This window comes from Halichoeres trimaculatus, unplaced genomic scaffold (genome assembly GCF_033239565.1).
Source record: "Halichoeres trimaculatus isolate MK-OKI-2021-1 unplaced genomic scaffold, fHalTri1.1 fHalTri1_scaffold_1, whole genome shotgun sequence".
Classification (NCBI taxonomy): Eukaryota; Metazoa; Chordata; class Actinopteri; order Labriformes; family Labridae; genus Halichoeres; species Halichoeres trimaculatus.
Genome location: NW_027437179.1, coordinates 29,033,491 through 29,155,386, shown reverse-complemented (window position 1 = coordinate 29,155,386; position 121,896 = coordinate 29,033,491). Strand labels below are relative to the sequence as shown.

Genomic DNA, 121,896 nt, shown 5'->3' with positions numbered 1-121,896 from the left:
TCACATTTTATCTCTTGAAAAAAAAAAGCTAACAGGCACTCCCCACAAAATGTAGAACTTTCCCACTAAGCCCCAAACTTCCTCCTGTTTCCCTGCAGATGAAAATATTACGATACAGGAACTCCACAGTTTAAATGATTTCAAATTGCTTGATTTTTTTTCTTCCTCAAAAACATTGGCTCACGCAAGTTTTCTGCACTCCGACACAGCAAATCAAAACGTATACAGGAAACAGTTTATACAACAGGCTAAAGCAAGGGACACACACTCAGAAATACAAACAGACAGGATCAACGTTGAATCACTTTGCTGTTGTTTAAAATCACCTTATCCACACAAACCCTCACAGTAACTCTAGCTTTGATTATCCTCTCCTCTAGGCTTCATTCATACCCTCATTCACACTTTAAATGACAGCTTTATTCATGAACTCTTTTTTTTTTTTTGCTATGATTTAAAACGTTATCAGATGTTAGTTAAGATTTCTTATCTACACGTGTTAGTAAGCGGAGTAGCATCACCTTGTTTGTCCCGTAGGTTACGGTAGGCTGGGTGAAGAGGGTCCATGCTTTGAGGATGTATTGCATGCTATCCACTTGTGCTTTAATCACAGTAAGAGAGCACCCAAAGGTGGGAGAATGATATAAGGTGGCATCAAATTTTTTTTGCAATAATACTTCTGTCACGTCTCAGGACGTATGTGGCCTGACACGAACCTTACCCATCCTAAAGCAGGAAGCTGCACTACGCATTCTGTATATGAAGGACGTATTTGTTTACTTGTATAACAGCATCATCAAGTAAGGTTATATATGGAGTTAAGTCCATATCATAGATAGATAACAAGCTGGACAGCACATGCGTCAAGATGAGTTTCTATAATCTTGCAGAAAGTGAGACTGTTTCTAAGAGAGATGAAGAAAAAGATCATCTTTGGCTTGAGCCACGCTAAAATGTCACTGGTCCTCCCCAGTGTCCACGCATGAACGACAGACAGACGAGTAAATACGACCTCCTGACTTTGTGCACACCAACGCACAACTAACAAACCACCTGCTCTGTTCCCTGAGCTGCTGCCGCCCACTGATTCAACTGGAAACACCGCCTCTTCATCGCACCAGTCAGCGTTCCCTGTGTTTACAGGGGACACCAGACCAGGCGGGCTAAAAAAAGAAGGGAAGGAGGGGGGCAGCGGTCTACGCCAAAGCCTGCAGCACAGTCTGATGCACAGTCTGGCTGTAAATAAGGCAAAATGCTCGAACACAATGTGATGAAGGAGGGGTCCATGAGATGTGGAGCCAGCGATATGTGACCACTTCAGTTAAACCTCAGACTGGGGACAGGAAACAGCAGCCGGGGACAAAACACTGCGTTTGATTTCACTGCAGTTAGGGAGGAAAAAGTTACTAATCTCTTCTGAGGCAGACGAGTTGCTCTGACAAGTCGACCTACGCTCCTGACTCGTCCTGACAGACGGTTCAGGATGGAGGAGACTCCCCCTCAAGGAGTGTCTGAAACAAAGGTCCTGCCAGTGAAGACGAAGAGGGAGGATGAGAGGAGGGAGTCATCAGGAGGCGATATGAATCTATAGTGCAATGGCTGTGAGATAAGACTTCTGTAACTCCCACCCTCTCCCTCCTCTACACTGCCCTCCATCACCTGTTCTGACATACTAAAGTGCTGATTGTTAACGCCTCCCGAGGAGGCTCGTACACCGATAATGTTGACAACACAAACAAACAGTTCTTATCAGAGAAACCTTGACAGACTCGGTACAGTACACACGTGTTTGTAAACACAACGCCCAAGGAACAAATGCATGGCTATGGTACATGTGCAACAGAGTAGTTCTCCTTTACTCAGACAGTATGAACTTTTTCTTCCTTTGAGTTGCATTCAGTTCTAGAAAACCAATAAGCAAAAAAAAACAAAAAAAAAAACAAAAAACAAACAAGAGATCTGGCTGCCAAGCAAGCGTGTGCTTATTTTTTAAAAAGATATTTTTCTCTACGGTTTAAAATACGTTCAGCTGAATTGGATGTATAACTGATTTAAGTATGAGCGCATATCCCTAACCTCTCACCTACTTTTTTGTCTTCCTTCATCAATCCCTTCTTTTCCTGTGGAGGTGACTGTATTTTTTCCCCCTTATTCTTTTCTTATCCCTGTGACTCTAAATGAGGTGCCCTGGGTGGCCTTGGTGTGGCCAGACTCATGCGCCAGGGTCTCACTCAGTAAAAGCTCAAGCAAACAGAGGATCAGGCAAAGGTGGGGCGCTGTGGCTGCAGCCCGGGTGCAGCCCTGCCGGGCGGGGCCGTGCTGCACGTTAGGAGCGGTAGTCCTTTTTACTGTACGGCTTGTTCCCCAGGATGCTGTCCACCTCGTGTGTGATGGATGACGACAACTTTGGAAGAACCTGAGAGAGGGGAGAGAAATAATAAAGACTCACTGGGTTCTAACATTTCAAGGAGACTTTAAACAGGATTTCAAAATTATCAGAAACAGTCTGCATCAGCATTGAAAGATGGATAATAAGGAGACAATAGATTAAATTAATTTTCAAAGATCAATGAAGCAAGTGTTTCCTAAATTTACAGCACGTTTTCCTTATTTATTTTTTTCGATAAATAATAAAAACAGCACAAGAGCAACTTGCTGAAAAGATGGAGTCATCTCATAATGATCTCCCAACTGGTTTCATGGCACATTGGAGGAGTGGGCCTCAAACACCAAGGTATGCTTATAGCTCTTCCCTTGACAGGCCCCAAAAGGCTGGCCAATCAGTGGGAAGGGGGTTTAAGCAAAAGGAGCTTTAAAGAGACAGCTGCTCAACTGAGGACAGGCTGAAATAAGGGTTTTCTAAAACATCAGTTTGAGAAAAACAGGGATTTACTTTCTTTGAGCTTTAAATCAAGCTACTTTGTAGTGACATCAAAGCAGTATGAAACCTTGAACCCACAATACCCCTCTCTAGGTAACACTAAATACACACAATATAACACAATTACAGCAACCATTACCCAGCAAAAGGCCCTTGTGAAGGCTCAAAGTAGTATAACCTATCCTGTTATAATATACATAACGACATCAAGGTCATAGTTTTCTTTAAATATTCTTCACTTGGCACATTTTTAAAGAAGTTGAATTTTAACAGAATCTAGCTGTTTTCCTTTAAAATAATAATGGAACAACATCTGTAGGTTTATGTTGACTTTGCACTCAGCAAAGTGAATGTATTTCGCAGCGTGTGACGTCATATTTTCCAGTAGCAAAAGGAACTGCAGTGCCTCCTGGGAAATGTGAGGATAGCATTTAAAAGCTGAAATATCAATAAAATTTGCTGAGGGTAGGAAACCACACAGCATAAAGACATCCAGCATCATAATGTGAGCACAAATTAACACACACACACACACACACACACACACACACACACACACTCAGCTTTAGAGCAGAAAGGTGCAGGAATGCTCTTTAAAGCGGGACAACATAACGTGAGGCGAGGACGTAAACCCCCACCGGTGGAAAACCCCATTAAAGGCGTGCGTCTTATCAGGAAAGGAGGAAGTGGCCGTAACTCGTCTCCAATCCCCACGGCAACCGATACTCGGCTGACCTTATTAACTGGGTACAGTGAAGCAGCCGAGCGTGAGGCAGCAAAGTGCCCAAGAGGCCGAGCTGTACCCAGGAGACAGAGAGAGGAGGAGGCTGCGTTTCAAACTCTGAGGCACGAAACCGCAGCCTGATGAAACTGGTCGGGTCACATTTTCACAAATTACGACACAGCGGGATAACAAACACGTGTAGGCACGCACAAACACACACGCGCACACATTCTGTGGCCTCACCTGTATTGCTCCTATGTTCTCCATCAGCTGGTCGGTGTTGGACGCCCCTAAAAGCACAGAGCTCACCCCCTCGTTCCGTAGGCACCACGCTGCAGGATTACAGTAAACACAATGACACGCCCACCACCACTTTGAACACACACTCACACACACACACACACACACACACACTCTCACAGCACAGCCCCTGACTCACACACTTGACAAGCACACGCCAGATATACATTTTTTAAGGTTAAACGGAAGCTTATGCACCATTTCTGCCCAGAAAAATGTAAAAACACTACAACTGTGAAAATCTGCACTGACATCACACTGAAGCTCTGCAGCAGTGAAAGAAGAAAGGCTGACTCCCCTACAAGCAAAACTCATCAAATTTTACATTTGACCTCAAATGCAAAAATATAATCAGTTAGCTTTTAAATGCTATGTCCAAGAAGGCCTTAGATCTAAAGAATTGTCTACTGTTAGAGGCTGGATCTATGACAGTGTAGCACTGCCACGTCAGAAAAAAGGGTTTCCATAAATCTGATGAATCCATAAACCCAACAATGTGGAAAACTGAAGTGAAGCAATGAAGGAGTGTGGAGTCTCCATGAGCAAACAGACATCATCTCATTTAGTGTTCTGTTACAATTCTGAACTGCATGATGCAACACAACTATTTAAAATTGAGAAAAAGACTCTAGTAAACAGCTTACAGCACAAAGGGATTAAGAATTTGGCAGAAAAAGCAGAAGTACATTTCTATCTGAATCTCCCACAAATATGAAAGTGTGGCCAACAGTTGAGCATGTTGGACTGGAGGAGCTCAGGTGAGGAGCTCCCCTCAGGCTGTTGAGACACCTGTACGTCTAATGATGTATCCTCCTCTCATAAACAGGCCTCAGTGTGGAGCCAGAAGCAGGAAGGAGTCTGTCATTGTTATATAGTTTTTATTCAATACTGAGTGCCACGATGATGTACGGGACTACGCAGTGGACATTAATCTCCTGTGCTGCCTCCAGGAGCGCTGGAAGGATTTATGGTAATTGCTAGTGTCCACTAATGGGCCGTGAAACTAAATCTATGACACTGCATTACTGTGAGAGTGAAAAATCTGCACCAAGAGGGAGGGAGAGGGAGAGTCCCAGATTTGCTCGATGCGTCCCCGACGTCTGATGCTTTAACAGCCTTCGCAGGAGTCGACGTCTCTGGGTTTGCAGTCTCTCACTCATCCGCTCGGGTGTGAATCGATACCCGCCGCTCCCTGGATTTATGTGTGGCGTGCTATTTTTATGCTGACACTAGAAACTGTTAAATCCATGTTAACAGCTGGAGAAACAGACCAGTGTGTGAATATATTTACTGTAAACATGTTTACAGTAAATATGTTTGTTTACATCCCTGCCTCCCAGCACTGATCCTTGTTCAGAACAAGATAGTGTTTCCTGAGTTTATGACCTTTTTTTTTTTTTATTAGCTCTGTTATCTTCTTATCCCTGTTTTTTTTTTCTTCCTACTTCCATTCTCATAAGTGATTTTTGAAAGCACAGACACACACGTGACAACTCAACACACGGACACTCAAACCAAAGCACTGCAGACCTCGGCCCGTCCGAGGCAGAGGGACGGACAGACAGACAGAAAGAGAGAGAGCGGCAGAGTGTATCTGCGTACCGATGGCGAGTTGGGGCAGAGTGCAGCCCAGCCGCTCCGCGATTGCCTGCAGCTCTTTCAACTTCGCCTGCTGACGCCGGCCCTCCTCACTCAAGATCTTGTCCTTCAACCACTGGTAACCCTGTTTGAAAACACAGCACACCTGCTCAAAAACACAGCCCTGCTCACACGGCCGCGCTGCAGCTCCTGTGTCACCAGGGCCTGTTTTTAAACAAGTGACTCTGTCTCCTGCTGCTGCCTACACCTCCAGACAGGGAAACATGGCTACAGCTACACTGAGAGGTTCATGAATGTTATCACAAAAACATTATAAGGTGAAAGAATGGGTGTTTAAACTATTGCTTTTACTGTTATCATGACAGTATCTCTGAATAACATCTGGCATAAACAACTCTACCATAATGCTATATGTAGAAACTGGGAACAATAATCTGTCATTCAAAGAGCAACAACATACCACAAACACCAACAGGCAACACTGAACCAAAGAGGAAGCACAACACATCACACATGTCATCAAAACTACAACACAACACCACAATGGAGAGCTAGTTTCATGATCCACGAGGAGTCTGCTCTAAAGTCACTGACACACAATCCACAGAGACACAGCATGCCACTACACTACAAGAACACAACACTGCGTTAGGTCAGGTGTTAGTTCTGTGTCCCAATTCTCACTGTTTTACAAATTATGGGTGTAAAACTCTTGTTCTTAATGAGAGGATTTGAAAAAATGACACTAAAATGCTCAATGAAGTCATTAAAACTGCTCATCCTCCTCTTCATTTCTCACTTATTTAATTGATTTTGTTTCTTTAAGCATTTTAAATATTAAAAAAAAAAATCTAGGTCACAGCCAAATGTCTCCAATGCTGCACTGCTGTTGATTTGTGTGTGGGCAGTTAATCTCATGTATCCTGTATGCTCATGTCTGTGCATTAAAATGCATGAAGCTGACACCAGCTGGCCGACAGTGTTGTACAGCGCTGCTCATGCCCCAGCACGACAATGAAAAGGGATGTACGATGTGTTCACAGAGATACAGAACCTGAAAGACAAACAAACAGTAAACAGACGAACAAACAAACAAACCACCGGCAACCAGCAGGGGAGTCACGGCACGGTGACACAGATCACAAATGATCGTTGCAGGATAAAACCAGGAAAACCGAGCGGGGTGCGTCTACCTTCAGAGAAGCCCGAGAGTAGGGAGGCACCCTGCCGTCGTATTTCCCTGAGATGATCCCACAGGCCAGGGGTGACCACGTCATGGCCCCCACACCTGAGAGAGCAAACACATGTGATCATCATGGAAAACATGGCTCCCTTCCTGACAGAATCAAAGTTCTAGTTTGGAAGAAAATCAGTCACATGAACAGAATATTCTTGATGCAGCACTTTAACCTGTTTGGTGAATCAAAACTTCAAGCCTGAGCTTGATGATCTGATAGAGGTTTGTTGAGGGCTTTGATTTTCCTACTGTTAATCTGCTAAAAATGATAGGCTAATTATTATATCTGCATGTTTTTGAAATCACAAACTCCTCTTTGAATTCTTTGACTTTTTTAAAATTATATACTGAAAAAGTGGTTTGCAAAAACAACTTTTATTCAATCCCACTGCATAGAAATGTTTTTGTCTGCTCCATTTTGGCTTGTTTCTCCCGATCTCCTTCCTCTTCTTGCAGTTTTTGTATCATACTTTAAAAAAATCAACACACACCTCTGCAATCATCTTACAAATGGGTGTACTACTGAAAAAATGAGAGTACGCTCATACATGTTTAAAACTCTGCTGTAGTTTAGTCTGTCTCATCCATGCTGCTGGCGGCTGCAGCAATCTCTTTGCAGATGGGATTTTTGTGACTCTATTTAACGCCACTTTTCCAGCTGCCAAACAACAGCTTCATTTCTCTCTACCTCTGTTGCTATGGTGTCGATCTCCAGCAAAGAGAAATCTCCTTTTCCCTGTAATGTGTCTCTCCATGTCACAAATTCTGTGGATTAGGCCAGCTAAACCTTGACGATTTAAAGGTGTGTTATTTAAATTACGATTGTTTTTTTAGTCGAGTTATCAATATTGATCAGGCTGTTTGCTGTGATTGGACCTGGTAAGCATGTTTTATTAATTACACCTGAATGCTGCCGTTAGCTCATTTCTACACCCAAATTTGTGCCAATTTCAATGCAAGATTGCTAAATGAGAGTCTTTTTGCTAAAATTCAGACCCCAATGCAGAGCCATCAATCCATCTCTCCTCACCTATCTTATGGAAGAGCTCAGGTAGCTGCACCTCCACCTTCTCTCTCTGGAACATGTGGTACTCAGCCTGCTCACAGATGGGAGGAATCTGGTTAAACTGCCGTGCCACAGAGTACGCTTCCTACAGGAAACAACAGCATAGAGAGGATTAGGCTCCTACACAGTGCAGCACCACATCAAGTCTATAGAATAAAGAACAAGAGTGTACATAATGAACAAAGATATCATAGAGAAATTTCAGATATAAATAAACTTAAATCCTAGTAACAAAGAGGAGAACTCCTCAGGCAATGTTGATTAATATTTGCCCTGTGTATCTGTCATCTCAGAAGACACACACCATTATCTCCATTGGACTCCAGCGGGATGTTCCCCAGTACATGGCCATGCCCTGGTTTATCACATGGGTCATTGCTCGAACCGTTTCTGCAAGGAAATACACAAGAATGTGAAAACAAAACAAAGGAGAATGTAAATACTAAGCCCCCTGTTTTTCATTCTTCATTCTTATTGCAAACAGAAGACTATTTGTGTGTCTGAGCTGCTTCTTCGTGATTGTATGGGACGTATTTGTTATCATTTGTCACCCTAAATGGAGGGGACCATTGAGGAGAAAAGTGGAAAAGCTGATTATGCAAATCAAAAGGCTGAGTGCTTCTTTGTGTTGAGGCTGACATTTTGTAACAAGGCAGACCTGACTGACATTAATGTAGAAATGTACAATAAAGTGTCTTTATTTCTCTGCTTAGGGAAAAAACAGATGAGTTAAATGAGAGCTGACGGGCATGTTTTTTTCAGATCTGTAAATTAGACATCTTAAAAAGCAACAAAAATTTGCTTCTGTAGCATAAAAAGTGCATCAAGGATTGTGGTTTTTTTTTCATTAGGTGCTGAACAGGCCTGACTGAATGATTCAAGGATTAAAAGTGTGTCCTCCAGTCAACACATCACTATATTTTATGAGAAGCTATCGGATTTTATTTTACGGCAATATCTGAGCCACTGCTGCATCACCCAACTTTAATTTCCGTCTCCTTGTCAGTCCAAGCGGTAATATGTTTCATCTGACCGCTGCCCGAAATATGAGGTCTGTTTGATAAGGATCAAGGTGCCCAAGATGAGATCAGGACACCCAAAATGCAATAACACATGGGTGTGGTGACCCGTGATGATCCATCCGTCCGTCTATATGATCACCGTTAAGCTGCTTCTGCGAAAACTCAGACAGCCAAATCTTCCGTCCCATCATGCACAGGGTGCTCGGCTTAAGAGGGTTTCTCTGTAAACTGACAGAACAGCAGCTCACCTCCTTTTCACCCTGTGTACCGCCCTGTAGCTACTGCCAGAATCAAATATCCCAGATGGTCTGATTGCTGTGGATTTTGGAGACACAGCCTCATAGCTGTCCATGTGAGTCTATGTGCAATCTTTAAAGGGCAGATGAGCAAAAGAATTGCAAAGACTTTAATATAAAAAAACACACCAGTTACTTCTGACTAACAAGACACTGCGGTATTGCCAAAGAGGCAAAGCGAGGGTAACATCAATACGGCGGGAGGAAGAAGACAACCTCTGACCTGTCTCAAACCCAAAGGGGGAACTCTGATACGGGAGCAGATGCACACTGTGTGACCAGCTGAGCCCACACACAGTTAGTACTCTGCCATTTAAAGGTCTCCAGCTTCAGTGTCTCATTCCTCCTTATTCTGACTGTGGAGGCGGAAGCACCAGGACAACATGCAGCTCTTAAAAATAGATTTTTCAGTAACAAGAGATTTGTAGATTTGAGTCTCCCTGTTGCAGTAGTGATATGGAGAGAGGAGTGGTGAACACTTTGAATGTGGAATTTGACAAACATGTGGGAGATGTAAGAACAGAGTTAAAGAGTGGGTGATAATTAATGGGTAATAAAAGAAAAAGCATTAGAATTACCTTCCATCGGTGTATTAGGGTCTGGTCTGTTCGCAAAAACCACGTCCACGTAGTCTAACTGCAGTCTTTCTAAGGAGGCCTTTAAACCTGGAGATAAACACCAGAGTTGGTACAACTTACTGAAACTCTTCTGGGAGATTTCTGACATTTCATTTTTTAACCTGTTTGTCAAAGATTTTGTCAGGAAAATCACATTAGCTCTGCTTCTTATCATCACAAAACAACAAAAATACACAGTCCTGAGTCAGTCAGTGTGTTTGTTTTGCATGTAAATGCACAATAAATAATATCGTAAACATTTTGAGAACAAAATGCACAAGAATCCAAAAGTGTTCATTCAAACTTGATTTTGTTTACCTTAAGTTTACTTGAAAACTCCAACAACCCCAAGTCTCAATGATTAAATAATGCAGCCTTAATTCCCCACAGCCAAAACAACTAATTAGGAAGTGCTTTGTTGTTGCAGTGTGAGCATTTAATCGAATCAACTGCAGCACTGCTACTTACCTTCTATAATGTGTTTTCGAGATAAACCTCTCTCAGTCTCTGCCCTACGAAAGAAACACAAAATAGACCCTCTGTAATGAACAATCATCTGATATATGATTGGATCAGCCCCTACAGGGTGATGGAATACCATATATCCTTTGTGAAATATGATCTAATAAATGTCCCGGCTTTATTGAAAGCACTGTCAACAGAGTTAGGATGACACATGACCTCATTAACAGGAGCATCAAACAAGTCCGGAAAAATTACACAGCAGGATTGTTTCTCATCTGAACATGCCGCCGTGAATCAAAGCAGAAACCTGAAGAAACTTACTTTCCACCCCAGAAGATCTTTGTTGTTATCACCAGACTGGAGCGTCTGTGGATAGTAAATGAAAGCACATCTGTTAGAACACCTGTCAAATGTAGAAAAAGCAGCACAGAAGTATAATTTATTAGAGTGATCTAAGGTCCACACAAATCTGTTACTACATGTGCCAGGGCTTAAAGTTTGTAGAAATCGTTCAAGCATTTCAACCTCATTCTTTCATTGTCACACCCACAGCTACAAGCGTGACTGTGCCAGGGCTTGGCCAGCGCCGGTGAATGGGTGGCATTAAACCTGACACAGCTATACAAACACCTATTCAGCACAGACAAAGTAGAAGACAAGGGAGTAGAAATTCATCTATTATTCAAGGTCTCTGAGGAAGGACATAGGAGTGTGTGGGCACGGCGCAGCATCCCACATGAATCTTTCATCTCCCCACTCCAGTTCACAACACACAGACTCCCAATATTACGCAAAAGGAGGAGATGATACCAGATTAGGGAGGCCAGCTGGGACGGAAATTAAAACCCAAGAAAGTCAATTAAAGTGTGCCTCTTACCTCCATCCTTTCTTCTTTATGATGTTTCCCAGTACCACCTCTGCCCTGCGGGGCAGACGGAGAAAGGAAAGATTAAATAAAGACAGCCTTAAAGTTATAAGAGAGTTTTTATCTGACTGAGGAATAAATTCAAACTCTAAATGAAAGGAGTCCACACACACTGCATAGCACATAAGAGAGCTTTTCGTTCGAAGGAGCACCTGTTAAAAGGAGTGGTGAGTGTGAAGTGGCTGCCAGGTCAGAGTCAGCGGGGCCCAGGGCCCAGCTGAGCCGTGGAGGCACTGCTATGCCACTCATTAGCAGCCACAGGGGTGCTAATGAGTGACATTACCATCAACGCGGGGCTCATTAGGACCGGGCAGACACCTGTCGACAGGATGTCTCTCCAGTCCCTCTCACCCTGACAAATAATGAGACACCTCCTTGTGGCGCAGAAAGTGTATTTGGAAACTCATTAGAAGCGAAAAAAGTAACAAGTTTGATTTTTTTTTTTTTGGCTGCACTGATGAATAAGTTTACTGCTTTAGGAAGCAGATCGCTTGTTCATCAAATAATCATCGCACTTTTCGAATAAACAATGATTTTTTTTGCCAAGTGTGTTGGACACAGAGGAGCAGAAATATCTCACCATTGACACAGCGCATTAGAGCTGCTGTCTGTGGCAGGGATGTCTGACATGGAGTCGTGAAAATAAGACAGAGCTGTATCTGTTTTTTACTTCCTGACATTTAACAAGGCAGATAAAATGCTAATAAATTGATGAATGAAAGCAGTCAGAATCCCTGATAGAATAAATTCCTCCTGCTGTTACTAAAACTAACTGATAGCCTGTTTGACGCACAGTCATGTTTTTATTCATCTATATTTTCTACCTGTTGGATATTTTATGCTAAAAGCTTTGATTGTATAACACTGACTTAACAGTTCACTCTAAAGTGCTGTAAGAATGAAAATTCACCGACATCTTCACCTCAGCATTATTGATGCTTCATCTTTCCTCCTGTATGACAATATGAGTTATCAGAGGTGGATCTAATTTTCTTCTCTGTTTGATTCTTCACACGTTTTGCTCCATCATGCTGAACAATCGCCAGAAATGGGATGCTGTTTTGGCACATACTGACTGATGCAGAAGAATTCCTTTTAATTCTTTAGAATATATAAATTTCTTCTTTTTGTCATTATACATATCCTGCTAAATTGTTTTGCTGCTATTTTTTCTCCTTCATTTGTTGTAAATGTAAATAAATCTGCTTTCTGTTTAAGACCCACCTGCTGAGCCCACACCTTTTATAACCACTTGCGCTTAAGTCCCCTCCAGGGAGCGATCATGGTTGTCGTGTGCATGTAAGTGTGTGTGTGTGTGTGTGTGTGTGTTTTTGCCCTGGCAGATGCCCTCACAGGCACAATGTGTCACCCCTCTGCAATGTGAGTAATCTAAGAGCCAAAACAGAAGGTACAGAGTGCCTTGAGCAGGTTGACTTTCTTCACCCATCCATCATTTGGGTCTATATTCTGGGGCTGAGTCGATGTTATGACTCATGGCAAGAGAAGATGACAAAATGCTGAATTATTCATAGATTTATAATATATTATTATTCCAGATTTCTCTATAATTATTCCTCCAATCTGCCATTGGTTTCAAACAATACCATGCAATGATTATGTAACTGGAGCAATATGTTTAAGCCTGAAAGAAAATTAAATTGTGTGTTGCCACTTTTAAATGCTGTGCTGCCATATGTGTCTGCAGATAACGGCAGCTACAGTGGATGAGAAGGACGTGTGTGTTGTTCCATCACTCTTATTTATTTACATATATTTGAGAAATAGAGCTGGACTGATATGCTTGTTAAGAATCACAATAGATATCTCAACATCCCTGTGTTTAAAGCTTGTTTTGTAACAGTTCCTCTGTTTTATAAGGCTCATCCAGAACAAACAGCCCAAACAAACACGCAGCCACTGCCACTGTGAGCACAGCTTACAAACGTTATTTGTCCTTGCTTGCTACATAGAATCAACACAACAGCAGCCTGACGGTACAACAACAAACAACCACTTCAGGTTTGCTGAGTCTGACTGCTGAAAGAAGGCAAATAAGCCAGGACACCAAGGACTTCACATGAAAGCCTTTTCATTCTGAAGTGCAAAGTGTGTGGTTTATTCTCCCCTCATATATGTGCTCAACATAAGTGTTCCATAACTGTGTTCCTGTGTGTGATAAAAGTGTGTATGTGTGTAATATAAGCTTCTTTGAGCAGCTCGGCAGTGGAAGCTGTCAGGATTAACACCTGTGCAACACGTAGCGAGCTGTGTGACATGCTGCCTCGAATATTTGCACGTGCCCAGCAGATCTGTTCTTTCTGTCCAACTGTGCTTTGTTTTACAGCGGCACACTGTGATGAAAGTTAGCCTAATGCTCCAGTGTCAAAGATCGACTTTTTCTGTCTCTGTCCTGAGACAGAAACAAAACAAACAGCCTCCCAGAACAATGTAGGATGAAGTGATGACATTGAGCAGACAACAGCTGCAGAAACACAGAAGCCTGTGTGAGTTTTGGTGAGTTCATATTTTTTTGAGACAGTGGCACTCTGACGCATCTTCACAAAACATAAAAGCAAAACTAGAACATTCCCAGAAGGATTAAAAATAAAGGACTTGGTGAGATACTGTGTGTAAAGGATAATCCCTTAGATTATTTCAAAGCACCCAAGTTACAACAAAGCCAGATTAATCCATGCTGGAATTCAAAGCATCACTACACACAGCAACAAAGCAATTCTGGTCTGCTTTAAAAATATCATCAAAGGCAGTTCTATGAATTTAGACCACAAATATCTAAATAGCCTCATGAGCATTCCTGCAACAATGACAGGTTGTTAATGAAAGGGACGGTCCCAATTTTAGGACCACGATCAAGGACAGGGGAGAGTGTGAAGTTAACAGGTCACCTGAAGCACTTTCTACTGAGAGAAGTCAAAATGAAAACTGTTTGTTGTGATGCTGGTAGAGTGTGTAAGAGCAAGAACTTTTTCTTTTGGAAAGACACATTGTTTATGAGTCATTTTTCACAACTCTAAATTTCTAAAACACATCTTACAAAGCTTCACTGTTCTTAAGAACAGATGAAACTGAAACAATTTGCATATCTAGAGCATAAACTGTAAAAAGGATGGACCTTATGACAGCTTGTCATGAGTGAAGCCAAACCAAGCTGAAACCTTGAATGTTGACGATTGACACCAATGTGGAAGTCCCTTACACGCCAATTTTGAAATGCCTGTTTTTACACCACAGATTACATGTTTTTCATAATAAGGCCTGATCAAGGGCTTTGCCAACTTGAAAGGCAGACACTCCGCAGCTGCTCATGAGAAGTCTCAGACATGCCTCAACTCTGTCTCTTAGCCTCTAGCCAAGTCCCCTAAAAGTTAGGTTGGGTAAGCATTGCCAGATGAAACTAATAAGAAATAAAAGGGTGACATCACTGAAATTACATACATGGTTTATGCAACAACAAGCTAACATTCAGAGCTTCTCCTATTATCAGTAGAAGTAATAAAGCACACCTCCTCCATGTTTTTGGATGGGACTTGAAACAAACTGTAAGATTAAATGAGGAGGAGAAATGATGAGACATAGCTTTAGTAAGAGTCACTGTTATTTCCATAACTGTCTTCCCAGGATTTTTTTTGTCGTTTTATTTACTTATTTATTTATCTATTCATTTATTTATTTTTTGTGAGTTACACGTGTCGTGGCTAGCAGTAGGGGCGGGATGTCAGTGCTGGATACACAATCCTACTGTGCAGACTGTGCAAAATGTCAGCACCTGTCAGTTCACTTTGGCACAACTACAGAAGGTGTAGACACTTATTCCAGGTTCAAACAGATATAATTAGCCAATGTTAAAATAGAGGTATCGATAGAATTCTTATATTTAGGTGAACTTTGCCTTTAAGACTCACCATTGAAAGAGACCACAATGTCACAGCTTGTTTCCCCAGAGCAATGATGATAAATACACACACACTTGATTTCATGCTGACCACTATTTGTGCACTTATTGTGCATTAATGTGTGAGGATTGTATAATTTCTGTCTGGTAACTCCGTATCCAACATATGAACAGTTGGTACTTTTCTGTGTTATTTTTCACTGCTACTTGACCTGTGGCACAGGATATACTCACTTCCCAGCAGCGTAGACCTCCGCTGTGTCAAACAGATTGATGCCATTTTCATAGGCGAGAGTCATCAGCTGCTCTGCCATCTGTTTGGATAGCAGGGGAGAGGGAACACAGAGGGCAGAGGATGGGGTGAAAGACCACCGATGTGAGGTGTAAAGACTTTTTGTATAATTAAACTTCCTTCCTATGTAAAATCTGTTTGTTCTCTAGCTGGTGACTCCCTGTGGTTGTATGTTTTCACTCTGGGTAAAAATAGGATTCTTGAGTAACCCTGATCATATGGAGCATTTCCATTCTCAAGCTTTGACTGATGGAAGATGACAAAATCCATCTGTTCTCACCTCGTCCGTTATCTGTCCGCCGAATGTCACCCATGTTCCTACAGAGAGAAAAAGACAGTGGGGTTAGAGTGGGAGCACATAAACATACGTAGATGCACAGATGAGGCAGCAACAGTGATTCGATATGTTCTGCTCAAGTAACAATACATAAGGTTCAAAAGACAAGATCTAGCAAGGAAAATAGACTAAGCAGGTTAAGTTATTTGGCATTGGCAGAGAAGATTTCATGATTGCATTAATTCTTTATGAGCACAACATACTCATCTCTGCTGCTCATCCCACAAAAGCATGTTCCTTTCAAATGTAGCATTTAAAAACAGATTTCCCCAGATTATAAGATTTATTGCCAAGAAGCATTGTTATAACAAAGAAAACATCTTCTAGACATAAGTTTTTTAGGTCTTCGTTTTGTTGGGATGGTATATTTTAACCACCAGGGACTGAAGGTTTGTGAATCCCTTTCTAAAGTTGGTTATACAATGTCTTTGTGATGCAGCAAAGTTATGTGTGCGACTCATGATCCAAGAGGCTCTTACCTAATCCAAGGCAGGACACCCGCAGGCCTGACTTCCCAAGGTTTCTGTCAAAACAGAGAGAATCGCATTAACATTAATGGAGCACTGAGGTAGCAGTGATTTGTTTTTTTTGGGGGCGGTGGCAAAGACCTTTGGAAAAAGCCTTTAAGCATTGTTTTTATCTTTGATTGATCGATAAAAAATGAAGAAAGGATGTTGTGACTTGTAAAAATGAAAGAAAGTTTAAAGCTTAAAGTTAAAGTTGACAGAGGAGATAATTGAGAAAGACAATGTATCTGTTTAATGGATTTGAAGCCAACTTGTGACAGATTGAATGGTGAAGGAAGAACAGCTACACGTGCTTCTGATGCTATGTCGGTTTGTGTTTGTGTGTTTGCAGAGAAATGTCTGAGGAAAGCTGAGTTGAGGGAGTGGGGTTTTAAGCGTGCCCAGCATGACATCCAGAAAAACATTTTCTCAGAGCACACCAGGATCCCTCAGCAGCCGTCTGACTAAAATCCCCCCACAGCAACGAAGCTCGACTACACACACGACTTGCTCCTAAAGCTGGCGTCTCAGAGCCTATCAGAGCCCAGACAGACCTCTCTGCTGACAATCACAGCTTTTGACGGGTCTTTGATTCTTTTGTGCCGTCTTTTAAACTTTTCTAAGGCGTCTAGCTTCCCTCACTAAATGGAAATATCACAATGCACTTATTATGAGTACAGAAATATCTTTTTGTAGTTACATTAGCTATGAAACCTTTTATTTCCAGGAAGAATTCAGAGTAGTTTCAGACTATTAGTACTCCAATTCCTTTAGAAACGGCTGATCTAAGAGATGATTAAACACAAAAACTGTGTGCTACCTCTGGTCAACCTCCAATAAAAGATAAGCTAGCAGTGTAAAGAGATAAAAGAAATGTGGCATCAGAGATGATGTAACATGTGCAGGAGTCAAAGTGAGCGTGTGGGAGGATATCTAATTTATTTTTATAAGACTGCCTCTATAGAAATTCAGTTGGAATCAAAGAGAGGGAGACAGAGGATAGGTGTTCAGTGTGTGTGTGTGTACGTGGTGCAGATGTGTGTGTGTTTCACAGGATCGTGCTTGTGGCTGTATGTGTGAGTTGGAGATGTGTGTGTGGGGGTGTTTTGTGAAGCCATGATAAGATTGCTGAATTGCTGCAGTGACTAACAAAACACTTCTTTCAGTGTGGTCTGAACACTGAGTCCAAAAGAACTGACTAAACCGTTTAAAATAAAAATGGACATGTTGACAGTTTCATGTCTCTTCTGAGCAGGTTTAGTCAGCTGCGTTTGTGTTGTAGCAGAATGTTTTACATTCCTGTTTGATGTATTTTCATCTGCATACTTCTTATATTTGAAGAGTTAATCTGGTTAAATGTTCACTACATCACCAGTTCCACCATAGATGCTCACAGAGTCCCCTCTTTCATTTATATTCTTTAGCTTCAACATCAAGATGCGCATCCATGGCAAAAATCAATATTTCTAGAGCCAACAGAGACGGTACGGTATTGAAAAATAATTATATCACTTCCATTTTCTTGCATTCTTTGCAAGTTAAGCATTTGTGTCTAGGTTTATTCCCACAAAGAGACTCATTAAAGGGATCTGATTTTGTCAGTGATGTCTGTAATTATATTTCAGATCTTGCTGGCTTTATACCTAGAAGATGGGTGACCCCCAAGCAAACCCCAGTCAGTCACGAGGGAGAGTAGAAAGCGATTAAAGAATCTGGTGGGACTATATGGCCCTTGTGGTGTATCGCAGTGACAAGGTTAACACAAGTCCCCTTCGGCAAACCACAGGAGCTTATCTACGATTAACTGACTGATAATAGCACGAGTGAAATACACCCTCTGGGGACCTGCTGTTTGGCGTGACAAGCAGAGATAACTGAAAACAAATGAACTACTGACCAATATCTTTGGTAAAAAATGTTTTGAAGATTAACAAAGAAAATTTGTTTTAAAAAAGCCCAAATATCTCCATCATGGAAATAGATTCTCAATAATCCTGCTTTGGTAGAGCTGAAAAAGAGGAGGCACAGTTTGTTAAAGTCTCGAGGTAGTATCATGAAAATTGTCCCCTGATCAGCCATGACTGTATTATGCTATGTTAATTTAAACTGATTCACAAAATGGCTCATAAAAATTACGCTTAGTATGAATACTGTGCAAGCTTGCTTTACCATGAATACTGCACATCCTCCACTTTCAGGCACTTTCCCAAACCTAAAAATAAGTCAGGATATCGGAATAGAAAGTTCTGCCCTTGCTGTTGTTCTCATTTTAAGAAGTCCTATTGTCAGCACTTTGTTCACTGTTCAATATTTTACTTGACTGGCCTTGAATACTGCATTGTGCATTGCTGCAGTGACCCTGTGCCAGGTCCTGCAGACAGGCTGGGGTCAGGTTCCTGCTGAGCCTAAGCAGACATGAACCACAGCAGTAAAGTCATCGCTTTTACACCCTGCTCAATAATAAAGGAGACAGGTACAGTACAGGACAGCAACACCGCTGCAGCTGTAGAAACAAAGACAGATAAGTCCCAGGGAAAAGGACACGTACTGACCTAGCACCACTGCATTGAAATGCCCTGTACCTTCTTCTCCAATCTCATCAGTCTAAAGCCAAATTGAACAGTCGAAAGCTTTCATTTTGGTGTGTAGGTTTTATTGGATTACGTGTGGCCTAGAGATCTATTTGGAGCTTGTTTGAACAGGTTTCATTACACTCTTGCTTGTCAGAATGAAAGCTGTATGTCTAAGTCAATCATTCAAGCAGTGGTGCTGACCTAGGCAGCCATCGATGAAGGTTGACCTGGAGTGGTTTTCCTGTCTTCATCAAGGTCTGTGTAAGCCAGAGGATATCAAAGGTCACCCTGGGGTTATTTTCATTATTGGTTATTGAATTGTTTGTGAATGAATCACAGTCACTGAAAATAAAAATATAAAAAGGTAACATCAACACATCAACAGAAAGGGTGCACAAATAGATGCGAGCAGATGAACATTAGCGCTAATTCCGGTTGGAAATGGAAAGGGTTTTGACTCCACTGAGGCCTGCCAGTAGCTGAGCCACCATTTGAATTCTGGTTTAAGCCAAAAAACCATTATCCATGACCAACATGTCCAACGCTGTAATTCATCTTATCAGTGGGTCCTGAGAATCAAATGTTGATTTAACAACACATTTCCAATCTATTCAGAGCTGATATGTGTCATTCCCATGACTATCACGCAGTCAGTCAATAACTGGTAAACAAATGCTGCTGCTAGTGCTCAATGCAATCCATATAATCATAAAAACACCTCAAAGACATGATGAAGTGTTTTGTGACAAAAAGATGTATGACACAACTGAGATGCCAGGGTTTTCATTGGCTACCGAGCAGATATACCATTTAACCAATGAAACTGGATTACAGTCATTTAGACTCAGGTTTCATAAGCACCAAATATTTGATGACAGGACAGAGTATTTAAAATTTTGAAATAAGCTGTTGAAATTCAAAGTAAAGAAGGGGGATACACTTCACAAATTCTTCACTGATATTGCAGATCATTATTGCATGCAGTTAGCTTGAGTATATGACTCAGCAAAATAAAAACTTATGTGCCTTTTGTCTTTTCAATTCACCAGGTCAATACTGCCACTGCTGGTACACAATGTACGCCTGAGCAGCTCCTGACCACAACGGCCCACTGGTGGACTGTGATGGATTTAATGGTTCTCAATAGAAACTTCTGCCATCAGTTCCTGAATATGGTGTGGATGAGTGACTAAGACTAGCAGTGCTAAGTGCTTTGAGTGGTTGGAAAGACCAGAAAAGCGCTATAAAAGTACTGGTCCAATAACCATTTACCATTTACCATTACCATTTTAGAGCTGCTAGTGCCAGTCATGACTCTTCACACTGAGTTTGCAGATGATAATATTGATAAATAAGAGAATGTTTCGACTAGTTTCTAGGTCTGTTTAAGTTATATGAGTTTAGTAAAACATCTGCAACAAAAAGGGGAGGATGGGATGTAAAAGACACCATCCCCCGTCCAATGTGTGTCAACAGAGAAAAAAGCTATTCAGATCCATGGTGTTTTTTGAACCAGGTTGTTAACATGTTTAAGATTGCTGTATTGGCTTGAGGTTGATACATTTTCCAGTGTTTCTGCAGAGTGGAGTCTGAAATAAGTGCAGTTTTTAGCATAGAAGGTTGCTGCTTGCCGTGCACATACCAACTGCAGGTCTAACCAGTAAACACAACCCCCAAAATGAAAACACGACGTCTGCAACCTTTGTAACTGACCTTTATATGAAAAATAAAACTTCATAGCCAAATATAGAACAATCTTCCATCCAAAAAGATACAACTTGTGTCAGAATTATAAGTTCCCCATGTAACAACAATACACTCAACTCAGGATACCATATGGTTTAGAAATCACAATGCTGAGGTCACAATATGATCTTTTTATGGGAGGTACAGTTTGTGTTCAAGCTTTCACGAAGAGATTTCCTCAAACTAAAATCTTATACATAGATCCAAAAAGACAAATATCAGCATGGTAGGCAAATATGTTTTGGCGGTCTGCCTAGGTGCTGTCTATGTGTTGGACACACTGGCAATGCATCAACTCCACTGAAAATCTTTATCTGCTGCCGACATGTCTGTACACCTGTGTTCAGCTACAGACATAAAAGATGTCTGAAAAGTCAGGGGCTGTTAAAGAAAGGATTCATTCTTCATCTTGCAGTTCTTTGTACAATTTTCAACTGCCTCAACAGGCCCTGGTAATGAGTGTAGCCAACTTCATTTACACAGGGTTTCTATTTAGATGTTTCTGTCAAATCTGCTGTAATCAAATGTCATTAACAGTATCTCACTGAGCTTGAGAGGATTGAGAGAGACATATATTGATGCAGGAGCGTATACACATCAATTCTGTTCCTGGCTGATTGAGGTGAGCATCAGGGAGGGCTAAAGGCTCAGAGTCAGCAGACTAAACGTCAGAGGGTTTAAAGTCAATATGAAGTCAGTGGACAGGACAGACAGGACAGGACAGAGTGATGAATGAGGAAACAAGGTCACAGCGCTGTAAAGAGGAACGTGTTGAGAGACATGTTCACTGAGCAGAACTATTAATAAAACGAACCCGTGGCTTTAACTTCAGAGAAACATGCATGTCAAATGCCAGTGGCTCGTGGTGGCTGCAGGTGCTTTCCTCCAGCATTCACAAATGACAGAGTCACAATAAAACTGCTGAGGTACTGGGTTCAAAATGTGCTGATTGGTCACATAAAAGAGGTACAAATGGTGAGCCACTTTGCTCTCAAAAGCTGCTTTCATACTCTGACTGCAGTGTTTCCCACAGGATTTTAAGAGACTGTGGTGGCAGAGTCGCTGACCCTCGGCGGTTTTAATGTGTGTGTACGATTTTAAGCACGATGTATCGCCCTTACAGTAAGTGCAGTTTGGGACCATGGACATGAACGTACGCTGATAAATAAGAACTTACAAAGGCATATCAGAAATATTTTAAATTTGATTCAGAAACAAAACCAAAAACTCACTTACTCACAATATTTTGAAAAATTTACTGAACAGCATTTCAACAACAGGTTATTTACACTATTTCCATGATCTGTGATCCTTTATCAGGCTACTGAGACTGTAGCCTACCGTTATTCTTCTTCTCTCTGCTCCCTTATCTGGATTTAGGACTGTTGTGTTTTCATCATTTTTTTTTCTACAGTGACTGCAGAAAATAGTCTAAATAAATAAAGATGCCTAAATTTGCTGAGGCCCACTTCATCACAAAATGTAGCCTAAATCAATGCAAGATCATTTTCTGACTGATATTTCCTGATATTGCTGTGTATCTGGCTTTGAGATAAATTCAGCTTCTTCCATGCTCTCTCCGTATGTTATGTTCACCGTCTTACGCTGATGTCACTATAAAATCCCACAGCGCACATGGCTACTTAATATGCACGTACTGATTTGCATTGACCATATATGGTTATGTTCGGGCGTGCTGAAGGCGGGAAACGAGGTGTGTTCACGTCACCGCATTTACGCTGTTCTCGGCGCGGTGTGGTTTATCACAGGGAATAGCGTGCAGCCGTGTGTACACAGAGTTTGATAGATCTGAATAGAGTGTATATATTTTGGTCGTATGCACGTTTTGCCTTTTCGTCGTAAGTGAAACTTAAGAGGACTTTTACACGCTGTAAAAAAATGAGGCCCCAGGAGAGGAGACTATGAAATAATAAGCCGCGTCAGCTCGTTGGGATGGTAACAGGTGATTGTACTGTGTGCCTGCACTGACTCTGAATGCGCTATGATATTAAAACAGTGTGGTCGCTCTCGTCACTGAAACTCTGGAACCGAGACGTGCGCTGTGCAGCCGGTCCTCTTCCAGTGAAGGGAGGCAGACAGCGCAGTGAGCTACTGTGGCCACGGCTGCAGTTAGCATGAGCGCTAATGCCCAAAAAAGACGTTGCACGTACCTCAGAGTCAGACGCCCCGCTCCAGTGTCTCTGGAATCTGGTTTGCGTCAAACGTATCAGCGACGTGTATGAGCGTGACCAGTGCGCGCGCACTCTTGTTCTTGCTTGTTTACGTGCGGTAGGAAATTACAGCTGTGCAATGATCTGACCGAGTGACGGATCGTATTTTTTTCTCCATATGAGACTGTGGCGGGGCCAAATGAGACTGTGGCGGGCCGCCACAGTCTCATTAATTAATGGGAAACACTGGACTGTGATTAAAGGAGCACTTCACCCTAAAATGCATATCTGTCACTGTGTGCTTCCCTGTATCAGCTTTAACACCAACAAGCACACCATGTGCTAGCCCTGTGTATCCTGGTACATCCGACCCACGTCATTGGTGCACAACATGACCACTTCACGGTGCACATCCTGCAGCATCCTACAGTAAGGCTCTGTTCACTTGCTGCAGGCTAGATGACCTTTTTCGGAGTGAAAACAAAAAGACTCACTTCTTGTTTCAGAGAAAGCCAAAGGTAGATTTGCGGGGGTGAGTTGTGACTGAAGGTGAGTAGATTCCAACACTTTTTTTTCTTTTTCCAAAAAGAGCTATAGCTTTAAAAGAATACGTTGGACAGTTTTTGAAATACACAACTCGGTTTCCTTTCTTAAAGTAAACACAAGAAAATCAATAATGACGTACAAAGCGAGGGCCTGAAATAAATAAGCTAAACTCGGCACAAAAGAAAAGGAAATCGAGTTTAGTTCAAGCTATGATTACAGAAGATTGATCCCTGAGCTCACTCAACTATGAGTGATATTGCATTTAAAGTAAAAAGACAAGTTGTGGTCCTTAATGACTTTCTGTACTGTTTTGCATGGAAACCCTGTTTTTAGTCCTTTGGCTAAGCTAAGATAACCCAGTGGTGGCATACAGACAGGCATAAAGATAGTGTTGATCTTTTAATCCAGCATCTAAGAAAAACCAAAATAACCCCTTTCCCAAGATGTGAAGTTATTTTTTTTAATTCACATCTCAACACAAGGCTTTACCCCTTAAGATGATCTCTCATTACTTTCATTGAACTTTCTCATGTCCTCCTAATCAACTTCCCATTCGCAGATCTTAGTTTCTGAGTTGTTTCTTACTTCTGTGTAAAACCAATAAAGGTCTGGAAAAAGCTATTAGCTAGATGGTTAAGGGAATACAAGTCTTGATACATCTCCTACAAAAGACAAAGAATGTTATATTTTGCAGGATTTTTTTTAACTGTCAGCTACAATGTTCCTTTGAAGTAATTATAAGTACAGTTATGTCTTCCCAGAGACAAATACTGCCAAACAGGAGCCCCACATTGTGCCCACAATTATAAATTGTGTTCGAACGGGCTATAAAGATGTTTCCATTATCTGTTACTGTAGCCATGAGATGACTTTCCTGTTTCCAGGATGTTTACGTCCTCCACTGTCAGCAACCTCGCTCTCATATCTGCTCTTGGCATGATCCAAGATCCTTCATCGCTCTCTCTCGGAAGCCATTAAATGAGCACACGCTCGGTCATAAACTGTACATATACTGGTATTTCCTTGCAGCGTGATATTTGACAGCAGCCTGAGAAAATGTCAAATGTGATTTCATTTGGAGTACAGCAACTTCACACATAAAGCACGAAGCAGCCAGAAACATAGAGCCACTGGCACTGGAGCACTGCAAGACACTCGTCAATGGCACTTAATGTGTTTTTTTTTTTTACTTAGGCATAAACAGATTGTCAGCTCAGAGGGTTTTCCTTAGGCTGAATTTGTTTCTTCTTCTTACTCGGGCGCTTTTCAGAGGCTCTTTTCTGAGGAGAAATCTGCCACTGCCTACGGGAATGGAAAATCTGCTGCTATACGCTGAGGAAGAATGAGAGGGAAAGTTATTTAAACCTGCAGGGGATTCCAAGATCGAGCAACGGTTCTTATGCAGAATCTTTAATGCCACACTGAGCTGCGCTCTTACATCTTGACATGCTTTTAAGTTGGCTATGATAGCCAAAGGATACTTAAGAAGTGCATACAGAACTATGCTGTTCCAGCTGTTCCAGCTGATATCATACACAATATTTTCACCATAATCATTGGCACTGTGGCCACAAATCTGTTTCATGGCTCTTTCTGCTGCTCCCTCCAACAAACCTCAAAGAAATGGCAGTTCAACATGTGTCTGCCTCTGCCCGAGGTTTCTGCCTGGCAAACACAAGTTTGTCCTTGTCAGTGTTACTTACAAAATGTTGCAAAAGTATTGAGCTCATTGAGGATAACTGTTGGATCAATAAAAGTTTTATAAAGGAAGGTCTCCATCTGCTCTTTTGTAAACTGTTTACAAATAAAAAAGTAGTGATATGGCGCAGTACAAACAAAACAGACTAATTCACATTTGCTTGCAGTACAAGCACACAAAGGGTTATTTATCATCATACATAAATCAAATAAATTCATAAATATCAATAAGAGGTTAAAAAAAATGAACTTAGAAATCGAAAAGGTGCAATGAACAGGATAAAAAAATGAACTGCAACAACATGTCAGTCCATTAAGTTGGTCGCCCCCTGGGCCTAATTGTTCATAAACACTTGCTAAAGTGCCCTCCTGGTAGGCAAAACACAATATAGAGGGTATGCGTTCACGTCACTTCCCCTCTGGGACACGCCCACTTCAGTTGGACTGAGTGGCAAAACAAAGCCTACATAGCATTGTGGAGTGCGGCAGTAAACACGACGAGACCTGTTAAAATGTGGAATATGACATAAAGTTATGGAGAGTTGGAGTGGCATAAAGTGGCATTGATTTGTCAAAGCTACCAAAGAACCAGGGTTCCACAAATATTGACATGTGGACAGAAATCACATCCTGACATTTATTTGTACCTGATTTCAGCGCCAGGAAAACACACAATGTAACACCTGAAAGTGGCAAAAGCTTCGACATGATTCAATTTACAGTAAGTGTATTTACCCAAGTGAAGCTCATATCATCTATTTGTACCTTTGATATTTAACATAGACTGTCTTATTAATGAACGTTTAGTCTCTGCAACGGTATTGAAGTGTAGTTAATATCAAATACTTTATACAACACAGCTACAGCTGCTCATGCTGTTGTTCCCCCCCATTTATAAAACTGGGTTAGCCTCAGTTTCGGTTAGTTTACCAATCATGTCGAGCAAAACGTTCATAATCATACAAAGACAAAATTGTATCAGTTATGAAAAATATGATGAATGAAAAATGCGAGAGATTTCGTAATTTAAGGAATGATTTAACCCCAAAATACAACATAAATTGATGTTAACTGACACAAAATGGGAACCGCAAATCCAGCCATAGTTGCCTGGATTGGTTCTGAAAATTGCAGCAATCCATCAGTTTCTCTTCTCTTAGTCTTTCAGTAGTCTGTCAAAAGATAGCTCTGATTGCTTTTCAAACTTGTTAGTTCAATCAATTAAGCTAACAGCCCTTCCCCATTTTTGATTTTGTTTAAGAGTTTAGACGGTATTTAAGCCAATGCTGCCACTCATCTCCCTCTTTCTGCCACTCAGTGGGCGTAACGGCAGCGACTTCCGCTTGCTGTGACATCACGTGCATACCATCTATTCTGCCCTCTTGGATGGCAAAAACGCATGCAGTATGAGCCCTTTTTCCTTTTTAGCCCCTGCCCTTAAAAAAGTCTGTGTATCGCTGCTGTCATTATCAAAGAGGGAACAAATAGTCAAATGTAGATCTACCTTAGCGTTCTCTCAGTACCGCCCAGCTCAAAACATCATCAAACAATCAACAGATTCCTCCCTGACTGTGCTCTAGTTTGAGGTATTATCATAAAAAGCCCACAGATAATTAACTTGATGTAGGGAAGCATCTTGTTGAGGATTGCATTGGGCACTTGGTCAATTTTGGAGCAAACTGGTGCCATCTGGCTAATTAAAAAGACGTTGAGGTTAAATATTCATAATACACATGACTGGGCATGATGCTGTTGGGTGGGTGGACTTTTTCCCCTGCTGGCCTCTGCTCTATTACTTCCTGAAGTAAACTAAGGCTCCAGCCTCTTGCTACAGCATAGCCTCACTTCTATTTGTGCTACATTTCTTCCTCAACTGCTGCCTTACAACGTTATGTAACAAGCGGCTCAAACGCTTCTCATGCAGAAAGAAATGCTAAATACAAATTTTATTGTCAAAACAAGTCTGTTGATTCAGCACTCATTTAGACATCAGAGCAGAGCAACAGTGGCAGCTTTCAGTTACCACACGCAGAGCGATTTAACATAAAACTGTTGATTTTTAAAAATCATTTCAGGGCAGAATACTAAAAACATTATGCAAACATTTAAAGTAGTGACACCATAAATAACAAAGTATGATACACTGGCAGCTTAAAATGTAAATGCTGAGTGAATTAAGGACTTTCATGTTTCTTCAGCATACAACAGACTTATTAAACCCAGGCTATTTCTGGAACATTTAAGAAATAACAAGCAGAGGGAAATGATGGGTGCTTAGACACACATACCCGGACACACACGCACACACACTAATTAAACTCTATCAGTGAGGCAAAGAAAGAACAGCTGTCTTCATTTTCTCCCTCAACGTAACCTCTCACATTCAGACACGCTTATAGAAACATAGGCAAAATAGTCCCCCATCTTACTCACTCTTTATACACCAACACAGACAGAACCTTAGTACATACAGTGAATCTCAAGCCCACATCAATAAATGAACCATCCCACCGTTTGGCTATTTCTCTCCTCTTGCCCAGAGCAAACAGATGGCGAGTGTAGTTGGGTGCACATTTGAGATGGTACCTAAGTGGTTACTGTGGCCTGAAATCTGCACTGTGTGGGTCTATGAGTCTTAGTATTTACATCAAAGTGGCCAAAATGTACTGCTGATGTGTGTTTGGTTCAACTATAGCACGATCTATTTATGATTCACATTACAAGAGGGAGTACAGGCTGTGGAAAGCTGGCTCCCTGATGGAGGGCCCTCCGTATGCAAGAGAAAAAAAAAACGTCCCAGCATGCACCCACACTCACGACACCCCAAATGGAACACCCACAGCTTTTGTCACCCAAGCCTGAGCCATGCGGGCTTCTACTATTGTGTATTCAAATAACATAGTGCAGTTTTTTTCTGCCTTATAAAATCCTACAATGAAGACAATACATTCCCATATTTGAGCACAATCAACAAATCCTGGAAGAGATGCATCAATTTCTGACTTCAGAAAAAAATTCAAGCATCTGTTGTTGGAAATTTAGAAAATAAATTTCATTGCAGTTTTATTATCCTTAGATTACAGTCACAAAGATATCCAAGTGAGTTCCAGCAATTGTCTTAACATCTTTCTACGAATATATAATACAGTTAAGAAACACTAACTTCAGCCCTGATAACCAATATGTGTAAGTTTCATCTATGAATCTATGAAACCCTCCCCCATTCCTGACTTCATAAATCCTACCATCTGTTAGCTCACTAAACTTCAAGGAGCACCGAAAGAAAACAGAAGCATCCTCTTACAGCAGAGTCTCATCTCTCTCAATGATAATGATATATCACAACTTCACACAACACAGCGCAGGGATTTGAATGTCATCCGTATTCACAACGGTGCCAGGAGCTATTTACTGTGTATGTGACTCACTGTCAACCCTACAACCAAAAGTGGACCTCCAGGGACGCGAGGAATCCTACTGACAGTCTGGACTAGGACAAGTTACTTGTAGATTTACGCCAGGGTGGGAGGTGAGTCAGCTCTCATTTACATGGCCTCTGCAGTAAACGATACTGAGTCAAACGCAGCAGAAGCCTTTGGAGTTGGTACAAACTGAGACCAAAACAATCTCATGATATGACAAAAAAAAAAGTCCTTCCAAAGCAAATGTAGTTTTCACACAGCACAAAAAACGCAAACCAAACGGAAAATGAGACAAACTTTTCACCTCAGCATTAGATTGCAGCAGTTTATTTGCTTCCAAGGCAAATAATAGTAACTGCATAGGTACGTCATTCTGTCAAAGCCCCTTCCTCTGTCTGATTCTTGGGAGAGGAGCAGATAACCGGACTGTGAAAAGCAGAAGCTTTACGGGATTGATTCCCCCACCTGCACTGCCTCCCCAATCTCCCAGATATTCTCCCATTCCCTGAACCGCTTTACATAATCATAAGCCATTTTGTGTGCATCATTAATTCAGTCCTGACTGAAGTCATTTAATCATTCCTTGGAGGAGGTGTAGGCTCTTGCAGTCAGTCTTGATGATTTTAACCAGTCATGTCATGCAGGTCGGGTGTCACATTACAGAGCGGCTAAGTCTGTGGCGATGCAACCCACTAAAGCTGCTAAAGCAATCCCTTCCGAATCTTGTAGAGATGTTCAGTTTGACGGCTTCCTTGGCCCTGTGTGGGAGGGAGGTCACTTCCAACCTAGCCCACTTCCTCCCCCCTGTGGAATGGCAGTCTTGATTCAAGCTCAAGGCTGCCACTCAAGGCAGCAGAGAGGACTGTATGCAAATGAGCTTGATCTGAATTTTGCAATCCTGCAGCGTGGATAATCGTGGAAAGTTTTGCTGGATGGATAAGCTTGAAGTGTATGGGAACAGTTATGAAACCACTAACCTCCTCAGCTGTCAAAGTGGTGAGAAGAAAAAAAAAACTTCAACCAAATTTAACAAAGAAAAAAAAAAATCTTGAGCTGAAGGATGAAAAGCAAGGCCATGCTGAAGGAGCTGCAAGCTTTATCTGAGATAGGCTGGATTGAAAGATACACAGTGACACAAGCACAGATCACTCCAGCCTACTGTACTTCCTCTTGGGCATGGTGCCTACACCAGCATTAACCTTAGCACTCTGCCTTTCTCTCTTTCACTCTCTACTTCCTCCCCTTTCATTTGCGTCTCTTCATGAACACAAAACACTATGTAGTAGCCTCGGTGCATGCATCTCTGGGTCTCACGCTGCTAAGACTTGAATTACCTTCACTTTACATCAGACGCACAAACACAGAGCCTCTTACAGACTTTGGACTACACTGCGGAAGCCAAGAACACAAACAGCCACTGGCCCTCAAGCTGAAAGTGATTTTACTCATTCAATATCATTAGCCTCAATAATGACAACACGGCAAGGCTGCCGCTGGCTAATCACATGCAAAGCACTGTGAAGGGTCTTCAGACAACAGCGCTGATGATGGGTAATGTGTTTTCTTAAATCAACACCAATCTTTATTTCTATGTCAAGATACTACATTTTTTAACCACAAAATTCTGCTTTGAAACTCTTTGCTTCTGCAGGTTCTGGGCTTTAAAAACAAAAAAACACACAAAAAAGCATTCTGCTTATTATGTTCTTTGAAAAGTTTGTGCAGGTAATCAAAGACACCTAAAAGAAAATTGCACCAATGCTCTTCGTTGTGTCCTGTAGTGTGAGATTTTTGTGGGTGGTTCCAATGCCACATCTGAGAAAGAGTCCTTTCAATATATATTTGGAAGAAAAAAATGAAATGAAAAAAATGTACCAAAAATCTAATTTTTAGGAGTTACGAACAGAGTTCTATCAGAGGTAGTTAAATCGTAAGAAAACCCCTTTACATTACAGATGGTTTAATGTGATAGCTTTGATCTGTTCCTGTCTAAATTGTGGTTTAGGTGAAAAAAAGGGAAATGGATAAAATAAGTGAAAACATGACTGAGACTTTTATTTTAGGCTACACGTGGGCTTCAAACCTCAAACCTCAAAGCCTCTCCAGTAAAGTCCTCATCCCTTTGGACTTCCCAAAACAGACTATTACTGTATCTTTCGACAACAACATTTAATATCACTACGGACAAGTTATTTTACCATTGGATAAAAGTGTCTGACACAGAGTTTAGATAAACTATGGATGCACAGATCTGATCCTGGTATTGGATATCCATCTGACACAGAATAAAAAGTAAGACTAGATATCGGTGACAAAAAGCCAAGCTCAGACAGATCTATTCAACCAAGTTTCGTACTCTTCAGTGCTTACAGCATTTTTTCTTTTAAATTTATCACCTTTGCATGCAAACACTTTTTTAAAAATATTCTTATTCTTTTAATTTTTTTATTACTTGCACCAACAGAACAATATAAATTCCTTGTTAGTAAGAACTACTTGGAAATACATCTGATTTTGAGTCTGAACCATGTGTGTTACTTTTTCAACACTGGTAGGTCTGTGTATTTTCGTTAGGTAGAGCTAATATATCATGAAGGAAGAGATCTACAGCAGCTCAGCAGTTTGGAAGTATTTCATGCCTGTTGTTTTGCCAACGACTCAGACACAACTTCAAATACATGCAAGTTTAATTTCTCACTTATTCTTTACTGAGGTTTACAGATATACTGTTATTCTTGCTAGTATTGAAGATTTACTCACTGCACATCAGCAACTGCATTACATAGTAATACAGTGAGAAAACCACATTTTTTATTTCATTTTAGTTTACACAGCTAGAAATGCTTGAAATTGCAAAACATAATTCCCATCTTCATATTGAGGAATAGAGAGTGTGAAATTACAACTAGGATTGAATCAGATCAGTATTGCTATCCGACAATACCAAAGCCCAGGTTTTGGGACTTAAAAGTTGGATTGGTGCCACCCTAAGATAGAGTGTCACTTAGTCATCTGGAATGAGATCAGGCCAATAGCAAACAACATAAAAAGAGGCAGCAGACCTTAATTTTGTTGTCTTCGACTGGAAATGCCTCAAAAACAGATTTTAATAAGTATAAGGTGCAGAGCTAAGAAGGAGTACAACGTCTGTCGAATTTACAAGGTGTCAGCAACCAGCAATTTCAAATCTCACCATTTTTTAAGGCTGTAAACAAAAGTTGAAACACTGCATGAAGCAGATGCTCATTGTCAAGAGAATTGAAAGCTGTTTCTCAAATAACTGTCATGATATTCTTTTATAGATGTGTTAATCAAGTGAGACAAAAAAAAGTTTTTAGGAGGTCATTCTAAATGTCTTGATGTGTGCTTAGTTTGTATTATTCAATAGTAATGTTTCAGATCAGTGCTTTTATTGGTTGCACCTTCAAAGGTGGAACTTCTCCAGTTCGTCTGAAGTCATCAACCTTTCTGGCGTTATTTGTCCATGGATAATGGATTACTCACAATTCTGCAGAGTGGTAAAACCAGTACACCACTCTCTCTTGCTCTCTCCTGATAGATGCCTGTAGTTATTCTTCCACAGGATTTGAAATCGACACCCAGATTTTAACACCAAATAATTCAGCATGAATAACACCTTTATATGTGGAACAGTGATTCATGCATGACTTTATCATGTAGCAATAGCTATAGAAATATGCAAAGTATATTAAAATGGATCCAGATATAAAGGAATGCAGTGAACTGAAGCATGTTTTTCATCTCAAACTGCTAAAGCTTTCTGTGTGCAGTGGAGTGACAGGTGGAAAAATAGAAACACAGAACGGGTCATTGCCACAAAATAACTCCTGACAGACCGGATGAAGTCTGGGATATAAATCTGATACACTGCATTAAATGCTCGGCCTGCTGCAGATCATGATGTACTGTACCTCACCACGCCGAAAAGTAATGTGAACTCATTTTCTCACCAACACTGCCTACAGACTTTATGTCCTCCCCTACTGTTCAATTTGCCACTCACTCTTCAACCCTCAGTGCCTCAATATGCATTCAGAGATATTCCACTTTATAATCTGCTCCATTTTCAGCCCGTATGAATAATTCACCACACAAATACAGGACATTTGCATTTTGTTATTAAAGCTTTTCCACAAGCAAACCTAAATGTTAAATAAGGGCTTTGGTAGATAAAAGACAGTCATTAGTCTTCTTGACTCCTGGGATTTCTGCACTAAAACAGAACTAACAAACGCTATTTAATACAACACCAAACCATTTATCCACCTTATTAGAATAAAAGCAACTGAACTGTAAACACCACAAAATGCTGACAGTCTGTAATCAACTAATTTAAGGGCTGAGATGAGTGTGCACTGGTGCAGTATGTCAATATATTGCAACTTAAATCTAGCATTATGCAATGGGTATAAGAAAGAAAAATGGCAACAAATTGCTTTACAAAACTTTTCATACAAACAAGTCTGACAAATATTAATGCTTTCAGGCAATTTGTTCACAATAACCTACATTATTGTATTTATTCTAAATATAGGGATTTTCAGTATTTGATTATGTAGAGTTTAGTGTGGCAAAATACAAACTAGATTCTCTTTTTAAGTCAACAACTGAGTTTACTTTTTCTTTATCTTGCATAGAACAGATTGAGAATAAAAAGCCACTTACTGTATCTAAATCACGCACCATTGCTCACCTCTTAAGGTTAAAACATCAGACAGAATTTTAATCTTCTGACATATTTGTTTTATTTTAAGTCTTAAATTACAGTAAATTGTAATTTTGGGTTATAAATTTAACTGTCATCAGTCTTCAACATGTGATCTTAGGCTTTTTCTGACAAAATGACCATGAAAGAAAATCTGGGCTCCAAAATGTGCTCTGCCTGTGTCTGTGATGTCCTGTAATCTGAGGCCAAATAATCTAACCGTCATTATCCAAAATCTACTTTGACAGAGGAAGACAAATCCTCCAGTTTGAGATCCGTTCAAACATTTTGTTTGTGAGGGTCTGAAGTAGTTGGGTTGGATTAATTTCTAACACTTCATTCTTGTCATACCTATACTTCATTCCAGTCTTCATGCTCTGCTCGCTTGATGAAGGTACGCTCTGAACAGAGAGTTGTCCGAGACTTCGAGCCACCATGGCCACAGCCCTGAACTTGCTGCGCGTGCCTGTGTTGGGGCTGTTGGCATTCTGTCTGTTGAGCCGGTCCTCTGTGGTGCGGCTCACCCCCCCACGGTGATCCGTGCAGACTAAAGACACCTGCATGCTGGCGTCGGGCCAACCGTCCCAATTGCAGAAACTCTAATTAAACTGTCTTCTGGATGAACCAGGTGAGACAAACTCTCAGAGGTGGGACCACGTCTGAGGATCCCCTGAGGGGCGTGAGATAGTTCAGGCTCAAAATCCAACGGTACACTCTGTGCCTCCGTTACAAATCACTGTCCAGTTTCTGAAGTGACTGACCTGCTCAGTGTTCAGTCAACAGTACAGCAGAAGGATGAGAGGGCAGATCAGATGAAGAAATGCTGATCAAGTGCAAACAGAATCCTTCTAAAGGAAGTCCAAATTGAAACACATCATTGCAGCATCTCTAGCTCAAGCGATGTGAGAAAAAATACTATCACTGCAGACCTCAGGAAAAATAAAACGCAGGTCCATTGAAGAGCTATGGAATTTAAAAAGTCTTTAAAAACAGAGTCTGAAGACAGCAAAGCATGCAAGGATCTCCTTCTCCAAATTTCCTTGATTCTTCTGGGTGTCCTCCTCTCTCTGTATCATTTAATCAGAGGCTCATCAGAGGCTGACGGGTAGATTTAAACTCGCAATTTCCTTTAAAAGCTGAGCTCAGTGCAAGAGATAACACCTCTCACCGCAGAGCTTTGAGAGTAAAAAAAGCATAGATCCACACAAAGAGCTCAGGAGAATCAAATATGAACACACAGTTCCAGGAGGTTTTCATCTCCTCTTCTGAGTCCGCTTTGACAGTCGCTCTGGCAGCTGAAGATTCTACTACTGCACGTTAGCAAAGGGGCAACCCCATACTCACTCCCCCTGCTCAGACTGTTCCCTGGATTAAACTTACATCCGTACGCCTGTGTGTGCTCGGCATAGAGCAGCACAGTGCACACAGGCGAGAGATGGGAGGAGAGAGGGAGAGAGAATGTGGTGGGAGGGATATGAAGGAAGCTACGAGGAGGAATATTCAGAGAGCTACAGCAGCGTGAGAAAGCCAGGCATTGAAATCTGCTGTGTTCACAGCAGCGCTCTTAAGAAAAAGGGTAGTGGGTTTTGTATTCGTGTTAATCTTTGTCCGTCTGTTGCCCTGCAGTGTGCTTTAATGTGCTTTATTCTTTCAGAGGAAAAAGAGGGGAAGCTGAGTGCTCTATGGTCAGGACTTGGCAAAAAGCTTTGGCCCCCAGAAAGGGGGCTCTCACGTGGGTGTGCTCAACTGCCCATGAAAAATTCATTATGTAACTTTATCTGTGAGAATATATGTCTCAGGCTGAGTTGTTACACACAGACACACAAGTGGGAGCTGTAATGTCTTCATCACGGTGGTATTAAATTTTGAGAGATTTGAAGAATTTACAAATTTTGCGGATTTCTTTGGCTTGGGTAACATCTCATAAATGTGAGTGTGCAACATCTCTTATTGCTTGTTATCAAGAAGACAAACTGATCTGCTAAAAATTAAAACCACTTTTAAGCCAGTTGAGGAACATCAGGATGAAAAATGAGCAGCAAAAATATGATAATGGTTGGGGGGTTGAAAGTAAACACCGGGGTAATTGGACTGAACGCAACAGCGGCTGTGGATTGAAGGGACAGTGGATGAGACACATGCTCCCGGTAATATAATACCGAAGCTTATCTAGGAGGACCAGCTCGTGTGCCATGGAGATAATTAAAAGAGATGCCATCAAGAGCAGGCTCATACAGTAAAGCAGTCGAAGAAGTGACCTCCATCAAAGGAATCCGGCAAACAGGCTGCTGCTAACTGACAGCCCTATTCTTGGAGTGCTGACCTTTTGCTCTACTAGACTTAAATAGAACCCCGGGGAGGAAGGTGGTTTAATTCAACTGAAATCTGATTTAAAATTCATGCTGTGAGCAAAGAGCAGAGAGCGCAAGCCCTAGACGACTTTTTGAATGCTCAGATGACAAAAGAGCGTATGAAGGGTCCAAGGGGATGCCCTGGTAGAAATATCATATTCAGGGAATGACTGGGTATAAGTTGAAACAGCAGCAGCAGAATCAGGAGGCTTCTTGTTTCCTCTGCATGGTTACACCTTGAACTTCAGGTCATGGTGATGAGTAACAGATTTGGACCTGATGCCCCCCCAACAGACTCACTGTGCTCATTGTGACAGAGCAGTTGAGCATGAGAGCAGGAGTCTGCACTAGGTACGGTGCATGCACACAGCTCCACTGCCGTGGAAACCTGATGCCCTCATCCAGTCCGCTCTGCTCTGCTTCAGGGCCCCTAGGAGTCGTGACATGGGGACGGTAATGAGAAGTGGGAGAGGCCAGGGACAGGAGCTCAGTCTGCACAGATACAGTGTCAGTCTTGTGATTCATTCTAAATTGACATAACAAGCCTGACGAAAAAATTCCACAGCTGGGAGAACGTATGTTACATATTCACAAAATCCAGTCAAGGCACATGCAAAATTATTCAGCATGGTAAAATATGTAAAAGAGAGTATTTGTATAAAAATGGACCTCTTCCTTTCAGTATGATTTAAAGGATTTCACCTTCCTGCCACTGCTTCTCCCTATGAAGACTGATTTTTTGCCATTGGTGTTACATACAAGTCCTTTAATGTTGATTTATCTGCATCTAAAAATCTACTCATTTATTGACAAGGCTGCACTGCCAGGTACGGTAATCAATAAAAGCATGCATCATCTGACAGAAGAGTGATCCGTCACCTTAAGGAATCAATAGAGCCACCATTTTTCATGTGCAAACCACACTGCACCAGTCTGTGTTTATGGACTTCATTCACAGTCCTGTAAAATGTCTAAAATACAGATTACATAACAAGGCATGCACAAGACCTTTATAATTCAACAAAAACACTTGGAGCCATAAACTGCTACAAAATTTGCCAACAGAGTCAGCAACAAATCCAATAAAGCATGCCTGTCACACTTACTATGATTTAATAATTCAGAACAGGCACATCTGCCAACTTTCTTCAGACTGACAGCATGCGATTCATCTCCCTTTGAATAAATCTGGTAAACAAAAACAGTATCAGAGGAGCAGATAAACAGGGGAGACGATGCTCAGATGACTGACACCCTGTCAGCGCATGATGACATGTGTGGTTCCCTGAAAGAAATCCCTGCGCTAGAAGGGGTTAGCGTGTTAGCTGTGAGTATGCCTGCAGTTACTGGGCTATACCCACCGCTGTCTTAAGCAAGAAATCCACAACCTTGTCCCACATGTCCCTGCTTTACCAACACACAACGCTTACTGCAATGTATTAACGCCATTGCTGAGGGGGAGGTCTCATGCACCTCTGTTTGTTTCATTAGGGATGTTTTCCACTGAGTGACACATCAAATCACACTGCAGAGGACACACTGCCTCCTGGCCTGTTAGTGAACCCCGCCATCAAAGTCAGACCGAACAAAACCCCACACTTTAATTATCTCATTTAGTCCTACATGCACACTTTAATTAGGATTTCTTCCCTCTGTGGTATTACTGAGGGAATTGTGGCCTTTACTGAACTTTAAACTGCTTTGTGCTCATTCATCAGAATCTGTTGGAGCTAAGTTGGAATGAACCCTCCATTCATTGTTAGTCATGAGATAAATCATTCATAAAGGGATGCTGGACTAAAAATAAAAAAAACGCCGGTCTTTACATAAAGCTTGTGAATGACGTTGTTTAATTGCTAATTAGTGTCACAGTGTAAAGGCAGTGCACAGTGGGTGACTTCTTTTATTATAAAAAATAAAAAAGCAATTTTCAAATCCTCCTGTGAACAATGTATGAACGCCAAATCCCATCGCTTCTTTGTCAGAGCTGGACTCGGCTAGTTGTTAGATAGCACAGCTGCACGAACAAACCTTGACAAGAAACCCATCTCCTCCCACTCCACATCTTCCAACAATGTTCTCCTCTGTGCCGTGGCCTTCGTCTCCTTGCTTTGATTAAGTACCTTATTTGTGGTTATCCAAAAAAAATCTAGTGAGCCGCCTAAATCCCTTTCAGACACTCAATCACTGTGAGTGAATGCAGGGCGCTGATAGGGCCCTGCTCTTCATTCAGCATGCAGAGGAGGAGAAGAGGAGCCGAGGATGTACGGCAGAACATGTGTGTTCTTTCCTGATCACGACTACAGCGGAGTGAAACTCACAAATAGTAACAATAGTGCTCTTTTTTTAGGATTGTGTGGAAGGAAAACAATGAGACGTTTAATTCCTGATGAAGCCAAACAACTGTAGAGACAAGCATCTCAGTCATTGACAACCTTTATCCCTTGCTCCCAATACTACAAAAGACAAGCTGCAGAGCACACACCCAGGATTCGCACACAATAAAAATTATTGGTTTTGTTCTGCTCATTCTCCATCCCCTGATTGGGAATCAATGATCCCACACCGTAATGAATCCTCAGTAGTCCTTCCTTGAACAGGGGGATTTTAGCTCAGACAGCTGACCTCTTTCAAACAGCCCACATACTGCTGTAAAGGATCACAGTGGCATGGAGGTGGAAGGCAGCAACTTTAATCACCAGAGCGTTAGAAACTCCTCTGACCACAGACGTACTGTAGAAGCAGCGTCATGAGCCGTGATCCTTCACCACAACGGCAGCATCGGCTCTAAAAATAGTCACTGGCTCCCTGAATCAATTCTGCACAGTGAGCATAGTCAAAATACAAAGACCGCCCTTGGCTACTGAAAGGGGGAGAAGGATTCCCACTTTTGACATCCGTCACTGCAGAGATTGTCTCATGCCGTCTTTCACTAATTTGCTCTCGAGGGCAGTCGGGGTACCTCCATGGAGCTAAGATTGGCACACGAACCTACATCCTGAGGTGCTGCAGGGCGCTGCGCCTCATCTGTCCAAGCTAGTTTAGCAGGCGCTGGTTTTCTGTTTCCGTAAACTAAGATCCTCTGAGAAGGCTGCCTCTGATATTTGCAATTTAACAAGGATGTTACGTCTTAAAGCGGAGAATCCTTCATGTTGGGTGAACAGAACAACTAACAATCATGAAAATAAACTCGTGGAAAATAAGCTGCTTTCTCTGCCTCTAGTTGCAGCTCTCTTTTAGCACATCTCACTCTGTTAACTTAAGAAAGCCTATCCTCAGGCTTCACGCCAGGACAATGTCATTTGTGGCAGGTGGTGATTGTGAATAGATTGAATACTCAGCTGTAGTAGAAAAAGATCACAGTTGTATCGTGTGAAAGCGTCTGCCAGCTGTCCAGAGGAGGTTTAAGTTCCACTTACCGAGGGTTTAATTGAACAGCGTTAGAGGATTTGAGTAACCAAGTGAAAAGGATAGCAGCCCTGAGATGAGGGTTTGTGAGGCAGAGGAGTGTGTGTTTGTCTCTTTGTGTTTGTGTGTGTGTGTACGTTACAGAGTGGGTGAAGGGGTTTAGGAGAGTTAATGGAAACCAATGTTGGGGTCAGACAGATTGACGGTGCTGATCGACAGATGTGGTGATGCAGCTTTTTTGCAGCTTAATGCATTCAGAGGCTGAACATTTCAAATGCCTGAGTGCTTCATTGTTGTGATGGGGATGCTCCTCAATTAACCACGTTAAAAATACTGGTTTATTGTTGTATCACGGTGCTTTATTTCTGTACAAAACAAACTGTACCAGCTGCTTTCCTGAATATCGTAATGTTCCAAATACAAAGAGGGCTGACAATAAGGTTTATCAGGGACCAATCATAACTGGGAATTCCTCCGAAAAAAAAAGAGGAATTAAGAGAGACATAGGTCGCATCTGTGAGCAGCTGCATTTCTTAACTCTCCAGTAAACACGACAGATTCCCAGCAGACAGCAGGGCTCAGGAGGAGTTGTCGGTTCAGCGGTCCCTGCTGACACATCTAACAGAGCAGGAGAGCTGAGACAATCAACCACGGAGGGGGGGAACCCTTGTTCTGATGTAATATTTAGACCCTTTAGCTTTAGTTTAAGAGGTCTGGGTGATAGCACAGATTGGGTGTTATTTAACTAAGGGGAAATTACATATTTAATTAAATTTGAAATAACAGCCACACACTAAACACACAATGAGAGTAAAAATAAATTGGTCACAAAACAGCAGTGATGGGATTTCAGCACCACTGCTTGTGGAACAAGGTGTGCTCAAACCAAACAGAGCTGAGATACACAGTCCCAGGGAGTGTGCTCACTAATCTGAAGAAAGAGAGAGTGAGAAGAGGGAACAGAATAATCTGTCCTTTTCAGCACAAGATCCTCCCGCCTGCCTGCCTATGTGTGTATTTGTCAAACCTATGGGAATGTTCACGTAGAGAAGCGATGCTGGGCAGAATTGCTCTCTGGTGAAGAAATTTTAGTGGCATGAAATCCTTGCACTAGAAAGAAAGATTTGGCACCTTGTGTTCGGACTACTTGCAAGCCTTGGGTTGTGGTGGTAGAAAGGTCTGGTTTAGATGAACTGGACCAAACAATTAATTGGTTATTCTGGATAACTTATCTTTTTAACTTCTGAAATCAAATGTGGTGTTCTACAGGGATTAAGTCTAGGCACTGCTCAGTTCTGGCTGCCTTCATTATGTAATACCTGCTTATACAAAAATTTTCTCATGATGTGATGTAGCTTTCTCCACAGCGTGGGAAAGTGCATATCCTTAGTCACTGAAGTTACCTCTACCAACAATATAGCAGCTTCCTTATCCAGTATTAGTCTAAATCTTTAAAGATTTTTTTTTGTAGGGACAGACCCTTTTATCTAACTGCAAATATTAGGGACAGGCATGAATAATCGAATAATCGCTGCATGTTCTGCTGGGTGCCTTACTCTCTGTGTGTAGTTAGACAAGGTTGGACTATCAAAGCCTGCACTTAACCTTTTTATCATGTCCAAGAAGTTTTTTACAAGACACTTTACAACTAACAGTCACCGTGGTTTACTCTGGTTCAGCATCTCACAGACCCAACCAGTAATCTCAGTCCATGGCGTTATGCTATCTCCTTCAATTAACAAACACCTTTTTAGAGGTTCCATTTGCCAGTTGTACAGTTACACCCTGGTAAAATATATATATCTATATTTTATTAAAAGTATATTTCAAAGGTAGCCAAACAAACTACTTGATTCTTCATGAATCAATAACCATATCAGTATAAAAGACACATGATGTTTTTTAAAAAACATTACATTGCAATTAAGTCTATTACAATCAAATTTAAGTTTAATTGTCAGTATGAAAAATTGCACTTTTCTGTTATAAATATAAGACATAAAACATGTTATTTTCTTTGACAGTGAAAACAGCAACTTAAAATCGTTAATTTCATGACATTAGCTTTACCAATAACATCGGTTAAACTGGCCAGCATGGTTTGATGGGTAAAGAAGCAGTAAAAAAAAATGCTACTGGACTGTGTGGCATAAAAAATTACTTGTATACCAGTAATTCCAAAGCAAAGGTAATGAAATTTTAAACTTTTGGACTAAGCCAGGTAGTGAACACTGAAAATCTCAAATTAAGAGAAGTTCAAGGTCAACACCAGCCTTTTATTTCTTTTTAATTAATTTATTTATTTTGTAGAATTATTTGCCAATTAATTTTTAAACATACTCCTTATCCTATTTTTAAGTTGGTGCTATAAATTGTAAACTGACATATTTAAATGTTGAAATGCTATAACTTGTCCAGCCAATTCTGTACTGTTAAACAATAACTAGTGATAAAATACATATGTTGGATAAAATTGATGCTTGAAACAACTTTCCTGAAATATATTTTTCACACAGATTGAAGCACACTGAGACAAAACATATTACATAAAAATCCAAATGTCCACTGCTCTGAAGATCCACAACAAAGATCCATTACAGTAAATCACTGATCTGGTTTGTGGCAAATACCATTGAAATATAAGCCTCTGATGGTCCTGTCACACTAGGGGTTAAATTGAGGTTAAACCAAGCTTATGAAACAGATGGTTCATTATAACATCTCTGCTATGGTATCTGTCTCTGGATAGCCTTTAACAGTAAAACATCTAGAGAAAAAGGCAGCCCCATGAAGTGCTCGGCTGACTGTGACATTAAGAGAGGTCAGATCAGCTTTAAGCGTTTGCCCTTTTGTCCAACCACCAGTCCTGACCTCACACCTTGAGATCTATCAGGCAGAATAGGTCATACAATACACACATATGTTACACTTCACCAGAATAGGAGAGAAACAAAGAGACAGCAAATGGACTGATACAGGAGAAAAGGATAGGATTACAGAGGAGGATATGTAATGAAGTCACAAAAAGATCAGGGGGATCAACAAAACAAAACAGAAACCCTACCATAAGCTGATACTAAGAGGATATAAAAAGGTGAGAAAAGCCAGTAGAAATCCAAAGAAAATCTTTAGCATAAACTAAAACTTTAGCAAACTCTAAGTCTTTGCTGTAATGGTATTAAGACTTATTTAAAAAAGATGCCCTTTTGCTAGGTATTCCCAAGCAACATCCTTACATTGCAGTTCTTGTCAATGAGGAGATTTACATCTGTTGCCAAAGGACCCTCTGTATCATAGGATACATAATCTATCACAAGAAGAAAATCAACTGCAGCAGGATTTTCGACACGTTTTACCCTTATGCATCATGTAAGGGTGTTCAATAGGAGCCAAAGCAATAGACCTGGCCCTAGGAGAAGTTTCAAACAAACAAAACCTCACCTTTTACTCAGTAATGAAACTTGACAACTTGGGAAATATGTGCTGAATGTTGTTAAGTCGCAAGTTTTACAGGATCCAAAGTGACAACAGCACAATTCTAAAAAACTAGTGTGTCTACAAGGCTAAGTATCGCAGGGAGGTCCTCTCACTGCCTGTCACTACTGGGCTTTCAGAAAGTACAGAGCAATAACTCTGTCGCCTCCAGTGACAGACAGACAGACAGACACACAGACAGACAGACAGTCAGACAGACAGACAGACAGACAGACAGACAGACAGACAGACAGAAAGACAGACAGACACTCATTTATAGAAACAAGAAAAAACATGGTTTGAGGAAAGAATAAATTCATGCAACATTAATATAGGTGTCGAGTACCAAAATTAAATGTTTCAGCACTTTGAAGAGTGAATGTTCTTATCCAAATTACATTTAATTCCAGGGCCAACTAAAAGTAATTAGCAAAATATAACACAAAATAAAATATTTCCACTCAATTATCATTCATAATCCAGAACAAGTGTGCAACAGTGTGTGTATCTACAGAGACTGTACTCTCCATGTGCATTTTATAAAAATCTTACAAATATAATGAGCCTGCTTGGGCATCAATTATTGGCCCTGCTGTGAAGCTCCTCTCAATCATCTGCAGGTCAGTACTTCCAAAAAAACAGGGACCATTTCTTTATGAGACAAACTGTCTGTATTTGCCAACAATAGAATGGAGAAAGTTAGCAGAGTAGTGGCTGCGACGAAGGGCAGAGCAGAGTGACACGCACAGAGAAGGCAAGAAGACGTGTGACTTCAGCAAATTCTGCAAGCAAATACAGCACCTGCAGTGCGGCACCTTTCTACACGATAGTGCAAGGAGTATGGGCTGAGATATATTCCACCAGAAACTGAATTTGAATAATTGTATACATGCATAAAATTGATTTTTAATATTATTCAAAATCGATTTTGATATTCTAAAACTGAGTTTATTAGTTTTTGAGTTGTAATTTGATCTACTTGAGGCGTAGACATGTTTATGCACATTGATTTTGAGTTATGTGGACTCTTTTTTTAATTTTATCTCTATGTCAACCAACCACTTTTGGGCTGCTCCCTCTTTCTCTTTTTTTCCTCTTGTTTGCAGAAGCAGGACAGTTACAAGCCTTGTAATAAAACTGACTGTAAAACAGCTGCTACATTGCTTTAGAGAATGTGATATCGACAAGAATTAGCAGTTAACCAAACTTAATAGCAATATTCATGAATTTGCCAGATGCTGTTTAAGTTATTTCAATGATGGAAGCAGAATTACTCTGTATTCCTTCTATTTCATGAAATATATTCTTACAGCGTATCAAATAGAGCAACAAAAGCTTTATGCGCTTCCAAATTTATGGGTGTTTACATTTGTTATTGATGTCAAAGTAATACCTTCAAGTATGATCTAATAAGAGCAGGCGATAGTAGGAAGATGATTAAAGTTTCTGTCAAATCTGAGGAACCAGAACATAAACTGTAATCATGAGGTCTAGTTAAGGTGCCATATATATGAAGCTTAAATCTAAATAAAGCAACAATCTAAACAAAATAGAATTGTGTAATCTCTGGCATGCCCACACAACATTTCTGAGAAGAACATTTTGACAAGCTGTCAGAGTCGACCAGCCGGAGATAGCTCAGAGAGGAACTAGAGAGGTCACCGCTGGAAACCAAATCTGTATCAGTCCAAATACAGAAAACATCATCGCCCACTCTGGTGACAAACGTTAAGCATGGCTTCCTCAGCTTCCTGAATCCATGTAGCAAGACTGCATGCAGGGGGCTTGAGGTAAAACGGTGCATGAACAGGTTCGGCTGCAGTCCGCTCAGCTGTATCCAGCTGCAGCTGTGGACATGAGTCTGTGGCTAAATTTAGCACTGGAGTAGGGGATCGCCTGAAGAAAAACGTCACAGTTGCCCAGGCTGGCACACATGCATGCTGCAGTAGCTGCTGAGATTGGAAGAAAATGTGGACACAAAGTATTACAGGTGGCTTTGTGCAGATTTGTGCTTTCATCAAAAGGTGTAGTGTGAGTATAGGTTCAGAAATAAGTGAAAGTGAGGGGTCGGTGAAGTGTGGACTTGTGCATGAAAGCAGGAAATGTTGAGAAAACACTCAATGATGCTATAAGGCAGAAGCAATGGACCTATGAAGAAATAAGAAGCATACCTCTATGTTGCCACCTAATGACAGGGCTGCTCTACTGCTTGGTTCATCTTAAACTGTGGTTTTAGTGCGCTGGTAATAAAAAGGGAAATTCCAAATTCATAGTTATCTGTGTAAAACAGTTGGAAAATGGCCCGAAAGATGACAACAACCCCACTTCTGGAAATCGGATCTGATCTATGGATGGTTTTTGAGACAGTGCATTAAGTCCAACCTATGTCCTAAAATTTATTAAACATGAAAAAACAACAATATTAAACTCACATTGAACTCAACTAATCAATGTTACTGGGAAAAAAACACTCCCACCTTTCCCAGCTCTTCCCACTTCTCTGCCCTGTGCCCACTTTTCATTTTTTTTTGGAAATCATGCAGTGGGTGGAGATACTCTCAAAGCTGAGAGTGAAGTCACACATGAAGCTGACAAATATATTAAAACTAGATGTTCCAGGATGCTGCACAGCGTAGGAGTGCAGTGAGTGATGCGCTCACTATGTTCAGTGGATGCATAATGACTGTGAGTGCAGTGGGAGGAATGTGGATCAATTGACTGAGCTGCTTAAGTGGAAAACTTGCACCATCTAGTGGGAATCAGCAGACAATGACAAAGACATATAATAAATTCCATCTTCAAGTAAAATGAGTTCTTTCCCCAACTTGAAAAAAAAAATATATAGAACACTCTTCTGCCCTAATAGATTTGCTCAAATCTTGTGGCAGAGACTTTTTTTTAATTTATAATTAACTGATTTGATGCTTTCCAAAACAAAAGAACATTTTTACAGTTTTTATTTCCACCCATTTTTATATAAAAATTCTTCATTTATACTTTCCACTTCCAGCTTTTTGGGTGTTGGGATTTGCTAAAACCCTCTCTTTGAAATCAGAGTCATTACGCTTGGAGTTTTGACTGTTGTTCAGGTGGGAAAATAAAAATAACTTTTGTGGCTCATAAAAATATATAATGTACTATAATAACATTTTTTGTATTAGAAATCAGTTTTTCTCCATCATTTTTTGTCATATTTGTTCTGTTTTTTGTGATTCGATTAATAGTCCACTACATAAAGTCCATTTTTTGTTGACTGATGTTTCTAATCTAATAAAGAAGATGTTGGTCTTAAATTACTCTGGTAACAAAAGGTCAACGCTTCTTGTTTTCTGTGTGTCTGCTGCATTTTTTAATGTGCTGATAAGTGCTCATTTGGTTCCTGGGCATTAGCAAGCTTTTCTAATGTATGTCTGCCCCCTAGTGTCCAACATCAAGCATGACAGCTTAACTTATACTACCCAAAAAAAAAGCTCCAAGTAGCCACATACTCTAAAAAATTAAACTTAAGAAGCTTTATTAAAATAGCGATAAAATGTTTGTATTATCCAAAGGAAACAAGATGTAATACTCCTACTGTGCATCAAAGCTTCTCTCAGCAAGCACAACAGACTTACTATCAAGCATTGCTTTGCATGTTTGAACGCCTAAGTGGAGGTCATTACCGCTCTCCATTAGCGTTTAGTCACAACAGAAATCTATACGACAACAGCCAAACTCCATATAGCTAAAACAGGAGACACAACGCTTCCTGTGTTGTCTGACTGAACTCTATCCAGCTCCTTTATCTACTGCCTGGCTCTTTCAGGGAAAGTCCTCCAATGCCCCATTGGCCTTGCTAAGAGTGTTGTGTTTCGAGGGCAATAACAAGCTCTCTCATCTCTTTGTCTTGTTTTAAAGATACAGTACGTTTAACCTCAAAACCACAAGATCAGAGAAAAACACACACTGACCATTTGCTGAAAGAGAGCACATCATGCTTATTTTAAAATCTTTACACCTGCAACTTCTTAGTTTTCATATTGACTTTAAAATTCTATTATTGGATTTGAAGGCACTAAATGGCTTAGCACCAGACTATATCTTAGAGATGCTTTTAGTTCCTGAACCAAAAGGATTCTTCCGGCTCCACGGGGGTAGAAGAGCCTGGTGGAGGATCAGGGAGGAGTTAATAATATTGACACATTTAAACTAAGGGCCTATACATTCAGTTTGGCATTTTATGTTAAGTTTTATTATTTTATACCTTTAATTATCTTTATTTTATTTAAGTCATTTACTTTATTTTTTATTTTGAATATTGTATTATGTCTTTATTCTTACCCCTATTATTATTACTATTTTTTTTTAAACTATTCCCAACTTTTTTATATCCTATTACTATTTCGATACTTCAAGTTATTTTTTACTTTTAAACTGTGAAGCATATGTTATTGCTTTGGGTGTGCATTGGTTTCTACTCTATATTTTTTTAAGGTTTTGCCTTTTTTTATCTTATACATGTCTATCTTAATATTTTTAGATGTCTTCTATTTCATTCATTGTAAAACACTTAAAACTGTATTTGATTTATATCAAAGGTGCTACAAAAATAAAAGTTGATTGATGAATTGATGATGTTTCAGTAGTAGTTTTGTGAAAAGGAATGTGAAACTCTTTTTTTCAGTGGTGCAAAGAAGTGTCTGTATCATGATAGGTCTGATAAAAAAGCAAACGACTGAAAGTATAAGTACAGTACAAAGAAAGTCATAGAATTTGAGGAGAGAAACTTTAATTCAACTGTTTGGTGAAAAAGGTGATATCAGTGCTAAGAAAGGTAACAAGCACTGAAAAGCCTCCCTGACCACACACCTGAAATAATGATGAGCCCAAGTCAGAGGTTACATGTACATGCTGACCCAAATTCAGCACCAATTAATGAACTGTGGCTGATCAAGATACAAGAAACGTCTGGTCCTGGCAGGACACTCTGTTAGATGACCTTCTACTTGTGAGGTAAACCAATACTTACTGTTAATTACAACACAGCACATAAATTACACTTACATTTCTTGCCTCACTTGTTGCGCAGCCTCATCAGGCTGCGCAACAAGTCTCTCTCAGACTCCAACACTACTAAGACATGCTTCGTGTAATTTTAAACTTCTTTTCATGAAAGTCACAACTGACAGAGTGATGTCATCGAATGTGACATACGACACTGCCTCGACAAAAGCAGGCCATACGAGAGTAAAACTTAGTCAACCCAGACACGAGAGCAGCAGCAGCCGACCATGCCCACGTTCTAGTCACTGGTCTCAGTCAAAAACAACAGCAGCCATGCCTGTGTGTGTGGTGAAAGCTAATCATGTCCACCACGAGAACAACATCAGCTTAACAGACCTTATTAGCCAACACAACAGCTGCTGAACCTTCTGTATGGCTCAATCTTTTGGAGAGCAACGGTGCATGAAAAAGACTGTTACTGTCATCTGGCTGATGGGACAGAAAAAAAACCCAAACAAATGTTAAAGGTTGTTTTAAATACTTAATGTATAAAGTCAATACTTTCACACTTTGACTAAAAGTTTGTCTAAAAATGAGTTTAAATTCCTCAAAGTTTTGGCACCCTGAATCTAAAAATCAAAATGACAAAAGACTCATATCAAATGCCATTGTGATGGCCAGAATCATTCTACATAACCAGCAAATTAGTTTACATCACATCTACAACAATACACGCAGAGGGGTTGTATCTGTCTCTTCTGGGCAGATATGAAATGAATAGTTGGGGGAAAAGGTAGATTATAACCCAGATCAACAGGAAAAGGAGAAGAAAGTCTGCATGAGATTTTAAGGGGCCAGGTAACTCCTTATGGAGCAATCTGTCCTTCACACGTAGTTGGGCCAATATACCATCGACCTAGATGATTAAAATAAAACTTGAGCCCTAGTACCTGCACAGTAGAGTCCGACCAGAGGACAGAAGAGGATTATATGATAGAAATAAAGAGAGTGAAACATGTTCCTGTCAGCAAATTTGTTTCTAATTAAGGCATCATCTGAATTAAATCAATAGCAAAATGTCGCCAATGAGACCAACATCAACAAAACCTCAGGTATCTGACCTCCCTCAACCAGCTGCTTCCATCTGCAGGTTCTCAGCCCCTCTGTTCAGCTCTCAGGTGTATCCTCTGCCTTCCTCTTACCTGTACTTCATGCCTGTCTGATAGGACACACACTCCTCCAGGGCCAAACAATTCATCTTCAGGAAGTCTTCCATATTCTTAATCTGAGCAGCGATCCTCTGTTCCCGGAGTCTCTGCAGCTCAGCCTGGTCCGGGGGCCGAGCTGGTGGCTGGTTCAGCCCCTGGTCCGAGTGGTAGCGGTTGATCCCGCTCCGGATGCTCTCACTGTAAGTCATAGACAACATCTTGCCGCTGCCACTGCTGCTGCTCTTCCGAACACCGCTGCCTGGCGCTGCCGGTTTTGGAATCTGCAGGTTTTCAGGAGGACAGTAACTAGACTTGCGCCTGCCCGGAGGCCCCGAGGGGCCACCTGCATACCCTCCTGCAAACATGCCCCCGCCACCTCCACCTGCCTCTTTCTCTTGTTCCTACTTGGGATGCTGAGGCGACCCGTGCAGGGAGGAATAAAGTGGGGACACAGACAGAGCAAGGAGCTGTTGGAGCACAGCTACGTCCTTAAATAGCACTTGCTCTCTCCTGCTCTGGGCAGCACACGGCCATGCATGCTGTAATCAGAGTCGCACAACATCGCCCCGCTCCACCCGCCCCTGACAGGTACACAATGGCAGGGATACACTGATAGGCAGATCCAGGTGACTTGCTGGTGATTAAAGAGCAGGACCAAAGAGGGCACATGCTGTCTGCAGAGGGGAGGCATTCAAACATGCAGAGACCAAGAGAGGAACACAGTCCTTACTTCTGAATGAAAAAAGCCTTCTTCTTTTTTGACAGGCATGAGACAGAAACTTTCTGAGAGTTTTTCTTGATTTAACTTAAATTTGAAAATAAAAAAAATAAGTCAGTAGAAAGCCCATCTCTCCCAGAAAAAAACGATGCCATGTAAAGAAGTAAGACTCAAACACTGTAGGACGTTCCTCCGTAAAAATCCTAAAATGTATGACTAATCCTTCTTTAAGCTTCCGTAGGAGAAGTTTTGTTTCAAAAAGTTTTCTCAAAGACTGATTTTTCTTCTACTAATGTGTACCTACTTCCCTTTATAACTTTTCTTTTGTGTTTCTCAAGATCTACAAAGTGTTGTACTGGATTTTCTCCACAGGGGGCAGCACTGTGTGAGTTTCAACATCACTGCAGCACTTAAGCCAAAGCCACTGTCATGGTAAAGGCTGTATGTTGTTCATTAACGCCTTTGTATGTAATATCCATTATATTATATTTGCTGCAAATTCGTACATATTGTAATTATTTTTATTTTTTTATTACAATCCCATTTTGCTTTTCTTGGTTTCATTCAAGCTGCTGTAAAAATAAAAATACAAAAATTCCCCCAATAGGGGATCAATAAAAGAATTCTCCATGTTTCAGTTTTTTTCATCCATCTGACCTGAGAAAGAACAAAATCATAATTAGGACTTAAAATTTTATTTTTATGATTGAAATTGAAATAAGAAAAAAAAGTTTAAATTTTGATGAGAATATTACTTCTGTCAAACATATGAGTTTGTTTAAAAAAATAAGTTAAAATAAAAAGGTAAACCGGCTGAATGTTAACTTCACATGACCTTTCTCTTAGTTTTTTCTAATTAAGGCATATCTATTATATCTATTATTTCATGTAAGTCATTTATTTATTGCAGCCATGCTATTTATTTAAAATAAGCACATGATGCAGTAACAGAGTTCCTGGTCTGATAAAACACCTTTATCTAAAATTATTTAGAATTTAATTTGCCCAAGTATTTGATGGAAATAAAAACAGTTCGGAAATATCTATAGCCACAGATATATATATATATTTATTATTTATACCCCCCCAAAAGACTAACTTTTAGTTAGAATCACTATCAAAGCAGTGTCCCTACATCCTGCTTTGCAAATGATTCTCTACCCCTACACGCTAAACATATTATAAGCTCTGAGCTGGATCGATCATTTTTAAAAGTCCACGGACAAATACAGCACTCCATCAGCACTTTCTCCATCTCTGTGTGAAACTCTACAGAGCTACAGCTCTGTTACACTACCCTACTCAAAACTCCTTTTTAAAGCACAATTATAACACAGCCACAGGAAGATTAAACACTGTATTCATTACACAAAAAGGACAGTAAATTATTACCACAGTATCTGCTGTGGAAATATTAAATCAACAGTTAGGACACCAGAACATGACTTCGATCTCTCAGATTCACAAACTAACCACAAATTTAAAAGTCATCAAAACAGACTTTTCCTACTTGGATGCAAAAGAAACAAAAGAAGGAGACTGCAGCATGCATTCACACAAACCCACACCCAAACACTCCTCCTCATCTTGCCAGCCCCTGACATGCACGCAAACAAGCACACTGCTGAAGCAGCGATGAGTGCAAATCTTTCCTCAAACTCACCCGGTTTCTTGGGGGTCGGCTCATGAGCAAGGTTGCGGGGTGCCAGTCTGCTCTTATAAACACACACTGCAGACAGCGATGAAGCGGGTCCACCCAAACTGGGAGTGTCTTACTAGGAAGCGTCTAAACCAATTAGTATATAAGAGAGTGCATCCCTTCCCTTCCCTCCCCACACCGCTCGGACCGTACTCTATCACCACAAGCAACACCTCTCCTCCTCCTCCCCTCCCCTCCCTGGGAGATCTCATGGAAGAAATCCATTTATGCCGTTTAGTGGCCCGTCTTGTTTCTGCCAACCGCAGCAAATAATATCAGGCCTGAATTATTCACCAAAGCTTTTGCGCTAAAAGCCTCTGATTGTTGTTCCACAGGAAAGAATACTAAGAGCTGGACAGTAATGAGGGCCTGAGTGTTGTGTGTATGAGACACACACACACACACACACACACAAAAACAGAGCCAAGCAAACACAAACTATACATGCACTCACACACAGACACAACATAGAAAAAGAATAACCACTTTGCACATTCAAATACGCTCTGGAAACCACAGCAGTTAAGAACGCTTTGCAGCATCTCAGCGTCCCTGTGTTCAGGTCAAGGTCATCACCAGTGTCATACCATGAGGAAAGCTCTAAACACTTAAATATATATACCAGTAGTCCTGTTATCCTCTTATACACTGTATTACCTTATACAATTTACTGCATGTTTTCTTTATCTATTTAATGCAACTTAATTACTCTTTTGCAGTCACCTCTGCCACAATACAAAATTATTTAAGGATAACTCCTGAAGTTATTTCGTACTTTAACACTTTGTACCAGAACTATCAAGGGTTATACAAATGAAATAAATAAAAGATAATGATGTGATTAAAAAGATGAACACAGCTTGTAGCCAGATAAGCAATACTAACTGGATGGATGGGTAAACCATCAAATTAAAAAGTAACTCTGAAATAAAGTTCATCAAAGTTTCTGATAAACTCCCCTTGGCCGTGATAATACGATGAGCTTCCAAACCACTGTACGAGCCTGAATGGAAGAACAGGACTGATCACACAGACTAGAACTTCACACATAGGATCAGAAGCCTCCTGCAGAGTGATTCACTGTTGAAATAGTTGCAGTTTATAGGCAAATGTTATAATTTAACACTAGATTTTACCTCCTGACACTCTAAATTGGGATACAAAACTATGACGTCCCAAACATTTCAGCTCATACAAGCCAAGGGAAATAACGCAATTAATTTCAAAAATAAAGACTTTAGATAAAGTGATATCTATTTTTGGTAAGGAAGAATGAGAAGATTACAGTAAACAACTCTTCCTGTGTCTCCTTTATATGGTGAGCTATTTTGGCACAGGTGTTGACTAGAGATGAGAGTAGATGTGCAGCTGAAAAGAAAACATTTCATCATGACATCTTCCAAAGAGGATTTCACTCTTGCCAAGCTGGATGCAAACAGAAAAATTAAGTTAGACTGATGAAATGAGAAACAACTAGAAAAGCACTCAGAAGGGGGCAGCCCTTCGCCAAGCATACAATGTTTGTCACGCAACACTTTAGTCCTACTTTAATGTTATACTCCCTTTCAGCAGACTGTCTGCTACAATTTTGTGTTAGTTGCAGGTTTGTACGATAATTTGTTACCTGACAGTGTTGAAAATGATGATGACCCAGTACATATTTCATTAACCGGATCTTTGTATCCAGAATATTGCTAGGATCTAGATCGTACTTTTACATCTGCCAGAAATTATGGTGACTTTGTCTTGTATTGTTTTGCAAAGCAATCTGACCATTTATCAGAGTTGTATACACATACAGTGAAAATGGCCCTAGCTCACAATGATAAAGGATCCTTCAAAAAAATCCTGGATTAATTCCGAAATTTAATAACTTCTTCTTTATCCCATTTTGAATATTTCCTAAAAAATTCATCAAGATCTGTTCGTTACTTTTTGAGTTATGTCGTTCAAAGACAAACAGACAAACTCCCAAAAACACAACCTCCTTGGTGGAGGTGACCGGTCTGCTCTAATATGCTGTCACTGCAGAAGTCCTGGCATGAATCCCTTCTGTTTTGTCTTGCCAAAACAACTACAGTGTTGAAAGGGATACCCTGTATGATATATGGAAGTAGATTCTGCAATGTCTAATCTGTTACTGATGCAGAGTTTTAAGTCTCTCTTTATCGGGAGGAAAAGGTTAACTGAATCTAGAGGTGGGCCTTGAGCCTCCTCATTAAAAACTACAGGGTGCCTGTATGTCAATCAAGTCAGCTGTGCCTCTGATAGGGCAAACTCATCTTAACATTTCCAAAACTTCCTAATTATAGAAAGATTTGTCCTCCATACAGTGTGTATACATTAAAAAAATCACCATTCTGAATTAGTGTGCATGTGGGTTGTAGTACTTTTGGTGGTCAGCCTCAAGTGGACACATGACATCCTGCCCTTTTTGGTATTCCACATCAGCTTCATCTCTCTGGGTTTCAACCTCCTCCTTGACTTGTTTCTTTAATACTGAGTTAAACACAGTGTTACATATTTTCTAACTCAATAATTTACCAAGTTAAATATTTCACTTTCTTTTTTATAAATAGGAAATTTAACTTGTGCTGCAGTTGATTCGAAGCACAAGAAAATTCAAGTTTATGTCACACACAAAAAACAATGATGTGAAAGCAGAACTTTGCATGTAACGGTTGAACATGTAATGCATTAGAAGAAGCACTTGCTTTAACAAGGTTTCTCTAATTCATACACATGGGACGTTTAGTGGTCAGCAACCTTTGCTGTCAGAGCACTCTGTCCTCTGAAAACCGTGAAATGATTTAACAACTAAAGCCGGAAATATGCGACTAAAAGCCTTCTCAACCCATAAAGGGTAACATGACAGTTCTAAACAGACTATGCCATAAACACAAAGAACAGCACCATAGGACCACAATGCATGCTTGAGAGCACAAGTGGTGATGAACTAGAAGTTCCAAATTTAGCAACAGAAAAATGATTACAGATTAAGTTGCATCATTCTCTACGCATAGGAAACATTTGGATCTTATCAAGTAAAGGGACTGTGTGAGCAGCATGGGCTCATTTTGTGTGTTGTAATCATAGACTGTATAAAACATGGACGTAGTCTTCACAATATCACTTGTCTGTTCCTGAAACTGTGAAATGAAGCCAATCCACAATCTGTCAAGCCACATTGGATATGGCACAGAGCTTCCTTTCAAACAGCTACAGGATGCCCGTTGATTGGACAACCAAACAATCCTTAGAATTAGAAATAATTCAGACATTTTAGACCCAAGCCGTTTTTTAAACCAGGCTGTAAATGTGCTTTTTAATGCCGCAAAAGTCTGTTTTTTTGGCTGGGTGTGTATGTCACTTCTGGTCTTTCTGTTGCCCCTTGGATGTGATGCTACAAAGACTGAAAAGGATCAAATTTCCTTGGCAGTCTGTCTGTCAGAATGATGGACAGACAGGGATATCAGGCAGAATCGATCCCCCTCACACAGGCCTAGGAAGCAGCTGGTGGGTCGTTTGCACTTTAAAAGAACAGAAATGAGCAAGGCGCCAAGATAAAAATCTGATAGCGAGCTCATTACAAGTCTATCCACGTAGTCAGGGGTTTTTATAACTGCATCAGCAGAATAAGGCCTAGTATAAGTCCATAAAACATGATCCTACGCTAAAGTAGCAAAAAGATAGACCAGCTGAAGGCACACTGCTGGAGGACTGGTGCCAAGTAACCCTGCTCCAAGAGAAAATCTCAACGACAACATTGATCGAGAGACTGTGTCTGGCTTTTTAAGATTGGACGGATCAGGTATAAGTCCCATAAGGTTGGAAAAAAAATGTAAAAACGATGAATAGGGAAAGAGTAATCTGCTTCATCATGCAAAAGCAAAAAAGCGTCCAGGAATCACAACAGTAATAGCTGCATGTGGAGGTTTGTCGACAGCAGACGTCTCAAATGTCAAAAAAGGGCAAAAAATGATTTAAACACAGATATTTCTTGTAGATGCACAGGTTTTTTGAGCAACCTTGCAACAAAATCCATCACCACCCATATCAGGTTTAAGCTGCATAGTGCTTTGCCAGCTAAATAGTTGACAATTAGTGTTATCTATACTGCAGAGGTTTCTTAATGGATGCTTGGTCTTAAATGACAAAACAGAACGTCTCTGCAGGAAGCTTATGATAGCTCAAAACTAAGAAGAAGAATAAAATGTCAGGGAAAAAAACACAAGAGGATATTGAAGCAAACCCTGCTTTGTGATAACAAAGATGGACTGATGGATACAGAGACAGACAGGTACCTGTAGAACTGCAGCTGTCGTTTGGGGCTCCCATAACGGGCGCTGAAGGCAGCAAGGAAAGGAGGAAAAGGAAAGCTTTAGTTAATTAAAGCAAGAAAGAAAAGAAGTTAGTGGTAGCAGGAAATTTAACACAGAATTTTATGAAAAAAGATATTGACTTTGATAGACAAAGACAGGAAAACACACTGTTAAGAAAAACAGACATCAAAATTCTTTACTTAATAAAATTTGTGATATCTGAATAGCGCTGAACAGTTAATCGAATTGAAAAGTTTCATGTACACAGACCAGGTAGAATACAATTACTTGTACTCATTCTTTGTTAAAACCAGAAAAAGTAAATGTTCTGTGCTGGAAAAAAAACAAACAAAAAAACATGAGCTACAGGGATCCATATAGTAGAATGATTGTTGCTTGGAATTTTACTGACCTCAAGTTGTCAGCAAGAGTAACAGAGTTTCTTTTTCGATTATAATTAAAAAGTACAAGAAAGACTTGTTTATATCCTTTGTCGAGTTGGTCATACTATAGAATGGTTTATTGATTATGTTTTGTGTTTAGTGAATAATGCAGAAGATATAAATCCCCCCAAAAATGCATATTGTAAATCAAAATTGCAATATTAGTCCCAAAACATCGCAATTAGATTATTTTCCAAAACCGTTCAGCCCTATATCTGAAGCATACTTTTTTGAGATCAGTGCAACTTTATCTCTGTGAATTATGTTACTTGTATATATAACATGGGAAAATGCATGGATCATTGCTTTATAAAGTATACAAAATAAATGCCATACACCTAAAAATGTATATTCATTAACTTCATTTATCTCTCTTTCTCATCAAAATGCACTCTGAAATCTGTGGCTTTTTTTTTAATCAAAAATCACATTTTCAAAATAAAAAAAATTATCTGGATGGTTCCTCAGAGGTTTCTCATTGTTTATAAAGTTCGTCCAATGTAACTATTTCAGAAAGCAATGTCATATTGTACTGTTTTAAAAAGTACTCATGAACTATTCCTCTTTAAATGTGCGCTATTTTCTTTCTCAAATAACATAAATATTACAGTGAAAAAGGTGCGTTATAAATCAACAATACATTTAACATAAGCTCTTACCAAATGTGTTGATCTCGAGAAGAGTTATTGTACTATATTATGTAAACCTAACAGAAGAGTTAACTGTACAATATGATTTAGGAAGGGTTGTATTAAATACAAATCTCACATGATACAGTACTTAAAATAGTGTCTGTGTCCTCATTAAAAAAATTGCATTATGGGAGATACCGAGAGATGCACTGCACATTATCTTGTGTTTATGAAAGCAGTGGCTTTATACTAGTTCATGGAAAATGATGAATGGTGTTGATGTTGTGGTAAAAGGCCACTGGGTTGTGTCCGAGTGTCTTTCCAGTGACAGCAAATCAAACAACATGTCAAATCTTATCTTCTTAATTGTTCTCCTGCCTAAAGAGAAAGACAAGTTCTGACTGTCCAATGGTATCAGTGGAGTATCACAGAACTTTTTAGCTCACAGCTACTGCACCCCATCTGTTCACAATGAAGTAAATATGAAACAGAGCCAGTAAGCTGCCTCCCCTCTCAGAGAGTGGAACAGATGGCTTTTTTAAAATGATGAATCTCTGGCGCCACATGCTGGTTGAATATTATAGTGCAGTGTCATTTAGACAAATTAGCTGTTCATGCCTACAGATTGTAATATGAATTAATATGAGTTTGTCTTTCGTGTTTCACAGTTGAACACATTTCTAGTAATAGTCAGCAAAAAAAAATGTTCAAGCTACTTTTCACACTACAAATTTAGGTCAGTATTACAATGTTATTTTTCAGTAACAATAGCAAGTATGCATTAAGCCTTTTATTTTGCTTCTACTCTGTATATAACACACAAATATTTAACTATGTTTAGCACTTTCTAAGGTCCTGCCCCTTGTGTTTAAGTGCTCCAGTAGCAGTCAAGCATGTTTGGTATCAAATGCATAAGCATGGTTACCTTATCTCTCATACTAAGCTACACAGTATGTTTTGGGCTGTAAATTTACAGTAAATTATTGGCTATGATTTGTGTTAGTTCCACAGCAATTTCACAACAGTTTAGTGTCAATATTTCACAATTATTTACGATAAACTTTCTTAAATAATTTACGTTAACATTTCCACAGGAAGTGACAGTACATACTTCACAGTTAATTAGATTTGCTGCATCATCAGAGGTGAAATTTTCAATACAGTATTTAACTGTGAAATAACACGGTAAAACACTTAATTCCTGGTAATAAGTTAGAACAAAAATTTCATGGCATTGCACTGTTCTTGTATTGGTTTTAGAGTAAAATTTCAAACCAAAATATTAAAACTGTGAACATTATAATCAAAACCTGTGAAGTGATCATACCTTAATTACTATAAAATATCTTATGAAAATATTGTACAATTCTGCTAACATTTTAAAGTGTAGACTTGCTGTGCTTGACATGTTAAGTTTTATATTTGAGCTTTCATGTCTTTATTCAGATAGAGGATTGGGAAGTGGAGAAAGTGAGAAATTAGAAGAAAAAGTAAGAAACAGCAGAGCAGAGGGCTGCAGATTCGAAGAGCCTGACTTGTGAATTATGACATCTGTATGAAGGACATAAGTTCAACCACCTGGCCAAACCGGCACCCTGCCATGGTTCCTGTTCAACTTTTTGACCCAACAAAAAGGTGGGCCCAGGAAAGGATCAGTGAGCCTAAGATTTTGTAAAAGTACTTTGGCACATTACGTTAGAAATTAAATGACCTCTTCTAAAGCATTTAACACTGCGTTGAACTCAATTCTAGTCCTATAGTCTGTCCTACAGTTGTGTCTGTGTCGTCCATCAGCTGACCTGTAGATCATGCCAGGGGAGCCAGTCTGTCGGAGGGAGAGGCGAGCGGGGGAGTCTGTGGTAGATTCAGGATACATGGAGGCAGGAGGGAGGGGGTGTGGCCAGCCTGCCTGGGGTGGTGCTCTTTCACTGGGACCACAGGGTACAGTTTATCACCAGACGGGGCCTCTGTCGAAAAAAAGAGAGTACATTTATGTCAGTTGGTGGTGCTTTTTTGTTGTTGTTGCTTTTGTTTGTTTCAGCAACAAAATCACATTAATATTTCTGTGCACTTAGCCTATAACTGTTTGGCCCTATCAATTATCTTTGTCCATCCATGCACTTAATTTTCTTATTTCCTTATTTATCATTTATGCATTTATTTATCGACTATCAGTAACAGCAAAGTTGTCTATTCATCATACCATGCTTTCCAGGTATTGGCTCAACAAGTTAAAAAGCATTCTATGATTTTCCCCAGCAAAAAACAAACAAACAAAGGATTAATATAATGTGATATAATATAATAGAATAGAATAGAATAGATATTCTTTAGTGATCCTCCATTGAGGAAATTTGCATAATTTAGACCATGTTGTTCAACACAAATGCAGAAAATTAATGTCAATGCAGCCGTTGAACAATGTGAACACTGCACAATATGATCAGAGGGGAAATCCATCAAGTTTCTGCTGTAAAGCTTTAGAGTTGAAAAGGTAGCAATTGTCCTTCCAGCACCCCTTGTAGGGGTCTTCTTCTTCAGCTGAATCCAACCTAAACAGTGTGACCTTAAGGGATCAATGTGACCTTTTAAATACAAGGTAAACAAATGAGGTTTACATTTAGGGCTCTAATCGTTTGCTACCTTTCAATTATTTATCCAAGTGTCACAAACAAGACAGACCAAATTTTGTGAAATAATTAACTAGTTGAAAAAAAAGTATAAACTAGGGGAGACATCTCACGCTAACTTATCAGTCATAGTTTATGGTTAACTGTTTGATGCTGCAATCAACAACCAAGGCAAACTTCCAGCCACTGGAATGAAAAGGCTTTTGATGGAAATATAAAGCATGTGCAGTAATGATTAACATCTCTCAGACAAGAAGTATGACAGGTTAAAAGTCACAGAATGTCTCAACTCTCCCACAGTAACAAGGAAGTGGGACTTAAAAAATAACCTGCTTCAAAGTGCCCAATCACAGCCCAGTTGACTGGTTGCCTCTAAGAAGTCTCACCCAAGTAAGTAAGTAAGTTGTAATTTTTGAGACAGGGTGGTCATTTGGGGCAGAGTCCATCAGCTAAACTCTCAGCACTGCTTGTCATTTAGACCTGAACCAAAATACACAGTTATACTGACTAAAATGCAAACTATACTCAAGAAAGAGGAGTGAGTTTATTTGACATTGTGTCACCTTCTTAACAGGACTGCTACATGCCTTCACCACTAGGTGGAGTCGTGTACTCACTCTGTGGACATGAGCTGAATGAATAAAACAACAATGTAACTTCTGAAGATCCCCCCAGCTGAGCATTAAAAGATTGTGTCACATCACCATAACAGAGGTTTGTCTGTCATTCTGAGACTAAAGACACTTTTTAGATAAAGGTGTATGATTACAAAGAAACACACCTGCACTACAATACAGAAAAATAACAGGAAGCTGCAAAATACAGCCCACTTTAACACCTTTAAAGATCTAGATCCTGCTTCATCATCCTGCTGCTGCTGTGAGCTGCACGTATGTGGGTGCATCACAGCAAACTGTGGCTGATCCACTGCTTAGAGCGACTGGATTCTATGAATAATTCAAAGTGTCTGCCCAAGAAGCAGGCCACTGCTGTAGAAGAGGCTATCGCAAGAAGAGCTGAGCATCAATGAGCGCTGGAGGGATGGTTAGGTGATCTCAGACAACACATTTAAAACACCTCATGAGAACATTTAAAGCAAACTACACATCCTAAGAAGAAAGGGATCAATGTTGAATCTTTAGCCCAGTTAACTCTGGTGAATGACATCAACGGGGTAAAGCCGCAGAGAGAGAGTGCTCATGTCACCCTGACAGAGTCACCCTATTTCACCAGTGGCTGCACTCACGTGAGTCATGGCTTGTAAGCGACATCGTAATGATAACATGAAGGTGACTTTCTCTTCACATCAATTTCCCAGACAGTAAAGTAGGTGTCCGGGTTCCCAAGGACTCATTTGATGCTCCCCACTCGGTGGATTCAATCAAACCACGATGGGACACCACTCATACCTGCTATCAGGTGATGATGATGATGCCATGACCCCGGCTTGGTAAAAAGCATGGAAGAAGATCTACGACACAGCCTGGAAAAGTCCTGCTGGATTATCCGTCATTGAGGTGGATCAGAGGACACAGCGGGTTGTATGATAACATATATTCTCGTAGAGCCTCAAGACCCTAATCTACTGCAAGGGATTTTCAGCTGTTCTCAGTCTCCGGTGATAATGAACTGTACATTTGCTTTTGTATGGCTGATTTGATGAAAAATGAAATAATATGCACAATTCACCCTCTCCTTTAAGAAAGCAGGTGAATTTTCCATCATTATATATTTTCATGTTGTTTTTCTTTAGGTACAGAGCTCAAGGTAATCCAACTTGGCATTTGTTTATAATAGACAAGTAATGTGATACAAGCATGCGTCAGGATGGGTAATACACACAAGCATACAAAAAAATCCATGTTTGTCCTTTGTTGAAGGTCATTCAGCTGTAAAATGGGGGTAGCACAGAGAAGGGATAAAGATGTCTTAGAAGAAAGGTTTGCTTGAGTGATGATGTTTATAACTGTTCAATGCAGTGAGTCCCTGGGACCCACCATATCTGAGGGGGTCTCAGAAAAATTGAATGGGTCAGAAATCTTTGGTATAAAATGTGTATTTTAAAATAAAAAACAACAAGGAAAAAAAATGCAGATGAAGATTGGATTGAAGCCCCAGTGAGTAGGAAGTAAAAAAACTTCAGAATTATGTTCCTCAGAATAAGACTTGAGGAATTTTTCATCTACAGTACATAATATCATTAAAAGATTCAAAGACTGACATCTCTGTAAAACGGGAACAAGGCAGGAATAAACAACAGTTGACTTTAAGTCTTTAGGTACTGGCAGTAGAAAGGTACCAGTTACAATAAGGGAATGTCCTACATTTAAAACCCATCTGAAACAGTGGCTCAAAACACATCAGGTCTGCAGTCACTAAATCCATTGCTCTGTGAGGATGTGTGTGTGTGTCTATTTAAAAATGAGTGGGTGTGTGCTGTCGTACTGGTCTGAATGTGTGCATGTTTACCTGTATGATATGGGCTATTGGAGAAGTGGATCAGACAATTGGAGGCAACCTCTTGTGAGGTTCAACTCCAGGAGTAGCTCTTTATCTCACCAAAAAAGCACTTTAATATTAATTTGTATTTTATATATATATATATATATATATATATATATATATATATATATATATATATATATATATATACATATATATATATATATATATATATATATATATATATATATATATATATATATATATATATATATATATATATAATTGAAATTATTGTAACTTATTGTGTTTTATCTTATGCTATCAGGATGTTTCGTTTTTAAGTGTATTTTGTATCTTTTTCTATTGTAATGAGCTGTGCTCTGGCCTGCCAAGGACTACAGATAAAAATTACCCTTGTGACTAAATCTGGCCTAATTACATGATGCTTTTCTGAAATGTTCATTATTACACGCTGTCCCTTTAAGTAAATAAATAGATGCATGAATAAATAAATAAATAAGAAGCACATGACTGCAGTGGAACTCACTGCATGGGCTTAAACCTTCACATGGAAAATCGACCGTCTGTGAACAAAGTTTATTTCTGCATCCACAAATACAGCTGCAATCTGTACCATCCAAAGAGAAAACCATGTATAAACATCATCCAGAAATGCCAGCAACTTCTCTGACCCTAAGATGAACTGAGGTGGGGAGTTCAAAAGCCAGCATCCGTGAACATATAAGGAAAGGAAAAGCGTCCATGTTACTGTTACTTTACTCGTCTAAGAGAGAAACATCAATGCTGGACAATACTGATTCTGGAGCAATCTATTCAGACAATGGCTTATTCAGGGCAGATTTTGCATGTGTCAGCATAACAATGCCAAATCACATTCTGCCGATATTACAATAACATCGCTCCGTAGTCGGAGTCTGAGTAAAAAATTGGCCTCGGTGCAGTCCCGAATTGACCCCTACTGAAAACAAAGTACACATAATGACACAATAATTATAACTTCATTAACAAAAACCCAGAATCTTGCCCCCCTCGGTTCCCATAGTGTAAAGACTGCTGTAAACTCTGTTGCATCAGAAAAGACGTTACTGATATTAAAGCCAAAACAAGCATCTAATTTTAAAGTATACATAACGTACTGAAAATCCAGACTCCAGCCAAAAGATTTTATAATTAAGGCAGAATATGTAGAGAGAGTAACATCTATCTAATCGTAACAACACATTGTTTTGCTCGTGTTAAAACTTCAATATATTTTTGACCACTGGGTACCCCTGTCCTGAAAAACTGCATTCCAAGAGGCGAGGTCATGTAAGTGCATGAACATAGAAGTTGGCAAAGTGGAATTCAGTCCAATCACATCGTGGAAAATTGTACCCAGAGAAACTTTTCTGTCTGTGTGTTCTATTTTGTAATATTTCTTATTATCTGAACAAAACACTTAATTTTGACCTTTAGTGCACTGTAGATGCCGGAGGCTTGAACAAACCTATCAACTAAGTTTAAAAGTAAAGAAAACGCTTCATGATCATAGCTACTGGCAGCTCCAAACCACAAACAGAAAAAATACATCACAAGAAATAATCCTGCAGTGAAGTGCTTTTAAAGTTAATATCAAAAGAGAACCTGTCCTGTCCAATTATTACACGGCTGGATAAATGAAGAGAACTACCACATAAGGCCAAGTCCCATGCTTACTTGGTTCCTTCCTGGAGTTTCAATCAGACTACTATCAGCTGTTCCAGCCTATTTATTTACCAGTCAGAACAGTTGGTGTTTACACCTGATCACAGATTGTAGCACGCTGTCGAGCAATGCACCAGTCTCACAGAGCTGCCTGTTGTGAGGTGCAGTTGGAGAGGATGCTGCTGCTGCTGCTGACTGCAGCAATGCGGTACACTACAGACTCGTCCTGGCTCAAGTTAGAGGGCTCAGATTTACTGCACTAATGGTCCAAGGTGCACTTTGCAGATTAAAACTGCAGACGAAGAGAGAAAGAGACAGCAGGTACACAAAAAAGTACAGTGAGAACAGAGCTGAGATCAGAGTACAAGAGGGCGGAGTGATACAAGAGGAAAACTACACAGGCTATGACAGAAATTCTGGGCTACGAGACAGTTGTTAATGTTTCCTATCATTTGCTCCCATTCTGGTTGCTCTCTTTTGAGTAAACAAAGAGTAAAATTTGCCATTGTCATAGTCACAAAATGAGGACGTATTCACTGTCCCTGCACCTGAAGAGCCTCCAGTTGAGGCTTTTCTGTTTTTTTTATTCTGGTTCATTTTATCTTCTTACAGGTAAAGTTTAACAAGCAGCACCACGCTCACGCCAACACAGCCCCTTGTGTTTTTTTATTCAGTGTTTTGTGTTTGTTCAAGTGAAGCCTGAAGTGTTGTTGGCAGAGCTGGGGATACATCGATTAACCCTTAATCACCAGCGCTACATTTTGTTAATAATTTGTAACATGGATGTCAAAGTTAGAGTTGGAACTATTGAAACTTCTGTCAGATATATCATACTTTGATAAAAAGTAATCACACTGCTAACACACCCACGTCATTTCAGGGATAGAGAGAAATGATGAAACTTCTCTCGACAAAGTGGCACCAATGGGCCCCTGGGTTTACCTACAATCAATATGTTTACCCGAGAAAAAAGAAGGATCTAAACCTTGCTCTAATTCCATCTTCCTCTCTTTTTTCCAGTTAGGGTTGTGGAGGGGAAGGGGCCTAAACCTTTCTGTTTTTGGTTGGGATGTTGCAATCACAGGGCTAACGTGTAAAGACACTATTCACACTAAGGGCAAATTCAAAGTGGACAATCAATACTGCACAAGTGAGGCAGTTTCGGCAACATATGAAGAACTGTAAACATAAACACGTCTGCTGTCTGCACATCATCATGTTTAACAAGCTCAGCAAATGTCAAGTTAAACAAAATCCAACTCAGGATCAGCACAGCTATTTTTGGAAAATGAAATAAAAACAGACACAAGGAAAACAAAACCCCAAACATTGCTGCATCAATGGGCATTCATACCCAGTCACATCACCACTTTGAAATTTAGCGCCACCATAACTCTAATTTACTTTCTGAAACAAACTGTTTTAATACAGTTACTTCCTGTAGAGTGTGTGACAGCTTTGCACCTATTACTTTAGCTTCAACCCCAACATATAGTAAAAATTAAAGTGATAAGTTTGTGTGTTTTTACATCTAACATGCACATCTGTTGAAAGGCTGCGGTGTTACTTTCACGCTCACTTATCACATTTTTCTCATGTTAAAATCACACAGGTTGGTACATTCCCCCATTTCCCCACACAGCCAGTGCAGTGCCTCATTCTCATAGCATCCCGCTCACTTAGATCACAGCATGGATAATGAGACAAGAAACTGAGAGGCTGCCATGAAGGCTGAATTTGTGATGATTTTTTCTCAAATTAACTTAAATCCTTGCTTAAAGCATAACTGTGATATGTTTCACAAATTTAGTATGAATTAATATTAAAAGAGGCTCTGAGATAAATAATAATACCTCCTAATTGAGATTGACCAAATTGGTTTTTTTTTTTTCAGATACAAATTGTAAATTCATCAAACCTACTTACAGGGGAGATTAAAGGCTTTGAATTTCATAATTTGAAGTTTGCAAACTTCCACTTTAACTTTAAACTTTCAACTTCATATGCAGGAGTTAACAGTGAACCAGTTACACTTTCAGTGCAGCTATGTCACACAGTTCCGTTACGTCTAACCAATCAGTAAGAGGGGTAAGTGAAAACGAAATTTTTCAATTTAATCTGAGATCTGCAATGTATGTCTGTATGTCTGTGTGTGTCCATTGGTGAGTGGGTGTGTGCGCAAATGTGTGCTTTACAACAATGTGATGATTTAATTGTGACCTGCCAAGGGACTGCAGATGTCAATTAGCTTTAAGCTAACTCTGGTACCATGCATCAAATGGCGACATTTATGTTAGGAGGGTCTGTTTTAATTACACTCGCTCGCCACCTTGTGGTGCGGAGTCTCTGTACACTGTCATAAATTACCTTTCGCAAGGCGTGTGTTTGTTTTGAAACTAAATGGAGATCGGACCAAAACAAAAGTTTTTTTCAACTTTTTACTGGCTACAACGTGCCAAAGCAAGGTATTTATCAGTACAGTTACGTGGCGCTATAGTTTGAAACGTAACATCAAGTAAACGTTGTAGCAGCTGGATTTATGTTAGCGGCATCAGAAGCCCAGTGTTCCAACGTATCTGTAAGCTAACGTGACAAAAAGCAAACACTGTCAGTTTGTAGTTTAGTTGCTGTTTATATTTACCGTAACTGAAAGTGTGGTGAGACATGTGAGACATGTCTGCACTGTGTTACGAGTGCAAATCCTGGTTAGCTATGTCCCGCTGGTCATCTACCAAGCAGAGCTAACGTAACCTCATTCTTCATTTTATTGATAGACTCTCAAGTTTGAACAGACCACTGCAGAATAACTGCTGCATGTGGGTTGGAATGAACATTATCACAATTAGCTTGCCCCCCCGGTGATACAGCTGTATCACTCTCCCATGTAGCTTTCATCTGCTCTTCTGTCCTTTTTCTGTCTAATAGTTAGACTCCTGTGTCCACCATCACTACAAAATTAGACATAGAAATCTTTTTTAGCAGAGAAAAACACAGATCTCTGTGTGTAATCTCTTCTCACTACCAAACTTGTTTGTCATAGAGACGTAGATGTGCCGTAAATCAATCCAGTCCTGGACGACCCGACCTGGAAGCTAAGAAGTAGAAATTTAAAATAACCTGTAACCAGCAATATTGGGGCTAATAATCTCATTAAAGATTAAAGTGTGGATTACGATCAGGCATACATCTAGAAGGGAGAATTTTTCAAGATCACTTTCAAACTCCTCACAGCCTCTTTAAAAAAAAAAAGGTACAAATGAAGGGCTTAATGACGTATGTCAATCCCAATAATCTTTGAACGCTAATATTTGGTCAACTCCTATCGGAAGCCATTATGTTTTATCAATATGTAACAAAACCATTAGAAGAGATCTGAAATTTGAAAACCTGTGGAAAATTATTGGCAAATACAGTGTACAATTTTATATCACATGTTCATCTAGGGATCTTAGTCACAACAACAGGATCTTCAATATTGGCACTGGGAAAAATTAAGATATATGGGAAGAAAATCAGTCTTCATGTAGGATAAATACTGCACATGACATTACAGCTGGAGTGAGGTGTTTGTACTACAGAATTCTTTGTGGAACAGAAAAGATGGTTTATGTCATACTAGGGGAGATGAAGTCATCTAAACAAACATCTCTGTAGTCCCTGTTCTACTGGTCTCAAACATCTCAATCTCTCCCAAACAAAATGCAAAATTGAGTCACAAAAGGCAGCTCTTCAGGCTCTCCATCCATAAATCCACCTACACCCAGCCTGAGTGAGTTCCCTCTTGAGACAAGGCTTACGTGAGCAGGGCAAACAGGCAGGCGGTGCTGGCCTGGAAAGCGCACCACTGTGTTGTGTAGTTTATTGGCAGCTGCGGACAACACACGCGGACCCGAGCAGATGGCTGCGGAAGAGGGAGACAGGCTAACAGACGAGAACTGCCGGGGATATCCTACATGGGAGCTCAGTGAGCCAGGGAGGGAGAAGGAGAAGCTAAGCTAACCTCGTTATGTGTCAAAGAGGCTACAAAGAGGACTCAGACGGAATCTCCTCTTCCTCTACTTCTTCTGTTGCGACATTTGTCGGACGATCAAAGTTGAAAGCTTGTAAGAGATGTAAGTCCATGTCAGAGCATCATCTTAACTCTAATCATTTGACTGTTTGAGGTTTTTTAAAAGCTCCCCTCCTCTCTGTTAAGCTTTGGAGGGCCCTTGATTACAGAAACAGTGCAGGTCACTGGCTGCCAGCAGAGGAAAAAAGCAAACAGCAATTTGCATAAACAGCCTATTTATACAGCAAAGTTGTGATACAAATCCTCCTCCCCCAGTTAAAAGAAGTTAAAAGCACAACTGAGAGCTCCGCCGTCAGGAATCATTAAGTTCTTCGACAGCTGCAGCTGTTTCACACATAGAGGTTTACCACATACGGCCAAACTCTAAGCCATGCCCATCATCAGCTGCTCTGACAGGGCCCGCATAGATTAGAGTTCAGCTGGAGAGGTCTTATATAGGGCATAATAAAATGAAGGTCTAATCCTTAATACTTTAATTATATCAAACCCCTTTTTTTTCCAGCAAAGCTTTTCAGCATCTATGTGTTCTATAGGGGCCAGTTTGGGATCTGTGGTCCTATCAATAATGATACTCCGTGTGTGGAAGAGAAGCACAAACATAATATTGTGGTGTTAGATGAGAAACAAGGGGTTGATGTGATTGAATGTACTGCTTCGGGTAGAGTTTTTTTAGCAAAAACAAGCAATGAAGTCCCATGATGAAGTCCACTCTTCCTGGTTATTATACAGCATGAGATGTATGGTCCCAGGCCGCCTGTATCACTGACAGCATGAAGATGAATCAGCACCCTGTATGTCCTTGCTCAACATTTCCTTTATGCTCATGTGCTGACTTATAGTCCACCTCTGACATTACAACAAGGTGCTGCAGACGCTCCGACAGAGATACCATCCATTAAGTCAGGTTTATGGATCATGTGAATAGGATATCACAAGTGAGAGGAGGTGGGGGGGTGCGGGGCTGCTAACTTGGGCCTGTGAATCTGAAATGAAGCCTCCGCTATCACTGCAGGGAGAGAACATGCTGCAGTGAAGCGGGAGAACTAAGAAGCACACTGCAGCAGAAATATGAAACCGTCTTCCTCATGCTGGCTCTCCCTCTGCCCGGCAGACTGGTAAACACAATGATACAAATGTGGGGCTTGATGTCAGTGTTCTTGTCTAATGTAATGGTGAGAATTGCTTGGTAACTTATGATACTACGTGACACTCGCCCCAGGATAACAATAATATCATAATACTGTGATAATCTATATATTGTAAAATAATTGTAATGATACATCACAGCAAGAACACAACCAGCTTGTTAGGAGTGGGAGGAAAAATTGAAAACTGATTTATCAAAATCAGGATTCTTCGTCAAAAAAAAAATTGTTGTTTTTTCATACTTAAATCCTTCTTTTTAATCTGGAAAAATGGATTGGAAAAAAGTTACTACTTTTCTCCAGCAGAGGGTAAATGTTTCTGTCTGACTCATGTGATGTGCATTTTACTGGGAAAATATAGCACCTAATATAGTCTGTAGACATTATCATTATTATTTAACTTTTTCCTGTGGTCTAGTGTTAAAAAAGCAAAGTAAAAATCGCATAAATCATAAATATCGGATAATCACAATTTAAATCGAACCGCTTCCCCAAAAATCGTAATGGAATCAAATCCTGAGAAAAGCATATTATCCCAGCCCTACAGCTTATGCATACACTTTTACCGAACGTCGTATTTACTGTGACATCAGTAACTTCAGCCAGGCCTTATTGCATTGACCACCGTTCCTCTGTTGCCTTCAGTGAAACATCTGCTATACATGCACCACTTTAGATCCCAATTTTCTACCTTTATGTACTTAGGAAGAAGGATTTCCTCCTCAGTTTCCATAAAACAAGCAGTAACTACCGCAATGGACTCTGTGCTCCATCACAGCATTGGATTCAATAAGTGTTTTCTTCAAACAATGTGTTAACTCCCACTGGCTGTGCTCCATGGCGGCTGTGTCTCAGCTGGGGCAAGACGTAGTGCTCTGGATCAGATATGTAAGCCTTCTTTTCTTGCGTGATACTGGGACAGTGATACATCACTATGCACAGAGTAGATCAAGCAGGACAAGAAGTCACGGACTCAAACCACATCAAAACATCCAGTGACTTTCAAAATAAAATAAACCATGGCAACACTGGTTTGTACTTAGCTTCACTATAACAACAAGCCAATAATGGGAGCAGAGCAAGGCCAGGTGTCAACAGGTTTGAGGTTTTACAGCCAAACATGGATGAGAAGAGACTCGTCTTTAGTATGGGAAGCACTGGATCTACTCCATCTCACCACTCAAGCTGTCAGGTGGTCCTGGTCCTGTGGCATGCCGGACTGAACACGCAGTTGGGGTAAGTTTACAGATGCGAGAACATGCAGTCAAAACACAATGGAGGGGGTGACAGAACTAGGGATAGGCACCAAATGTAGTACTTTTATAGGTACCGACCTAAATCTGTCAAAAGTGCCGGGCACTGATTCACATAAAATCTAAAGGTACCATGTTGAGGTACCTAAATCCATTCTTGTGACAGTGAGGAAGTGGAACAGTAGACGAAGATTTTCCATGCTGGACTTGAACTCAGCAGCGTTAGCATCGAGTCCTGCTAACGCTGGTAACAGCTGTTTCTCTTAATTGTTATAAAAGCAACTTATCAATCTTTACAGTGTCTTTCTGTCTAAAACCCTGCTGCCTTCTTCTGGTATTAAGATGCCACCAATTTCCTCTTTGGCCAATAAACCGCAATTCACGTTTGGCCCCAGCATATCCATACTTGCATCAGGTTGATGATACGTTGGCATATCAGTGTTTTCCTCCATCCCTGGTCCAGTGACAATCCCACACCTTCATCACACAGGAGACTCAATTTGAAAGCTCAAGGTGTTAGAGTGACCTTTACCACATGTTCATTACCTGCATGGTCCACTCTTTACGTCTGTTTCCCTCACATTTTAAAGCACCAGGATGTTAAATAAACTGTGCCTCCCTGCCTGTTAGAAACCAACTGTAAGCAGACGTTTAGAGAAGTGAAATGAGCAATACATTACCCTTTTTTGGCAAATCTATTAGGTACCCAGCATCCTTTTCCTATTTATAGCTTGCCCTAGTTTTTATCCTTTTAAAGAACTACATGTCAGAGCCATCTGCATCACTGCACACGTTATGACAAAGGGCATGAGCAGGCTGCAGAGAGGATTTCAATATTAAGTTGTGCATAGGTGAGCAGAAAACATGAAGCTGGTAGAAAAACAAAGCTGAGCAGAGGGTCACACAGCAGCATGGGCGATCAATACATCCAGAAAGTCATTAGGGAGGATCAAGAAGACAGCAGCAGATCAGTACAATTTTATTCACACCAGTACAGTGATTTTGCACAAAACATTCTGTACTGTTCCTTAATACAGTACGAGTGCATGTGCAGCCAACTGTTCAGGTCAGAAACCTTGCAAGAAACCAAAAGGGATTCTTTTTGCTGCTGTAGCCAAAGTAAGCATCTATAATATTTCTTCTACATCAGCTTTGTTCTCACAGGGAAGCAGCTTTAGTGTTTGTGTAACTGATGGGTTCTGGTGAGGCCTGTAGTTGGAAACTTAGGAATAAATAAGCAAATACAAAGAGTAATTTGGATTCTGCTCTGCTGTTACAGCCTCTAAACAAATGAAATAAAACTGTTTGCCTTAAATACAGATGTTATAGCCAGTGGTGGTATTTAAGTTATCTGCTGGATTTAGATTAAACTGAGCCAAGCATTCCTTGGAGTCTACAGATGGCAGAGAGCCACTGCAGCAGATAAGAGTTGTCCAACTCTCTACTTCTCTGCTGTCTGTTTTCTATTTTTGCAATTACGCTGATCATTTGAATGGGTTGCTCAATTATTCACCACGTTTTATATGCATCTTCAAATGTCTTCACATAAACAAGCTCTTGATAACTCCAGTACTTTCAGACAAACAAGTTTTTATCTTCCCCCTAAGGGCGCTACCATTCCTCTCTGACAGATCTTGTTTGTATCAGGGGAAAACAGAAAGCAGTATGGTCCAGAGTTCCTAATGAAATCTGGCGCAACTGCAGTAAGTGGCTGGCGGCGCTTTGAGTAGACTGAGTGGCCTCAGGAGAGGCAGCCTGCGGCGACTGGAGGCCGGAACACACCTTTTAAGAAGAAGGAGGAGGGGGTGAAAATGAGGAAAAGAAAGCATTGCTCAAAAACAAGAAAGGGAAAAGGAGGAGAAGGGGAAACTGCAGTTGAGGAGACATGGTGGGGAGAAAACGCTGAGCAGGCACCAGAGAGCAGGCTGGTCCGTGGAGGACTAGTGCTCTAAAGCAACACTCAGTCTTTACCCTCCTTCTCTCATGTCATGTGAAAAATCTTGACTGAATTCCACATTTTCAGCGTCATGCAGAAATATTTTCCTATGATTTGAACACTATGAGCTACATAGCATAGCTTGCACAGTTCAGCTATTAACAGTGCGTTGGGCCACTCTAAACATGAATTATTTAGCAAGCCTCTTTCCACTGCTTCCCTGTTTAGACATGCAGCTTTTTGACTAAAAGAAGAGGTAGACACCCCACCCCTCATGTTTCTTGAAACATTTCGGCTGTTTGTGATGCTGTAGGAAACTCAGCAGACGGGACACAAAGCTGCAGCCACCATCAGCTCCATGACCTTTAAGCAATGGTATGATCTCATGATGGCATCCTGCTGCTACTTCACTGGAACAAGACATCCTTTTCTTATTCCTGCCTGTGTCGTTCTCAGCAGCACAAGGTCAATGAGGAACTGTGACAGCAAAAAGAAGGAGGTGATACTTCTGTGTCACTGCCTTGCATGTGCTGTACACACTGCGTGCAAACGTGCATTCACACATTTCAAGTCCGGCTTAAGTGCTAGCATGTCAAAGTGTTGCACAGGAAGGAAAGCAAATTCTTTGTCCTAAATATGGTGTAGGCCTTGTTCTGTTTTAAATCCTGAAGAACAGAGCATTGACTCGTGCTTGTTTTGTGTTAGCTTTGAAGTTTCAGTCCAAAGACGAAGGGTTAAGATGCTGACTCCAGCTCTACTTTTGGTTTCTTTTACTGTCAGCTAACTCGACTCAAGAAACAAATACTTCTGAATGTCTTCTACTGTGTACAATACAATGGATTTTTTGCATATGTGTTAATCACCACAGGAGCCAATTCAAATCACCTTACAGACTATATATTGTCCTAGCACCAGTAGCCATTAGAGGCTTTTTTGCTTCCCTGTTCTGAGGGTAGATAGGCTAGAGGATGATGTAGGCCTACAGCAAGGAAAACAAGTTTCTCAGAGTTGAACCCTTGAAAAACTGCAGCTTCCAGCTCGGGTTACACATTGAACCCCTACTTTTTCTGTCTTCTGGTGTCCTTCTGGTGTATTGGCTTTTAATGTATCACCGTAACAAACTAGGATCCTGGGAAACTTGGAAGTACACAGTGTATCCACCCACCTAATCCTCCGACGGTCCATAATGCTTTTCCCACTCAATGTGATGATGTGAACAAGACTGACCAATGCACTCAGTCACAACAGCACATGCTGAACATGTGACAAAATGCATACACACTCATAACAACACAGAGATTTACCAGGGTATTGATTATATTGATTCGGTTGGAGGGCAGGTAACTTAATATCCACTCAAGTTCACCTTGGTCAACGTCATTGAAGAGTTACCTGTAATGTAAAAAGACTCCTTTTTAACCTCTTTTAACTAATGGAAATGATTTTTTTCAATAAAGGGAGGACCTGAATACAAGGCAGCCTGACAATATCTTCAAATCACCACAACAATCAGATGTGAGAAACAGTTCTACTACGAGGTGTATTAATTTTTTTTGAGTATGACCACATCCCAACTGGAATGGCTAGGAAGATAGATTTTTTTTTACCTATACTGCAACCAGCCACCAGGGAGAGCAGTTTTTGTGGCAACCTCACTTCAGGTGACATCATTTTTTTTTAATATTCTATGGTGCCTACTGAAATGGGCTGTGAAACACAAGAGGGAATGTAAAGTTTGTGTTTATTTTTGATTCTTTTGATGATCAGCTTTTTGACATCTGAAATGACCTACGCATTGAATTCCATCTTAAAACGCGCATTTGTGGCACCTAGCCTTAAAGGTGTATATATGCAAGTGTGAAATGAGCTAAAACTTATAACAGGGTAATTTTCTTTTTGCTCTCTCTGGTAGCTGTGTTATATCCCGGTATTACAAAACCAAAGGTGATCATCCCTATGAATGCATGTTAACTCGCTTTTATTTGGTTGACAAAGTTAGAAAAGCTCTAAGATGCCAAAACATAATTTTTAGTCTCATCGTCAATGTTAAAGTAATACCAGTATTGGGTTGGACCAATATCAGTATTAGTACCGGGACGTGAAAAGTTGTGTAGTGCATCCTTCTTCACCAGTTTCCTGTTCTCTGTGATTAATCAAAACAAAGTGTTTGAAATTTCTTTAATGTAGACCCTCACTTGAAAGTAAAGAGTAGGGTTTAAATTTAAAGTTGAGAACAGACTTTTTGTAAATAACTTAAGTATAACTCAAGAATTTCTGTTTTGAAATATTTTGGGACGAGAAATTTCATCTTTTGGTGCAGTGTAATATGTAAATAAAAGTCAACATTGTAGAAACCAGGGTGAGCACAGCTATACAACTCCTGTACTGAATACATGTTGTTACATAACACACAGTAATTCTGTGTTGGGTGTTAAAAAAAACTCACTGTGGGACTAATTGGTTATGTCTTCCTCTTTATTGGAAAACAAAACTCACTGTTAAAAACATAATTTTAAAAGAGTTAACATGAGTGTGTGCCATATCCCTAATTATAGAGGGAAATGTGATTTTTAAAAAGCAAAACAACAGAATGATGTCAACAAAGACACATGGAAAAAGACTGTTGGCAGACAGACAATCAGGACTACACAAGTCCAGCTGGGCCTAAAACTGTCCCTTTGAAATGGCAGAAAAACCCTGAAGATTTGTAGAGCACAGACAATCTGCCTGTCTGACAAAGTATGTGTCATTCACACAGGCTTTAAATGCCAGCTGAGAGGGAGGTTGCAGCCTTAACTGTGGTTATCACTGATGAGACAGTGACGGTCTGCAGCCTCACGTCCTCTGTTAGCCATCATTGTAACCCAAGGACCAAATGCAGACTGCAGATAAAACCAGCCTGTGTATACGCATAAAGTGCACAGGCTTCCATCCTTCTGATCACATATCTGACTCACTCATGGATGACTTGGCAGGGTCACTTTCCACACACACACACACACACACACACACATACACACACAGACGCGTGCACACACACACCACCTCAGGACACTTATGCAGCTGCTCTTTTATAACAAAGCTCTGCTCCTTATAGTAAATGCATTGTGGAAAAATCATTCATTTAAATCTGAGTGTCTCAAGCATTTCTACTCCAGAGGGCAATGCAACTGATTGCTTTACAAAGTTCCTCTGGATGCAGTATGAATGAAAAGCCTATTATAAACACTAAACTGGTGTATAACAGACAGCTGGTTGCTTGTTTTTCAGTGCGTTATGGTCGCGCAGCATTGCCTTCAAACAGAATCTGAGTACTGACATGGGAGCTGCAGTGCAGCAGGCATATAAAACACACCGAGGCTCTTGTGAAAAGTAGGACAAACTTAATAGCTAAATGCAAGTGCCCACACAATGACTGTATGGTGGTGTATGGAGCCATCTAAGCATGCTTTAACACAAAGTTTCTATAGGAGGAGAAAAGGAAGACTGACACCAATAGTCTATCTTCCTCTTTCTTTCCAACACACACTCGCATTACATCAGACAACCTACACACACCCATAGTGCCGGAGCATCCAAGCATGAGAACAGCGCTCAGTTTCCTGGGGCATGCAGGGTTAACCATTACGCTGTTTATTCATGCCTTTGGCCTGCCCAAAGTCTGTGTCACAGACAATCACTGTAGAGGTTCAAGTGTTTGTTTACCAACTGATTTCTGCGTCCCCGCGGCAACAGCGGCTACGCTCCAAGAAAAGAGGGCTTCCATGTGGATTATGGTAATGGCACTTGTTTTGATCCTGTGTGTCAGTGCAATGTGTCCAGGTGTTACTCTGAATCAACGTGCCATCTGTACTGTTACATTAACTTTGGTAAATCATGAGGCTAACATTAAGCAACGTGTGGGACTGTGGAGACGTGAAAACACACAAGCGGCGGTGCGGTAACAATGTACATATGTGTGTGCTCAGCTTTGAACCTTCCTATGAATATTGCACCTTCTCACTGGCAGTGTCATCTGAATCTGAGGATTTAACAGAAAAATCTGCCCAATGTTGCAGCACAAACACAAATTATAAGACAATTCATCACTTATTTCATCATTAATTTTGATGATAAATTAAATCAGGAGTCAAACATTTCCTGCCTTGTGTTTCAGTTGAAAGATTTGCTGGTTATCCTTGTAATGATGATAAATGAAGAGTCAGTTTTGGACCATTAGCTGGAGGAACGAAGCCTTTTGGAAGAGATCGCTTTAGGCTCTTTGAAAGACTGAACTACTAAAAGATGTAAAGGACAATTAGTTGCAAGTTTTACACATACCATATGGAATTAAAGCCACAAAAAACTTTTAACCATTATTAGGAATGGGTACCTTTAACTTTTGAAATGATACGGTACCGATACCCGGTACCTGGCAATCGGTACAGGTACTCAACGGTACCAATTTTTGGTATTTTTTTGTGTTTATGTGGTAAAAAAAATATTGATTTGTTTGATAATTAAATATTTATATTTCTTGCAACTTAACATATTTATTCTTCCGTATATAACCTTGCAATGCTGTGTTTATGTCCAGCTTGGAAAATTGCCAACTCTTCCACTCTCTCACAGTCAAAAAGATGCATTTAGGTACCTAAACATGGTACCTTATGATTCTACGTGAACCGGTACCCGGTACTTTTGACAGAATTCAGTCGGTACCTATAAAAGTACCTAATTCAGTACCCATCCCTAACCATTATAAGGGCTGAAAATTGACAATATGATTGACCAAGCAAAATGGTGTTGCGGTTGATGATAATAATTGGAAAGTTTGGAGCTCATTTGTCACGAAAAACAATGTCGATTCAGTTGATGAAACTCTTTTTCAAGTTTAGCTCGTTCTAGCTTCTCTGTGTTTTTCTGTTTATCTATCCATAGACTGTCTAATAAATGGCATCGCCCATCTGTTTCTGAATCAAAGTTTAGAAGTAAATCCTCGGCCAAGGTCATTTTGGAAATGGGGCAGACTTTGAGCCTCTTCACTAACAGCTATAGGGTGACTACATATTGGTGAGCTGAGCTGTGCCTCTGATTGGCTAAACTCGCCATCTTAATATCTTCTAAACTATATTAGAACCAAGCGGCAACCTCTGGTCTAAGAATATGAGACCATACGGAAGAGCTAAAATCTGCTGTTTCTCGTGTGTTCGCTTGAGGCTGACTCTGGAAGTACCGGAAGTCACATACACACCAAGCCAAAAAAAAAGCAGTTTTCAAAGCAGAAATTAACCTATTTACAGCCTGGTTCATAAAATGTCACCTGTCTGAGTCGCTAATTTTACTACCAGCACCCACTGTACGGGGGGTGAATATTTTTCAAACTCGGCCGCTCAGAGGATATTAAGACTGTGAGCTCCGCCAATAAGAGGCACAGCTGAGTGTCACGTGACCGACAGGCGCCCTATGGCTGTGGGCTAAGCCCTTGCCACTACCAATATGGCCGCTATAGCCGATGTGCTTCATTTTCTGTTTCAGAAAAAGACGGGTGAGGTCGGCAAGACTACATCCATGTTTTATACAGTCTATGTTTAGTTGACATTCCCTTTAGCGCAGCTCTATCTAGCGGATGCATAACGCAACCCCAGCCACTACTGTAGCTTCTATTCTATGCGCCTTATATTGCGGTGCACCCTGTATATATGAAAACAGTTTTCATATAGGCCATTCACTGAAGGTGCGCCATATATTCCGAAGCGCCTTATAGTGTGGAAAATACAGTAGACACTTGAGAACTTCTGCATTGCCTCATAGGTTGGTGCTTGGTTTGCTCTGATTGTATGGTTACTTGTTTCAGTAACTATAGTGAACAGAATAAGGAAGAACTTTTTGGAAACATGCCATTAGACTTTTGAGACGTACACTTATCACAAACTTGACAGTCATTAGTTTAAGCTCTCTGGGTTTTTTGTTATAAATGGATGCAAAGGGGTCAGACTGGCTCCAGTCATCAAGCTACTCTGAAAATCAGACAAAAAGCAAAAACGTAGCAAACATCTGCGGTAGACAATCTCCTCACATATCATGAAGAAGAAGTCCTGCCTCATGTGAACTCTTGTGCTTTAACCTGTCGTTGGATGTATGTACACCCAACCTCCTACTGTCTCCATCTTTTTCTCAACCTGTTTTAAATAGCCAGTCCCTTTTCAGATGATTTTACCTCTGCCACTCTCTTTATTCTGACTATGGTACCATTTTGTAAACCGGGAAACAAAGCTATTTTCTCTTTTTTTCACAGTACAGGAAACAGGTTAAGAACTGATGAATGGAAAAGGAAACCTCTGTGACTCTAACACTACCAAAACAGTAGAACTAGTGTCTGTCTTGTTCACCCTGTCAGGAACCACCTGCTCATTATACATTATCCTGCTTAATACCCAGCTTTTAAACATAAATGATACAAACATCACAACTCTTGGCATTGCTTCAATTGTTACTACCACTCATGGTTTAAGTTTATTTGTAGTGATCAGAAGCTCTGCTGCCATTGTCTGGATTGCAGGGCATAGTTTTGCTCCACTTTTCCCTAAGAGAGATGGTTGGGACCCAGTTGCTCCTCAGACCACTGACTGTCATTATTTTCTGACTCTCAAGATCAGCCTGAAAGAGAGACTAATTTTTAGCCACAGTGTCAACAGGCAGAGGCGAAATATGCTGCACCATCTTTGTGCAGATTGATTCTATATGACGTGTGATCTGGTTGTCCTTTGCTACTTTTGTTGAAAATAAATTATGGTTGGCCTGGGATTTGGCCAACCAAATTTAAGTTTTAAGCACAAACTGGTAATACGTGAGAAAACTGAGTAGTCATTGGTACGACCCTCTCATATACAGTATTATGTTGGTGTTCTTCACTTCAACCTCCTGTGAGCTCACACTGAACTGCTGCTTTAACAGGCTATTGTCTCACAGAAGATGTGAAGGAAAGAAAAAGACCCTACTTGTTTTTTCAACACTTTCATATGATTCAATAATTTAGTGACATGCCTCAAAGTGTTGAAAGAAATATGTGCAATTCCAGCTGTACTCTTATGTTCCCATGCATTTTTAAACATTAAGAGTGAAGGGAAGCTTTTATTTTTGTTCTTTAGGCTTGTGCCTTGACCCAGTTTCATCCACATCTGAACAAAAGGTGAAGGAATGAATTTTCTGGGAAAGAAAAGACATCATACTAGGTCTTAAACCTCAGGTACCTAAACATTTTACATGTTTAATTATAGAGGAAAATGACAGGTCCATTGATGGAAAAATTTATCTATTTAAGCTTCAGAGATGACACTAGTAAGAGCCCTACAAGATACATCTTAGTAAAAAAAAACCCTCTCCCCTCCTGCTAAGAAGATGCTTACAAAAGGCCTGACAATATTGACAAATTCTTTCACAACCCACGTCTGTGAGAAACACTACAACATTTTTGTTTTCACAACACTGTGTCTGATATAATGCTTTAAAACGAAATGCCCGTACAATGGGTGCTCATAGAGAGGATATTTTGTTGTCAAGTAACTTAAACAAACTAAGAGAAGAAAGCTATTAAGAATTATGCAAGCAGCAGTACTGCTCTGATGGACTTCAGCACATCAAAAACTGATGATAGTGGGCTTCAGCGGCAGATGACCATGAAGGGCTGTCAACCAACAAGGACACAGTGCCACAAACAACACTATGCCACTGCCAGGGCGACCAAGCAGTGAGAAATTTTTAACCTATCCTACAGTTTCCAGGTTGTGGTGTGATACAGTGATGACGGACACAACTTGGCGTCGGCAGCAGGAATCTGTTCTGCCTGGTGTCATCAGTCCAGCTTGCTATGGGGGTTGGAAAGTTTATTATTGGTAAGATCATGGCCCTAAAGTATCAAATGAGCTGCAGCTGAAATAACAATACTCCTCTATTTGGGCTTTCTTACCATTTTACTTACCATGGCAGTTGTTCCTACTTTTCAACATTATACACTTGTGAGTAAGGTTCTTTTCAACTGGCATGTGCAAAAACTGCTGGGAATTTATGAATTCAAGGCAAAGACACAGAGTAAAGAGAGATCAGAATGCATGCATTTTGATACTTCTTTTAATCCAGGAGAATAAGAACTCACACAACTCCTGTTGTGTGTCACTTACAGGAAGTGAAAGTAAAATCCCTGATTCAAACACTGCCAAAAAGCTTTGTGCCACTTTAAAACCATTACAAAACACAGATTAGTGTTGTAACTTAAATCACTGGCATGCTTACATTTTTGGTAGCATTTGAGCAGTAGCTTGAGAGAGCATGTCTACATGTGGTTTTTCCTTGCCTTAAAGGGGAAAGTGGGCTTTGGATAATGAAGTTTACCTTTACCTTGTTTTAGGCTCTACACCTCTGGCACCCTTGTAGTAGCTTTACATTACTCACAGGCTCCTTTTCCTCATACTGGTGTTTCAGTAAAGCCTTATTTTGCTTTGTTTAATTGTCTCTCTAAGGCTTCCTGCTTCACAAATCCCCTTACCTCTTATTGGCTAGCCTTCTAGAGGCTGGTCAGGGGCAGGGCTTTCAGCAGACCTTGGTGTTTGAGGCCCACCCCTAAAACGTATAACGAACTAGTTAGGTCCTTATGTTATGATCTCAGTTTTCTTTAGGATCTTGTGAAGTTCTTAGGCTGTTTTTTTAAAATGGCTAATTTGAGCAGTTTATGGACAAAATCCAGGATTTCTGTAACATGTAAAACACAACATGTAAACACAGCCAGAAGACTATTTTATATCCATTATGTATGGGAAAAAAATAACACCCCTCTTTAAAGCTTAGCCATATGCTAGTTGCCATTTAGAGTAAGTTTTCAATGGTACCAACGGATGAGAGTGGTATATGTCACTGTGATACAGTATCTCATAACTGTGATTACTCTTAGGTTGGTGAAATTTTATAATTATAGCTCTGTTTTTAGGGAGAATGAATGGACAATGTTGCAAAATATAAACCTTTTTGGGCTGGGATGATATGCTATTCCCGAGATTCGATTCTAGTACGATTTTTGGGGTGCAAATTTGATTTAAATGGGGATTTTTCGATATTTACGGTTTTAATTTGATTTTTTAACACCAGACCATGTAAAAAAGTCAAAAGATGATGACAACGTCTGCAGACCATATCAGGAGCCATTATTTTCCATAAAATGCACATCACGTGAGTCAGAGAGAAACAGTTCACCCTCTGCTGGAGAAAAGTGGTAACTTTTTTTCCAATCCAGTTTATAAACAAAGATTGAAAAAAAGAATTTGAACTTGGAAAATCAAATCGATTTTTTGACAAATTTTTGATATTTGATTTTAATATCGTCAAACAATAAAAAATCCTTATATTTTTCAATTTTCTCCCCCATCCCTAAACCTTGGCCTTAAATAAAATGCGGTAACAAAGGACATATGATACTTTGATGGTCATAACTTTTACCCACAACAGATAAACAAGATAACATCCAAAGCCAGTCTTATCCTGCTGGCAGTTTTCTTATGGGAACATTCTATATGGTAAATACAAAGAATAAGAAGTACATGTGGCTTTTGGCAGGTTTTTCTCCTTTACTTTTTCTGCTCTTTCCATCAAGCTATTTTCACCCTCTCCCACGTCTTTGTCTCAGATGTGTGCCAGGTCAGACAGCCCTCTGCTTTCATTGTCACACAGACACATAATGATAAAAAACCTCCAACAGAGTCCTGCAATTGCATGTAGTTGCTTTAAAATTGTGTATTTTAACATATCATCTTTGTAAGCTTGTACTAAAATGTCTGGCTTATGATTTGTGCCCACTTATGTCATTGTTGATGAGTGGGACCAGTACTTACAAGCCTCAGACTCCTCTCAACCCATTATGTTTAATCATTTACTCAGTCTCTTTTGAGGTTACCTAAGACACAAGCTAAATTCTCTTTCACTCAGTGCTGCTCCTAACTTCAGGACCCTGAAGAAGGATAAACAGCCTCGTTGTTGCATGCAAGGTATGTCAGTTCGACATCGACCCCACTTTGGGTGCACATGCAACAGTCACATTGCAGGAAAGGCAATGTCAAGTGAGGCAAATTAACTTGAGCGTATCATGCAAGGATCTCCTTCTTCATGACTAATCAATAAGAAAAGTCTTTCTGATACTGCATGATTTAGAGACATACTTTTTCTGCTTTGCTTTTCTAGATGAGCTGATCAAGTATAACCAGAAGACATCGCAACTATGGGAGTCACCTGCTTTACAGCAACACGCAACAAACAATGTTTGGCTGTCCGTGCAAACAAAGGTCTAGGCTTAAAGGGGGGCTGTTGGGATCGTTTTAGGCTTTATACTGTTCCTTTGGTAGCTATAGGTGAAAATGGTACTTTTTTAATCATCAACCATTCACAATGAGGATGTATTCCAAACATAAATTGCTTATTGTGCTCTGTAAGTAGCTCACATAGCTTGGATGCACAATTTTTGCACAATTTTTGTATCTCTTCATTTCTCAACTTGTTTTTTTCCCATCACCCATGCTTTGGTAGAAGCTGCTAAAGCAAGAGAGAAGTCTGAGTTGAAAGGTGGCTGCATATATGTGGCATGAAAAAAGATAAAATAACACCATTATTTTCCAACACTGTGCATCTCCAAAGTGAGGAATTTACATGAGGAAAAATGAACAAGCTGCCAGACCTTCGGGTGGGAGTGTTAATCTAACACGCCCCCTAACATCGGAAGACTGGGAAACTGCATTCACACAAAGTTGGCCCAGGTTGCATCATTTCAGCATAAAAAAAAAGTTGTTAGCCCATTTTGGGTGTGTGTCAGTAATTAGTATGCCAAACAAGCTATACAGTGCAGAGCTTTGCTAATGCAGCAGTCAATCAACCCAGAAAAAAATCCCACACAGCATCCAGACTCCAGACTGAGGCTGCCTAATCAATCTCAAGTATCTGCAGCAAATACAGACATCAGACAAATAACTCAGCCATCATGAGCAGTAAAATATCTCATAAGTCACATGTTGAACACAACCATGCTTAATCCTTATTCATACCTGCAGGATCACTGCAGTTATTCACATAAACTGTCTGCTCAGCGTTGCAGTACGTCAGGATTAACATGGTTAGGTCTTTGTCAATTTCATCAACAGTAACAAATCACCTCAGACACACACATACACATATGCGCGAACACACACACACACACACACACACACACACACACACACACACACACACACACACACACACACACAAGCCCCGCCAACACATATACAGTCGCATAAATCATGCTGAACACATTGAACATAGGATCATGAGAGAAACAGTGGTGGAAACAGCCTCCCTGTACGTAAGCACAAGTTATCATGGTTGAAAAGCAGCTCTGCTTGTATGTCAAAGGCTGAACTCCACGCAGATATTTCTGGTATTTTTTATTTCCACTATCAAAAAGTCCATTCCACATCAGAAGTGTTTTTGAATATTTCTCCATCCGCAGGACAAAGAAGAAATGGTTAGAAATGGCTGTATAAGGGAACCAGGCCATTAGATGGTATTGACTAATAATGGGGGGGGGGGTTAATGTAAATGATTTTTTTGTTTGGCAATATCTAAATCGGAATTCTCTGTTTTTTTTTTCTAATTCAAATTTTTTATTTCAGACTTTGTTGATCAAATGGATTGGAAAAAAGGTACCCAGGGCTTGACATTAACACCGGCCAACCGGCCAAATGGGGGTGGATTTCGGCAGTGGCTGGTAACACCGCCGCTCCCACTGGCCACTTTAGCGGGTTGAATTTTATCTCTAACATGGAGCAGAGAGACAAGCAAAAAGATGACTCTGATGATGAAAGCTCTGAGGAAATTTAATTTACCTCTCCTCCATTGTCATTCTCATGAAAAAAGAAATGATTTTCTGATTACAATCGTTAATAAATATTTAGGCAGACAGTGTCTCTTGCTGAGTTTTTATCAGTTCAATTAATCCCCTTTACCATTTTATTATAAGCAATAACAAACTACTATTTCAATTACTATGTCTTCATAGACTGCATATTTTCATATGAAAGGAGCACAATGTTACACAAAAAAAAGAGCTGAATGCCTGATTAAGGACCTGTGGATTTTAACATTGATGTAGTCTTGTTTTGAGTGTGCATAGGGGTCATTTACATTTAAAGAGGTTGTAAATCTCTTTTAAGTAAAATTTAGCATGTTATCATCGGCTTTAATCATATTGAACATAATTATCCAACAACAAATTGTGGCCAGTGAAAATACTGAGTGGCTAGAAACTCAGGGATACCACTAGCCAAAGTGGCTGGTGATCAAAAAAGTTAATGTCAAGCCCTGAGGGTACCACTTTTTTCCAGCAGAAGGTAAAATGTTTCTCTCTGACTCTCGTGATGTGTGTTTCATGGGAAATATGGCTACTGTCTGTAGATATTATCATCATCATTTAACTTTTTTTATTTCGTCTAGTGTTGAAAAAGCAAAACTAAAAATTGAAAAAAAATCGTATCTACCAAAGAATTGCAATTAAAACCAAATTGGCACCCCAAAAATTGAAAAAAGAATTGAATCATGAAAATAGCATATCATCCCTGCCCTAATTTTAATACACTCAATATGTGACATCAAAGTCATCAGAACGGATAGGTCATAATTTTACAAATCATTGATTATTCAGTATTTTATTAAAAATCTAAGTTATTACAGTTTTTATCTCACTGAATTGAATTTCAATTATCATTTTTACCAGTGTACCGTTGTTATACAGTATCTTGGCCAGACATTAGCCACCTCAGCCAGTTTGCTAACTGCCTTACATAACAAGAGAGGAAAGGTGAAACCGACCACTTTGGATGGCAGTCTTAAAAACGTCAGTTTCAAAAATCTGTTTACATACTGACAAGAAGCCAAAACACAGACAAAAAAACACTACATCTTCCAAAATATCAACATGTGTTAGGAGTCCAGATATGTGATGTGCTGTTCAGGACCCAGGATGATTGTGGTGAGTGTTAAAAAGGAAGCTGTATGCAGGCAGCAGCTCTCTCTTCCCCACTCGGATGTGGTAGATTTTCTTGCTTCTACTGTGGAGGCGGGCCTCCTCCAAAATCAGAGGATGCCAAAACACTTTTATGAAATACAACCTTAACAGGAACTTTGCAGAGGTGTTACTTTACATAGCATATATATAGAAGCTATTTTAAACTATCAGGGGATGACTAAGTTGATCACTAACAACAAAAATGCTTCTCAGCAGCTCTAACCCTTTGTGTTTTGGGATTTTTGGTGGTTAATCAAGGAAAAGTGTTAAATATTGAGCAGAGAGACCAAAACGATTTGGTTCTGGGACTATTTATGTGACTGAACTGAGAACATGTGAAAGTCAGAGTCGTTTCAGCAACATTAAGGGCCCTGAGTTCAACCCTTTGTTAGTCAACCAACACATTACAAGCATTGTGTTGGGATGTTTCAGGCGGAGCTTTCTTCATTACAGTGATTTATTAAGTTGCAAAGACAAACAATAGGCCACATGCCACAGAACAAGGGCATGCACACAGAAGCCAGGGTGTATTTTATAAGTCGTACGAGCCTGCTATTGTGATCAAACGATGTGCCCAAACCATGAAAAAAACAAAAGTCACAATAGAAGGCACATTAGTCAAGACCTTCCTCTGTGTCCCTGCTCACAGTCACAAGTTTGAACTTGGACAAGTCTGAACTCAAAAGTTTGAGCCTATGAATAAAGGCTTGCAGTCTTCTCTGATAGGACGTCACATCTCATGGGACTGACCAGCTGACAAAGCAGAGTCAGTTCAGATGATTCACCACAACTGGACCAAAGCAACAGCTGTCTGTCTAATTGGAGATACTGAGAGCCAGACTGTACATGACAGCACAGTCATTGCTGCTGTGTTGTTGAAAATACAGGCAGCGTGTTACAAGGGTGCTCTCCATTTCAAGGTTAATACAGATTTTGGAGAAATAACAAATTTTACCATGGTATGCAATGAACTTAAAGCACTGCATTTTGAGTGTTCACAAATTGATGAGTCAAGAATTTTTTTTCACAGTCAATGATGTAAGCTACATTTAAATCACAGCTTTTAGTTAAAAAAACTGTGTTCTTTAGAATTTCAACAAAAAACTCAGCCTAGTTGCTTCTTGCTTCACAAACACACTAAAAATAAGGGACCTAAGGGAGAGGGTAACACACCTGCTGAACACTGATGTGAAAAAAATCACAAAGTCCCTGTGTGTGTGCGTGCATGAGAGTGCGTTTCTGTGCAAGTGTGATGCCCCATGGGAGCTCCAAAACAGGGCTAATGAAGCTAGACAGGCTGCTGAAACCAAACCGCAGAATGATTGCCGAGCTCAGTTTAGGAAACACCCCCACCGGAGCATCCTGCAGACCAAGCTGGTAAGAGTGCAGAGAGTCAGGACCTGTGGAAGTGATAGGCCTGAGTGAAATAACACAAACTGACACACATGCACTTTAACAAGCCTAGCTGTTGACTGCATCATTCTTTCAGAATGAAATCAGTCAGCTGCTGTGCTTCAATTATGACACTAGCTTATGGTTTTGATTGGCCCTTGACGTCCAGTGAAAGGGTATGAAGAAAGGGAAAGGGGGTCAACCAAACAACCATGGAGTAGACAAATTGTAGCCAATCTCCTTGTTAAAATGAAAATTTAAATACTGACAAACTGGCTAGGTTTAAAAAGGGGACATTATGTTATCAAATGGAAATAAAGTAATGATGCTGGAAGCCCATATAAAATGTGTGCAAAATTTCAAACTGCTACATATTCAAATGTAAAAAAAAACAAGATTTTCATGACACTTTCTATAATAATCAGGTCATTGTATTCAGACCCCCCCAAATGGTTTGTGACTTGTTGGAGGGGCGGGCCTCAAACACCAAGTTCTTCTCATAGCTCTGACAGGCCTCTAGAGGACTGACCAATCAAAGAGAAAGGGGTATATGAAGCAGAGCACCTTAACCCTTTAACTTTCAATTACTTTAACCCTTTAACTTCACTTTTTCAGTGCAAGGGATATGAAGCCTATTTCATTTTTAAAGCGATAGCAGCCAAAACAAACTGTTTTAGACAGAGCCTGAAACACAGGTTTTCTCAATCACCAATGGGAAAAGGTAGGGATATTTTCAAGATGTATACCATGTAGAGCTACTACTGGGGTACCAAAACAAGAGACAGTTAACAGAACTTAAGACTGGTTTATAGTCTGCATGTAAACTATGTCAAACTGGCTTACACAAAGTGGCTAACATTAGCAGGGCTAGCCTGTTCCTGTTATGCATTACTCCAGTTTGCTCAAGTGATTAAATGTCAGTATAACTAGACTTGCCTGTGTAGAAGTTCATCTCCACTTTTGGGCCATCCCTCATCTGTGCTTGTTTACATACAGGTAGTAGAGGCCTTATAGCATTATGACAGTCAACATTTACCAGGGCCTCATTAGTGGTTACTCAATAGTTTAAACTAGATGTATGAAAATGTTAACAAAACCTTGAATTGACTTGTATAAATGAGGGTTATAACTGACAATGGTCTACCCGACTGAATGTACACACTCCTACTCTTCACTGAACAAGCTACAGCTCCACTTGGCAGCAACCAGTTTCTATGCTAAAGGTTGGATGTTCCCCAGTGGTTTACAAACCTCATGGGATTCATCTGAAACAAAGGCTGCTCAGAAATGTGTCTTTAGTTCAAGTCAGCATCAGCAGATCCAGCATAATTGCAGCATCATCAGAAGACACGTCTCTTCTGTTTTCCTGTATCAGTCCTGACACTTACACAAAGCACTTCTGCAAATTCTCCATAAATCTGCCCTTCCTGTCATCACAAGATGTCACAGCGTTTCACTGAAGATATTTCTTCACAGAGATCCTTAGTAGGAGTCTTTGTTTTGTTTCATCAGTCCCTTTTCTTAATATGCATGACAACAAATGATGAATAATAAAATCCTTTCTCGCTGGTCCAGCATTGTCACGCTAACACCTGTCTAATCATATGCCTGTTTGTCAGAAAATATTTTTCTCGCAGTCCCAAACTGTGAGGAACATTCAGTAACAAAAGACTGCTTTCTGGAATATCGATGCACCAGCTCAGTGAAAGTCACACCAGCACGTGAATTTGCTTTTTTCAGCTCCTTACAGAGCATTCAACAGCTTACTGCACCAAACTCTACCCCTGCAGCCTGCCTCTCCTGTGCTTTCCTCTTGGACTGGAGCCCATGGGCGGGAGAGCACACACACACACACACACACACACACACACACACACACACACACACACACACACACACACACACACACACACACACACACACACACACACACACACACACTGTATTCAAGAGAGCACACACACATAAACATGTGCACACAAACCCGTGTATAAGCACACACAGGAGGCATGTAGAGATACTGGCCTACAACAATCAGCCTCAGCATGAACACCCACACAGAAACACACAATTCTAACAACGTGGTAACACATGCAGCCTGGCACAGATGACTGTCACAACCTCTCAGCAACACGCATCACAACATGGGGAGAGCGGTTAAAGCGTGGCTTTAGGGCGCTGCAGGGCTGTGGTGTCTGCAACAGATGAAGCTGCAGCAGCGATAGCAGCAGGAGCGGGAGCGGGGCAGGTGAGGTGAAAGGGAACCAAACCTCCTCCTGTGGCAATGCGCATGTGTGTGTGGAATTTTTTGTGGCTAGTTTGAGGCGGTTCTTTAGAAATCCTACAGGATGGCCGAGTCTCTGGCAAGACTTCCAAAGGACAAAGCATGCATTAAACATGACAGAGGTTCAGATGGAGTGAAGGAGAGGAAAAGCGAAAGGATGGAAAAGAGGGAGGGAAAAATACATGGCAGTATGATAAGGTATGCAAAGAAGGTTTTCAATGCAGCAGAAGCAGCAGCCGTGCTGACAGCTCCAAGAGGTGGTTTTTCTACATGTGCTGCCTTCAGCCAGCCTGGCATTTGTTGCCCTGTAGGAACAGACAAGCACGATCATCCCGACTCTCACTGACAGAGCAAAGTGACAAGAGGCAGAAGGAGAGAGGGGTGAGAGATAGGAGGAGAGAAAGCGCCAGAGATGTCAAAGACATGTAGCCTCAGACCTATCGATGATGCTCTTCGAAACACCCACCTCAGTCTGCTGCTGATCCCTGATGCAGCGAGAACAACCGGGGAGTAAATGCAGAACACAGCAGCTGTGATGGAGAAGAAGGAGGAGGAGGAGCAGCGGCAGCAGCCAAAAAAAAAAAATCCAAGAGATAGAGCAGGAAAAACAGGGAGAGGAGGAAGGATTCAAGACTGGTGAATGTGAGACTCTGTGCGATCAGGATTATGCGCCTGAGTGAGGTGAGCGTGTGCGTCTGTGACATGAGAAAACACAGAGACAGAAAAGAAAAAAGTGACACGAGACACAGACAGAACAGGGACGGGGGGACAGGGAGAAAGAAAGGGAAGAGACGGAGAGAGGAGACAGAATAAATGTGGGAGCTTGGAGAGTCACTGAGCAGAGCTGATGCACAAGAGGAAACGCCCCTCCCTCTTTCCTCTCCACACACAAACACGCACACACACACAGAGGCACACACTCCGACCTGCTTTTGCACAGTCAGCATTTGAGTAAGCATGCATTCAGTGATTCAGAGTGAGCAGTAAATAGTGAAAGAGAAGGAGGGTGGGCCAGAGGCAAGGAAGCATGAAGTGTTCATTTGAAACTGGATGACAGGACACTCCTTTGTCGCACTGAGGGATTCCTGGTTTCCACGGAAATTTGCTCACTGCAGTTGCAGAGAGGCACAGCTCAGCAGGCTGGGTGCAGAAGCATTGTGTCATCAAGGTCTGTTCAAACACTGACAAACAAGGGGGGGCGCTAGTGAGCACCATATGGAATAGACGCGTTTCACCCAGGCTGCTCTCAAGTCCTAATTATTTCGGTCAAAAAGTTAATTTTCGGGAGTATTTGCCGACTTTTTTGTACAATTTCATACTCCTAAACGACTTAACATGACAAAGCCAAAAGCGGACCGCGGCAAGAGGACGGATAAAGTCCCGAATGACGATGAGCTGCCCTCGGAGCAGGACGAGCATGCCGCTGCAGCCACGGAGCCAAGAAACGAAACCCAAACGGTAAACGTGCTCTCTGCAATAGAGAATATGAGCAAAATGATGTCTGACCGGTTCGACATATTAGAAGCATCTCTTGCAACCACCCAAGCTTCTCTGTCGTCTCTCGGGAATCGTGTTAAAGAAATAGAGGAAGCCAGCTCTGAGTACGATCGCCGCCTTTCTACCTTGGAGCAGACATGCACCGAAGTGCGAGCAGAAAATACTGCACTCCGCCTGAAGGTGATAGACCTCGAGGCTCGCTCCAGGCGCCAAAACATCAAGATTATTGGTCTCCCGGAAAAGATTGAGAATGGTCGCCCCACGGAGTTTGTGACGGAGTTTATCCCTGAGCTTCTAGGTGCAGGTAACTTCACCAAACCACTTGAAGTTGATCGTGCTCACCGTGTGGGAAGAGTGGCCTCTGGTAAAGACGCGCGCCCGCGCGTAATGATCGCCCGGATCCATCACTTCCAGGTGAAGGAGAAGATACTGCAGCTGGCCCGTCAACAATTTCCTCTGCACCACAACGGCAAAGCAGTTCATATTTTTCCCGATTACCCGGCGGAGGTGATGAAGGAGCGACAAGCTTTTGATGGTGTCCGTAGGAAGATACGGGATGCTGGTGGAAGGTCAGGCTTCGTCTACCCGGCGAAGCTGCGTGTAACCCACGGGGACTTGGACAAGATGTTTTCGTCGCCGCGGGAAGCTGAGGCATTTGTGGAGACTTTGGTTTGAACATTGGCTATTCATCCACCTGACGGGACATTTTCTGGTACGTGACTTGCTCTATAAGGCATGGACATTTTCATGACCGTTACAGTTTGCTTTTTTGTTTATATTGCTTGAGAGGGAGCCCTGAGGTTTCAATATTAGCTTAGCTTTAGTTCAACAGTTCATATGGTCCGGCAACCTCCATGTGAGTATTTTGGGTCTATGCTCTCACTTTGTTTGGGAAAGTGGAGCGGGGGGAGGGGGGTAATGTTCTTAAGGTTCTGGTTTGCATTGTACTTTTCTGTATTTATTTTTCTTTGGGCTACATGTGTGTACATTAACACAACTGTACTTAGATATGCATCCTAGTTCATTCACACAAGGTGGCGGTGGCATTACTTTTACCAGCTGGAATATCCGGGGAATGGGACATGCAATCAAACGTGCCAAGGTGTTTTCTCATTTAAAGGCCCTCTCTGCTGACATAGTCTACTTGCAGGAAACACACATTAATTCTGCAAAAGAAAAAATATTAAGATGCTCTTGGGTTAACCAAGTTTTCCAGTCCACATTCTCCAGTAAGGCTCGTGGTGTGGCGATTCTAATAAGCAAAACTGTTCCATTTAGACATGTTTCCACTCTGAGTGATCCCAATGGCAGATATGTGTTGGTGACAGGCTACATTTATTCCTTCCATGTCACACTTTTGAATGTTTATGCCCCCAATTTTGATGACCCAACTTTTTTCAGGAAGATATTTGGTTTACTTTCCAACTCCTCAGACACGCATATTATAATTGGTGGCGACTTTAATTGTGTGCTTGATAATTTTCTGGACAGGTCAGCAAGTACTTCTCAATTGCCTGCATCCTCCATGATGATAAAGAATTTAATGTCTTCTATGAATCTAGTAGACATCTGGAGACTGCAGTATCCCACAAAAAGAGATTATTCATTTTTTTCACCAAGACATAAGTCATTTTCAAGGATAGATTATTTTATACTAGATTCTAGTTTGATATCTAGTGTGATCTCTGTAAAGTACCACAATATTTTAATCTCAGATCATTCTCCAATCTCCCTGGTCCTCGACTTAAATCATAAAAAACAACAGTATAACTGGCGCTTTAATACATCTCTGCTCTCAGATGCATCATTTGACCAGTTTATGACTGCTAAAATTTCTGAGTTTTTGGAAACTAATGACAACTCTGAGGTTAGTGACTCTACCTTGTGGGAAACTTTTAAGGTAGTGATCAGAGGGCATATAATTTCATTTGAAACTGCAAAAAGAAGGGAAAACCGTAAGCGGTTATTAGAGATAGAGGGTCAGTTATCACAGTTGGAGACAACCTATAGGTCGTCCTCAAATTCTTTAATTCTACAGAATATTCTAAAGTTAAAGTATGAATATAACAACATTTTATCTGACCAAGTGAGGGATCAACTGTTTAAATTAAGACAAAAACATTTTGAACTAGGGGATAAGCCACAAAAAATATTGTCCCGGCAGCTAAGAGGTTTACAGGCTAGTAGAGCCATCCATAAAATTAGATCCAAATCTGGGGAAATGGTTGTTGACCCTGAAGGCATTAATGATTGTTTTAAGGAATACTATCAGCAATTATATATGTCAAAAGCCAATGGGGATGCATCAAGCTGGCTTGGATGTCTAGATCTGCCTAAGCTGGGTAAGGTTGCACAGGACGCCATAGACTCAGACATTACCATCCAGGAAATTTTAGATTCTATAAAATCATTTCCTAGTGGTAAGACTGCAGGTCCGGATGGTTTCAGCATTGAATTTTATAAAAAATACTCTGAGAAGATTGCCCCCCTTCTGCTGAGGATGTTTACACACTCATTTGAAGCAAATACATTTCCAAACAGTCTATATGAGGCCAATATCACATTAATTCAAAAAGAGGGAAGAGATGGGACAGAACCTTCATCTTTTCGACCTATTTCTTTGTTAAACTCTGATTTGAAGATTTTTACAAAGCTATTAGCAAATAGGTTAAACAATCATATAACTTCCATCATCCATGCTGATCAAACAGGTTTCGTCCCTCACAGGTACTCATTTTTTAATGTTAGGAGGCTAATGAACATAATGTATCATAAATATGAGAAATGCCATAAGGTTGCCGCCCTGTGCTTGGATGCAGAGAAGGCGTTTGACCAGTTGGAATGGGGGTATATGTTAAAAACGCTTGAGGCATTTGGATTTGGTACTAGATTTGTTTCATGGATACAACTAATATATTCCCAACCATCCTCCTCCATTCTTACCAATAGAGAAAAATCAAACTCATTTTCTATACACCGTGGGACAAGACAGGGGTGTCCCCTAAGCCCCCTCTTATTTGCGATCGCGATAGAGCCTCTTGCCATCAGTATTAGACAGCACTCTCTCATTAAGCCTATCCAGCTGGGAAATGTGGATCATTACCTTTCTTTGTATGCAGATGATGTTGTAGTTTTCCTGTCACAGCCTGAGCAGTCAATCCCGGCTTTACTTGATCTCATAAAATCATTCGGTGAGGTATCTGGATATACAATTAACTGGCAAAAGAGTGAATTTCTGTCCTTTGGTGCTGAACTTGAACCAGAATTCTTACAAAATCTTCCCTTCAAAATAACTGATAAATTGAAGTACCTTGGAGTGGTCTTACCAAGAGACCCAAAATTAATATTTAAATTTAACTTCCTGGTAGGGGTTGAGAAATTAAAAAGAGACATTGATAAATGGCGAACCCTCCCTCTCTCTATGATGGGTCGCATAAATGCTATCAAAATGGTCTCCCTTCCAAGATTTTTGTACCTTTTTCAGAATCTGCCCATTTTTCTAACAAGATCATTTTTCAAATCATTAGATACAATAATAATGCCTTTTATTTGGGGTTTTAAAGCTCACCGAATATCAAAAAAACATTTACAGAAGTCAAGAGAAAGAGGTGGGTTGGGATTGCCATGCTTTTTGCATTATTACTGGGCAGCAAATCTAAGAGCGCTTGTTTTCTGGCAGGAAGGTTATGGGAGAGAAGTTTCAGTAAACACCCCGGCGTGGGTTGCCATTGAAAAGAACGATGTTGAAAATAGTTCACTTCCAGCTCTTCTTTTTTCATCCTCTAAATTGTCTGCAACAACAAAAGTTAACAATCAAATAATTTTGAATTGTCTGAAAATATGGCAGCAAATTAAGACGAGCTCCAAACTGCCAGACACCTCTATACAGACGCCAGTTTGTCAAAACCATGCATTTCTCCCATCCTTTACAGATTCTGCTTTTAACACTTGGAGACTAAAAGGTATACTCACTTTAAAAGATCTCTACATTGAGAAACAGTTTGCCTCATTTATTCAGCTTAAAAACAAGTACTCTCTTTCTTCCACACATTTTTTTCGATATTTACAAATAAGGAACTATGTGCGTCAGTGTGTGCCTAATTATGAGTCTCTTCCGAAAGAAGAAAGGATTCACAAGCTATTGCTGAACCCACCTAATTCAAGAAATTTAGTCTCAGACTTTGTGAAGGTGTTTTCTGAACAAGTAAATTCTGCCACGCTCCACCTGAAGAGTGCCTGGGAAGAGGATCTGGGTATACAGATTGATGATGATGTATGGGAGGAGAGCCTTTGCAGAATACGATCATGCTCTATTAATGCTAGGCACCAGCTAATTCAATTTAAAGTAATACATAGGCTTCATTATTCTAAATCTAAACTGCATAGGTTTTTTCCCACAATCTCTTCTTTATGTGATCGCTGTAAGTCTGCTGAGGGCTCTCTTTCCCACCTTTTTTGGACATGTCCAAGGCTTCATATCTTTTGGTGTGAAATATTCAACTGGTTTTCTGGAATGTATGGTTGTGTGTTCAAACCAGACCCTGAGACGGCATTATTTGGGTATTCTTCATCTCTGTCTAATCAAAGTCTCTCTGTGCAGTGCACAATCATGTATGGTATGGTAATTGCTAAAAAAGTGATATTAAATCTCTGGAAATCTGACACTGTGCCCCTGTTTAAGACCTGGTTAACTGAGCTCACATCAGTACTGCACATGGAGAAAATAAGATATTGTTTGATGGGCAATCTTGCAAAGTATTTTAGCATTTGGCAGCCCTTTATTGATTATCTTGCTCGATTTGACACAATGTCTAGAAAGTAATGTATCTGAATGCCTACCGTTCACCTTTTGAAACACCTGTAGAAATACTGAAGTAGTGATGCACTATAACAAAAAATCTAAGCCCTGTTTTGTATGTGTATTTCCTTTTTTATGTGTATATATACTCATGTATATGTGATATTATGTATGTATGTATGTATGTGTTTGTATATATGTGTATATATATATTTATATTTGTATTTTTTATTTTATTTTTTATTTTTTTATATTTTCGTGTTTGTTTAAGCATTGAAAACTCAATAAAAATATGTTAAAAAAAAAAAAAAAAAAAAAAAAAAAAAACACTGACAAACAACTGAAAACCCTGTCCCACACCTCTTGACAGACACCATCAAGTATCTGCACTGCTGTCAAGCTCTAGTAAGCAGCTCACTGTGTGCTGAAGCGTCTTTGACCACGCAATAAAATCTCCAACAGGTGCAGATAGTTCTCTGGCATCTTCACCTTCATGCAGAGAGAGCTAAGTGGAAGGATTAATTCTCCACATTAATCAATATGTACTGTATACATAGTATAACCTACAAAGGGAATCCAATACACCATCTGTGAGCTGCTTGTTTTACCGCCCTGAAAGCGTCAAGATTTGAGACGCCAATCAAACCCTTTAATCAAATATTTTAAAAAGTGCTTTAACGTCTGTGAAACTGACCCCACTTCGCTGATAGTATTAGCAAGTAATGCCAGTGCAAATCAATAAGCAATGAAACTGCAGCTCTCAAAATGCAGGGATGGGATTTTCACTCTAGGTTATTGATGTTTAAAAAGCATTTATGAAACCCACGGCCCAACTCCGCTCAAGAGAAAAAGACTGAGCAGCGAGAGCAAGGGAATTAAAGAGCGTGTGAAGTAGGTGGACAGGTGAAGAAATTTTCAAAAGTTCTTCTGCACCGGGACAGTGGGACCTTTCTCTCCTTTCCTCCACAGCCTTCAGTAAAACTTCTGCCACATGAGCATCACCTTAAGTCTCATACATCTTGCAGAACCACATCATCTTACACACCAGCCCCTGGTGTCATACTTTCTTCTTCCTCTGTTTTAATTAGCAATTAGAAAGCAGCTATCAGAACTGAGGTGAATTTGAATTGAAAATGTTTCTTTTGAACATGTAAAAGAAAATAAAAATAATCTACAGACGAATAGAAAGTCAGAACATGAAAAACTCTGCAATTTTGCAAACAGTGCAAACAGTGCAAAAAATAATATTAATAAAACAAAAAAACTGAATCACCAATTTCAACTTCTTTCTCATTTCTAAAAAGGGCAAAAGAAGGAAAGTTATTGTACTGGCCGGCTATGCTAGCTGACCTGAATGATAGCAGAAAAAGGCTGATGATGAGATCTATTCAAATGAGGTTTTTTGTGCAGGTCACGCTCACTGTCCCGTAGCTGAACAGGTGGCCAAGCAGGTAGTCTGGCTCAGGTTTGTGGAACCTAAGCAGAAAAAAAATGCTCAATTCCTGTCATACATATGTTCCTCACCAGTCCGAGCCAAGGCATTAGTGTGACACTGTGCAGCTTTACATACAAAGACGAGAAACGTGAAACACAGCGCATGATTTCTAACATTTCAGAAATATCATGTATATCACGTGTGACATAACACAATACTTGATGTGATCATAAACATGGTGGTCTGTGAACACTTTTTTAGCAATAGTTGTGTGACTTATGAGTACGTCTACCTATAGGTGAGTATTGGCAAGAACCTCATGATATGATATGCATCACGATTCTTGAGTCACGATACGATAATATCGCAATATATCACAACATAGTGATATATTGCGATATTCTACCCTGTTAACTTTTTGATTGAAAAAATCTCTATGTTTTATTGTGTTTGAAAGAATGAAAGTCAAATGCAATGTTTTATACATAAACTTCACTTGAAAACGTAAAGTGTGCCAAGTTTGTCACTTAAACTACTGTGACAAACTAATGTTGCAAAAAAAAAAAAATACTGGTTGAAAGACATGGTCAGTTGGTGAAACTGATAAATGTCACTCTGTGTAACCAATGTTACTCATAAAATATCTAATATTGAGCAAAACATGACTACGATTATAATTTTATCAGTCTAGTACACTGTAAAAATTAAACTTAAAACGATTTTCAAACTAACCCAAGAATAGAGAGAAAACATCCATGTTTACTACTTCAAAACCCACATCATCAAGTTTAGGAATAAAATATTTTAAATATATATTCAGATTACATTTATAATTGAATAAAATAGTTTTGATTTTATCAAAAATATCAATATTAGCAGTTAAGATATCAATGTTTTATCACAGGTCAAAGTATTATGATATATTGCTGTATCATTATTTTTTCACAACTCTACGTCTACCTTCAGAAAAGAACATTTTCAATTCTACCTCTTTCCCGTTGTGTCTGGATTAGCTCTTTTGATTTTCATTTCTGTTTGAGGCTAACCCTCTTTGTGTTTATGTGTGTGCATGTGTGTGTGAGTGTGTTAAAGGCTGCTAGAGGGGACAGCTACAGCTCCACTGTTGCGCACCACTGTCTCTGGCCTTTCTCTCTGATCCCTGGCCAGGTCACGGCATCTCCAACTTGTGCCAGACTATGGCCTCAATGCTCACTCTTCTCCAACCATGACACCGAGCATGGTGGAGTATCTGCCAGGCGGTCTGATGGGAGGGGGCACGAGAGATCAACACCCACAATGGCAATCAGAACTGCACCTCCCGGGGGGTTTCTAAGAGCCGGGGCCTCATTTTAAAGCTTCCTTACAGACAAAAACAGGCTTAAAAGTAGAGTTCGCCACTTGACACACAAAAGTTGTGATTTATAAAAATAAACTTCAGGGTAGAATGTGCACACTCGTAAGTCAGCTTTGACCTTCGTGCATGAGATTTTGGAGATGGTGGAAACTGGCAGCACAGATGGTGAGGTAAACATCAAACTTTACCAACAGATCCACATCATCATAATCATTCAAACCAATGTTTTAAAGTTATTATCATGCTTGCTTTGAGTTGTCTCCAATAAGTCATTTTCACTATGACAATATATAAACATGAAAAAAAATAAAACAAAAGTCCACCACAAACACATTTCTTCAGCACCCTCTAGCCTTCATTATCCCAGACAGACCTCACAGGACTGGACACTAATGTAATCACTGATGTAGAGTTAAAAATGAGACTAACACAGAAACCACTGAGCCTTCAGTTTTCATTAATATCTTTCAATATGTGCATTTATCATTGAGGGTTGTTTTTAGTATTAATAAAGATTCACCAAGACACACAGGGCACACAGAGACACAGTTTGCATCCTCTATATTCAGCACATCTTCTTAAGCTGCACGTATTTATTCTGTAAATAATTCAAGTATGGAGATTAAGTCGGGGGATGTCTGACATGATCATTAGGCCTAAATATATCCTCATAACTCGTCACAGAGCAGAGCTCCTCCACAAAAATGTGGCCAATAATCTTAAGTTTTTGTTGGTTGATCAAACCTTCAATGAAGTATGAGGGAGGGAGATTACTGACTGACATGTCCACTCTGAAAATATATGAAGAAGTCAGTGTGGGTCCTGTAAACATGTAAACACTGCAGATATACTCTGTGTGATGGAGAACAATGGATGCTTTGGCTCGTAGGACAGGATGAGTGCAGTAGCGATGTAGTGTCATTCTCTGGTTTTTGTCAAGTTTGCAGTAAACCATGGACGTAGCATTCGAACGTCACCCGTCTGTTCTTAAAACCGTGAAATGGAGCCAATCCGCTGACTAGGCATGGGTACCAAATTAGGTACTTTTATAGGTACCAACCGAATTCTGTCAAAAGTACCGGGTATCGATTCATGTAAAACCAAAAGGTACCATGTTTAGGTACCTAAATGCATCCTTGTGACTGTGAAGGAGTGGAAGAGTAGGTGATTTTCCATGCTGGACATGAACACAGCATTGCAAGGTTATTGAAGAATAAATTTGTTAAATTGATTTTTTTTTATATTTCATTGTTAAACAAATTTATATTTTTTACCACATAAACACAAAAAAGTACCAAAACTTGGTACCGTTGAGTACCGGAACCGATTGCCAGGTACCGGGCATCAGTACCGTATCGTTTCAAATGTGAAAGGTACCCATCCCTACCGCTGACACAGCCACATTTGCTATGACGCCAGCTGTGAGGTTTTTCAAGCAGCTACAGGACGCCCGTCAGTCACGTGACCTGAGCTGTGCCTCTGACTGGGCAATCAAAAGATCCTAATGACTTTGAAGTTAAAAAAAAAAAAAAAAACTTACTGTACAGTGTGTGCCGATAGTGGTGTCAGCATTTTAGACCCAAGCTGTTTTTTGAACAAGGCTGTAAATATGCTTTTTAAAGCCGTAAAAGTCTGTTTTTTATGGCTGGGTGTGTACGTGACTTCCGGTCTTTCAGAAGCTAGCCTCAAGCTGATTCTCGATGAACAGCAACTTTTAGCATTCCTGCATCAGCTTCATTTTTACTAACTGGATGTTGCCCCTTGCTTCATTCTCAAACTTTTGTGTCAAAAAGTTAAGTTTCCTCATCTAAACTTTTGGTGTTTGCCATGATCCAGGGATGGGTACCTAATATCTTATTGTTTGTATGCATTTTCATTCACTAGTTGCTTTGCATTGACCATTTATGGTTGATTATGGGCGTGCCAGGGGCAGAATTCTCGACTTCTCCACGTACACACTTTTCCAAGTGGATCCTGATTTATCATAGCATGCAGGTGTGTGTGCAAATGGAATGCAAATCCAAAACCACTTCAAGCTCACGCCATTTTCTGAGGTTCAGGCGCACATACATTCGACGCACTTGTTTATAAATTAGCCCCCAGAAGGCTAACCTTGTGCGAATCTTTTCAGTCTGCTTTAACATTACTACGTGTGAAGTTTTTAACTGCTGCCTTTCTGTGAACGAATAACCTGATAACACACATTAAATCTATTCTAGGGACAACAATAAAACACATTCTGAAATCTCTTCAGCTTTGTCAGATGGATGCATAGGAAAAAAAATTCTTCTCCTGTGATTATGCCAGGTGCTTGAATGTCTTTCCTCCTCAATAACACTTGAATACTGAAATAAGAAATCAGGTCATTAATCTAACTCATGTGGGGAACTCCAACATTCAGAAACATTAATCTGTCACTTCCACGGTTATCATTCTTCAAGGTCAGTGTGTGTGTGTTAAAGGATAATTAGCACCAAAGATCCTGATAATCTGCAGGATCTTAATTAAGGTAACATCTCCAATTCCGACAAGAGTAATGGGAATTGCGCTCTCCAGAGTCACCTGCTCTTTTTTTGGTATGACAACAAATTTTGGGGGGCTGAAGGTGTAACATCCAACATTTCAAACCAGGTAAAAAGTATTAATGGTCATCACTAATGTAGATTAAGATATGTTTTTTTAATTTATTTTACTGGAATTTCATGTGTCCAGTTTAAACCATAGACTTTTTAATATATAGATGAGGTGTCTGTGACGTCACCCATCTGTTTCTAATACATTGTTTTGTAGTCCATTGTTCATAAGGCCATATTGGTAACACCAAACTAACACCTGGCTTTATTTAAAGTTCGGATGAGGTAAAGAAGCGGCCCTTCAGCCTGTCAGTCAAGTCAGTCATACTTTTAAATTAGCAAAATTTGTAAGTTTATTAACTTATGAGTCGTGAAAAGCTTGTACCCCTGTACAGCATGTGCTGAAGAAGAAATGAGCTCTTCAGACCCAAACCGTTTTTTGGAACCAGGTTGAAAATGATGAGTCATGATTTTAAAAGCATTGAATATTCATTATTTTATCAAAAAACACATTTTTATTATGAATATTAATAAAAACTACTTATTTTCAACCGTTTACTTGTTGCTGGTTGTAACCATGGACTGTAAAAAAAATGGACGTCCTCTTGCTCGGCTCGAAGTGAGGTCTCTACCAAAACTGCTCCCCCTGGTGGCTGGCTGCAGTATAGGTTAAAAAATCCAGCTTTCCAGCCATTCCAGATGGGCTGTGGTCAAACTTTAAAAAATTATTACACTTTGTAGAAATGTTTCTCACGTCCGATTGTTGTGGTGATTTGAAGATATTATTTGGCTGTCTTGTATCCAAGTCCTCTTTTTTTCTGAAAAGTTTTGTTTTCATTAGTTATACAAGGTTAAAAACGAGGCTTTATGTAACATTTAACAATGATTGGCAGCTGCCTTTCTCGTGTATTTTTTTCGGGGATTGTAAAATATGTCAGGAGGGAGAGTCAGGAAGTGATTAGCCCCTCGAAAGAAATAATATAAAAAATAATTATTATTTTTGTCACCAAGCTCCACTCAGATTCTCCCAGAATCCCTCATTGTCTCTACTGCGCAGACTCTGGCTCCAAACTGCTACAATGGTGGCGCCTGTGACTGGGGTATTTTGGCTTCAAAACCGTACAATGATAAATGGCGGAGCCACGCTGTCCACTCAATATACAGTCTATGGTTGTAATACAGCATTTCTGCCAGATGGTGGCTGTTGTGCCTCCTAAAGCTGTTTGCTAGTGGCACTACATAACAAGAGAAGAAGTGTGTCAAATACAGGTTTAGTGCTGCAAGATCCAAGCATGTTTGTACAATGTAAACAAACAGCACGCAGCTACATGAAAGACAATTTAGATGCCAGCTATGTGAGCCAGTTAATGCTACCGCCACACAAACTGACCGTTAACATGATGTGATTCCTGAGGAGTGTTGACTTTTACTGTCTGCACCTGCAGCACACACAACAGAGTGCTCTGTGAGTTGCTGTTGTCTCTATTTCAGCTTTCAATCCTGGCAACCACTGCAACAAGCATTAAAGCCTGGATCTATGGAGCTCATACTTAAACCATCCCTTTACACAACATTTTAAACACAGTTCCTTTCTCTCCAATTTTAAGCTGACTCTGAGGTCCTCTGGGTATTACTGAGGAGAAAGCCATTAGGCCTTTAAAACTACAGCCTGTGCACATTCTCTCTGGGATTACAACAAAGAGCAACAGAGTCAGTGACAGTACAAATTTACCAGGGAAACATTTTTTCTGTAACTTAACTAGAGCTGAAACGATTCCTCGAATGATTTGAGGTACTCGATTACAAAAATTACTCGAGTAATTTTCTCCGCCTCGAGGAATCGTTTAATTTTAAAAAAGATCAAAGAGTGGTATTTCAAATACAGCTGAGGCCATATTAAGAGAGTTTTCAAACCCCTCAAGCTACCTCTTATACAAAATAGCAACTAGCAACAAATCTAGCTTCTTTTCTGGAGTGTGGAGACTAATGGGTCATTCTACGAAACGGGTGCCATTTGGGGCCGCAACATTTGATGAGATGTACAAGGCACAAAAAATGTGTCAAAGTGTTTTTACAGATTTTGGAGCTACCGAAGCAAGTGCTTTTATTGACATGCCGTATCAGAAAATTCTATTTCTTCAAGAGAAAACTTTTCATTTGAAAAATAAGTGCTCTTTAACTAAACAAAAATGTATTTTATCCAATTACTCAATTAATCGATGGGATTTTCAGTAGAATACTCAAATACTAAAATATTCGATAGCTGCAGCCCTAAACTTAACATACAACACAAAAAGTCAAAGATTACACTTTCAACTTTTTACCTGGTGCAGTGGTGTCCTAAACTGATAACCTAGGTTAAAGATGTACTTCAAGTTTTGGATTACTTCTGATGCATAATCAGATGATTCTCAGGGAGCCTTAAACCACATATACCCATGATTACTCCTGCAACAACACATCATTAGAAGGGTAAAGCTAATCTGTCTGATGACGGTCTAAACCCAGCTCACGTTCCCCATCAGTGGGTCAACATCCAGCGCTTGGTGAATTCTGCTTCACAGTGACAGGAAGAGCAGATATCAGAGAATCAAAAAGTGACGTCGTCATGAACAGTTGTCTTTGTGGTAACTTTTCTGACATTTCCTGTTTAAAACCCCAGTCTGAAGGATTGTGTGGCCCTGCTGTATTCATACTAAAAATCAAAATCAAGTGATCTCTTGCTTTTCTGCTCCATGGGCGGTTTCTGCCTTTGGTTAAGTGGGCTTCAGCTGGGAATGGGTTCAGAGTTGAGTCCAAAATCCACAAGCTTACATAAATGAGCCAGAAATTGTCAGTCCATTTAGACTTACAGTTTGGAGACCAGATGGTTCTCAAGGGCGCAATCGAACCCATCAAGGGCCCTTCATTTACCTATCTGAGATAACCTTTTGGTAGTCAGCATCAGGACTGTTCAAAAAATCTCTACATCTCAGGCAGATACCTCTCTAAGCCCTACTGAAGCTCAGATGTATTCAACTGGGGCTTTATTTATGAAAACAGTACAGATATACAGCAAAAACCATTAAACCATCACTTCACTATAAAACTCAAAGCTGCCAGTTCCCACCAGATATGAATACAGCAATAAGTGATGGTGAGTCATAAACAGGATGGGACAGAAGCAAATATTTGCTTCATTTCCAAAAGCACAATAAGTGAGGACCCAGAGAGGATTTCTTTCTCCTGAAAACACAGAGCATGAATGATGTGATTGTGAATTTTTACAGGACTGTAGAATACTCAGAAACTGTCCAAAGGACACGTAGCAAACAAACACAGCTTTCCCACACAGACAAATGAGGAGTGAGGTAATACTTTATATGCTTTTGTTTAGAGTTGGCCTTTAATCTATTATATCACACCTGCTTTCTATCTTAAATGTGTTTTTATTAGTGATGGACTGTTGTTGAGTATGTATTGCTGAAATGCTAGTACATTTGTTTGTATCAATTGTGTTGTATTTCTTTTTTTTACATCTTCCTGCCCAGGGACCAGTGACCACAGGTGAAAATTAGGGATGCACGATATTGGATTTTTGCCGATATCCGATATATCGAAACTCCTTTTGGCCGATACCGATAATCACAAGATTGTTTGTTTTGTTCACTGTAAAGAAAGCTAAGTCTATCCTGTACTGGAATTTATATGTTACTCTAATTGTGACGGTCTTATTTGTTTAAGAAACACACTTAAAACAAAAAAAAAAACATTTGATTTTACCATAAATAAGAAATGTATTATTTTTTGTTCAAACTTAAGACATTCAGTATTGAAATACAGAAAAATAACTTCTTTAGATCACATGAACTTTAAATGTACAATGTATTTTTAAACATAACCAAGTTGCATTTGATTATTTTAGAGCTACTGTAACAACCTGGTGACAGACACAGAGCTCTGCAGTGCAAATCAATGAAGTGCTACATTTTATTTAAGGAGCTTTTTTTTCAGATGGAAAATAATAATAATCCTAACTGAATAGCACCTTATCGGCTGTGCCTATTGGCAGAAATTTTCATATCTGCCGATACCGATAAACATGTTTTTAAGCTTTTATCAGCCGATACCGATATTGTGCCGATAATATTGTGCATTCCTAGTGAAAATTAGCTTTATGGCCAGCTCTGCCTCGACAGTTTTCTTTGTTTTGCACAGTCCCTGTTACATAAATTAATGAAAATATATAAAACATATGTAGGTGTATTAGATTAAGAGCTTGCATGTTTGTCCCTGAATGGCCCAGAGGTCGAAGAGAATATGATTTTGTTCTATAATGTGCCTATGGGTACATTTAATGACTTTAAAAGAGGAAACTATTCAAAGTTTGAAGTCAGAGTTCATATAAAATAACTTTTTCCATTAAAGTAGAAGCTTTGACCTATAATGGCTCCAATTTGTACCATCACTAAGCGCTGTAATTCAGATTCCACATGACGTGCCAGAAATCGACATCCCTCTCCATCCATTGCTGATGACACAGAAAATGTTGATGTTTGATGGAATCCCAATTGCTCTGCAAATGTCTTTTACCTTTTCAAATCTATCTGCCAAAGCAACTCAGGCGAGCAAATTCAGACTCGGCTGTCTGCGGGCCGATGCAAGAGGGGGGATCTAATCAGGAGATGCAAAGTGCAGCACTCTAATTGCATCATTAGCTAAACCAATGACTCAGTCACAGTGACTTCAGCCTCCCCCCCTCCCCCCACCACTCCCTCCTCTGCCCCATCCAGAAATAGGGAGTCGAGCCTCAAGCTCTTTACTGTACAGCTGCTCAAGCAGAATAATTCTAACATGTTATGTGCAACAGCGCAAAATGTTAACGTTCCAGAAATATCCATCTGAAAAGCATAGCATTAATGAGACCATGCTACATGCTGTCATCAGGACAGTCTTTCAGCACAGATGTGTTCTTCCAGGGAATGGCAAACACTGGTTTTACTCTGAAACAGAAATAAAGCATATAGGCTCTGGCGCAGCATGCAATGATGTTGCCTGAACATGACAGCCATAGCCCCATCGAAAAACGCTAAGGACTGTCATAGGGCAAACAACTACCCCTAACTGTTTCTCAGTGTACCCACAGGTAACAGTCATACACGGGCAGACACACACTCATGTTTTTGATGATTTGGATTTTGATGTGATGTGATTTAAACAGTAAACACTGCTCTCTTGATGCACAGTAATGGGAGCACAGTAGTCTTTTTTTTTGGCTTACTTCTGCTTGGTTTTACAAGTGGTGCCACTTGAGTTGCCTTCCTCTTTGAGTGACCCCTGACTTGCTGTGGTACTGCTGCATGCTTTGCTGACAGTGACTAAGAGGCGGTTTCTCAGATGCAGCCTACCAGAAAAAAAAGTAGTTTGCATTTCCTGTCTCTTCACAGTGAAGGGGGTGAATGTAACACATATGGGGGCTTCCGGTTTTGATTGCTCAAAACGAAAATGAGACTTATGTCAGTTAGGATGAAGCTACTTCTTAGATCTATAAGAAACACCAATGTGTCATGGGTAAGTTATTTAGACAAGGACATCCATACCACCATGACCTTTGCTTTATGAGTATTACATCTGCTAGGCCTAATTTTCAGCAAGGCATGCACAAGAAATTTTATCTTGATAAATGTTCACATATGATAATGCCTTTTCTATCGATGTCTCAGACTGATGGATGTATTAACCCGACCTCTGCCGCACTGCATTAGCTAGAGTGCAGCACCATCGTTTGACTGCGCCTGCTGCTGAGGATGGAGAGCTTCTGGAACTGACGTCTCTTCATTTCGGTTCACATCTGCAGAACCTCCTCTCACTGTTTGAATACGGTGTCTCTCTGAAACCCTGCTGTGTACTGAATAGTGAACACAAGTGAACGTTACCTCAGGCTACATCTGCCAATTTGAGTCGCTTATATCAACCCATTAAGGCATAAATTGGAGCGAACTTGACATCATTCAGCACACTTACCAAGCTAATATCGGCTAATAAAATGAGTCTTGGTTACAAACACCTACTCTTTTAATGATGTAACACCTGCCCGATTTGCTGCAGTCCACGGTTATAGTGTCATGTCAATTTTGATTCCGTTACCAGCTCGTTACCGTGATTAACGGTTCCGCCAACGTTAAAGAGCTGACATACTAACATTTTACCGTTGTCGAATCCGTTTTAGCAAAATCTTATCGCACATATTAAGTGCAGCCCACCCACACAACACTTCCAGTAACAGAAAAAGCACAATTTTCTCTTACCGTTGGTGAAATCCCTCTCTCCCTTTTAGGCTGTGTGAAGAGCTTCTGGATTTTTGTTGCTCTGACACAACTACCACGCGCTGCCACAAAGCCCCGCCCATTGGCTGCAGAGAAGCTGCCATTCGTTAGTTGGGCTACAACTGCAGCCAGCCAGAGGCTTCTTATTGGCTAGAACAGCTGCCAATCTATTTGGATTCTGCTTCCCGCGTTCTTAGCACAGATCACAATACATTACATTATGCAGCCTATATTTAGGCGTCAACAACCGCTGCAGGCATGTGGAAACAAGTCACAGTGACCTCGGGTATTAATACACCAGTGAAGCAAGACACAGTGAGTTTCATCACAATTATGTTTAATGTGGAACAATTAAAATGTTGAAATAATGAGAAAGCAGTTTGTGAGAAAACATGACAGAGAAATCAATTCCACTTCATTTTTAAAGCAGTGCAGTGATTATCCGGATTGCATTTCAGTATGTAATGATTAAAGGGTTGACGTTAACTGCCAGCTAAGGGAGACAACAAGTAGACAATAACCTGTCTGAACAGAATCCTCCCTCAAAGGAATGATTTGTCACAGGTGACTTTTTGGTAGCTAATCCAATACTTCACTGGATTGGCTGCATCAGTAGTTGCAAACTAATAAAGCAGGCAGTGCTGCTAGAACAATGTTTGTGAACTTGGCTACAGTCAGTCTTTTAACATGAGAGGAGCCTTGACTTGAGCTGCAACTTCAGCCCCCATAAGTTCCTCTACAATCGTCAGGGCAAACTCAAAACTGGTTCCTGGCCCACGGCTGGTGATGTAATGCCCGTCCTTCTGTACTCGAGCCTCTGAATATTTATAGTGGTCTAAAAAAAAAAAGGGACAAAGCAATACCATAAGGATAATCACAATGTAAGCGGTTCAAGCTTTAGACTGAATCCCTAATGATTGGACATGAGAGTGTTAAACAGGCACTTACACAAAGAGTATCTATCACTTTTTCAAGTGACCCAGTTTCTAGTATGTTCTGTCATATTCTAGCATCCGCTTTAACCTGAGTGGTGTGCTTGCCTCTACTGCATAGTGACATGATTTTTTGGAGGCAAGCTAGGGCTAGTACAGCACCATCTGCTGTCCATTACAAATAGTGACAGTTCTTAGTGTTCTGAGCAAGAGATCACTACCTATGCATTACAAATCATGCTACACACTTTAATTTCTATAATTTGTTTTTAGTACGTTTGTTTTACCTCCAGCCATCATCTTCTCCTTCATACCAGGATGTGTTGTGACTGTGCTGCCGTACCCAATGCCATGTGCAAGCAAAGCAGTGGGACCTGCAGAAGGGCAAAGCTCTTTAAGATTCATTTAACAGATTCATCTTACAAACTGACATGATAAACTTCTTTTGTAACGGCATCAGTGCATGTGTTTATATCTATGCACTTAAAAAAAGAGATTGAGTCCAGGGTGAAAAGGGTAAAAAAAAAAAAATACTGCATCCTTGAATCACTTCCCTCAAGCTAAATACAAAACGTGAAATTCAAACAGCCGATGAAAACCCAGAAAAGCTGCTTGTATCAGGACCTGCAGTTAGCACAATCCATTAAAGACAGAAGTACACAATATTTGATGACAACACAATGTCCTGAAGGTGTTCCATTGTTTCTAAGAATACACACATGCTGTATACAGTTTCAGCCTCTGTCCAGAGACTCTGCACCATCTCGAAAACAGAGAAAAAAGGAGAGGCTGAAGACATTGACTGCTGCTGCATTAACTTTGGCAGTGTCCTAGCACTGCAGTGAGCTCATCCAAAAACTGTTAATAAATAGAAAGATATTGATTATGCTCCTTGGCTGCCTTCCCATGCAGTCTAAAGATTACACTGTCCCCTGGCAGAACAGCAGACTGCCCGGTAGTGCCAAGCTACTCCTGTTACAGCTTGTCCCCAGCCAGAGGACGCCGGTCTGAGACAGATCTTTTGAAAATCAGAATCAGACAGGAAGGTAGACAAAGAGAGAGGCGATGAAAACAATATTTTTTACGAGAAAATAACTCCCCCTTACTTTTTTTTCTACTATTTAGTGGTTTTGATTTTACAAGTATTCAACAAAATTTTGCTCTAAAAGAGAACTGTTTCAATTTCAATCTCGCCCTTCTGAAGACAACTTTTTTCCTTGTCGAAACAATCTAATCCTTGTTGGAACAGAATAATAAGTCTTGCAGCTAGCAGGTTCATTAAACTGTACATCCCCGTGAGGATTCTGTTCATTTTCTAGGACACCCTTCAATCTACTTTGCTGCATCAGTCCCTGTCCTCATTCAAACTGTCCTTCCAGTGTCCTTTCTCTGCATACGATGCATATGGAGGCTGTCAAATAAAATGTCAGTGCTTGTAGGATCATCCAGGGACAGATTTTAATCAATCCTTCACCCTTTTATTACAAATGTCAAAGAGGGGTCACATATGGCCATAAGTACAAATATTAAGAAATACAAGCTGTTGGCGCGTGAAGCATGTCACTGTTTACAGTGTGTATTTTAATGTGTGGTAACAATGTGTGACAAGCTCATTGTTGGCAGTTCTAACTAATTCAAAATTAGAGTTATGCACTGCTGTGTGTGTACAAAAACTGCACAAATTTTACATTTCAGATCTTTTTGTGCTTAATGCAAGCACTTGAAAATCTCTTTCATGCATTTCATAAAGTAAGCAAACAAATACACTTTACTCTGAACTCTGGGTCATGATCAAATCTCAGGACGTGGTATATTTTTAACTTGAACCTGGAGAAAGGTTTGCTGTTATAGACTGCTTCTGTGTAATTATGACTTTGGGGTTTTTGGTTTTCTTTTGCAAAAGGTACCTGCACAGATGGCTGCAATCAGACCCTTTCTGCCATCTTGATCTTTTAGCACCTCCTTCACAGCAGGAGACTGAAAGAGAGCAAAGAAACCAGATGCACAGTGAGTCATTTGCAGTCTATGTGATTGCACAGTGTGCCAACTATGGTTTAATTATTGAAAATTACCAGTGATAACATGAAATATATCCCCTAACACTGTTGCAATACAAAAGCAGATTTCTTTAGACAAAAACAAAATCTTGTGGATACCATCTTTTAGATGAGTTTGATGAGGAGAGAACAGAAACGTGTGTATTTTGAAGAACACTAGATGAAGTTGTTGGGCAGAAACAAATCTCAGCACTGAAAGTGAATGGTGACTTAACATCTTTGAGTAATTTTATTATTGTGTCTGTCCGCTTTCTACACCAACTTATCTTGTGCAGAGCTATCAAGAGGCTTTACCTTATCCCAGCACGCACCAGGCAAGAGCCAGCCATGTTCTAAAAATATTTACATAGAGAAAAATAGCTTCAAATCATATCTGCTCCAAACTAAGTAGGCAGCTAACCGCAATTCTATGTAACCAAGCACAGACGGTGGCATACACTGTGTTATAATACAGTTATTTATGGTAATATTATTATGTAACTTTAACAACTGTGAAATATATTTTTCTTTAAATGAAAAAATGATAAGAAGTTAAAAATATCAGTTAATAGTTGCATCTTTCATATACACTGTTGGGTTGCTTGGAAAAAAGACTTGTCAATCAAGCTGTAAAACAGGCTTTACTGAAAAGATGCAACATACCATTATTATGCGTGATTTTGATAGGTTTTTTCGTGAACATGATTTTTCTTGTGTGTGTTTACGTTTCATAATTTGTTTTTAATGACAGGATCCAGATTGAAAGCAGGAGACATTTCAACATACAAATCAGAATTTGAGTCAACATCTGATGATGGTTTGTGGGCAGATGCTCTTGGTGCCTGCCAATCAAGTCTACACAAATCATGTTTATTAGGTTGACCATGAGTACTCTTTTGCTCAGACATGTCCTCCTTTTTGTTTGAAAATGATGTCTGGGAGGATTTTATAAAATTCAATTAAATGTTCTGTTTTGCTCAGCTTGTTTTACAAGCCATTAATATTTATAATAAAGCGCTGCACTGGGCCACTGGCATTATTCCAATGTTCCTACCTGTCAAAATGTTGCATGCAGCATGCAAAAGACCCAGGTCACTCCTTCTCTCAGATCAAAATAAAAAAACAAGCTCTGACTGTCTGCTCCCTTTTTCTTTTATTTTAAACCTTTATTTATAATTTTACATTAGACCAAATGAAGCAAGAATGGATGACCTCTATTTTTTGGTTAAAAAACCCCCACTAAAGCATACCTCAGTTTTTCTTTTTTTTTACTTTTTACTGCAGCTGGGCATTGTTTTTTATATTTTTGCAACAGAGAAATATATTTCTGAGCAATTGATTTCCTCTCTTTTCTTTTTATTTAAGCATGTTTTGAGGCATTATTTATGTTTACATTTCAGAAAAACTGAAAAGACTGACACTGACTTATGTGTTAAAAAAAATCTAAATCTAAATGACTGTCCTGAAAAAATAAGCTAATTCACATTCACAGTTATCTTTGATTATTGTTATTTATAAAATAACAGAGATCTGGCCGAGAAATGTCAAAAAAATCCCTGGACTACTTACCTTCAACAGGGTACCCTACTCTTAAGCTGTTAGAAAAACATTATGTCTCGACAGTCAGGCTTAGTAAAGTGAGGCTAACGTGGAGCGATTCTGGTCCATGGTTTAGCACCTTATAAGGTTTGAACACATACAGTGTTTCATATGCAGTTTGACTTTGTTTCTTACCTCTGCTAGATTCTGGGCCCCAGGCATTCCTCCTGGAAGAAGAACTACATCATATGGGCCCTAGGAAACAAACCATGATGTGTTAAAAGTGGCCACAAGGTTTGACATTACAGGATATAACCCTGCATATTTTGAATACTGAAGATTAATATTTCAAAATATTTAACACATGTTTCTAATGTGCTTTAGGGAGTCTCTTTTGAATGTGAAGACAGTCTGTGGTTGGTACACAGATGCTATGGCCGACCTGTTTGCTGGCTTCCTCCAGGCTTGCATCAGGACAAATGACGACGTTCCTGCTGCACTGGACTGGATCTTTGCCTGTCAGCCCTGCGAGCGTCACTGAAATCTAAGGTTTGCAAAAGGGACAACATGAGCATGATTTCACGCAGCACCCCGTCAGTGTCTGCCTAATGGAGACCTTTAATTTGAAAGCTGTCAAATGGCGGAGAAGTGGCGTTGAACTTTGACATTTCGCTCAGGTCCTGCCTGCCTGCACCTGAACTCGTTTTTAAAAGGTTGAGAGAGCGCGTCATAACAGAAACCACAAAGGCATGGTAACCAAATAGCTTATGGTATGCAAAATTCAGAATTATGAATGGCTTTGAAGAGATAAAATGGTTGTATTTCGCTCCTATGCTCAGTTTGTTTAGCAAGGTTAGCTGACAGGACTCTTATAAACATTAGTTGCTTCCTAATGCAAAACTCCATTATATCTTCAATTTTATTATATCTGTTTTCTAAAAAGGTCTAAAACATGACAGTGTAAAAGATAGCGTTAATACGTGCATACAATTTATCTATTTACTGGCTAGCTAACTGCTAACATAACAAGTCAATGAGGCTACAGATGAATTACAGACCCCGGCTCTGCGCATGACGTCCACGGGAATAACAGTTTCCATCTCCTCTGCACCTTTAGACAGGATTACTAAAGCCCGCTTTCCTGCCATGGTTAGTTTAGCTCTGGCACTGGAAAGTGCAAAGACGCTAACTTCGGTGCAACTTCCAGCAGAGCTGTGCAGGCGCTGTAATATGCGTTTGACAGGAAAAGGGTTGCCAGACTCCGTCGTCCTATCCCCCTTCCAAAAACGGCCAGCCTGAAAACGTCACCCCCGCACGCCATATAACAAAAACATTAACAAAAACGAAAATGAGCTTTATTTATACAGCACTTTTCAACACAGGGTAACAAAGTGCTCAGAGGACGATTTTAAAACTTTTAAAATACCAGAGGAAAAAAAAAAAAAAGTCTAACAACCCCCAGACAAAAGGGAAAAAAAACCCAAATATTTTAGAAAAATAAAAATATTTTAAAATATTATAGCTATTAAAACAACAACAGATTGTACATCCTACCAGTGATACTGCTTGAGAATAATCAATTTATAAACTAATAGATATCTTAAAAAAATAAAATAAATAAAAGCAATAAAAAATTTCAGATTTAAAACCTTAAATGCCAACCACAGGCATCAATATTTCATATTTTTATAATTATGACATGATCACACAAAAAGGTTTCCCAATCTGTGAAAGTTAGGGAAAATCTTGCATCTTGATGACAGTTACCATTTTTTTCCACTAGATGGTAGCATAACCAAATATTCTGTCAGGCAAGCTTGAGAAATGAGTGGACATTGAACTTCATGTTCAAAACTGTAGAGATTCAGAGGAGAAAATGATGCTTAGACATTGTAGACTTAAAAAGCTATTCTTGATGAAACCTTTGTAACCTTCCAGCAATCTCGGGCTTGTCACTAGTCTGAATTTAAAACCCCACTTTAAGAAAAACACCAGGCAGCAGTTCACCAAGTTCACAAAGTTCTTTCAGATCAGTCTGTCTGAGAAGTTCTGCTGCAAACCTCTTAAGTAATTTAGGGAATCATTTTCCAGTGTAAATCCTAGACTCAGTGTCTGGGGCTTTAGTGTGCAAGCACCCATCTTAGTTAATTTGCCTGTGAGTATTCTGCAGCTGAGATTCACTTTCATTTTTGTGCGACAAACTAGAGCCCAGTGAAACGACAGATTAGACAAAAGCGTAGGGGGAGCTGGCAGCAGGTTGTTTGTTGCGTGCCTCAGAGTGAATCCAAGAGGCAGCGGTGATTAGCAACATATGCAGCTGGGGATCAACTGAACCAGACCCGCGGTGGCACTTGAGCTAATTTCCATACATTAATTCACTTATGTACATTTCCTAATTCCTTTTAGTATGTCATTATAAGTGCAGGATCCCACTGAGGAAATACTTCACTGATATGATGACAAGTAATGTCTGAGACACTGAAACAAAGTGTCTTACTGATAGCTGATAAATACAGTTAACTTTTATGAAAAGTCCTCTGTGTTGGATCGTCAGATATAGTAGACAGATATAGTAAAACAGATTTAAGAAAGCCTGGGAAATATTCTTAACATAGGGTAGGCATGGGGAGTTTTCACTCTCCTTTACTGATGTCAACAAATCCCAAGAAAACGTTGATAAATTTAACAAGTGCTATCCTAAAACTCAATGTCTTTAAGCGAAACTGCATTTGTAGCCTGTTTGGTATGCTGATTAAGATCAATGGTAGGCATTAGGTTCTCTGAGAGGGCGAGAAAGCTGCAAAGTTTTTTCCATCTACAAACATGTACTTATATCAAGAATACAAATATTTGCATCCCTGACAAACATTCCAACAATTCAACTTGTATTCTTTATGACAGATACTTCAAAGATAAAAAATAATGGTCAAGTTTATTACATAAGAATGAGTTAGACTGATACAACTGAAACTAAGTTAAACTGATCTTAACAGGAAGCTGCTTCAGATATTATATCAACTGAACACTGAAAGACAAGTTGGTGCTAACCAAGCGATGACAATCAAAGACAGACAGGTGTCACTGAGGAGGATGCAGTTTGCTAACAAGGTAAAAGACACTGTTGTGTGGACTGGAGAGGAGGATAAAGAAAATAAATATGGGCTAAGTCATGTGATCTTTATACACACTACTTCTACTTGGGCGTCATGCTGCATGTCTGGGTTTGAATTAGCAACAGCCAGTAGGTGGCTGCTAGCTAGCACTTTGGTAGAGATGTGAGAAGAAACTGCTTTAGAGTTCAAGTCTTACAAGTTCTACAGTTCTTTTGTACAAACAGGAGAGGAACACATTTTCTTTAGTATTTGTATTTTTTTTTATATGTGGAAACAATTGGGGTTAGCTTTTACCTTAAGCAACATCAACTTCAGCTTTGCACTTGGTAATAATTGGAACAGTTTGATGTTGTACTTTGTTGTGGTCCCAACTCTCAGCTCTCCTTGTCTGTGAAACTACCATTTGCTTTTGATGACAAAAAGGAAATAATGATACTCACTTATTAATGCATTTAACAAATGGAGTTAAAAATCTTAAAAACCACAGCTTACTCTTGAAAGCTGTTTCCCGCATAAAAATGTAATTGATTACAAGGAAATACTTTGGATACTTTGAAACTAAAAATGTGGTTCATAAGCATTGCATGATGGGAAAGGATCATGTTAGGTGGAGAATGTATGTCCTTTGGAGTAAAAAGAGCGACTGTCAGAAGACTCTGTGGCATATTCTTTTGTCTCCTCCGCACTCTCATGCAAGAGTCACTCAGCCTTGCTCTGTTTTATCTGGCCTCTCACAGAGGTCTGCTCCAAAACCTGAAGGGTTTCTAGAATCAAACCTCAGGGGAGATGACAATACCCAAACTTTCCTTTTTTTTTTGAAGATGGTCAGAAAAGAAAATCCTCAAACTGAAATAAGAGAATTCCACAAATTACCATTTCCCACAAAGTAATCCTGTTACTATTGCAACGAATATGGTGCGGTGTAAACATGGAAATAGACTGCTAATATGGATGTGGCTTACAAGCAGAGGCTCTGTTCAGTTGAGATATACAGCTGCAGACCCTGTTTCAGATCCCCTGTAAAGAAGGAAAGAGACACAAAATTCAAAGTGGTTACAGAAAATCTGTTCTAAGGGGAGAGATTAAAATTTTCTGATGTTTTTGCTTCATTTATTCTTTGCATTCCAACATTCAACTCATTTTGCTTTTCCCGGCGATCCTATGGCAAGACTCAGGGCTTGCATTGCTACAGAGAGAAAAACTGATGAATATTCAGAAGCATTTTATCTCCCCATCTGTGCACAGGCTTTATCTTGTGTCTGTTTCACACATTGTGAGCCACTGAGTGCACAGGATGAGTGACAAGCATATAATCTTGATTGCATCTTGATGCTATTACCTTATGGTGCCAGGTGCTCAGGTGACAGCTGGGGGACAGTGAGGAGATCTGGGGGAAAAGGTGACATTGAATTTTGTGCACCTGTGTCGACAGTCGGGCAGCACAGTGCGGACACAAGATGGCGCCAGTTGAGTGAGTTCAACTCAAAGTTTCAGGGTTCAGCCAGTGCGGCCAACCTTGTGAGTGCATTTAAACATAATCTGCAAATAATAAAAAGAAAATAAGAGAAAAACAGTTCTTTGTGCTGGTATTGTAGAGACAAACAGCTGACCTCTTTGTTAAATTATCAATAGGTTTTCAATTGTGCATAAATTGCTAACTAATGGCTAAACTGAACAAAGATTTGTTCGCGTGTGTTTCAACATGCGTTAAACAATTTGTGTTAAATGCTTTAGAATTATCCAGAATGATTCTCCAACAAATTCAGCGCATGACAAATTGTTTTCAGCCACAGAGGCAGTATTACAAATTAAAGCAGCACATTAATGTGTTGTTTAGATTATTGAGTATGTGTAACAACATGAACCAGAATTGCCTCCCGGTCATTTCTGGCTGCAGTAATCTGCCTATCCACAAATTATGCCCGCACTCGTTTTCATTTATGAGGGGGGGCAAAAGTGACTCTCCTTTCTTCTTTTCTTCTCCCTCTCTGTCTCTGAGTATCAGTCTCTTTCGCTATTAGATGCCTTAATGCTGAACAGCATGGCCTATCTTCAAAACAGGAATGCTGCTGATGATACTGGCCCTGCAGCGGTGCTCTCTCCCCCCTCCAGCCCCTACCCCAAGCCCCAGCCCCAGTCTGCTCTTCTACACAGAGGGCAATAAAGACACAAGGAGGATTAGTGTTGTGTGCCTAACAAAGTGGTTGCCAGAGAGTGAGAGGGCCATGCCCATGGGCTCCACCACAGCCCCTCTTGACTCTGCTCGGCTCCTCCGTTGAGGTCCCCCCCACCCACCCCCTCTCCTCCCCAAACCGCTCGGGCTTCCCTAAGGTCCGCTCTCTCTCAGGGAGCTCTGTGGAAGTGTGATAGACTCTGAGTGGGTGAGTTTCATGTTGATGCTAAAGAGGCAGAGGACGCAGACAGATAATCCACGGCTTAAGCTGTGCTGTCGTAACTTTTCCCCCTTAAAACAAGGAAACATATGTGCAAACAGTTAAATTTAATTCAATCACATACCCGCGCCGTGCATATTTTTCTCTGAAGACTTTCCCACAGTGAACTCAGGCAGAAAGTTTCAGCTTTTTGACTAGTCTAGGTTTGAAAATTACCATCACCAAGTCTAGGATCATGTAGTTCAGCCAGCACGGCTACCTGATGGTCTACAACCTCCAGTTCTGTTTGTGCATTTACCCCGCTCCTGCCCAGAATAAAAACAGAGTACACACAGGTTAAAGGCCTTACGGTTTATTTATGGATATCTCTCCCACTTTAACCAGTGTGCTTATACAAATGGAACACCATATAATTGTACAAGTGTGATAAACAGAGGGGCTGTGGTCTTGTAAATGTTGTCACATTAGATAGGAGTGTTACATGTGAGATTACTGTGCAGGAACGTGTCTGTGGGCGCCGGCCTAGGAGGACAGTAGCCTCTGGTTTGATGGAGAGCCGTGTACAGGACAGGACAGGTGAACCAAACAGCTGCTACCCCCTATTTTTCCTTTAAAAAGCCTTAGCGTGACAGATCAGGCCATGGCTCTCACACATAACGGTGGGTTTTCTCACACGGTAGCTGTCTCAGGCCACGTCACACACGTCTTTTAAACGTTCCATTTTGTGCGTCCGGTAATGAAATTTACGCGGCAGACCCCCAGAATATGCAGACATATGGTGGATATTAATGCTCCTTTTTTTTTTCTCAGCTGCAGCCAAACTGTATGGTCTGTTCCCGCCTGTCTGTTTAAGGTCCTCTTCACTCTTCAAGCTGTTTGCCTTTTACCTCTGTCACGGCAGCCAGGATTCCACAGCAGCATGAACCACTGTGCGAAGAAGAAAGGCCAAGTTCTGTTAATACTTGGCTAAGTTTACATGTTCATTCACACTTGATTATGGGGGAAACCCTGCGTTGTGAATGGTTTCAGTATGTCAGAGAGGCACACAAAGAACAGGGCTTCCCCTTTGACTAGAGTTGCACAATGGGAATCGAATAGTTCCTTATTGGGGTAGTGTTTTAAAAATTATAAACCTAAGACCAGATACAAAAAAAATGACTGTCAACGAAACTTCACGCAAATAACAGGAGATTTATTTGAATGTGAAATAACTTCTTTTCTTTCTTCCTTTTTTTTTTTTTTTTTTTTACGTTGCATCATAGTTACAGTTCAACAAATGCAGCAAAAAATCCTGATTCTGTTTAGGTTTTTTCCACACTCAGCCGGCTGAATTTAAACAGCACTACGCTTCATTCTTTGAGCAATTTTCCCCCAAAACTGCGGTAAAATATCCGTTTTCCATCCCCTTGGTAATGCAAACGGATGCTCAATAGTCTCCCTGCAAAGTATTATGGAGGCAAAAAGGCATGCAGGTGTAGTCTATTTTTACCTGCATAAGCCTTTATAGATTAACGCAGTTTACCACTCCCTCCTCAGCTTCCACTATCCTAACTCTGAAATTAACCGGATTCCACTCACTTAATCTCCTACTTTTTATATAAACGCATCCTGCATTATCTGACTCAATGTCTGCAACGTTTCCGAACAAATTTCCTTTAAAACTTCTTCAAATTGGTATGAAAACATTCCCACGAAAATGATGGCTCCTTTATTGTCATGGACGGGGATATTTGCAGCTTGGAGTGGTAATTTTTCAGGCTTTTGGAGGAGACAAACTACCTCTAAATAAATCCTATGCAATCTCAATTATGTCTGTCCCCCCTCCGCCTCCTCTTCACCATTCCCACACTTTTGATTCCAACTTTAAAAGCAGAGCGATATACCCCTCTGATTGGAAATGTTCAATGCACTTGTGGAAGTGGGTGCACTGTCCTGTGCAGATAAGGTTGCCTATGCGAGAGATGTGTCTCTCTGAAATAGAAGCCTGACAAACAGCGCTGTCTTTCCCAGACACAGTGGGAGAGGAGTGTGCTCCGCTTGGAAGCCTTTGAGACCGGCCTTTTTAATATCGGCGCCGCTGTAACATCAGTAAGGTGACATTTCGGCAGCACCATCAAGATCCAACGGTGGCCATGCTGCTTGGACAATCAATTATCCATGCATAACATCCCAGCAGTGTGTGCGACATGAATCAGTCCTGGACCAGGCTTCTCCTCTGCCTTGATTCTCGAGAAAAGAGAGACCTTTCATTCGACCCTTAAGAAAGAGAGAAGTGCTCTGTGTGCTGATAAGGGAGTGAAGAGAGAAAGTCATAAAAAAACACAGAGTAAATCTGGGCTGATATTTATTTGCATTATCTTGAAAGGAACTCAAATTGGTTTCTTTCCAGCGTCTGTGAATCATGAATCCAGAGAGCAACAATGAGCATCTCAGAGCAGAATCCAACGTTATGATTGAACAGGCCGAATGCATTCTTTGTATCGCGTGGTGGACTACAGGGATGAACGCACATCATCTGTTGCCCAAGGAGGAGGAAACACATTTCACAGCACATATTGCTCATATCAGTTTTTGAGACCATTTTAGTTGTTATATGATTGTTATCAATGTAGTGGCTGTACGCAATTTACTTCCACAAATAACAGACATGAATGACATCTCCTCTGCATGCAAGATCCCCCTGTAGTTGTGTTTTTCTTCGGCTCAGGGTAAGTTGTTTATAACAGAGCGAGTGGAGGGTGTGCGAGGGAGAAAATAAATTCTTGTGCATACATCAGCAGGCCCTTTAGGCCAGAGACTACTGGCACGGTAGCTTTTTGATTTATCATTGCTTATAGTGAAGTTTGACATCTGTATGTGTTTAATGCAAGAAGACTGAAGTGTTGGCGGTTTTCGCAGCAAGCATGTGGTAAAAAGTGGGATGTTTTGCGTCACTTTGATAGCTCTAGAACACATATATCTTGCTGTAATCAGATCATACAGAGTGCTCATATGATAACAGTGCTGAGGATAAGATTTCAGGGGCTGAAACCTCACAAGGAGCGAAGACAGACTCAGAGGACCCAGTTTGGTTGGCTGCTGCCGTCTTCTTCCTCCTGAACCCCAGAAGCTTCCTCCAGTGTTTGACAAACAGCACCATTCCCCCCGCTTGCCTTCATTTCCATCTGTATGCTATCACTTGGCTGTCAGCGGCCGGATTGGCCTGTAGTTTGCGGGATGAAAGGGAGAGAGATCCTGTTGAGTGAATAATCTTGCCAGTTTACAGAAGAGAGTGAATGTCAACTTGACAGACTGTGAGTCGCACACAGATTTGGGATTCACCGGCAATCCCATAGTCCCTTTAAGTCCAGACGTGTGAATGTGAAATCAATGGTACATCCATACAACAGTTTGTTTGCTGGACCCTGGGACACTTTGTTGTGAAAATAAAAAGTCATGGATCGTCACCTTACGGATTGAGCACACAGGAAAGGGGACTATAAACATGAGCTTTTAGCATGAAAATCCTGATCTTTTCCCCTTTTTTCTGTTTGTGAAAGCTTTGCTATTCAAATGCATCTTTTTATCAACACAATGTTAGTCAAAAACATAAAACAAGCACAAATGATCAAGTGCAGTGTAAGTTTAAGATGAACGTGTTAAATTCATCATTATGTTCTCTGTGGGTGGGTTAATTTTAATTAACATATTTACCTGTGCTGATTCAAATCGAAGGTGTCACATCTTAAAGGTAAAGCCCGCCATTTCACAGGACTCACGCATACAAAGCACCTCTACTTCAGACACTGTGTCACCATGATCTGTATCACAGGAGGTATTCTATACACTTCAGTGGCACCTTCCTAACCATACATGTATGTATAACATAGCCGTTCAGGTTGGCACCGCCACTATGCCCTGCTGTTTATTTGATATGCAAAGGAGCGCTGTGGCGCAGCTCCACGCTCCCTGCTAAAGTACTTTCCTCCTCACATAACCCAAAGTGGCAGCAGCAGCATCAGGATGAGCTCCAAGAGCGAGGTGGCTCCCCTCTCAGTAATTTATAATGCACTTAACTCCTCTACCCTGTTGATTGTCTGCATTACCAAGAATCAAACACCAGAGGAAAAACAAATAAAAAATGCCACTTTTTATTCTGGTTAAACACGGGCGAAAAGCACAAGTCTTTCATAGTGTTCCTGCTCGTTTACGTCAGGATCTGTGTGCGAAACAGAGACGGGGATTACGGTGGCAAAGGAAAACACTCCAATCTGGTTCAACAAACACCTTTGAAGAATGGCACCTTAATCAAACAAGCTGAAACGGAGCACAGAGAAAAATATACAGAAAATGTACTTAAACATGTCAGTCTCAGTGCAGCTTGAGGCTGTAGTTTGAGAAAAAGGTTGAAAAATATTAACAAAAACAAAGCAAGGGTATATTTGTGAAACTGACACTGCAGGGACTTTAACCACACCCTTTTGACCAGTCCGACATCTTTCCCAGAATACTTTGCTGCTGCCGCTTCAGGCCTGGAGTCGTACGGACAGCCCATCGCTCGGGGTGGAGACCATTATTAAATGTGCTCTGTGGAGGGCCTGCAGGTAGCTCCCAGGATCAGACACAGGCAGAGCAGGAGGGGGGGTTGCTTGGCTTAAGTGTTTTTTATTAGGATAGATGGAGACCTAAGCTCCATAACAGAGCTGCAGCCCTTTCTCCCAGACAGGGGCCCAGCTTTCCCTCCTCGCTCAACACAGGCACATATCAAAACAGCGGCCCCCCTCGCAGACATGCCGCTCAAAAAATGGCATGCTCTGTGTTTTTTCTTTCCTCTTCACTTGTCTCAGCTTTCTCCTGGTCAAAATACAAATGTTCTTGGGTAGAATTCTGCAATTTCCTTTTTCATGTGGCACAAGGCCATTCGTCAGCTGTGGGAATTTAATCAGTTAAAAACCTATAATTCACTCTTTAAAGAGGTTTATCTTTTGAAAAGATTTTATGTCATAATTTGGAAAAATCCTAGATGATGCATTGAAAAAAAAACAATTGTGGATATTTTGCTACAAAAGAATGCACAATTTTGACAAACAACAGGGAAAAAAATCACAGCAAACAGAAGGGGAAGTGATTGTGAGTAGTTTCTAGTTTCCATAATGTGGTGTTAATAGATGGATGCGTGCAAATCTGTAAACATGCATATAAAACTTGTGAGACACTCCTGGAAACTCAACACTGCATCCCTGCTCCAAACCACAAAGCTCTGGGAAAAAAAAAAAAGAAAACGGAAAGTTGTATCGCAGCTCAGCCAAATTTGAGTTTTGGCCCCACCCCTGTTCTATATTTTTCACACAATGCTGCAGCTCATATTAGAGCCAGCTGGCCTTGATGACATAACTTCCTCCTCTAGTTTGTAACGATATGGTGACATGTGTAAGCCAGCTTTTACACTGCCCATCACTGACACCAGAACACCCAGAACATCTGCTCCCGACAAGGACAGAAGAGCGCCTCCATCACTCCATCTGATGAGCAGGAGCAGTTGTTAAAGTGTGTTTGAAGATGGAGTTTGTAGGGACTGCATGTGGACCAGGACTTCTTTCCCTTTTTTAAATGTTTTATGGAAGGCTTTACCTTGTCTGGTGTCATCACTGGAACACTGTAAACTTAGGGTAAAACATCTGGCAAACCATCAGCACAAAACGCTGCTCTTACTCGTGTGAGAACTGA

At 40.3% G+C, this 121,896-nt stretch overlaps 2 protein-coding genes across 6 annotated transcripts; both read right to left on the bottom strand.

The window, feature by feature from the left end:
- Positions 1-428: 428 nt before the first annotated feature.
- Positions 429-106,270, bottom strand: kcnab2a (potassium voltage-gated channel subfamily A regulatory beta subunit 2a). 5 transcript variants are annotated; one of them, XM_074667831.1, is made up of 16 exons: positions 106,160-106,270; positions 58,100-58,267; positions 55,208-55,249; positions 16,154-16,197; positions 15,618-15,655; positions 15,280-15,359; positions 11,085-11,129; positions 10,529-10,573; positions 10,211-10,254; positions 9,704-9,790; positions 8,112-8,197; positions 7,772-7,892; positions 6,698-6,792; positions 5,508-5,628; positions 3,849-3,937; positions 429-2,416 (listed from the first exon to the last, which is right to left on the bottom strand). In XM_074667831.1, exons 2-16 carry the CDS (start codon positions 58,174-58,176, stop codon positions 2,327-2,329), a joined length of 1,104 nt encoding a protein of 367 aa, XP_074523932.1. In that variant the 5' UTR covers positions 58,177-58,267; positions 106,160-106,270; the 3' UTR covers positions 429-2,326. The 5 variants fall into 5 exon arrangements, with proteins under 5 accessions (XP_074523932.1, XP_074523938.1, XP_074523917.1 ...); XM_074667837.1 differs by lacking the exon at positions 106,160-106,270 and adding an exon at positions 88,682-89,046; XM_074667816.1 differs by lacking the exons at positions 55,208-55,249; positions 58,100-58,267; positions 106,160-106,270 and adding exons at positions 48,481-48,767; positions 50,868-50,926.
- Positions 106,271-106,506: 236 nt separating this feature from the next.
- Positions 106,507-111,969, bottom strand: park7 (parkinson protein 7). Its single transcript, XM_074673012.1, has 6 exons — positions 111,743-111,969; positions 111,127-111,228; positions 110,880-110,939; positions 109,017-109,086; positions 107,397-107,483; positions 106,507-107,012 (listed from the first exon to the last, which is right to left on the bottom strand). Exons 1-6 carry the CDS (start codon positions 111,830-111,832, stop codon positions 106,852-106,854), a joined length of 570 nt encoding a protein of 189 aa, XP_074529113.1. The 5' UTR covers positions 111,833-111,969; the 3' UTR covers positions 106,507-106,851.
- Positions 111,970-121,896: the final 9,927 nt, after the last annotated feature.

Coding starts and splice junctions, on each gene's coding strand:
- kcnab2a (XM_074667810.1), bottom strand. CDS start 48,851: ATGTTTGCAGGAGGGTATGCAGGTGGCCCCTCGGGGCCTCCGGGCAGG. Junction 9,791..10,210: donor TCGAAAACACATTATAGAAG/GTAAGTAGCAGT, acceptor GTTTATCTCCAG/GTTTAAAGGCCTCCTTAGAA. Junction 5,629..6,697: donor ACTCTCGGGCTTCTCTGAAG/GTAGACGCACCC, acceptor GTTTTCAAACAG/GGTTACCAGTGGTTGAAGGA.
- park7 (XM_074673012.1), bottom strand. CDS start 111,832: ATGGCAGGAAAGCGGGCTTTAGTAATCCTGTCTAAAGGTGCAGAGGAG. Junction 111,229..111,742: donor ACGTCATGCGCAGAGCCGGG/GTCTGTAATTCA, acceptor TGCAAACCTTAG/ATTTCAGTGACGCTCGCAGG. Junction 109,087..110,879: donor GGGCCCAGAATCTAGCAGAG/GTAAGAAACAAA, acceptor GCTCTCTTTCAG/TCTCCTGCTGTGAAGGAGGT.